This window comes from Sturnira hondurensis, unplaced genomic scaffold (genome assembly GCF_014824575.4).
Source record: "Sturnira hondurensis isolate 20B ecotype Veracruz unplaced genomic scaffold, ASM1482457v3 Scaffold0006413, whole genome shotgun sequence".
NCBI lineage: Eukaryota > Metazoa > Chordata > Mammalia > Chiroptera > Phyllostomidae > Sturnira > Sturnira hondurensis.
The window spans coordinates 52,683,602-52,808,525 of NW_028079044.1; the positions used below are offsets into that span (position 1 = coordinate 52,683,602).

Sequence of the window (124,924 nt, forward strand, 5' to 3'; positions counted from 1 at the left end):
TCACGGCAAACGTCAGACTCGAGGGTGGCAGAGCTCCTTCAGCTCAGGACACGGCCGGGGCAGCTCCGCCCATGCGCACGACTGTGTGGGTGCTCACTGACACAGTGGGAGAAGAAGAAAGAATTGGGAAGGACACATGAGAAGGAGCAGGCAAACCCCGTTCTTGTTTGCAGCGATGTGATCGTCCCCACGGGGAGGGCCGGCCCACCCAGGGACCCTGCCCGAGGCGCCGGCTGCGTGGCCAGGCTCAGGCAGCACGCGGAAAGCCCAGGCTGTNCCCGCCCCCGTGGCCATGATGAGCCCCGATCACAAACTCACGGCAAACGTCAGACTCGAGGGTGGCAGAGCTCCTTCAGCTCGGGACACGGCCGGGGCAGCTCAGCCCATGCGCACGACTGTGTGGGTGCTCACTGACACAGTGGGAGAAGAAGAAAGAATTGGGAAGGACACATGAGAAGGAGCAGGCAAACCCCGTTCTTGTTTGCAGCGATGTGATCGTCCCCACGGGGAGGGCCAGCCCACCCAGGGACCCTGCCCGAGGCGCCGGCTGCGTGGCCAGGCTCAGGCAGCACGCGGAAAGCCCAGGCTGTCCTCTGTGTCAGAGTAACCAGCAGGGAAAATGAGTTCAAAACGTCTGCAGTGGCAGCAAACACCTGGGAAAACCCCTGAGAACATGTGCACCGGTCGCTGGTGGGAAAGATGCAAAATATCCCACGAGGTCGTGGGGGTCTGAGTGGATGGACACGTGGGTTGTTTCGGCGGGAACCGCCACGCAGCGCTGAACGCACGCCCAGCCTCTCTCGCGGGGTTCCCTGGCAGCCGTGCGGCCTGCAGCAGCTGGTACATGTTTTACCAGGGGCTCTGCGGAGTCGCACAAAGTGTTCAAGTGAAATTAAGTGCCTTGCTCTTGGGGGGGGGGGTGTGATTGATTGTCTGTGGGTTTTAAGAGAATGGCATGAATTCAAACCAGCTTGCAAATCTGCTGAACGTTTAACCCCAGTTTTCTCGAGCTGTGGCCTCCAGCCCTGACCCGCCACCCATGTGTCCCTCGCACTGACCCCGCCCCCATGGAGGGCCCAGGCTGCCAAGCCGGCACCTCCTGCGGCTCGGGACCCGGTGCCTGCTGGTGAGGACCTGGATGACACGCTGGGCCCCAGGAGAGCCACATGTCACTGCTGGTCACACCCAGACGGCGTCATGGCGCCCGCCTCCCCGGGGGGTCGGCGCACATCGGGCCTGTGGAGATGACCACAGGTCCAAGGTGGCGGAGACTCCATGCCGTCACGACGTGAATTCCCCCCAAACAGCCTTTAAAGTCACGAGGTTCCAATCAAATTCCAACAGGGCGTTTCATCAGAAAGTTAACAAGGAGAACAGAGTCTGGTCTGGAACAGCCCAAACGGGAAGGTCGAGGAGTCAGTGCAGAGGTGATGTGCAGGGAGCGACACCGGCCGAGTCCGTGTCCCTGGACCCAGGGGCTGCAGCGGCAGGTCCGTTTGCAGGGGGGTGGGGGTGGGTGGTAAATGTCAGGGAGGCAGATTCAGGTGGGACACGCCGCCATGTCCTAAATACCCTGAAACGAAAAGTCCCCTTCGAGGAAACAAAATCAGGTTTTTTTTTACTTCGCTCACAGCAAGAAATCCCCGTGCACTAAATCCCTGATGTGAAGAACAGAACTTTCAGGGGGAAATATTAGATTGTATCTTCATAGACTCAGGAGAGCAAAGGATTAATTAAACGAGACCGAGAAAGCCTGTGACCTTCGACAAAGTCATCTCACTTGATTAAAACTAGAACATCTTTTACAACAAAAACCCCACAAAGGAAAAAGACGAGAAGAGATCCGTGTGGGGCGTGCACACAGCTGACAAAGGACCAGCGAGGAGAGTGTGGGCTGGGCTCCTGATCAATGCCACGAAACCCACCAACCCAGAGGTGGGAAAAAGGAGGAGGGGCCGAGCTAGGCCGCTCACACAGGAGGGGCAGGAATGGCTGGAGTGGCCGGGAGTGGCCGGGAAACTCGGTTTTGACTGCGCATCCGCATAGTCGAGTGGGGAGGCGGCTTAGAGCAAGAGGGACTCGCCCTCCAACGCCCTGAACGGAGCAGCCGCATCCGCAGTGGCGGGTTGTCAGCAGCTGGTGAGAAGATGCACCGGCCAATCGGAGGGCAGGCCGGGCGACCCCGTGGCTGGCTGTGACCGAGATCTGACTGTGCTCACACTGTGTACATCCACCTCAGGCTCAGTCCCTGGAGACAGGCACCCAGAAGTACATAGTGACACACAGGACAAATGATTAGCAAAAAGGAAAAAAAGAGCCCTGGCTGGTGTGGCTCAGTGCACTGAGCGCCTATGAACTAACGGCCTGTAAACTAATGGGTCATCAGTTCGATTCCCAGTCGGGGCATATGCCTGGGTTGTGGGCCAGGTCCCCAGTAGGGGGCGCACAAGAGGCAGCCACACATTGATGTTTCTCTCCCTCTCTCTCCCTCCCTTGCCCTCTCTCTAAAAATAACCAAAACCTTTTCTAAAAATGGACAAGCTCAAAAGCAGGGCTCCCCTGGGATCCAGGAGGGAAGACTGACCCCCCCCACCCCCGCCGGAGAGGTGAAATCTCCCAAGAGGTCACGGGTGCAGGTTCAGAGAGGTTTCGAGGAGTGTGGCAGACTGGATGTTGCCCTGTGGCTCGTGCCTTCCCTCTGCCCTGTGCCTGTGATGTCCAGCACTAAGGGCTGGGGGTGTCTGTCCTCACAAGCTGATGTTGGGTTGGCCGTTGGGTCAGGGGTCTGTGGGGTGGGGCAGGTGGAGCGTAAGGAGAGGATTTGGAAGTGTCACGCAGCCCGGTTTGGCCTCTTGTCCTGCTGCCACGAGCCACCGAAGAAGATGGCCGGGGAGCTGCCGTTTCTAGAATGAAGGGCATGGGGCAAACCCGAGGCCCAGGTGCATCTGGAACCAAGCCCACACATCGCCAGCCTAGCCTGCAGGGCACTGATGCCCCTTGGGCTGTGAGCAGAAAACCCACTGGCGCTGTGGGCCGCTGAGGGCTGCGGGTTCGTTGCCCAGCAGGTGGCGCTGGCAGCTACAGACGGACAGACGGATGGAGAGATGTCTGAGCTTCGGTCTGGGAGGGTCTGGTGCTGACAGAGAAACCACATCCCCAGAACCATTTCATCCACGCCCGCCTGCGTCTCACTAGTTAAAACACCACCTGTGCTCAGGTTGGGGGAGGGGAGGGGCAGGAGAGCGGGAGCTGCTGGGGGTTGGGTCCTGTGGGCTGAGGGGCGTGCTGGGGTCGGAGACCCAGGACCCGGCCCAGGCATTGGGAAAACGCCCCTTCCGGGCCCTGAGGCCCCGCAGGTTTGGGGCTGCCCTCGTGACATCTTGGACAAGCAGTGGAAACTCATGGTTTGGTTTTTGTTTTAGCATCTCCAGGTGGACGCCTAGTGGGCTCCTCAGCCCCGGGGCCCAGTCTCCAAGTCTCCCCACAGCTCCCAGAGGCCCAGTCTGCTCACCGCGTCGGGTCTCAGACAAACACGTGCCCTGAGGGTGAAGGGGGAAACCCCAGGCTGTGGGTTATGAACTGAGTGCACACGAATGCACAAGCCAAGGGCAGAAATAAAAAAACAAGCAAGAGAGCAGGATTGGATGCCCACCCGCTGTCGGGTGGAGGAAGGAGGGCGTCCAGAGAGGAGTCACATCCCGGCCCTACCTTGGATGCTGAAGCCGGCCACTCTCCGACGCAGTTTCCCCGCCTGTCGCTCAGCGCTGGAGGGTGGCAGGGTTCTCCCAGCTCCGCCGTCTTTGGGTCACGGGCTCAGACTCTGAGAGAGAAGCCACCCGCCCCCCCAGGCAGAAGGCACAGTGCAAACCAGGCAGGCGTGGGGTCGCCCAGCTGTGAGTCCCTGTGTCTCTCCCTTAGGACCTCGCACCTCGGCCTGGCTGGCTGGGCCTGCAAAGTCACCTTCTCTATCCCCAAGGTCAAGTCCCATGTCTTCCAGGGCCCTGCCCCACCAGTCTCTCCACCCCGAGCTCTGCAGCCAGTGCCCTGAGCCGCATGGTCCGCGGGAGATTCTCCCTGCAAGAGTCTTGGACCCCAGAAGCAGGAAGCCAGAGGACCTGCCCCAGCTCTGACCTTTACCACCTGGGGCATGAACCCTGACCTGTGAACGGCAAGGTGCCCTCTGCACCAGAATGCCTGCGACCGTGACTCGGGGGAAGTGGTGCGGGGCTCCTGGTTGTGAGGGTCAGTGTGGACACTGAGGGTGGGAACTCTGTGGTGGTGAGCACTGTGTATGCCCAGCCAGGGTTGGCCAAGGTGGGGAACGGGGGCCAGATTCACCCTCCCGCCCGAAACAGCAAAAATAGGCAAAACACATGGTTTTCCAGATACAGGACATGGGGGGAGGAGGGACCGCAGTCCCTGAGAGGTGGGAGGTGAGTGCTGCCCCTGGCTGGGCCCCCGGCCTGAGCGAGTGTCCAGGCCGTGGCTCCGGGAGGGAGGCCCAGGTGGAGCTCAGGGCCCCTCGGATGCGGAGGCAGAGCTGGGGGCCAGGGGGGGACCCAGGTGGCCCATGGGGCAGGAAGGGGCAATGGAGAGAGGACCCCGTCCTGCAGAGGCGGCCTGAGGATGCCAAGCCAGAAACACAAGTGCGCAGACTAGCTCAGGCCCGAGAGAGAGCCGCCCAGAGGGCCCGAGGCCCCGGCCTGCAGTGCTCACCCAGGGCCGACGGTTCAGCCTCGGCCGTGAGGAGACAAGGTCCACCTGGAACAGGGGCAACACGTGAGCACGGACACTTCACGCTCGGAGACCTATGGGTGGCAGCCCAGCACCCGAGAAGGCGCCCCACATGTCAGTGCTGTGGAAATGCACCCGTGCGAGTGGTGGAAATCCAAAACACACCGGGCAGCAGGGGCGAACACCGGTGAGGACGGGCAGCGGCGGCGGCACCAGTCCAGCAGGGGCTGGGGTGCCGGGGAAGGGGGCGGACCTGCCCACGGAGCGGCTGCTTCGGAAGGCAGCCCGGCGGCTTCTCATCCAGCTGAGCACGCGCTCACAGTGAGAACCGGCGGCCCCACCCTGATGCCAGGCGTCTACCGCTGTGAATTAAAAAGTTGTCCCCACAAAAATGAATCTTCCCGGAAGCCTTGTTCACGGCCACCCCAAACCGGAGTTGAGCAAGGTGCCCCGCAGCACTGGCCGCCTCGGCAGACTGCGGGGTTCGCACTGTGGGGCCCGGGCGGCCGGCCGGAAATGGAGCTGAGCCAGGATTCCTGCACCGGGTCGCCGCCCCGCACTCACTTCGCCTCCACAGGAAGCCAGACCCCCAAGTGGAGCGGTCTTGCAGTTCCATTTCTGAGACAATCTGAAAAGACAAAACTAAAGGAATACCGTGGTGGGTGGGGTCTGCGGGGAGAAGGGGGTGGGTGACAGAGGGGCCAGCCACGGCGACATCCAGGGGTGTGACGGGATCGTGCCGGTGGTAAGGTGACTGCATTCGGCAAACCCTGTAGTAGGGACGAGTATCGCAGCGTGTGAATGACACTGTATCCAAATTAGAAATAGACAAGGTGGCGAGGAGCCCCAGGGAGGGCCGCAGCCTTCCCCAGGGAGCCTCGCAATGTTGCAGACGTGGCCTCAGGGAGCAGCTAGGTACAAGGCAGCTGGAGTGTGTATTTTGGGAAGACTACAAGTAAATAACTGTGGATACACTCCGGACTCTCGTGGGCATGTTGCTTCTCACAGGCAGGCAGGTACCAATTCTGAAACTACATGGGGACGAGAGGCGAACAAGGGAATCAATCGATGTAGCGCTGGCAGCCGGGCGCCTCGCTGTGAGCGACGAGCGTCTCCCACAGGCCAGACAGGCGGGCGCGAGGAGCCTGTGGCTGAGGTCAGGGCAGAGCCAGAGAGGGCAGAGCGAGCTCCCGTTTACCTTCCTACACTCACAGAGAGACCCGACGGGGACAGGTGCAAATGCACTTGCAGGTGGGTGGAAATGCAGGTGGGTGGAAATGCAGGTGGGTAACCCCTGGCACTGTCCACGGAGCACGCTCCGGCCAGGGGGCAGACACCCCAGCCTCCGTGAGCGCACCCAGGGCCCAGGTCTTGGTTTCTAAACCCCCTTGGGGGAGCCCCACGTGGCTTATGCTGGAGCAGCAGCGCAGGAAACCTGTGGTGCGCCTGGGGCGCATGTGGCGCCAGACGGTAAGTGGTCAGCAGCAACCACAGAAAGACAGGCCACGACAAGTGGGCACTGGGTGACCAGCCTGAAATCCCTCCCAGTGGCCGAGGCGGGAAAGGTTTCAGCACAAAATACCCAGCCAGGTGTTGGGTTAAAACCCGAAGTGTGCACGACCTTCCCAGGAGTCGGTGCTGGCACACATAAATGGTGGGGTCAACAATGAAGTGACAAGAAGGAATGAATCTGTCTCGGAGAAGCATTTGGGATAATAAACACGGGAGGGCAGGGAGGACAGGAAGCCACCGCGGCAACAAGTGCCTGAGGGGCGACACGCTGATGAGCACTGAAAATGGAAGGCGACGGCGAAGTGGGGAGATGTTGGCCTAGTCACGTCTCCCCCCAGATATTTATTAATTTAGTGCGGTTATTTTCACACGCATCTGCCAACGCGGTGACCCGATGTCCGCCAGCCCCTCTGCTGAATGCGCTCCCCGCAGAGGTGGCTGGACTTGGAAGACGCGGAGCCCCGAGGGTCAGGGCGGAGGGGGTAGGGAGAGCGGCCGAGGAAGTGCCGAGGGCAGTGGGCCTGACCCTGGGGCACTCACGGTCCTGGAGAAACCATCGAACTCGGACTGGAGTCCCTGTCGTTCGGTTAATACTGTTTCTCCACCGTCAGTGCTGTGGTTTCGACAACCAGACGTCAGAGGTCAGCCTCAGGGCAGAGGTCCGAATGGGAGGGCCCGAGGGACCTGCCGGTGGGCAGTGTAGGGTCTCGCTGAAGCAGAGCTCACCCGCACGTCCCCAGGTCCTCAGTGGGTGTCTGCAGGGCACAGCGCGGAGCTGATCGTCCCCAAAGGCCTAAAATACACCCCGAGTGGCCCTTCAGCAGGAGACCCTGCCCACAGCTGACAAGGGCACAGGGGACCCTGGGCCGTGTCTGGGCCAGGACCCGGGACGCCCAGCCCCGGCTGCTCCGTCCGTGCAGGCAGCCCCTCTCCAGGAGGCATCGCGTTGGCGGGGTGCCGGGTGCCAGGCATGCCAATGTCGTCACCTTGTCAGAGACCTTGACCCCGCACTCCGCGTCAGGGCTTTGGGGTGTCAGAGGAACCCCGGGAAGAGCAGGTTGCCTCCCCTGTGTGGTCTGTATTCACGCCCAAGGTGGTGTCTTGGGTCTGATCACCGGGGAGATGAGCCCTTGCCCGGCCGGGGGCACCAGGGGGTGCCGGTGAGCTGCCGGGAAGTGGCTGACTTACCCTCTCAGCTGCCCTTACTCCTGTGCCCCTGCCTGACCCCCAAGCCCACGTGGGGTCCTGGACCCCCACCGCCTGGGTCGTGCCCCTCCTCTGGTGAGGACAGGAGACCGAAGTGAAAGGCAGTTTCTGAGTTTGCCGTGCCTGCAGCCAGGCCTCGGGTAAGTTATGAGACCTTCCAGGAGCTTCCTCTCTACCAGAAGGAGGTGATGCCTCTCCAGAGGACTCTCCAGAGTGAGGCAGAGATGTCCCAGCGTCGGCCGTCAAGCCCCCCCCCCCCACGCCTGCTGTGCAGGGATCAACTCGAAGGCAGCTGGCCCGTGGCACCGGCCTCCGAGTCCTGACAGCCTTCCCCTGCACCATCTTGTGTCTCTCCACCGTCCCACATCCCTGGCCGCCAGGGCTGGGCTCCTGAGCAGATGGCGTTTATGCCGCAGGAACTGGGGACACACAGCAAGGCAGCCATGACTGGCAGGCTTGGACCCCTGGACCCCTCTGCTCATTAAATACGGAGCGCAGCCCTGCGGGGCTGGTGGGGGTAGAGGCAGGGCCTGCCTGGCACGGAGACAGGGGCAGAATCAGGAGGCCCCCGGCCGAGCCTTCAGAGCCCAGCTCCTCCGCACAAACTCTGTGCCCTGCCTGCGGACTCGAGCACCCAGGAGGGCAGGCGGGGACTGGAAGTCGATGGCCCGTGCAAACCTGGGACCCGGGACACTGGTCAGCCTCTGTCCTGGAAGGCAGTAGGCCCAGGGGTGGGATGGGGCAGTGTGCAGGCCTGGCCTCCCCCACCAAGCTCCCCACTTTCAACGGCCCTTAACCCCTTTGACCATCACAAAAAGCACACCAAACCCATTCTGTAGCAGACAAGCCGGGCTCGGGCGCTCAGACACAATCTTTCCCTCCACCAGTTTGCCCGGTGTGTCTCTGGTGAGTCCCCAACTCCAGAAAGCGCCCCTCTGAAGGTGAATTCCTGGCTAAACAGGCGTGCTCACCCAAGCGGGCTGTGGGTTCCTCCGGGAGACCCTGGGGACAGAGCCGCATCAGGAATCTTGCTCCCCTTCATCTCAGCGGCCCTGGAACTACATCAGCCGCAGAATCGCTGTTCTGAGGAGCACAACCCACACCCACAGGACCAGGCCCGCCGAACCCTGTTCTGCCCCTTGGTTCGGGCAGCTAGGCTACAGAGCTACCTGCCCTCACTCGGTGAGCCACAGGACGGCCCCGAGCTACGGCCCCTGGTTGATGGGACACGGCCTCTCAGAGAACGTGCCTCGACAGAGCCGGCCTGACTTCCCGCTGTGCGGCCCACAAGGCTCGGAGGGGAGCCGCCGCGCAATGCCACCCCCGCTCACGCAGGGCCCATCGCTCCTCAGCGACCACTGCCCGAACCACTCTGGTCCCCCGGAGACTCCCCGTGAGTAGAGAAGTGCAGAGCAACGAGAGAAGAGGACAGAACCCCTGCCCAGGCTCACCAGACACGGCCCGGAGATGGTGGGACCGACCGCCGCAACCCCACACCCTCACTGCTTGCTCTGGTTCCTTCATTTTCCAGATCCTTCCATCATCAGTGGACACTCCAGGACTTCTGGTTTCAGCCCAACAATGCAGAGAGTTTTATTCTCATTCTTACAAAAAAATAAAAACAAAAAAAAAACCAGAAAACTGCAGATCGATGGCTTTTATTGAACCATTAAGAACAGATGTCACCAGACAATCAAGTAACTTGGCGTCTGGAAACGGCTCCAGAGGGAAACGGGACTGGAGAAGGGGTGCCACGGGGGCGGCCCTGTGTGAGCAGGGAGAGGGCTGAGCTCACTCAGGTGGCGCACTGCCAAGGTGCGCGTGGGCTGCCGGGAGGCTCGGAGCCCTGGGAGCCCCGGGTGCTGGCAGGTGGGACCTGCTTGCGTAACTCTCTCCCCTAAACTGGGCCACGTGCCCCCAGGGGAGGTCCGAGCACTGCCTGGGACCGTCTGCCCCGTGGTCTGGCGCTGGAAACCTGCTCCCATCCCTCGCTCCCACCTCCCTGCAGAAAGAGAAAGAAAAGGCCTTCGTGCGTGGGAGGAAGAGCCAGGGAATTTGTCACCAAGAGCACAGATAGAAGCTGTTACCAACTGAGAGAAAGGAGAAAACACAAAATTAAACTCTCTGGCCCCGAAGGCAGTGCTGGAACAAGGGTTGTGGCCTGGACTTCAGTGGGAGGTCAGGCAGCCCCCCCGCCCCTGAAGCTGCGGGCTGCGGCGCTCCGGTGCTCCGGGGACCACAGCCGGTTCCTGCCCCTGGCTGACACCGACCTCCCAGGAAAGCCCAGCCCACGCTAAGGCTGGCTCATCTCCCAGCGTAAGGCACATCCATCTCCGTGTCCTGTGTCCCAAACAGCACCTCCAGCTCTTCCAACGGAAGCTGTGAGGCTTACAAAGGGTGAGCGGGGACAGGCTCCCGGGACGCGCGGCAGTTACTGGAACCAGCTCTAGGGCAGCTCGGAGCTCAGACTGACCCCCTGGGAACTAAAACAACTACGATTATGGGTTTAATGTTCCCAGGGAAAAGGTATACAACCTGCGAAAACACGGGGTGGGAGCTGCAGGCCCTTGTTCTGAAAGATGACTGCCCCCCAAAAACAGTAGCACTGTGTTGTGTGTTTATCGGCGATGCCAACACAAATGCACGGCGACTCTGGAAGAACGGCCGGTGGGGGTGGGGGGTCTGGGGACCCGTGTCTCCCTGTCCTCCCAGCGCACAGGACGTGGGGCGGCGGCTTTTGAAGGTGACTTGGATCGCTAAAAATGTGCCCTGTGAATCCTGGGGAAACCACGAGTATTTTCTTATTGATGTGAGAGAGAGACATTGATTGGTTGCCTCCCGTATGTGCCTGACTGGGAATTGAACCTGCAACCTAGGCCTGTGCCCTGACCGAGGATCGAACCTGCGACCTTTCAATGTATGGGACGACGCTCCAACCCACTGAGCCACACGAGCCAGGGCTACCCACTAGTGAGTTTTAGAGAGAGACAAATAATAAGTCAACAGGGAAGATAAAGTGGAATCGTGACTGGTGTTCAGTGAAACGCAGAAGAGGGAGAAAGAGCGGGAGGAAGAAGCAGGACAAGCAGAAAGCACCTGTCCAGGCCCTGGGGTGGGGGTCCCCTGGGGAGGCCCACCCACCCTGTGGACCTGGCCGTGCCCCCACCCTGCCGTGGCACCTGGGCTACGGGGAAGCCCGAGTGAATGGGGTGGGGTGGGAAGGGTCACTGGACGTGGGACTGAAGAGTCAGATCTGCTGTTGGGGGTAAAACTGCGGTCATCTGTCACCGAAGCTCTCGTGCCAGGTCACCCTGAACTAGGGTCCGAATGTCCCTGGTGCCTGGTCTGAGTCTCACACAACCCCTCACTCAGGGATCACACTGGGGACAGAATGAACCGAGTCCTGGCTCCGCAGGCCTGGCCCTGCTGGTCACCCTGCCCCTGGCGGGGAATGGAGGTCTGCCCTCCCAGCGTCCCGGGCTCCCTGGGGTTGGGAACCGTGGCTCTGAAGCCGGGACCAGCGATGGCTCTTGAATCACTTACCTGTGCGGCTGTTCTCCCTCGGCTTTCAGTGCTAACTGAGGCGTCCTTTGTACAAAGCCAGAGCAAGAGCAAAGCAAATGCAAACCAAACACACACAAAAAAGGGGTTTGTGCTCACTTGTACCAGAGAACGGCAATGGGGGGAGGGTGCGGAGATCAAGGGGCGGTCACCGGTCACCGCCAGGCAGAGTGAGGAGAGGGGGAGGGGTCTGGGCCCTTGTGACTGCTACCGGGAGGGGCCGCCATGCCGCACACTCTGGGGGGGGGAGGGGGGAGGGCCCAGGCAGGTTCTGGGGATTCTCCTGGTTGAGCCTCCGCTGCATTCGGGGCCTGGAACCGCCTTCCACGCTGGGTTTCACGAACCCTCCCCCTGCAGACTGGGAGGCTGAGGCTCCGAGAGGCTGTGTCCTCTGCTCACAGAGCGTGGGGTGGGGTCTGAGTGGCACTCCGACACCTGGGGAGTCAGCCACCAAAGGCCACCCTGGCCACCCACCTGCCCCTCTCCTTCTGAAGAGAGAAGGACACCTGGATGGGTGTCCCCGAGGAGCGGAGAGGGGCAGGACCTCACTCTGCCCTTCTGAGGGACGGGCAGACGGCATGGGGGATGGTGCAGGGGCCCCCAGTGGGGACTGTAGCCTTGTCACCGGTGACTCCCTCCATTGGTGAACTGTAAGCCGAAAGGGCAGGGTCCCCACACCACAGGCCCAGAGCTGACACGCTGCTGCGCCCTGTGGTGAAGGACGATGGGCATGACTAAGGCGCCGGGCTGGGGTGGTGGGACAGTGGAGGGGGCCGGGAGGCACTGCCCAAGTCCCAGGTCGGCCTCTAGCACCAACCCAGCTTCACCCGTTTAAAGGTCTTTGGCAGCGCCGCAAGCCACAGTGTGAAGCAGTTTATGAAAATCTAATTAGCCAAATGGGTAAATAATCACAGGCGAGCTTAACCCTTTCCTGCCGACACAGTCTGTGCTTCTGGGCGGGGCGGCAGGCCTCCGACCTGTGAGTGACTTCTGAGGCTCGCTGTCATTTTCTCTGCAACAGCGCCAGTGGGATCGGAGCCACAGCTGTTGCAGCTGACCTTGACCGAGGGCGCCTCTCCTCCTGCCCTGCATCTGTGGACAGACGCCTGTAGAACCGCACGGACCTCGTCCACTCAGGGCACATGCATGCCGACCGGGCTCTCTGGGGGGGGGGGGGCCTAAGGACCACCACCAGGGTTAGAAACCCTGTGCCCACCTGAAAATCCACCCATCCTGTGCCCTGGCTCCTCCCCCCCATATCCCTTCAGGAGACCAGGAACTGGCCGGGCATCCACTCTGGGGCTGTGTTGTGGTGCCCCAGAACCCTGGGCAGACTCAGGGGACACACAGCCTGCCCCCTTCTGCCTGTGCAACTGGTCACTCCCTCCCTGCCTGGGCCTCTGGTCCACATCTCAGCCTCCCCCCAGCGGAGCACGGTCAACACAGAAACTTCCCAAATGCTCGCCCTCGGGAGGAATGGCCAGGAGAGGTCGGCCCTGCCCCAAGGTGGCCTTGGCAGGTGGCAGGTGATGGAATTCTCTATGTCCCCATTGTGCTGGTGGCTATGTTATGGGTTTGACAAACACTTCACACTGCCCTTGAACTGGTGCCCTGTGGGGCATGTAAGTTACACCCGACAACGCTGACGCAACAGAGAGAAGAGGGTGACTGTCCCTCCCAGGTTCAGTGGGACTCCCACCATTCCATCAATGCCCCCCCGCGTACCCCCCCCCCGCCATGGAGACACCACAGAGCTTCGAGGTTGAACAGCTGGGCAGGGGCCAGGCCTGAGGAGAGCGCCTGCAGGGGAGCCGGCCTCTGCTCCACAGCTGCCCGGGGCTGTATCGAAGGCAATCGAATCCAGGTTCTCCTTCACACGCAAAGGGACTCAGCCCGCCACACACACCTGCCAACCCCATTCTTTCACTGAATAGTGAAAATGCAGCCACATTCTGCAAATGTAGCCCATCTCTGGGGCCGCCCTCATTTCACAGACACGAGCACCACGGGGCCCAGGTTCGGGTCCTTCTAGTTCTCCAAACAGTTGTGAGCCATGCCCTGCGGGTCTCGGGGCGGCAGGTGAGACCCACGGCCGATCTGCCAAATTCAGCACAGATGCTCGCCGCCCATGGAGGCGTCAGGCGGCTCGTTTATCACATGGAGTTCCTCTGTGGAGCCCCACGCTCTCACGCCTTACGCCTTGGCGAGGGGCTCCGGCTCTCAGAAGAGCATGTGTGGCGTTCTCCCCCTGCGGCTGGTCCCTCTGAGGATGAACTGCCAAGCCATGTGGCCACGGGCAGGTCCCTGGACGTCTCTGAGCTCCACGTGTGGAAGGAGAGGGGGGTCTCCTTGACCTGCAAGTGTGGCCTCAAGGACAGACAGGGGAGCCGACCGCCACAGGGGGCGTGAAGCAAAGCCCCGTGGGCACCACCACTGCAGTGCGATCAGAGGCGGAAGCCACGGGCTCTGCTCACTTAGTAACTTCCTAAAAGGTTGCGGCCGTGTGCCGGGTGATGAAGGATGTGAAATGAGCCAGACGTCAGCCCTGCAGATGGAGGGACACTCAGGAGACTGGAGGACAAGGCAAACTTGGAAAGCACCACCCCCCGCTCCCACCCCTGCGCTACGGAAATGAGATGCTGCTGGACCTCCCCGGGAGCCGGGTCAGTGTTGGCCCAACCGACTGGGGAGGGGACGGCGTGCTGCGGGCTCCCTGGGCGCGAGGTTGGGCCAGCACGGAGGGGCAGCGCTTGGACCCCAAGGCTGGCTCTGGCCACACAGACCCTCACTGATGCAGACTTCAGGGTTCGCTGCTGACTACCACCGGCAGCGCGCTTGACCTTCAGGAGGAGACTGGCAACCGCTCACAGCCCAGCCTGGGAGGGGTGGGGGGCTCTGAGAGCCATGAAGGTGAAGCTGGAAGGGCCCGGTCGGAGATGACAGAGAATTCCAAATGGGAGTACATTGTGGACAGCTCTTTGCGGGTCTGTTCTCGGTTTGTTTCACCGCACTGGGTGGGGAGTGACTGAGCCCAAGGCCCAGGTGGGGTCTGGAGAGGCCCCCCCACTCGCCCACAGAAGCTGACGGGGCCTCTCCAGACTAGGACTCTGCATATGGGCCTGTGCGGGGCGCGGAGGGAGGGCCTGGCGTCTCTGACCCGTGACCTTGCATTCCAGTGGGACGGTAGGGCCGTGAGGAAGGTGCTTCCAGCAGAAGGTCCTAGGAGCTGGCTGCCTGGCACCCACAGGGGCGCCACTGCCCGGGGACTGAGGAGGGTTACACTGTGGGAATCCAGCATCCGGGGTGTGGCCGAACGGGTTCAGCACCATGGGGAGCCCCTTTGGGGAGAGACAGCCCTTCGCCCTTTGCTCCGGCTCTCCAGCCTCCCCTGCCCTGGGCCGTCCGGCACCTCAGAGGCTCTGAGGCAGACTAGGCGGACCCGGGAGCCTATCCCTCAAGCCTGTCCCTCAAGCCTGTTTGTGCCCCAGACCTCCGGACCCAGGGGACCCTGTGGTTTGGAGCCACGTCACAGAAGGAAGTCAGTGCCTGGAAAGGGTCTTCTGGGGGTGCCCTGCGGGCTGGTTAGGGGGTCCTGGTCCTGGATGCCCCAAGTAGGTGGGGCCCCAAATCTCATCGGAGACATAACACTGGTCTCCCCACAACCTCCACCCCAACCCCCCTCCCAGCTCCTCTCATCTCCGTGGTGCCTCCTGGGCCCCTTCCCACCAGTTGGCTAAGAGCCTCTTGAGTCTTGCCCGAGCCCATAGATCCAAGTCAGCTCCGCCCCGGGGCCCCTGCACAGGCTGGGTGTCTGGAGCCATGACCACAGCCTTGAGGCTACAGCTCCTGCACCCCGAAGACCAACAGCCATCAGCCGGGAAGATGAGGGCCTGCCCTTGTGGTCGAACTGGCACTGCCTTCTCCCGGCAGGCACCGCGCCCACGCTTGTCCCTGTCGGAGCCCAGGCTCCTCTCCGGATGGTGACACGGAGCGAGCCCTTGACGGGCAGGTGGGTGGGGCTGCAGAGACAGTCCTGGGCTCCGGTAACCATTCCAGCCAGGAACACCTGATCTCGGAGGGCTGCTCAGGACAAAGGGGCGACCCGTGCCGCCAGACCAACAGGAGGGGACAGTGACATGTCCCTCTTAGAGAAAAAGACGCCACGCACGACCGGCCAGGACACCACGTCATTTGTCCTCTTCCAGTGGACGTAAGGAGGGTGGCGCACGAGTCCGTGCCTCCTGGCGTCCGCCCCGGCAGGAGACAGCGGCCACCCTCTGGTAGGCACGGGGGCACCGAGGGCAGAGGCTGGCCTGCTGTGCCCGCGCCCCCACCCCCACTTGCCCCTCCATCCCACAGGCAGAGGGCTTCCTGCCTTGCCGGGGCTGAGCTGCCCCTCCTCCAGCCCCCCAGCGGTGGAAGGGAAGCTCAGAGCAACTGTCTCGAAAATGGTGCTGACCTGGAGCACACGACTCCATCTCTCAGGGTCGCAGGGTCGCGCATCACAGGGAGCGGCCGGGTTAGATGCCCGGAGTCTCATTGCTTCAGGAGCCCCCCTCCTCAGCAGAGCAGGCGCCCCAGCCAGGGCTCGCAGGGCCCCCCGGCGCCAACCCCGCACCCCCACAACCTGATATGAGTGTGTCTGTCTCTTCTCAAGCTCTTCCCTGCCTTCCAGGGAAGGCCCGGAACCAGGAGCCCGAGGGGCACACTGGGGGCACAGGGCTCGGGCGGTGGCCCTGGACACCAGGCCCCTGCAGCCCTGACGCAGCCCTTTCCCTGCAGGTCCAGCCTCTGCAGGTTTAGAAGGAAGGTCAAAGGGCATGTTCAGTTTCCTCATCTCCCCTCCCCCACTGGTATAAAGATATCACAGTATTGATTCCTAAAAGGACACAGGCCCAGGCTCATTCGTCACTGCCTGGGGCTGCAGAGGATGCAATTACCCAAGTCGCTGGGCGGATCGGCCACGGCTCCACAGGACCAGCAGCCCTGGTGCCTCAGAGGGGGGGCAGTGCTGGGGGCTTGGCCAGTTGGAGGGCTGCTCTATGACGAATGCTATGCTCCGTGCTTCACAGACAAGGCCCGTGGGGCAGGCCCCCGAGAGAGGCCGGGCAGGGAGGGCTTCGGGGAGACCCAGAGCCTGCACAGACCAGCAGGAAGCAGTGTGGACTTCAGACCATGTGCCCAACACCCCTGTGAGGAGTCAGGGCCTAGCACCCCGGGGCAGAGAGACAACGGGCCTGAGGGCAGGACCCACTGGGGCCACCCGCCCTTCTCCCCCACTGCCCCTCCCGCCACAGCCGCACTGCCCTCCCCCACCCTCCCCCACCCTCGCACCTCCGGGCCGCCGCACCTGCCCTTCCTCCTGCCGGTGGCCCTTCCACCACGCTCCAGGCACCTGCCCCTCTCCAGCTGGACCCTCAGCAGAAACATCCCTCCCCTGAGGGCCCATCCCAGACACCCTGCCTCCCGGCCCCCTGCCACGTCTCACCCCGTCCACGGATCTCCTTCAGATCTTTTACTTGTCAGGGGTGACTTCTGAGACCTGTCTCCCTGCTGCTAATCCTCCTGAGCACAGGGTCCAGCCAGCTCTCGGCCCAGGTCCCCTCACCTGGCCCAGCATCTGGCACGTGGGGCAGCCTCCACACCCCCACGCGCCAGGCGGAGTTCACAGAGGGCGACTTCTCATGTCACACTTCCAGGCCAGCTGGGCAGGCCGCCCCGAGGGCGCAGGGACGACCTCCCGGAGCCTCCACGGCTGAGTTACTACAGGCTGTCACGCCCGGCCTGTCCCCGTCTGCGTCCAGTGAGAGGAAGGACACAGCTGGGGCCGCAGCGCAGTCACCTGACCACACCCAGCCGAAGAGGAGGCTGGGGACCGTGCCCTCATCACAGACCCAGAGGGGAGGATGCAGGTTCTCGGTGGGGGGGTGACCGTCTCCGCCACAGGGTGGCCTTTGTTGGCTGTGTGTGGCAGTGCTGGGGGTCAGCATTTCCTCCCCGGTTGAAGGAAGTCCCCTGGAGTCAGGGCACCTGGGGCATGTCTTTTCTCCCGCAGCCCCCAGGAGACAAGTTCAGGCTCCAGCCAGTGGGGAGCTGCGGCCCATCCTCAGATGGCCACCCAGTGCGCGCCCCACCCTGCTGCGTCCCACTTCCTCCCAGTGCCCGCTGCCGCCCGCTGGCGACCGGCCACAGCTGTTCTGGAGCGGCAGGACTCGGTCGAGGGTGAGATGGGACTCCTCCTCAGCCAGCCCCCAGGGCACCCCTCAGAGAAGTGCATTGTCTGGAGCACTGGGCTAGGGGCAAGGACAATGGGTGTGAACAGCATCACCAACTGTCCTACCGAAGTGGAAATAACACAGAACACGGGTGCCGTGGAGGACGGGAAGCCCCACGGGCCCCCCTTCCACCCGAGGCTGCCTTGTGTGGCCCAGGGTTGGAAAGACGGCCTCCCTGACTGAGTTCTCAGCCGACCACGCTCTGCCCCCTTCAGAATCAGGGTGTCTCCTTCCACAAGACACTCCCTGACCCACCGGTCAGTTTGGCTGAGCTGCAGATGGGCCTCCTGGGGCCTGCAGACCCTGGGACCAGTGTCCCGAGAGGCCCCCAGGGAGGCCACTGGGAGCCAGAGCCAGGCCAGCACCAAGGACAGTTCTGGGGGTGGGACCCCCTCCTCCACGAAGGGCACCCAGGCTCCTCCAAGGGCATCAGTGACCAGTGGGATGTCGTACGCTGTGGGGGGCATCCTAGGGTCTCCCGTTCGTCTGGCACCTGGTCAGCCAGGGCTCCTGGCAGTATCGTCAACTAACAAACGTGTCAGGCCACAGGAAAGGGGAGAGAGGCCGTGAGTTCTCCCCGCTGCGCACCCCTGACCTCACACTGCGCCGTCAGCTCCTTGGGCACAAGGACAGGGCCTGGACTCCCCCAGGGGGATGGGGTCGGGTGTCTCACCTTGGTGTATGAAGGACAGCAGATTCGATTAGGCAGAGTCCTGCAGCCGACTCGGAATTGATTTGGATATAAATAGATGGCATAAAACCCAACCCGGCGCCTGCGGGGGCCCAGCCGCTCCCCCAGGGTCACGAGGAAAGACGCGTGAAATTGCGGACACACTGACCGGATTAGCACCGTGACCCTGACGTGGGGGGCCACAGCTGAGCCGGGTCTCAGGACAGACAGACACAGCTGGACATGGTCCCAAGTCTTCCCTCCACCATCTTTCACTCTCTCTGGTCTGTGCATCGCCTGTGTCCCATATGTCTGATTGTCACTTACCTCGCTGCCTGTCGCTCTTTGACACCCCTCTGCCTGTCTGTCATCACTCTGTCCTCTGTTTGTCTGTCTCCTTCACATCGGTCTCGCCTGCCTGGTGTGTGAACCATTTCTTCTTCCCCACTGAAACCTCAAGGGGGAGGAGGTTTTGTTCTTCCCTGGCCGCCGAGGCCTCTGGACCCATCTATTTGGTTTCTGGTTCCCCTCAGATCCGGTGCACGGATTCAAGTTTGATCGCATTAAGCCCCTTGAATACATAATGTGGTAATTTAACCTGAGCACAGTGAGCACACATTGCCTCCTGCATGGGCAGTGGAAACAGAGTGCCCCGGGGCAGCGTTCTCACGCCCGGGCCTGGTGCCCTGGCGCTGGAGAGCCGGCACCTGTGTCTAGAAGGAAACTTCCAACTGTTCCTCCAGGTCTTTCCCGAGAGGGACGGTGAGCTCCCCGCGGGCTCGGACACCAGGCCCCGATTAGGACAGGCGCTGCTGATGGCCCAGAGGCTTGGCCTCTGCCCACCTCTCCCACCATCACATGCAGAACCAGGCATCGAGGTCCATGCGAGACTCTGGGCTTCCACGCTGACCCAAGGCCCCATTGGCCCATTTGTCCCAAGGCCCCAGCAGGCAGCAAGGTCAAGTGCCGAGAGGCAGCCTTCTCCTAGACACAGTGCTAGGACTGGAAATCTGAAGTCAGCAGTGCAGAAGGAAGTCAGGAGACGCGTCGTGGGGGCTGGGCAGCTGTCCTGGGCTATGGGGGTGTCTGAGGCCGTGGCTTCCCCACAGCCCACACAGGGCCTCTGCTTCCCAGTCAGAGGAGGCCGGCCAGCGGGTTGGCCAGACCACCTGAGTCTGGGGAGGCGGCCTGAGCGCGTCTGTGACAGCTGCCGTCACACCGGTGGGACACCTGTCAGTGCCCACATGAGACCCACTCTACTTGTCACCGTGGCCATCCCTCAACTGCTGGTGTCCGTCTGTGCTCCTCCACTGTGGTCAACGAGGTCTGAAGACACCTTGGGCGTCCCCCAGGAGGGAGGGTGCTGCTGGCATTTCGTGGGCGGAGACAAGGGGATGCGGCTAAAACCTGGGCTGGCCGGGAGACCCTTAGCAATGACACGGGGACGGTGCCCAGCAGAGCCCCGGGGTCCTTACCCAGCAGGGGCAGGAGGACCCGACTCGTGGAGGGCAGCTGGAGCCAGGTGTGGGGCTCGGGGGGGCCGTGAGCCAAGGGCTCCGCGCCTCCCACGGCGTGTTTGTCAGCTGTGTCCCTGCTGGCGAGAAAGGCAAGAAGCTGTGACGGCAGCAGCGACTCTCCTCGAGTTCCAGATGCTGAGCGAGCTCCCCCCCAGCTCACTGATGGTCCCTGTTCACCCCACGAGGCAGCTTTGTTCTCCCATGTGTCCAGCTGAGAGGGCTGGCAGGGGCCTGGAGGCAGTGGTCACCTGAGGCCCTGATCCAAGCAAGGCTGACGGGCCGGAGCCCTGGCGCCACCGAGCTAATCTGCGCCCCACGTCCCCGTCCATCCGTCCGTCTCCCACACTGATGGGACATGCACCTGGGCCTTTCCGTCAGCGTCAACCTTTCCTCACCCCATGTAAAGAGTGACTGTGAATGTCTCTGGAGAGACCGGCCCCCGGGGACCCCCAAGGTTCCCTCAGCACTCTGTGCTGGACAGCGCTCACCCGCGGAGGCCTTGAAGCTGTCAGCAGACGAGGCAGGGGTCGCAGTCAAGGCCCTATTTCCAACGGAGAGGAAACTGCAGGCAGAGAAGCTGACAATCGTCCCAGGCACAGAGCCAGCGGGGGTGGGGGAGGGGGCTGCATCCAGAGGTCTAAGTCTGACCCACAACCTCTGTTCTGCCCCCAACATCGCGCGTCCTCTAGCCAAGGTCAAGTCCATGGCAGCCCAGTGGACCAGAACCCATATCTGTCCCAGCCCACACATCTGTCTCCTCAATTACTCCATCAGCCAGCCTCTACGGAGCTCCTGTTCTGGCAATACCTGGAATGTTCAGGACCCAAGCTCTTCCACCCCAGCGCCTTCCGCCAAGCACAGCCATGTGGGGCTCCGGCCTGACATGGCCGACAGGCATGGCTCTGGCCCATGGAATAGGAGCCCGTTCGGCTAAAATGTGCGCCCTTGAAATAGATCGTGTGGCTGCCTGGGAAGTGCGGCAGCTGAGCTGCGGCTGCCCCACGCCCCTGATGTCGTCTCCGTCGCCCACCCAAGGCCAGAACATCCTCGTTCTGACACCAAACCAGGAACACAGCACAGGGAGGGCGGGACGAGACCGCACAGAGGAGGGGCCACCGTCCCAGAAAAGGCCCTGGGCACCGGCAGGCACCTGGTCCTCCTGCCTCTGAAACCAATCTGTCAGCCGGGGGGGGCCGGGGGCGGCAGAGAGAGGAGCAGACCAGGTCGGCTCTAATCATGGGGGCACTGAGACACTGTCACATGCGCTGCCTGACACACGCACACCCATGCACATGCACTGTTCTCACAGCGGCAGGAGCTGGTTGTCCATTTGTGTCTGGGCCACAGAGGTTGGGGGGAAATGACCCAGTCCCAGACTGCACTGTGCTGCCCAGACACACCTGTGCACACATGAGCACATGCCTGCATGTGTGCACATGGGAACACTCACATCTGTGCAGGCACGCACACGGGTGTGTGCACATACTTGGACACGCATGCACAGAAGTGTGTGTGCACACGTAGTGCACATGCCATGTGCACACACACACGGACATACACGGTGCATGCACATGTGTGCCAGTCGGTGTGGTGAGGAAACAGGCTTGCTCCAGCCTCTACTCAGCAGTGTGACCTCCTGGCTCCTCAGTGCCCTGGTTGGTCGGCTGACCAGTGGGCACCCACTCGCTGGTGCTTGCCCACCCAGGAGCCCTGCAAGCCCCCAGCACCTGACACCAGGTCTCCGTTCTCATGATCTCAGTGTTGGGGGAGCTGAAGGTGGCTGCCTGCTTAAAGGCAGGGCACGATCAAACATTTTGTCAGTGGTACAGTCTTTGCAGTGCGCCTGCCCCAGGACGGGGCACATAGTAGGTCATCAATAAATGCTGGTTGCTTGTTGGGGGTGGAAGTGTGTGCCTGGAATCTCTGATGGGCGTTCAAGCCACCAGCTGCCTCCCCAGCTCCACAGTTCCTTCTGCACAGCTGGAGCAGGCGCTGTCCAAGATGCCCGAGACCCGAGGCCAGAGCTGGGTCCTGGGCCCCGGCAGGGGGTGGGGCAGTCAGTGCTCAGGGACCCAGCACTTGCCACAGCGGCGTGGGGAGGGGCCCCGGAAGACGCCCTGAGGATGTTAGCAGGAGGAGCCCAGAGGGCCCGCCCAGGGCCCGCCCGGAGGGTTATGGATGGGGCTCCCCACCCTAGGAAGGAGTGGGCCCTGGGGAGGATGTTTCAGAATTTCAGCAGGGGTTTATCTCTTCATCTGTTTATGCCCTGCCTTGTTCAAACAGGAGTTCAGGCAGTTTGGGAAGATACATAACGTGCAGCAAAGGCATACAAACGCAGAGGAGGCGGGCTGCCCGGCAAGGGCGCCGAGGGCCAGGGCCACGCTCCACTCGCCTGAGCCTGGGCTTCCTTGAAATGTGACCCGGGGGCCTCGAACCTCCAGCTGAGACATCCTTCAGTGTACCCCACCCCACACACACACGTGTATGCACAGGCACAGAACCATGTACACGCAGTGCACACACATGCACAGGCACATCCCACTGAGGAAGGTGTCCCCTGGCCAGACAGAGAAGCCATGAGGTTTGGGGTCCCACAGACCTGCCTTCCGGTCTCAGCCCCATCCCTGGCTGGGGGTCATCTCGTGCTGGGAGGCTTGGAAGGACGTCTCCCTCTTGTACATGCACCTTGCGGGCCCCGCCTCCTCTGGACCAGTGAACAGTCTGCACTGCGTGGTTGTTCTCATTTAAAGAGGCCGGTGGGTCTCACACCCGGTAGGGGGCCCGTGCTCACCCTGGGCGTGCCCCGCCCACCTCCCTTTTCCTGCCTCCTCCCTGGAGTGGGGTGAACGAGGCCTCACAAGCCATGTCCACGCCCTAAACCCCGGAGACTGCGGAAGGGACCTTATGCAGAAAAAAGGGCTTCACAGACCCGACTAAGTGAAGGGTCTGGACATTCGGCTGCACCAGTATTCAAGGTGGGCCCTACCTGCAGGGCCCACCGTCCTGATAAGACACAGGGCACAGGACACTGAGGGGGATGCTGGGGGGCCTGTGATGACTGAGACAGGCTGGAGTGACGCCACTCAGAGGGGAAACTTGGAGCCCCAGAGACCAGAAGATGCAGGGAGGGTCCCCCGGATCCCACACCTGATTTCTGACCCCCGGCCTCCAGAGCTGGAAGAGAACGGTCTCTGGTGAGGACGGACCTCGGGGCCCCAGGGAGCTCGAGTAGCACATTGTTTGCAAAATGCAACCAGAGCTGGCCAGCCCGGCAGCACCCAGCTGGGCGGTCCCCTGCGGAAGGCTCCACCGTCTCCCATCCTCCGCCCCCCGAGCCCCCAGCAAGGCAGTCTTCCCTTCCAACTGGTCTTTTCTGTTGACAAAACCGACGTCATTACATCCTCCGTGACACTGCACGGCCTTCCCAGTGGCTGGGGACAGACCGTCTCTTCCTGTGGCTCCTGCCAGGGAGGCCGCGGCTCCGGGCCCCCGCCCCATCCTGTGGGGCATCAGTGCTGTGGGGCGGCTGCTGGCCATGCTCCCAACGTGGACCTCTGGCTGGGCAAGGTCACTGCCGCCGCCTCCCACCTCCCACCTGGCCTTCTCGCTCTCTTCTGACATAGACCTTCACGGAAGCCGCGGGACCCGGAGTGAGCGAGGGAGTGACGTCCCCCAGGTTCCTTACCATCTATGTAGAGGCTGGGGGTCTGACCCTGGCGTGGCCCCCATGGGACGCGCTCCCGCCTGGGCAGAAGCCACGAGGATTACCGGAGCTTCTTGCACGAAGCGATTTCTCAGCCTTTTTAAACCCTTCCTGGAACCCATCACAGGATAAATACATGAGTGGTTCCCAGGCAACTCCCGTCTGCCCTCCCTGAGCTGGGTGCCTTCCGAGCCCCAGGCCAAGGGCCCAGCAAGCGCCACCGACGCTGGGCCTGTCCCCAGGACGCGCACAGAGGACCTCGTCCCTGCACACCCCACGGTGCCCACGCTGAAACGCGGGGTTCCCACGGCCAGCAGTGGGCACTGTCGACGGTCATCTCTTCACGGCCCGTTGTTCAGCGAATCACCACCAGAAGATTATTATCTTCGATCGTACTCCCGTCACAGGTTCATTTTCTCCTCCCCCACACCCAGGCCTGGGGATATCAATACGGCAGCTGTCACGGGTCGTCACCAATCGCGTCTCCCCAGTGAGTGTGGCGAAACGCAGCCAAATAGCGAGTGCCAGGAGGAGCCATCCAATCGACAGCCTGTCTGGGGATGCGAGGTAGCTGTCCCACCAAGTGACACTGCGCTGTCATATCTCCTGCCAACACAGGCTCCAACTCCATGCCACGCGCAGACATGTCACCCCGCGGCAGGTGGCACCCAGCGCCTGCACACACGGGCAACTCCACGCCAGGGCAGAGGCAGACGCGGGGCTGGAGGGCCCAGGTGCATCTGCATGACCCTCAGACAGAGCCCAGTGGTGCCTCCAAGCTGCCCGATGATGGCAGGCCACGCAGGCCACTGTCCCTTTCTCAGGCTGCTGCGAGGACCACCAGAGATGCCCCAGCTCAGTCCCCGAGCCTGAGAGACGGAGCGGCAGCAATGGCGCGGGATAGGGCCATAGCAGCGGCAGTGGTCCTGCTGGTCTAGGTGACCCGGAGTAGGGAGGCCAGGACCGCAAGTGGTCCCAGGGGGCAGAGCTGGGGTCTCGCGGGGCTGCTGGAACAGAGTGCCACACACAGGCAACTTAAAGCAGCAGCAGCTCGCCCCGGCCGAGAGGCTCAGGTGGTTGGAGTGTTGTCCTGTAAACCAGAAGGTTGTGGGTTCGATCCCCAGTATTGGCGAGTACGGGAGACAACCAATCAATGTCTCTCTCATTTTGACGTCTCTCTCTGCCTGCATCTCTGTTTCTCCCTCCCTTTCTCCCTCCTCCCGGACACATACAAGCCTTAAGTGACTTTCCTGACAGTTTTCAGTGATTGACAAAGTATACTCAGAACCCTGACTGTGGGTTGACTCATAGCACTCAGGGACATGGTTATGAAGGAAGTATGCACTCCGGAACATACAGCTGGCTGGTGACAGCCAGCATCCGGGGCGGGGCCACAGCCGCCCTGCCCATTCACAGCTGGGGTTCCTGAGACCTGAGCTGGCCCCTGCCCGGTGTGGACCTCCGCCCTCCCGCCTCCACTGTAGCAGGGGCTTTGCTGAGATGCCTTACCCTCTCGTCACTGCCCGTCCCCGTCACAGCTGGCATGGGGAACCCAACCAGAGCCTATGGGTGACAGCAGCACCCACATCTGCCCCTCGTCCCTAAGCTCATCAGGACAGTCCCAGGTGTTACTCTCCCCAGGACCCCACTGCCAGCCAGCTCATGATGACCCCCGGGGACAGCAGCAACCAGGGCTCTCTGTTCCCTCCTCAGTCCTTGGTACTGGCTCAGAACGTCACCAGCGTGAGAGCCTTGCCAGCCCAGACATAGAGCCCCCAGAAGGCAGGGGCCCTTTTGGCCCTAGCACGGCAGCTCGTTCACCACAGGAAGACTTCAAAGGTGATGACAGGATGACAGTCCCGGGAACCCAACTGTCCCACCAAGGTGGTGACAGGCACTGAGCTGGCTGCAGTCTCTGAGACCTGTCCACGCTGGATGCCGTCCAGTAGCTCGGTGTGTCGGCTCATGCACCAGCCTGCCAGCTCCTGGCACCATCACCCACGGCCAAGAGGGCCGACCGGTGTGGGGGTGGAAGCAGCATTTGGGGCCCACAAGGGGCAGCGAAGGCAGAGGCAGTGACTCCCACTGGACGGTCCGCATGGCTCTGTCTCGTCGATGCCTCTAGTTTGTGGGGCACCACATGAGCAGCCCTTCCCCGAACCAGACGCAGCCTCGGGCCCTCATGACCATGTCTGCAGGACTGGGCGCTCTGTTGTGCGAGCAACGGGAGACTGTTGGTTGGTTGTCCTCCCGGACAACAGGCTCTGGGTCTCTGGCTGCTACATCGTGGTGCCCCCCACCCCAGCATCTGGGTCGCCCTGAGAGCGTTGGCAGCCATGACGCTGACAGCAGGAAGGGCAGAGTGGAGGGAGGTGACTGGGGTGGGGACAACGGCGGTGGAAAGGGTCACGGTACTGCTGGCCGCCTGGATCACCAGGATGGTAGAGAGAGCCAGGGTGGCTCTGAGGTGACAGTAAGTGCGGGCGATGTTGACAGGTGGTAGCCATGAATGGCGGTGATGACATCAGAAAGAGGGAGACGCAGTGTGAGGCAATGCCGCCGCGGCGGCTGTGCATGCGGGTGGTGACAGTGATGGCGGTGTGGTGGCGGTGGTGATGGTGGTGATGACGATGGTGATGGTGATGATGGTGGTGGTGATGGCGGGGGTGGTGGTGGCAGTGGTGGTGGCAGTGGTGACGGCAGCATCAGTGACAGGTGTTCTGACACTACAGGAGGAGGGCCGGAGTTCTCATGACCACAGACCGCTCCTCCGCGTTTCTCTCCGGGCTCCCCTGACAATAGGGCATCTGCCGCCCACAGGTCAGAAACTACCAGAAACCTCTGTCACTGGCTTCCACCCGCTTCTCACGCCCCTGGAAGGCTCCAGCGGAGCCCCAGAGCCACTGTGGGGGATGATTTTCCCCAAAAAGGGCATCGCTGTGTTTTTAGGTGTTGTGTTGCTGTGTTTGTCATTAGCTGTGTGAGTGAAGGACAGAAAGAAGTCACAGAAGTGTGACTCGGGACAGAGTTGATTTTAATGATGAATTCTTTAGAGATGCTTAGAGAGCGGCGATTCCACCCTGACGGTCTGTGTCCCGCCGGTGGCACGCCCGCCCCCCACCAAGAACTTCCATCCTGCACAGCATCAGAAATGCAGCCTTCGTGTGGCTCATCTTGGTTTGTGTCGAGAGGGAAACATCCTGCAAAGTTGACATTTGTGGTAATATATTATGTCAGGTGAAATAGGCAAGAAGTTAATTAAAGTCAGAGAGTTAATTAATGAGATCCAGTGCATATTACTGATCATTCCCTCATGCGAGAGGAGTAATTAGCACGGCGTGGCTGCTGTCTCTCTGTCCGCGGTGGCGTGTGGACACGGCACGGCCATCACTGGGTGGGAGACACACTCTCCCTCGATGGAGCTCTGAAAGCCGCACGGCCCGTGGAAGCTCGGTGTTTAGGGAGCCCGTCGATGGCTCGGGCGCCAGAGCTGGGCACCTGTGACCCACTGCTGAGCCTCCCCAGTCCTCTCCCCTGGGGGGCCAGCCCCACAGACAGCAGGCCCGGGGGTGCGTCCCCCGGCAGGCCAGGCTGCAGGAGGCCATGGTCCAAAAGAGCCATGGAAGGCTCCTGGGCAGGAGAGGAGCTTGGCAGCTATAGCGAGCCCTGGGTGGCTCCCATGGTGGGGAGGGCGCCAAGACCCTGCACCCTGGCGGACATTGCCATCCAGCTCGGGCAGTGCCAGGTGGGAGGCCCGGCCCAGGGCGCTCCAAAACAGGCCCTCTGAGCCTGCCCATCCCCACCTGCAGATGCAGGGCTGCAACTCATGCAGGGAGCAGGGGTCACCCCTCCAGACCTGGGGGCCCCCAAGCGGGCCTGCGCCTCTCCCCAAAGCTCTGAGGATCCATCAAGACGTCTCTGCCACCAGGCCAGCTGCTGACCGGGGACCGTGCAGGCGTTTCCTGCTGCAGGCCAGGGAGCACCGAGGGGCCTAGCTGGCCCCCCCCTTCCTGGGGGTGAAGCCCAAGCCCCTGGGGTTCTCCCGCTCAACGCTGCGCCCCTCGTCCCAGCAGCCCCGGTTCAAGCCTCTGCTAACAGCGAATGGTACAAAGGCGACCTCAGCTCATGCAAACGGGACAGGGCTGTGCAGCGAACCCGGTGCTGGAGGCAGCGCAACTTCACCGGGGCACTTGCCCACCACACAGAGCCACGAGCAGCAGTGTGGGGCCCCTCCTGCCCATGCCGGAATCTTCCAGAACACCGGGGCCTCCCTCTGCCACGAGGGGACAAGAACTAGGCTGCTCAGCTCTGAGCCTCCCCTCAGAGGGCCTTGCGCCGTGCCCAGCACGCCCTCTCCCCTCGCCTGCTCAGGGCCCAGGTCCCAGTGGGGCTGAGACAGCTGGGCGGCCGTTTGTTCACACCAAACCGCCCAAATGATGATGGCATCGGCCCTGTCACCAAGCAGGACGTGGTCAGCCACCTAATTCAACACGTCTTCATTGCTCAGCTACTGTGTGCCCTGAATGGAACAGACAACACCCAGCCTCCTCCAGGCCTGGGTTCTGGTCCTGGCAGGAGGCAGGCGGGAAGTCAAGCAGTTTCTCTGGTGACCAATGGGCCGGGCAGGGACACAAAGGAGCAGGGTGGGTGCAATTTCACACCCACATGTCACCAGACACCCTGCGAGGACAGCAGGGACCCTGAGGGCAGAGCATCCTGGCCGAAGGAACAGAAGTGTGGGAGCCCATGGCCCAGATCAGTAGGAGCACAGAGGCCCCACGTGGCCACAACGGCCCCGTGCTCACCCAGCGGAAGCGGTGCCCTGGGAGCTCTCTGGACCCGTGGGGGGAAGGAGCAGGGCCCCCGGGGCCCCCGTCACAGCACAGCGGGGCTCAGGCTTGCCCACGGCTCTGGGCTTGTCTGGCTCCGTAGGGAAACTGCTGATGGTTCTGCACAATTAACAGTCCCTGGTAATTAGAGCTTGAACTTTGCAGGCTGCATGGACCGTGGAGTCCCAAAATTAGCGGGACACGTGCACGTGCACACATGCATGTGCACACACACACGGGGCCTGGGTGCCTCAGCGAACACCCCCAGCCCTGCAACACCTGGGCGTCACCACCTTTCTCTGGTCCCCTCAGAGCCGGCCGCTCTGCCCGGAGTCGCTGCCGTCGGAAACGGGACTTGACCCTGGGCTGAACGAGTGAGTGAGCCAACGGTCACTCCCTGGAGGCGGCTCACCCTGAAAGGACCTTCCTTCATGTGGTGTCTCATGCAGGCAAAGCTTGCCATGTGCCATGCCGCTCTCTGTCCCCAAAAAGCCGAAGTGCCCCTCCCCCCCTCTAGGAAGCTGAGCAGGGGCTCCGTCTTCAAGCTGCATCCAGAGGGAACGGGCGGCCCCGCCGGAAGGGCTCCGGAAAGGCTGGCAGGACCCAGCCACCGGTTGGCTTTGGGGCCCGGGAGGTGGGGGATGGGGCCGCCACCAGGGTGCTGGCCACAGGCGAGTCGGCAAGCCCAGAGAGCCGAGGCTCACTTCCGAGGCCACCCTACAGTCCCACAGACCTGTCACCTGCCCCTCCGTGCCCTCAGCTCCCCCTGCAGCCACCACTTACCCACGCTGAAGAGACAGCTGTCCTCGGCCACGCTACCTCCCGCCAGGCCCTGCTTGGGGCACTGCTCAGCGTCCCAGGTACAGGAGGACACACGGGTCCAAGGGGCACTCAGTGGCCCTCTGGGTATCGGAGTTGCAGGCCCAGGACAGGGCATCACAGCAGCCCAGGCAGCCTGTGTCCCTCAGTGTCACCTTTCAGAAATGAACACTCTGGTCATGGGGGACGGCCCACTTGGAGACGAGCTGTGGGCCGGCCTCCACTCAGGGTGGGCAGGATAACTTCGGACCCCGAGGCCCCACCAGGAGGCTTGGGTCTGCGTAGCCCAAGCCCTCACTGACCCCCGATTCTCGCCTCCCCTCCTCGCCAGGCCTGCTTGATCCCGCCTGTGCCAGGAGCCTGCCGTGGGCACCCCAGAGAGCCACCGGGGCTGCTTTTTAAAGGGGACAGACACAAGCCTTCCCTGGGGTCTGGGGCACAGCTGGGGTGAGGGGTCTCGGGATCCCCAGGACTGAGCCACATGTCCAGATCGGGATCTGACCTGAAAGGACGCAAGCCAGGCTACAGGGAAAGAGATGGGCCGGAGACAACACAGGACACCAGCCATCCCCAGACCTGCAGGCGCACAACCCCCCGGAAAACATGGAAAACGTCCTGGAGGACGTCCCTGCGGCTTTGTCCTTCAGGCTGGGACACAGGCAGGGCAAGTGGAGAGGAAGCAAATGCAACAGGAGAGTTGGCAGGGGCTGGCCCTGTGGTGAGGCCCCCACTCCGGTCCCCCACCCCCCGCTGCCTCAGGCTGGGGGCCGCCCCTGCAGACCCCCCAGGCCCTCCCAGGGGCCCCACACACACAGGTAGGAGGAGGGGCCGCCGCTGCAGCGAAGGTGATTCTGCATCTCTGGTGCTGCCCTTGGCGGGCGGCCTGGCCCCAGCCCTGTCTACTCTCTGCTTCCCGGGACTCACTCAGGCATCGCCAGGGAGGGTTAGCAGGTTCCCGCGTGACGCGGCTGGAGCAAAACAAGGGGCCCTGCTGCCGCCAGGTGCACACGTGTGAGTGGCTCCCGGGGGGCACGACAGAATGAGGAGGCCACCGGCCCTGGGTGCTGTGGACACAGAGGAAGCGCTGAGGCCGCCGGGCCCTGATGGCCGAGCAGGCTGAGCCTAGGCACTGCCTCACTCGTGTCCGACAGTGGCGGCCGAGGCCCCAGGGCTGCCCAACTCGGCCCCCTGAGCAAAGTCCTTCCACCGAGGTTGAGACGCCGAGTTACAGGGAGGAGGGTCGTGGTGGGGCTGTGCTCAGAGGTGTCACCTCCAGGGCGGCATCTGTCCTCTGACCTCCTGGACAGGCTGGACCCTATCCCCAGGAGGCGGGGAGTGGACAGGGAGTGGTGGGGGGCCTCCCCCTGCAGCCCCTCAGACTGCAGAAAGGAGAAACCTCCGCTGGATGCCAGTGCGTGGGCGGCCCACCCGGCAGCCGAGTTCTGTTCTGGGAGGTGTTACCGGTGGGGAGACGGTGAAGGGCGTGCGGGATTGCTCTGCGCTGTTTCCTGCAAGTTCATGTGAACCCACAATTATCTCAAGCTCCCAGCCGAAATCTGCACCCTCTGGCTCCTCCTTCCACCTTCACTCTCAGGGTGCCCTCCAGTTCCCACTCCTCTTGGAATGCTTCTCCCCCCTCCTCGCCTCCCTCCCTCCTCCCCCTCCCACTGGCAGAGCCCACCAGGACGGAGGGAAGCAGCTCACTGGCACATTCCGTAAAGATCAGCCTCCCAAGACCCAGCACCACAGGGGAGTGGCCCTAGAGGGCCAGATGGAGAATGGCCAGCCCGGGGAGGTAGCAGTGGTTCCCATGGTGCTGGTGGAGGTGGTGGTGGACACCATGGCGATGCTGGAGGGTGGTAACCATGGTTATGGTGGAGGTGGTAGTAACCATGGTGATGTGATGGTAGCTACCATGGTGATGTTGGTGCTGATGGCAACCATACTATGGTAATGATGGAGGGTGGTAACCATGGTTATGGGGGGGTAACTATGGTGAGGGTGGAGAGCATAGTGGTAACCATGGTTACGGGTCTGGGAACAGCAGCAGTGAAGATGCCCCCAGGGTTGATGGCACATGGCCGCTGTCTAGGGGACAGCATGGCTTATCTTGTAATGGAGATTCTGTCCGTTTCCATCTCCAAAACTCGCCCAGATGCAGGTCCACACGGAGCCTATCAATTTATAGAGACAGGTTTCCAGTTTGAGCAGTGACCCCTGGGGGGCTGTCCTGCAGGGGGACTACAGACAGAAAGCCTGCAGGAGCCTGGGGGAAGAAGGGCCTGGCTGCCCTGCTAATTAGGTCCCCACCCCTCCCTCAGGGGAACCGTCCCTTCCCCTGGCAACTCCAAGCTGTAATCTGGTGGCTGGCTAATTAGAGCCAATTTGCTTTGGATCCAAACAGTGTTTACTGTCACACGCAGGCAGTCGGGGACAGTGGGGACTCCCCGTGGCCCCAGCAGGCCTCCCCCCACGCTGTGGGGGAGCAGGGAGGAGGGCATGGCAGGAGGCACTGGCGGCCCGGTGGGGCAGGCCCAGAGAGAATGTCCCCTGAGCTCGGGGCCATGGAGGGCCCTGGGAGGGGACGGAGGGCTCTCTCGGAGAGCAGCTTTCTGGGACCAGGTGCACACAGGGTCCCCCAGAGGCCACAGTGGAAACCCGCTGGCTCCACCCAGGTGGAGGCGGGGCTCGGGACACCGCCCTGGGATTGGCTGGAGCGTCAGATGGGGTCTGGTGGGAAAGAGCCATCACCAAAAGGCCCATCACCTGAGCGGGCAGAACGTCGGGGCCAGAGCTGGTGAACGTCAGGGCTGTTTGGGAAACACGGAGTGTGAGGCCTGGCTGAGCCCCCGGGGGGGGGGGGTGTTGCTGATGGCAGAAACGAGGGTGAGGGCCTCCAGGCGAGGCCCAGGCTGCAGAGACCAGGGCTGAGCTTTCCCCTGTCACAGTGTCAGCAGCCAGAGTTGCACTGGAGCAAGTGCGGGGGAAGCCGTGGCCACAAAGGGGCCGGGAGCTGTCCTGGGCCCCAGGAGAAGGCAGGGCCCGCCAGTCCAGCTCTGGGCAAGCCCATTTCTCACTCTTCCAACACTTCCCAGGTCGGCTATGAGCCTCCTCCTCCAGGAAGCCCTCCCCTCGCAAGCATTGTTACCACAACCAGCTGGCGATTTTATGCAGTATCATTTACGCAGATGAGCTTAATTCCGTTTGGCTTAAATCTACTCCAAGGGGCGCTCTCTCGCTGAACCGGGCCCTGGACGCCCATGACTGTGGAGCCCCTCCTGCCCTCGGGGACTCTGGAGGAGATTAGGGCGGCATCACAGCAGCAAGGAGTCTGGGGGCTGTGTGAGCCTCAGCGGACCCCCACCTGTCCCTGCAGCTCAGGGTCTTCACCCCAGGTGGCTGTGACATGCGACTAGACTGAGCTGTCAGGGACCCAGCGCCTCCTCCCCACTGTGTCCCCAGTGCCAGGAAGATGGGGCCCACCCTGTGCGCTGCAAGAACACGGTGGCCAGGATGTCAGTGAGCTGACAGGGCTTCGTCTAGTTTTGGTGCCCAGGGAGGGGGAGAAGTCTCCCCAAGGTGGGGAGCCTGGGGCGGCCGCAGCGCAGGGGCCAGGCACCTGGGGGCGCACTTGGCCCAGTCAGAGGGGAGGGCTGCAGGTGCCTGGGCTTTGGGAAGCAGGCTCCTCTTTCAAATAGAAATCACTTTATTCCGCTCAGGGCAGGAGAGGGGAGAGTGCGCTGTCGCAGAAATTACACATTCCAAGCGATGGCCTCTTAGTGGCACTTAACTCCCCGGAGGTGAGAGCCCCTTTCTGTCTAATTGGTCCTCGGGGCGCCGACCTGTGCTGGCAGCAGAAAAGGGGTCCTGGCCCCCCGCTCCTCTGAGACTGCCACCACCTCCAGCTCAGCCAGGGTCAGAGAGGGACAGAGCGCTCGGAGACAGAGGTCAAGGCCGGGAGCTCTGGGCCCTGCTGGCCTCCCTCCCGCACCCGGCGCCCTGGGCATGGTGGTGAGCTTGTGGGCCGGCAGGTGACCAAGAGCAGATGTTCTGCATGTGGTGTGCCGCGGCCAAGTCTCCCATGGCCGTGGCCATGGCCCCTGAAGCCAGGTATAGACCTCTGTGCTCCTCTGTTCCCTAAGACAGGCCGGAACCTCTCTCATGGGCAGCTGCCCGAACCCAGCCCAGGGGCCGCACAGGGAGGAAGTGGGGGTGAGCTTGCACTGGGCCAGGTTGGGGCAGCCACAGGAGCTCAGGCCCGAGCCAGCATGCCTGCCCCCGGCCCCAACCCCAGTGACAGGGGCCGGCTGTGCCAGGGCTGAGCTCGGCCACAACCCATCGGAGTAAAAGGAATGGGTGAGCTGGGTGCAGCCCTGCTCCCCAGACCCACCAGCTGGGACGAGGGGGCCCACAGGGCCACTGGGGGCCTTGGGGTGGGCCACAGAGAGGCCATCGAGGCCCCTGGCTCATGTGGATGGTTGATAATAACAATAATGATGTTGAAGAGAATGCTTGTAAGTGCTAGTCAGGGCCTGGGGACCGAGGCCTTACCTTTGCCTTTCAGGAAGGAAGTCACATGGTGCTGCCGGGGGAGGGACTGTGGCTGGACTGGGAGGAGTGGCCCAGGAGAACAGGAGGTCGAGTGGGGTCATAGGGGAGGTTCTGGAAGTGATTCCGCACGTGGGACTTGACCTTAAGAGTGCCCTTCACACGCCTGAGCTTCTCAGCCCAGGAAGGCGGGCTGCACACGACACTGTAACTCTTTGTGGGATGGAGACCCCGGGGTCTCACTGGTTTCCTGCCCTGCCTCCCTGGACGCAGAGCCGCACAGTTGAGACATGTCCCCGGCCTGGGCGCAGCCTGAGCCACGTCCTGGGGAGCTCTCGGCGGCGCAAAGGCTGCGACCCCTGAGTGACGAAGGGCCTCTGTGTTCAGGAGGTGAGAAGAGGCGCCTGTTCACCAGCCGGAACCACGCTGACGCGTTACTCAGCTGAACCGGTCTGCCGTCAGGTGGGCATCACCTGCGGCAACTCACTTCCTCACGGCCAGGAACAGGCCCGGCCCCTCATGTAGTGAGACGTCCCGGCTGCTGCGAGATCGGGAGCAACCGCTGTTTCCCTTATTTGCTCATTTTGGGGTGTTGTTGTCACCCTATGTGTGGCAGGGTGGGTGGGATGGCTCAGATGGCGGCTTCTGCCTCCTCTGTCCACCGCTGCCCAGAATGGGTTTGGGGGCCAGCCCTGGGGAGACAGGCCACTCTGTGCCCACCATGTACCAGGAAGCCTTCAGTGCCCACACTTGCTCTGAGCCCCACCACCCTGTGCAGCCACCGGATCCAGGGCCCAGAGCACTGCTCACTCCCCACCACGCAGGGCCAAGGCTCGGAGCCAGCAGGAGGCTGGGCCCACCTTTCCGGGCCTTGAGAATAGGGGAAGGTACGAGGGAGCTGGAAATGAAGCTGGAAATTCAACGGGCGAGTGAGTCAGAACGGGATGCGTGCATCAGCACAGACACGGCTGCATCTCAAACACCCGCGGGTCCTCGGGACGGAATGGACGTCAGTCCAGTCGCTTCGTCCTTCACTGTTTCCACCAGCAGTGGCCCCTGCAGAGCCCACCGGGCACACTGCCCTCAGCCAGACGCAGTCTCGGAGCTGCCCAGTCCCCGGCGTGTGGGGCAGACTTGGGAGACAAGGTCTCAGGACACCAGCCCTGGGTGCCCTGGCTGGACAGGTACACCTTGGTGCAGAGCCTCAGCCACACAGCCCTCGAACCCAGCCCAGGTCTGGCTCATAGTAGGCACTCAATAAATGCTTGCTAGGCCGAGCTGAAGAGGAACATTAATTTTCTTCTGCTGAGTGCAGCCCAGAGCCCTCCGGTCCATAGCGGCCAGGGAGCCTTCTGCTTCATTAAGTGGCCACATTGTTTGTGGGGGTGGCTACCGGAGGTTCTGGGGATGTCACCGCATCACCCCACAGTGTCCACGGACCCGCAGGCAGCACCGGCCGGGTTTGCAGGGTGCAGGGGAGACACCAATGCCAGGCTGCGTTCCCGCCGCCTGCCCCTTGGCTGCAATGCTGAGGTGGGAGGAGCTGCTCCCCCCCCACACCGCCCCGGGGCTGTGTCTCAGAGCAGAAGAGCCAGCAGCAGGACCGCTCCTGGCCCCGCCTCCAGCAGGCACCACCTGGGTGGCCTGTGCGGACCTGGGGCAGACACATTTTTGGAAAGTGGGGAGGGCCGTGAGTGAACCATGGACAGTGGGCCCTTACCCCTCCAGGTGCCCGGCTTGTTGCTAGTCCCCACCCCCACCTGCCCTCACTCCTGCCACCCCCAGCTTCCAGGTGATCGCACCCCTGCACCCCCACAGCAGGAGAGACACCCCAGAGCCCCTTCCCTGTGTGGCTGGTTTTTTCCCAGCTGACGGACCAGCTCACGCAAATCCGCCTGCCCATCTGTTCTTTAACGCCAGACGCAGGGGGTCGAGCGTCGGGTCTGGCCCGGGCCTCTGTCACGAGAGGCAGTGGCAGGGTGTGTGTCAGCTCCTCCAAAGCCAGAGGAATCGCTCGGGGCATCCATCACTCAACATGCGCTTCTTCCATCCCCATCGCCCTGCTTGCCACCCTGTCCCCTGACGTGGTGACAGCTGTCCAGACCCGGGCCTGCCACCCCTGCCAGGGCAGAGCCTGAGCCTAGTGGCTTTGCTCCCTGATCCGTGTGTCCCCGGAGTAAAGGCCCAGTGGGTGCTCGTGGGGTGAGGAGCAGATGAAGGGACCGTGAGAGGAGACATCCCCACAGCCAGGACAGTGTGGTGTCTCTGGGCGGAGCAGAGGAGGGCCTGGGCCACAGCCTGCGATCGGCACTGGCCCGCCCGGGCCTCGAACCCGCTGACACTTGCGCATGCAAGCACACGTGTGTGTGAGTATCAACTGAGCACCCAGTGGGCAGGGTCTGGGCTGGGCCAGCCCAGGGTCCCCACCACCTCCTGGCCGGCCCACCAGGTGTCCTCCCAGCCCCCATGCCTCCCTGGGCCTCAGTTTCTATCTCTATAAAGTGGGGAGACCACTCCCACCCCCGTGAGTCCAGGGGAGAATTCAAAGGCACGGAGGAAGGACAGCCAGGTGCAAGGAGCAGGTGGGGCGGGGCCCAAGGGGCAGGAAGGGGCCATGGCGAAGGCTGTGGTCTCGGAGCTCAGAGGAGGCTGCTCTGTCAGCCACAGGGCGCCGGGCAGGCACTGGAGCTGAGGGGCCGCCCAGCAGCCTCTTCCAAAGACCCTCCTGTTGGCCACAGTCCCATGGGCATGTGCCATGGACACGTCCCATGGACACTCTAGTCCACTCTAGCCATCCGTGGCCTCTTCTTTCCAGGGGGGGGGGAAGCCCCTGTACCCCCTCTGCAGCTTCTCCAAGCTTCGGGGTCCATCATGGGCAGCAACGTGGCCCACAGCGTGGTGGGAGCCCACAGCCCTGCTCTTCCCAGAAAGACACCGGCCACGCCAGAGGACATCAAGGTGTCACCATCCACAGTCAAGTCCTTGTCCCTTCCGGGGGCTGGGGGAAGCCAGCACAGGGCCAGGGCTCACCCAGAAGGGAAGCTACTAAGTGAAAAATAAAATAATAAAATAGAAGCCCCACCCTCCTTGGCGACATGACAAAGAAGTTAAATGACAGGCGGGGGCGGGGTGGGGGTCAGGACAAAGCCTTTGGGAGACGTCAGGTTGGGTATTTGTAGACCTCTTCAGTGAAAGCCTGGGGAAGGCACGTACATTTAGGATTCAAAGGGTCTGGCTCCTGAACCGATCAGGTGCCTGGGAAAAAATGCATGCAGATGTATGCAAATGACTTGGGGGAGGGGCCTCGGCTTGAGCAGCTGCTCAGGAGAGGGAGGCCAGGCGGGCCTGGACACAGGGGTCACACAGGAGACCGGAGGGGACAGAGAGTGGCCAGGTCGCCCTCTCCTTGGGTCGCACTCTGCCGTCCCTGGCTGGAACCTACTGGCCGTAGGCCCTCTGAGTGACAGCCAGTGCCTCGCTTTTCCCGGGCAGAGGGGTCCTGGGTTCGAAGGTCAGTTGCCTTCTCCAGGAAGCCTCCCCTGCATTCTGTGTCCCAGCTCCCGTGAGGACCGGATGGCCGGAGCACTGTCCACCCCTCCCATCCATTACTTCCCAGTTGGTAAGCCCTAGGGGGCAGGACCTGCTGGCCTTGCCCCAGGGGTCCCTGCCCCCAGGATGAAGCCAGAGTTGCTTGGGCCTCGGGGTGCAGTTCGGCCCCTGGGTGGGAAGGAGGCCACCCACTCGCCCTCCATCGAATGCTCTGAGAGCTAACACTGTTTATTTAATCTCCAGAACAAGCTGGCGACAGCTGGCTATGTGTCCCCACTGCAGGAGGACAAACTGAGGCTCAGGGCCACCCAGGGGTGTGTCTGAGGCAGACAAGCCGTGCCCAGCCCTCCCTCCCAACCCTGCCAGCTCCACTCTCCCGTCCCACTGAGTCTGCCCCGTCCTGTCAGGGGGCGGTGGGGCTGCTGGGGGCTGGACGACCGAAGTCCGAGCTGCCAGGGCCTCCACACGTGGCTGAATCTTTAAATCAGTGCTCAGGATAAGGAAGTCACGAGGCAGGCCCTGGCCCCCTACGATGGGGTCCCTAAAAACAAGGAGGTCTGGACCCAGACCCCATTAAAGGGCACAGCGGGGAGGTGGCATCCACACCCCCAGCAGCCAGGCCTCAGGAGGCACCAGCCCTGCCTCCCCTGGATCTGGACTCCAGCCTCCACCCGGGGAGACAGAGGCATGGGCTGTTTCAGCTGCCACCCCACCCCCCGCCCAGGGCTGAAGCAGCCCCAGCTCGCCGGGCACAGGGCTGGCAGAGCCCATGTGACAGGAAAAGTGACAGAGGAGAAGCTGATGGCCATGCAGCCCCGAGACGGAGCGCTTGGAGCTGGAGACAGGGTTTGCTGGCCTTCCCTCTCTGTTTTAATTTCATTGTAAAACGAACTCATTTCAGTCTAAGTAGACGTGTGTGTGGCTCGTGGCTGGCGCCTGGACAGGGCTGTTTCAGTGACCGCCGGAGTGGCGACGAGGCTGTGGAGCCATGGACCAGTTAGGACCTGCCGGTGACAAGAGCGGGTGCCCCCCCCCCCACTGGAGGCCTGTGATGGAGCCCCGCCCACCAAGGGCTGAGACTCAGGAATGCAGGAAGACCGTCCTTGAAACGAGAGGACGCTCCGCCTCCGCAGAGCCGAGTGGGAAGGTCTCCTCGCATCTGAGGCCCGGAGCCTCGCCAAGCGCCCAGCCAGCCCCACCAAGCCGCCCTGGAGGCTGCAGACTGCGGGGGGCCGAGAGCCGGGAGCAGAGTGGGAGCAGGGAGGACTGCGAGCCATGCTCACCTTGAACCAGACTCGGAGTCCAGCCGTCCCTGAGCCGACGGCCCGCCCGCAGCGGTAATTAGCACGGAGCCGCTGACATCTAAATAATGGAACCGTTATCAGAAGGCGTGTGCCGCCGTGATGAAGACCGAGTTATTTATAAAAGAATTAATAATCAGGACGGGAGGGCACCGGTAGAGGAGCATTCTTCGGGGACAGCCCAGGCCCCGGAGCAGAATTTCTATGGGGAATAATGAGTCTTCTTAAGAAGACAAAGACCTTGAAGTTTCCTGGGCTATTTACAAACTAATTCCTGGTAATGAGGAAACGTCATCCTGAGCTGGGGAAGGCGAGAGACGGTCTGGCCCCGGGGGCCCAGGGAGGGCCACCCGTGCTCCTCAGTGGCTCTGGAATGGCTCGGATTAGGGGGGTTGTTGGACCAGAAGGTCAAATGCCATCCTGAGGACAGGAGTGCACACACCTGTGGGACAGCCTTCCCCGAAGGCTGCTGGGTTCCTGGAACTGCCCGCCCCCCCCTGCTGGCCCCTGCTGCCTCAGTTTACCCCTGCTGGCCAGGTCACGGGCAGGCCAGAGCTCAGTCTGGCCCCAGTCAAGGGACTTCTGCACTGAAATGCCTGGTCTCTCCATGACCCCAGTCCCCACTGGTCAGCTCACCCACGTCCACACCTACAGCCTCCTGGGGTGGCCGAAACAGAACTCCCCGACTGGGCAACTCGAACAAACATGTCTTGTCCCACAGTCCCCAAGGCCAGAGTCCTGCACCCAGGTGTCAGCAGGGTCCCATCCTGCTGAGGCTGGCCCGGGGGGGGGGGGGGGTGCGCACAGCAGGGTCTGCCTGGCCCCTCCCCCAGCTCTGGTGGCCCCTGACATCCTCAGTGGGCAGAAGCACCTCCCCAATCTCCTCATTCACAGGGCACGTGCCCTGTGAGCATGTCTGCGTCCACACTTCCCTGTTCACAGGACTCCAGTCACCCTGGACCGGGCCACCTGCCCCAGTGGGGCTCACCTAACCTCACTCCACCTGTGACGGCCCCCCCTTCCAAACACAGTCACGCTCCGAGGTCCTGGGCGCTAGGAGCCTGACATCTGGATTTTGGAAAGGGGGCAATTCAGTTGGTAGACCATCCATGGGCAGAGGCCCCCGGTGGTCCCAGTTACAGAGGCCCCAGCTGGCTGGCTCGGGTGCAGGAGGCTACCAGGCTGTACTGGGCCGGACCGGGCCCCCGGATGCTGCGTGCCCTCTGCTCCCATGGGAATGTGGCTGCCAGGCGAACAGGCCAACACCCAACCCCAAGTCCAGAGGGGAGGCCCGCAGGACAAAGAGGATCCTAGATGTGGCCGGGCACGAACTGCCTACTGAGCAGTGGTCTGGCCCTCCAGCATGGGGGGGACACGAGACAGGGCCCTCTGCTGTGGAGAGAGGTGTGACACATGTCGGGAGCCTGCTCTGGGCCTGGGCCTGCAGAAGGCCTCTCGGTTTGCTCTCCATCAACCAGGGGCACCTCATCCCTCCTTATTAGCAGACACAGAGGGGTGTGCCCAAGGTCACACGTGAGCCAGGATGGGCAGTCTGCCTGGCACTTACCGATGCCCCTGCCCACTGAGGAGCAGACATCCTCCCTGAAGGGACTTGGCTCTGACTTACATGTCACCTGTAAAATGGAGTCCCAGGCCCCTCCCGGGGCTGGTGTGAAACAGCAGACATACTGGCACGTTGCACACACAGCGCCTGGCAGTGATCCTGGCTGTCCCGGCCAGCACGGCCAGCTGCCTCCGGGAACAGCTTTTCAGAAATCCCGGCCGCCCTGAATACGGTGGAGGAAGCCCTGTCCCTGCCGGGAATGTCCCCTGGGCCAGGAGCACTTACGGAGCTAGGGGGACCTCGCCAGACCGCCGCCAGGCTCCCCACCTCCTCGCAGGTGCTGAGCCTGTTCCCATCATATCCCTCCCCCGCCCTTGGTTCCGTCCCCTGCGTCGGGCTGCCAGCCGGCTGCCAGTGGCCTACTTCGGCTCACGGCATTTATAAAAACGCGTCCGAAGACGGTAGCACTGCAATCTGGACCCAACCTGCTTCACGTCCTCAACAAAGCGTCTGAATACTAATTGAAAAGTGATTCATTACATTCACGCCACGCGTCTCTTCCAGCCTGGCTCCGGCTCTCCCCGAGGGCTGAGGACAGTGGGCAGTCCCGGCTTTGTCTTTAGTGCTGAGCTGGCTTTAGTGTGACTCTCCCAGGTGGAGCCTCGGCTCAGGAGCCGGGCGGCGAGGGGGTCAGGCCCCCATCTGGCCAAGTGCCTGCACCTCTCAGCTTCCTCTCTTCCTTTGCAAAGGGTGGCCGACAGTCCAGGTTAAATTCCAAGTCCCCTTGGTGCTGCCAGTTGCGGAAGCTCGGTCTGGTCCTGCCCACGCCGCCTCTCACTGCCCTCCTGTCTCCCCTGCTGCCTCCTGGTGCTCACACATTCCACCCCGCTAACCACGGTCAGGTTTCCGGGATTCTGCTCAAAAATCACCTCCTCCAAGCATCCCTCAAGGTCCCTCCTCTGCTCCATTGCAGCCCTGGGCCCAATTCCTCACCCAGAGGGGCGTTGCAGCTGCCAATCCCCCACTGGAGGGCGAGGTCAGCATCTGGAGCCCCCAACACCCCAGAACTGCAGAGCGCCTGCCCCAGGACAAGCCGGGTTTCATGAGGCATCGGGACAGAAGGCTCCACACCCAGTGGGAAGCAGCCTCTGCTGGCCCGAGTTCCAGAACGAAGCTCTGGGAAGGGCCTGTGACCTGCCATCAGAGCGCCAGGCTGGATCCCACTCCTCCCCCGTGGGGGACCCTGGGCCAGACTTCGCCCCCTCTGTGCCATAGGGGTGGTGATGCCCACGTGCTGGGGCTGGTGGGAGGAGGGGCAGGAGCCCACCTGGAGCCCAGGGCTGCCCTGCCCTGCAGTGGGTGGTCCCTACCTGTACTTCTCTTTTCTGGGACAAGGAGATCCTGAGTCCCCAGGCATCTCCCCCTCCATTGCCCTGTTCTGCTCACAGCCATGCAAATGGCAAGAAAGAATTTAAATGAGGGGAAATGGCCTCAGCTTGTGTTTCTGGCAGCTTGTGTTCCATGTCGGCCCGTGTAACTGGGGGCACAGCCAGGGCCTGTCCCGGCTTTGGAGGCAACAGCCCGTGGGCGTGGTCAGCGTGGGCCCTACACTGCGGGGACGGGGGATGGGCTGTTCCCTGGGTGCCTTCTGCAGGTGGTGATCAGAGTCTGGGGGCTGTCCCCGAGCTCCAGACACGAGTGAGGTCTGACCAAGGCAGCCGTTCCCGCCCCACTCTCCTCTGGTGCCCCCCTGCCCCCACCCCTGCTCCCCCCACCCCGCCACCCCCAGCTCCTCCCTGTGGGTCTCTGTGTCTAACCTCCTGGCTGCCGGCCCTTGCTCTCGCCGGCTGGCCTTGTGACGCCCCGCTCCTACTGCCCATTCACTCACGTTCCACCGTGAGCCCCCCATTCTTCACCGAGAGCCCCCCCTTTGTCTAGGCGGGGGTATCTGACCCTTTCACTGCTGTGATCCTCCCCCAGGCCCTGGGGGCATCGAGGCCAGTGTGAGAAAACCCCTGGGCTCAAATGTGACCTTGTGAACCCCCGTGACCCTGTGAGGTGGCCCCAGTAGTCACTCCAACCTTTCAGGTAACGAAACTAAATCCTAGAGGCCCTAAGAGACGGGTCCAAGGACCCTCGAGAGGTTGGACAGGACGGGGGGTCAGGCAGGAGAGGCTGGTGCCCTTCAAAAGGGCCAACGCATCGCCTTCTCTTTTAAACTTTATTGTTGACACTATTACGGATGTCCTCACCGCCCCGCTCTGGCCACACCCCACTGCCGTCTGAGTCTGCCCATCAGGCATGCGTGTTCTGATCCCGGCCCCTTCTCTCGCCCAGCCGCCCGTCCCGCACCCCCTGACAGCTGTCATTCTCTTCTCTGTGTCTGTGAGTGTGTTCGTTAGTTTATTTTGTTCATTAATTCCACATACAAGTGAGATTGTCTGGTATTCCTCTTTCTCTGATGGGCTCATTTCACTCAGCACAACAGTGCCCAGTTCCACCCATGCTGTCTCGAAGGTAAGTCCCCTCTCAGTGGCCGGAGCTGTCCTGGGAGACAGGTCCTCGAAGTGGCGGCCCTCGGGCCGGGTCCTGCCCTCCCTGGGTGCGCGGGGGCTTCGGACTCACCACTGGACTCCAGGGAATGAGCCTCACCCCCCACATCAGTTCTACAAAAGCTGTGGTTCTGCCCCCTCACAGGGCCTGTTGGGCAGGGTAGCCCACCCGCTGGCTCTCAGGGGTCCCCGAGGTGGGGAGAGCGGAACTCAAGTCCGGCCTCGGTGTGAGGCTTGGCTTCAGTAACTGCGTGCAGGTCTGCCATGTGGTTTTTAACGGGACCTTGGCCCCGTGGCCTGAGAAACTGTCCACGCTCACCCCCTCAAACAGCAGGGAGCCAGCAAACCACTGCCCCTTGCTTGGCCCCTTGCTCAGCTCCCCAGGCAGTGTGGCCCAAGGACCAGGAGGCCTGGTCTCCGGGGACATGGTTAGAAATGCAAAGTCTCGGGCCCCAGCCCAGACAAGCCCACTGAGAAACTGCAGGTTGGTTAGACCCTCCGGGGCTCTGAGCGCTGCTGCTGGAAAGGNTCTGCCATATGGTTTTTAACGGGACCTTGGCCCCCGTGGCCTGAGAAACTGTCCACGCTCACCCCCTCAAACAGCAGGGAGCCAGCAAACCACTGCCCCTTGCTTGGTCCCTTGCTCAGCTCCCCAGGCAGTGTGGCCCAAGGACCAGGAGGCCTGGTCTCCGGGGACATGGTTAGAAATGCAAAGTCTCGGGCCCCAGCCCAGACAAGCCCACTGAGAAACTGCAGGTTGGTTAGACCCTCCGGGGCTCTGAGCGCTGCTGCTGGAAAGGCCCCTGACAGAGCTGCGGAGTGCGGTGCCCACCGCTGCTGTCCACCCTCCGTCCCCCGGCCCTCCCTGGTGGAGCGAGGTCAGGCACTGGCAGGGAAAACCGGAGAGTTCCAGGGGACAGCCCTAATACGCTGATCCCGCCTGCTGGTGGTGGTCTCCCCCAGCAACCTGCCACGCTGACTCGGGGCGAAGCTGGGGGCCAGGCCTGCTGGGCCCAGGCACGGCTTCTCCTCAGGCTGCCCAGCCCACAGGCCAGGCTGTGGATGGGTCTGGGCTCCTGGCCAGACGTCATTCCTGGCTTTGACGCCACTTCATGTTCCTTCAATGTGTTAGGATTCAGCCCCGTGAACTGCAGAGCTAACCCTTCAGTCCTCCCAGCAGACAGGGAGTCAGGGAGTCAGGGCCAGTCTCTGGTCTCCCCATCGCCGCAGCTGACCCCCAGTCCTGCCGCGGCAACCCTCCCAGAGCTCTGTCCAGAAAGAGCCAGGCCTGCACGTCCCACCCTCTGGGCTCCAGTGCCGGCTTTGCTGTGTGGCCACGGGGAAGTCGCTCGGCTTCTCTGGCCCTAAGTTCTGAGACTCCTAGAAGCTCAGGGCTGGGGGGCACCTTGGGTCTCTCCTGAGTCACCAGCCACAGAATGAAATGCACAGGTCCTCTTCACAGCGCCCAGTCAGGAGGCCATGCCCTTGGACAGGGCCCTGCAAGGGACGTGTGAACATCTCCGGGGAGGGGGTCCCGGTACCACAGTAGAGCCAGAGGCTCCGCACAGGGACAGGGGGTCCCAGCTGTGACGCTGTGATCCCCTCCCCCTCCTTTGCCCTCTGCCCAGAGCAACACCCGAGAGGCAGTGGGTTGCTGAAACACCGACTGAAGCCAGGGTGACGGGGAAGGGAAAAGACAACTATTTGTTGGGTTTCTTATCTTTTTTCCCTGACACTTCAATTATTTCAGTTCTGACTTTTTCATGAAACAGTTCACGGACTGCAGGGGAGTGAGCAGCCTTTAAATCTCCCACTTCGCACTTGGCGCTAATTTGCTCTGAAACATGGCCAATTCACAGGCGCTCACACTCCGCACCCCACAGCAGGAGCCTGGGTGGCAGGGGAACATGGGGCGCAGTCAGGCTTTGGGGGAAAGGGCAGGCGGCACAAAGCTGGACCCAGCCGTTGGCAGGGAGGATCCGGGCGGCACCCGCGGCTGCGGGCCCTGCGGACGCTGGGAGAGCCAACCCGGCAGCCAAAGGGGCCATCGGTGTTCTGCCAGGTTTGCCGAGAAGCAGGCAGGCCGGGGTCAGACGCCCCGAGTTCAGACTCGGACTCCAGCACTCGGACTCCAGGCACCATCTGGATCCCGGGCTCTGCACCCATTACCTTGTGGGTTCCAGCTTCCCTCTCGCGGTGAGGGTTCGCTGACTTCCTGGGTGGGAAGGTGTTAGAGCCACCGTTTATGTAAGATCAGTGAATGTCAGCTTTCACCACCCCCCTCACCACCACTGTCCTCACCACCATCACCACCATCAGTAAAGGGATCTGGGTGAGCTCACCCCCACAGTCTGCATGGACTGCCCAGTGAATGGACAAATGAGGCTGGAGACAAGGCCCTCCCACCCCACTCCCACCCCCGCGTTGCTTTCCTGCCCTGAAGGAAAGGAGCAGGGACCCTGTGTCCGCAGCCTGTGGCCACCCACAGGGCCCTGTCCAAGGACCATGCGGCTATTACCTTCAGGGGACCGCTGGCCAGGGCAGGGTGCCCCTGCGGCCCTGCCCTCCCCAGAAGGCGGAGTCCTCGAGGGAGTTTTGGCGCGCATGGTGGCACCACCACATTAGCTCAGCAGGCGGCCCACTTCTGGCTCCCCCCTTCGCCAGGGGAGCTCATGCTGCTTAGCTGGGCCCTGGAGCAGGATTGCAGCCTCTGATGGTGGGGAGGGCACCTCCACAGCCCCTCCCTCCCCTGGGGTCCACCCAAGGCTGCTGCGGAGCCCACACAGCGCTGGGTCCTCCTAGCAGCTCAGCCTTGCTCGTGCTCACAGCCCCCGCCTGGCCCCAGCCCCTGTCTATGCCCTCCTTTCCAGCTGCAGGCTCCCGGGGGCTGGCTCAGGCCCAGTGCCTGTGCCCGGGGGGCTGGGGCTCAGCCTTTTGTTGGGAGGTGTGGGCGGCTTGTTTACCAGAGCTTCCCTTGGGGGGGGGGGCGGATGGGAGAGGAAGACCATTTTTAGCAAGTAAATAATGTCATTGATGGAGAAAAAATTCTGCAGTGGGGATGGAGACCCAGGGACCAGAGACAGACAGCCAGGCCCAGTGGCCCCCAGAAAGTGTCCACACTCCTGGGCTTTGTGACCCAGACAGGGCCCGGACAAGGCCACCTGGTGAAGACATGCTGTCCCCTCAGGGGCCCAGCCACGCCTCCACAGGGCTAACTGGGGCATCGAGTGCAGAGGAGAGGAAGGAAGGGTCCAGCAGGGCTGGGGAGGAGGGGACACCACGAAATGAGGGAGCCAGGGACCCCTCCCAGAAGGAGAGCTTCCGCTGGACCTGGGGGAACAGCCAGGACCCTCGTATGTCTGTGTGAGAGCCACTTCTGGAGGAAAGGGGGGTGCAAGGCAGGTGGGAGGCGGGTGCCACCCAGGCCGGATAGCCAGGTTGTGCGGGGAGTGGGGGTGGCGGGGGGAGCAGAGCGGCTCCTGGGCTCTCAGTTGCACTCTCTCCCCACGGGAGCACCTGACCCCCGAGCCATCTGTCCAGCTACATGACAGGCCCTGCCTCCCTCAGGGGACTGGTGCTTGGGCTGGATGAGGCTCCTGGGGACAGGCCACAGGAACCCACCCGACGGAGCGGCCCAAAGAGGGCTTCACGGCTCACAGGACACACAGAGGGGGGTGGCCCCGCTGTCCCCCACCCTGTGAGTGCTGACTGCCCCTCATTGGGTCACAGAGTCCCCCGCCCCTTTGGGCAATTGCTGTGGGTGGAGGCAGCTGTAAAGGAAGCTGGACACTCCCTGGGACCCCAAGACAGGGGGCAGAGGGGGCCGTCCCAGGCAGTGGGAGTGCCAGGCACCAGGAACCACATGCTCTCACGCCCAGGGTCACTCGCATGTGCATACATACGTGTACACCTCGAAGCAGCGGCTCCTCCCCCCGCAGCTGCAGTCTCTCCCACCACATCTCCTCACGCTGACCCCCGAAGAGACCCCCCTTCCCTCCCAGGCCCCCTCGAATCCTGCCAGCTCTGAGCTGCTACCGGTCGGAGAGTCCAAGCTGCCCTTCGGTTCTGAGGCAGGAGGGGAAGTCTGGCTAGTGTGGGTGCTTGTCAGTACACTGACGGGAGTTTTCCCAGACAAGGGGGCATCTGAGCTGGGTTTTGAAGGCTGTGCAGGAGTTCACCAGTGGCTCAGAGGATGGGTGAGAGCGTTTTGAGTAAGACACCGAGGTATAGAATATTTGGGGAAGGGACAGGGGTCAGCAAGAGTCAGAGAGGGAGGGGACTGGATCTCTGCCAGCCCAGCAGGCTGGCGCATGCACATCAGAGGGGCGTCCACGGGCCTGGGCAAGGCCAGAGTCAGGGTCGGCCCAGCCTTCCCTGGACCACCTGGCCACTGTCCCATGATGGGTGGGCCCATCCTCAGACAAGGTGAAGGCCGGGCCCAGCCAGGGTCGTCCAGAGGAGACGGCGGAGGAGAGGGCCATTTGGGGGCACAATTAATGGAATGCGTGTTTGTGGCGCTGTTTATAGATTCAAAGTCACTTTGTCGGCTTGGGAACGTAGCAATGCATAATGCATGGCTTGGCTTGTTCATAAAATCGCCGCGTTTTCGGTCTATTTAGAGAAGAAAGCCTGGGGGAGGGAGCAGCATGCGAGGGGCGGCCTTCTCCAAGGGTCTCTGCTGCACAGGCAGCCTGTCTATCTCGGGTGCTCCGGCATGTCAGGGGTCAGGGGTCAGGGGTGGGGGGTCAGCTCCCGGCCGCCTGCTACCTCCAGTGCAGAGTGCACCTTCCTTCAGGCTGCCGGGGCGGGGGGCGGGGACAGTGAGGACGCCTGTCACAGTTGGGTCTGGAGGAGACAGATGGCAAGTGGCCCTGGAGGCTGACTTCCTGCACTGGGCCCACCCCGCACCGCGCACAGGCCCGCCCCCGCACGCTGAGGACGGCCGTGGCCAAAGAAGTGAGCAGATCACGTTTCACGGACCCTGGTTCTGTTCTGTTTCTGGCTGTGATTCAGTGGAATGTGGCGTGTACCACCCACAGACCACATGGGCTGGCTGTGACCTCACCCCCCAGGGCACAGGGGCATTGTGGGCTGCCCACCCTGCACTCCTGGCTTGCCACAGTTGCCCCAGCACCAGCGTCCACCTTGGTGGGGCTGCCCTACCCAGACGCAGCCAGGTTCCCTGCCGGGCGCTCGGGCACCAGTGCCCAGCTCGGCTGATTTCTCCGCAAAACGCTGTTCGTCCCCCTTCTCACTCTCCCCTCAGCCTCTCCTCCCCTTCGGCTCCCCCAGCCCCTTCCCCGTGACAGGCTCTAGTTCCCCCAGGCTTCCCAGCACCCCTCAGTGACTCCAGGGCAGGAGCTCAGCTGCCCACCCAGCTCAGGAAGGGAGCGAGGGGGACCACAGCCCTTCCACCCCGGGGCCATCGTTCACGTGCCGCCCGACACAAAGTGGGAGACGTGGGTTTCAGCCTACCACTGCCACAGCTTCAAGGAGCCCCCAGGAGCGACTCTGGAAGGGCCCAACTGCCCCTGCCTGCTCCCCAGAGCCTCGCTGCATGACATGACCGAGCCACCCTATCGTTTAACAACACTGTGAGACCACGGATCTGTGCCCGGTGTGGGATGCACTCCGCTTTCTTTCCAGATTCTGCAAACCCTGCAGTTGTTCCAAGAAGATGGGAGAGCAACAGGAAGCATCAGTGACACTCAGGATAATGGGGCTGAGTAAGCAGGAGGCCGTGTACCTGCAGCCCCATGTCCCGCAGGGAAGCCTCGCTGGGGAAAGGTCAGGCAGCTGCCCTGGGCCGGGGGTCAGCCACAGACGAGGGCTGCAGATCCCAGGACACACACAGGGCGTAGCAGGAGCTGCAGAGGGTAGGTGAAATCAGAGGTCTTCCTGGAAGAGGGGACACCAGACCTATATCTTGAAGCACAGACAGGGATTTGTCCACGGAAAAGGGGAGGGTGAGGGAATTGCACACCAAAGGGACAGTGAGCGTGCAAGGCCATGAGCCGGAGAGGAGGAGCTGCGGGAGAGTTCCGGGCTGACAGGGTGTGGCATGTGGAGGTGTCGGGTAGGGGCCAGAGCCTGCCCAGGCCTGGATGAAGAGACACAGTTCCTGATGTCCGTCCCAGGGTCACTCAGGGGCTGCAGGGGTGACAGAACAGGGCTGGGCACTGGGCACAGGGAAAGGGCAGTGGCCCCAGCCCGTGGCAGGGAGCCTGGTGCCTCCCGCCAGCCCAGGGAGAAGGCGGCCCCAGGCGTTTCTCATGCAGAGGACGTCACTCCCCACGTGCTGTGGGATGACCCAGCACCAGGCCCTCGGGACCCGTGGCCAGGCCCGTCCCTCCGCAGGCCTCCCCAGTGCCCCAGATCTCCACGGCAGCTGTCAGGCTGTGCTGTGTCCCGGCGGCCGAGGGCACGGCTGACGTGGCTCATCTGGGCACATTGAAACATTACCACGAGGGGCCTTTTGCAGGACAGGCAGGCGATCAGAGTGGGCGGGCGGGAGAGGTGGCGATGGGCACGGAGATGGGACCCGGCAGAGCCATTCTCTCCTGGAGCTTCTAGAAGGAGCCGGCTGTGCTGACACCTGGATTTCCACCCCTGACGCTCACTTTGGATTTATTTTGCTCCAAGTCACTCAGCGGGTGGGCATGTTACGGCAGAAACAAGGAAAAGGACACCACGGTTTTGCGTCCGACCGCAAACCTCGACTCCATTCTTCTCCCGCTGAGTCTCTGCTCTTCTCACAGAGCTCCCTGCTGTGGGACTCTGGGAGGGAGCCCCGCCTTGCTGACAGGGCCAGGGCAGCGCCGCCTGCGCCCACCAGACGGGCTGAGGCCGCTAGCAGGGTCTCGGTGGCTGCATCACCAGCAGTGACAGTGTTTTGTGCTGAAGGCTGAAGCTGTTCCGCACGGGGCATTAACACAGAACGTTAACAGCCATTGAGATCACTCATTTCGCCTGAAGGTCTAGTTACTGAACCCCGTGAAGAGCCAGGGGCAGACACCGGTTGGGTTCCCCCCCGAAGGGACTCATCAGTGGGGCTCAGGGCCCTCCCTCGGGGACAGAGACCCTCAGCAAGAACAGGCGGGCCTGAGCAGGTCCAGAGTTTCTATGCACTGGCGGGATTCCTCGTCAAACGTTTGGCTACGAAATGGAGCGAAGGGCCAAGGAGATGAGAAATTTGATTACAAGGGGTCCAGGGCACCTTCACTGTGGCTCAGGGCTGTGCTCTGAGCCCCAACCCTGGTCATCAGACTCCTGGCTGTGAGGGACATTGAAGGGGACCCAGGTAACCTGTGGCAAGTCCCTGGAACACCCAGCCCTCCTGACGCGGATTTCCCAGCCTCCCCCAGGGCCCAGGTGCTGGGTGGATGCCCCTCCACTCCACCCAAAAGACGTCTTCCCTGCTCGTACACCTGCCCCATCCCCTCACGCCGATACCCAGCCAGGCTGCCCGCACAATTCAATATATCTTATTTACAAGCTGCTCTATTACCCAATTCACAGCCGATCTGTCACCCTGAGGGATCGATGGTTCCTGGCGTGCCCCATACATAACACCTGGTGTGTAATTGAATCTGGGCTCCCTGGCACCTCGTTCGTTGTTCACAGCCCCACTCAGAAGCAGAAGCACAAAGAAGGTGCCTCCCGGCTGCAGCATGCAGGCCCGAGGCCTGATCTCAAGGAGGACTTCCAGGGGTCGCCTCAGTCCCCCTGGGTCCTTGCTATTCTGTTGCAATCCCACCTGGGAGAGCCTCAGAGGCCTCCCCAGCCAGTCCGCCATGTCTAGGGTGGGTGGAGTCCCACCTGCACCAGGCGGATGGCGACAGAGAGGGGCACAGCCACGTGTGCCAAGAGCTGACCTGACAAGCAAATGGCATCTGCACCAAACCTTCGGGGGAGGCACTCAATGTGGAGACCCTGAGTCCCCACCCGACAGTCAGAAACACAGCAGGGCTACACCAAAGCACAGTGTCAGGACCCCGGGGTGGGCTCCAGCCACCTGCGCCGAGCGGGCACTGACCATCTGCCACAGGTGGTCAGCAGGCCGAGTGCCCAGGTGGATACCAGCAAAGCCAGACTGCGAGGTCATGTGACAGGTGCTGTCTCCCTCTGGCCAGCATGACAGGTGGTGGAGAGACACCAAGTGATTGGACAAGAGCCTGCCCCCAGCCCGCTGTGACCACGCCCTCGCAGGGCTCTTGCCTCCCCTGCCCATGGGGTCAGCATGTTTCCCAGCCCCGTGGCCCCAGTGGCTCAGCCGGCCTCACCTGTGGCAGCTGCCCTGAGGCCAGAGGAGGCGGGCTGGACGTCCTCCCCAACACTGGACCTTTCGGAAGCCCACGGGCTGACCTCGCAGTGCTGGGCACAGCACGGGGCTCCCCTCACTCGGCCGCACCCCGTTCTGGCACCTCTGCTATTGGTTCCTCTTTCTTCCGCAGACCCAGCGCCCACAATGGAAAAGCAGCCCAGCTTCCGTGAGGGTCCACATCCCCGAACAGCAGGGGGGCCCCCCGTCACGTCAGGGCTGTGCAGGCGGCGGGAGGGCGGCAGGCAGCTGTGGGCTGTGTGCGCACAGGTGCCCAGGCCACGCACGGGCGTGTCCCGTCCTGGTACGCCAGACAAACCTGTGCAGAGACCCCAGGAAGCCCCCACGTGCCAGGACAGGCAGGGGTCGGGGCAGTGCTGGGGCACAGAGCCTGGCCCCAGGCCAGTTACTGGGCCCCGACCCTCAGTTTCCCTGTCTGCCACAGGCCGGCGAGTGACCTCCTGCCCCACGCTTGTCCAAGGGTCAGGCGTCTGGTCAGCTGTAGAAACTACACCGCTGTCCCTCGTGCACCCCCACACCGCTCATTGGAAACCGAGGCCCAGATCGGGGTGTGAACTGCCCCCAGCCTGCTGGGCATCGGGCAGGCGCAGCCCTGAGAACAGCCCTCGTCACACACACACGTGTGCACACACAGTCATGAACACACACACACGTGTGCACACAGAGACACTCCCACACTGGAGGGGTCACCGTGGATCATGGCCCCTCTGCTCTGACGGCCCCGCCTGCAGGGGTCACTGGCGGCTGTCTGGGTGGACTGTTCAGGCCAAGCCAGGCCCACGGGCTGGGGTGAGGGGCTCTGGAAGGCTCTCCCTGCCCCTCCAGGCCACCAGCAGCCCCAGGGATGTACAGGCAGGGGATCTCCAGGTGAGCGGTGGCAGTGGGATGGGCCCTGCACAGCCACCCAGCTCAGGGACCCAGCCCAGCTCCAGCATGGCCCAGCACAGTGCAGGCTCACAGCCCTGGCACCTCAGCACCTCAGTGTCCTGTCTGGAAAGGGGACTGGTGATGACACAGCACCTGCACACCCAGGTGGCCCCCAGGGGACCCCTCTGGAGGCCACGGTGGGGTGGCGGCCAGCAGACGGACCTCATAGGGCAGCTGGGGATCAGAACAGGAAGGGCTCCTGGGCACGACAGCGAAGGCAGAGATGGGAAGGGGGCAGAGATGGGAAGGGGACAGAGATGGGAAGGGGACAGAGGGCCCGGGAAGCCACAGCCCAGCCCTGAGTGGGGACTGACAGGAAAGACAGATGCCACCCTGAGCTGTGCACAGACTCACGGAGTACCACAGCTGCAGGGGCCCTGAGACCCTCAGGCCCCCTTCACAGATGGGGAAACTGAGGCCCATCGTGGAGAGAGGCCTGTTCAGGAATCCAGAGCACAGGCGCAGGCCCCTGGGAGCCCACGGGAGCCGAGGGCACAGCGAGGAGCCCCCTCTGGGGTGCATTCTGTGGGGACTTCGGATCAGAGGGACTGGGCGGCTGGGCGGGGGGACAAAGGGATGTGGAGTGGAGCCCTGGAGGCCGGGCAGCGGCCGCCGCAGCAGCCTCTGCGAACTGCGGCGATTCATTATCCTTCTGGCTGCTGAGGATGATAGCCAGGACAATTAGTCTCAGAATTACCATGGAGGAGAGTGTTAAGAGAAAAATAAATTTAAAAGAAATCCATTCGAGCTGTAATCGTAATACAGTGTATCATAGTCAATTGAATTGCAAATAAAAGACGGTCCCTTGTCAAATGATCTCAACACGTAAACAATTTGGGTATTTAAATTGGAAACCTGCCAGGGGCAGGGAGCAGAGGTTGGTTTGAGGGAACACTGGGCACTTCCGGCCAGAAGTGGGCTGGCGGCCTCCGATGCTGCAGGGTGGCCCGGGATTCTGCGGTGCAAGAAGGCCACTGCCCACAGCTCAGGGGGCACCTTCTCAGAAGCCACCTGGACGCTGGCCGGAGCACGTGGCCGCCTGCTCCGTGCCACCTCTGTTCCGGTGGACTTCACCGTTGTGCACCCACAGCAAGCAATGGCTCCTGTTTGCATGTGTGACCCCCACCACACGGGGAGCTCCTGGGGAGCAGGGGTCCTGGTTTCCCTCCCAAACCAAGCCCAGCGAGAGGGTGCACTGAGAACATGCAACTGTGAAGAGAATAAGTGAATGGGTGAATGATGACAGGGATGGATGGGTGAGTGACTGGGTGCTTGAGTGGATGAGTACATGGGGGTTGGATGGGTGGGAGGATGGATCTATAGGTGGGTGGGTGGATGGATGGATGTATAGATGGATAGATGGATGGACAGATGGATAGGTAGGTGGGTGGGTGGATGGGTGGGTGGGTGGATGGATGATGGACGGGCAGGCAGTTGCCTGAATACACTGGAAAGGCTGATGGACCTCCCTGACCTACTGAGGACAAGCGGCCGTTTTCCCTCGGCAAGAAGTGCTGTGCCTGAGCCTCAGGGGCCTGTCTTATCTTCAAACCCAAACGCCATTTTCAAAGCCAAGGAAGCAAAGCAACGCCGAGTGCCCGCAGGACTCGCGGTCCCCTCAACCCGAAGCAGCCCGCCTGCAAAGCCTCGCAAGGCCCCCCAAGGCCCCCATGGACAGTGCCCTGTGAGGAGGGGCCGCCCTGAGCCTGGGGTGCATGCCGGGGCTCCTGCTCCCAAGTGCGAGCCTTTGGGGCTTGGGCCTCTCAAAGCCAGGTCCTCCACCAGGTCACGACCTTGCCACTGGGGCCGCCCAAGGCAGGGCTGTCGCCACTGGTGGTCAGTCCTGGCTCTGCGGCAGTAGGGGCTGTGATGGCCACCTGCCTGGTGCCACTGAACAGACAGGCAAGGAGGGCATGGAGTCAGGAACCAGGTGCTGGGCCCGATGTCCAAGGCCAGGAGGCCTGAGGCTGGGGACGAGGTTCGGGGGGGTGGAGCCTGAGGGCGTCCTGGGCACAGCTGTGCCCCCCGAGTGTCCAGTGGAGGACACCACAGCCCCAAGTCCCTCAGATCGAAGGCTGGAGTCTCACCCCCGGGGAAGAATCCTGACAGCTACAGCTGAAACTGTAGGTCTGCGGTCATAGCCATGGGGCCCCTAAGTGCTGGCCGCTCCTGGGCAGAGGGTCCCCTGGCAGGGTCCTCATGGGCTCCTGGAACAGGTGGGAACCCAGCCCAGCCAGAGCGGGATGGCAATGGGACCACACGCTCTGCGGGCCCGTCCCTCGTCCCCCTCCTGGTGGAGGCTCTCCCAGCCCACGGCACAGAGCAGGAAAACCAAGGCTCAGAGGGCAGGGTGCGAACCCGGGCCTGGAGACTCTGGCATCCCAGTTTCTCCAGGGCCACGAGGCAGCACAGGGGATGCAGACTGAGGACACAGGGAAGACAGGGACGTGGGAGCCCGAGACTGGGTCCCCACTGCCCACTCACCTCCGACCGCCTGCCGCGTGCCGGAGCTCGGTTGGTGCTTCCATCCCCGCAGCCTCCCCAAAGGGGAGGTTCAGCTATCCCAGCAGAGCTCTGGGTTCCTGCTGTCACATCGGGCCCGGGGACAAGGAGATGCTTCTAACTTCTGCCCTGCCGGCCAGCTGCACTGGATATTGTGGAGAAACCACATTTCCCCTGGGCCTCCCAGGAGAAGGAGGGGCAGGGGTCCTTCCACCAGCGCTGATTGTCCCAGGAGGGGACACCAAGGTTACAGCTGGTCCTATCAACCTGTCCTCTCTTGTGCCCACACTGGTGGCCCCGCCGGGCAGGCCTCTGGCCCACATGGCCCTCTGCCTTGCTGCCAGCCACGCAGTGGCTCTGAAGGTCGCCCAGACACCTCGCTCTGGAGTGGGGAGGCTGAGTCCAGCAAGGCGGTGGCAGCTGCCGCTGACATCAGCACTGTCCCAGGCACCTGCCTGCTGGCCCCACGCTGCCCTCGGTCACCAGCCTGAACTCCTCACCCGAACAGCTGCTCCAGTCAGGGCCTCCGAGAAGTGCTGACAGGCGGGCCTGTGGGGTGCTCGGAGTCCCGTGTGTCACACCAGGGGGCTGGCCAGCCCCCCTTCTCTCCAAGGTCACACAGCTGAGGGCACACAGGGCAGTGCCAGCCTGTGTCCTACTGGGCAGCAGCCCGCAGGCAACCCCCTTCTCTCTGGACTACGCCCTCCTCCAGAAAGCAGGCCCTCCCCCTTATGCAGTCACGCGGGAGCTTCAATGGGACCCCAACCGGTGCCCCTACCACTCGGGCTTCCCAGTGAGGGGAGAGAATGGCCCCACCCCCAAATCCAGGGCCAGCCCCGCCTATGCACAGCCCTCCCCCGGAGCCAGCCCGTGGGCTCAGACACCCAGCAGCAGCCGCCCTCACACCTGCCAGGAGGTGTGGAATCCAATTTGCTCCTGGCACCTGCCCCAGACAGGCCCTGGCCAGGCAGCCAGTGCGCGGCAGCACTGGGGGAAGCCGCCCCACACCCACCCAGGCTGCGCGGGCTACACCTCGCAGCCCCTGGGGGAGAAAGGGCTTCACAGAAGCTCTGAAACCCTGAAGCAGCCTTGGGGACAAAACAGCCCGATCCGGAGATTTCAGATGCCCTGCCCCCTGCCCCCAGCAGTGGGCTGGGGGTCTGGGCTGCAGGGGGGAGGGGCCATCTGCTCCTGCCCACCCCTGAGCGGGAAGCAGCACTCCACAGATGCTTCTGGAACGAGAGTCCCCAGGCGACTCACCCTCCCTCCCCCAGTGAGGTCTCGTGCTCTGTGGGGACCTGAGATGGTCGATGGTGACCCCCCAGCACTGTGCTTATGGGGACCTCAGTCTGCCTGCTGAGCAGCCCCTCCCCCTCCCCCACCAAGAGAGGCTGCCTCCTGCCCTGTCTGCCCACAGGGGCTTCTCTGCCCTCATCCTGTTTAGGGGCATCTCCTCCTGTTTAGGGGTGTCTCCTCCATGACCCCTTCACTGCTGCAGGAGCAGGGAGCCTGGGGGCAGCCCAGGCCAGGTGGTTCCCCACCACGACCCCTTATTCCTGGCCCACCCCAGCTGGGCGGCAGGAGGCAGAGAACACAGGACTTCAGAGGCCGCTGGGGCCTCGGAGTTGCCCTGCCCCCCACCCGGGTTTCCAGGGCAGGGGCTGGGTCTCCCAGGAGAGGGTGGGCCAGGGCCCATGCCAGGCCAGGGCCCATGCCAGGCCAGGCCCCATGCCAGGCCAGCCCCGAAGCAGGTTACTGCCCTCGACCACCCCCACCTCAAGCTCACACCCGAGTCGCACCTCACCCAGTGCACACTCACACTCACACACACTCACACACCCTGCCCCCTCCCTCCAGAACCTGCAAGAAACCTCCCAGCCACAGACGGATGCAGTCACGCGGAGGCAGTTTATTAGGGCGGCTCAGCCAGGGGCCGGTGCGGAGGCGGCAGGTCAGCGCCTAGGCGGGGGACAGGCGGGCGCAGGGCTCTCCTGGGTCTGCACAGGCCAGGCGGCAGCGTCGACCTGCAAAACAACGGCTCCATCAGCTCCCACTGAGAAGGGTTTGAGACCTGGCTGGGACCAGCAGGGTGGCCGAGCGGCCGGCATGGGCTCCCATGCCTGGCTCCTTCCTGCCTGTCGCCCTCCACCAGAGCAGCCACCTGCTCCCCTGAGGCCGTGGCTGGGCTGGGGGCCGGAAGGTACAAGCCTGTCCTCACTGCTCTTCACACAGGCCAAGTTTGGGTGGGCCCAGGGGAGGCGGGCCCTCATCACAGAGCAGAAGGCAGGTCCTGTGGCCAACAGCGCCAGTGTGGACTCTCCCGGCCCTGGTTAGTTCCCAGCCAGGCCTCGCTGTCCCCTGCCCCTGCCCTACTCTATAGCCCCGCCCAGCCTGTCCTCCCCCGCAGTCCTGCCTGGGCCTGACCCACCAGGGCCCTGGGGGGGGCATCACCCACCCCTCCTATTGTTGTCAATGTCCCCCACACTGTCATTTTCTCCTCCTCTGGTCACTATGCCAAGTGGCGCCGGGCCCCTCCCTTCCCAGTGGGGAAGCTCAGCTGCCAGGGACAGCCCAGTGCAGACATGCGGCCTCTGGGACCGCTGCACCCCGGACCAAGGCTGCATGCACGTCAGTCCTGCGGGCCGGGGCCCTGGGCCGGCTCTGGGGCCTGGACAGGGGAGCACACCGTGCACGCGCATTCTGCTGGTGTTCGCGGGCAACACGCTCTGCATAGCTTATTGGCAATTAATATTTAATTCTCTTCTGTTGACTTAGCTTAATTATTCAATTTGTTATTGCAATTACTGAGAGGCACCCGGAAGCAAAACTGCTTGCTTTGGGTGGGGAGACCGTGGGCTGGGCAACTGCCGGCAGGGCTCTGGCCAAGTGCACTTGGTTCTCAGATTCCTGTGTGGCGGGCTCCGCCCCAGGGGCTCCGCCCGCTCCCACTGGAGCCTGTTTCTGAGGCAAACCTTTTTTCTCTGCCAGGACCACTGGGGATGTGCCCCTCCGTGTCTGCACTCCCGGTGAGACCAGGCCCCTGTGTCTGCGGTGGCCCTGAAGGCCAGCAAACGGCCCCAACTGCGCAAGGACGACGGTCCACACACAGCCCTCTTCTGCATAAGTGCCTGCGCCGTCCGCCCACCAGCCCTCATCTGCACCTCGGTGGGATGGCAGGGGCAGGTGAGTGAGGCAGCTCCCATGTGAAGCCCCTACTGAGTGCAGGGTGAGTGGAAGACACACACAGGGACCACAGCTGCCCCCTGCCCTTCCAGAGTCAGGGGGCACGCTCCAGCCCCTTCATCCAATTGCAGGGGGAGGGGTGGGTAACAGAGGCTCTGTCCCTCCCGACTCCAGTGTGCACACCCGTATGGTCACTCGAACACAACATGCGTGCAGGTGCAGGCATGCAGACACGTGCACACACAGACACGCAGGGGAGGAGGCTCCCCACGTGGCCCCCAACGGCCCTGAGGCCAATGCTCCCCAACTCTCAGAAAACTAAACTGCGACGTGTGATGAGCCCCCACAGGGCCCCTCACATCTCCGTGTGCATGAAAACTGCTTCCTGACTCCCGCTGGGACCCTGCTCACCCCTCCACAGAGGCCCAGCCTGTGACGCTGGCAGGGAGCAGCATCCCGGGCTGGGTCCCACTCACTCCCCACGTCCTGTGCCGTGCTCGGTGACTGCCAGGAGCCCACGTCCTGCAGGGCCCACAGACAAGTCCACGGCCACCACGTCCAATGTGGAAAGAGGTTGTGAGGGCACGGACACTGCAGCCACGCGCCCAGGATGGTGGGGTGGGGGCCCCACATCCCAAGCACTCCCTCCTTCTACAAAGTTCCTCCAGCTCCTTCCCCAAAGAGGTGGGCCTCGTGCTGGGTGATCATGCCCCGCCCTGCCTGCCCACCCAGCCCATGTGGCCATGAGCCAGCTGCACCGCCGGAGGAGACACGCAGCCAGGACTTAACCCTGAGACTCTGGGCCAGGCTGGCAGGGCGGAGCTCTCTCTCCAGACTCGCAGGAGACATGGGCAGTGCAGGGACTCGGAATCACGGGGACTCCTGTCCCTGTCCTGCACACTGAGCCTGACCTGAGACCTTCACCTGCAACCTCCTCACCATGCGAGTGGCCTGAGGTGCTTCTGGAAACAGCTAACTTTCCCTGAGTGGGAAAGGGGGGCCCAGCATGGAGACCAGGGACAGCTGGCTTGTCCTGTATTGTCCCATCCACCCTCCTCCAGGACCGAGAGGGCCCAACCCTGATACAGGCTCAGTCTAGACACCAGTGACTCTGAGCTCCAGCACTGGCCACACACTGGGCCTGACCCTGGTCACTGCTGAGTCACCTGACACAGAGGAGGAAGTGGGTGGATGGATGGATGGATGGATGGATAGAGGGTTGAATGATGCATGATAGACAGATGATGGATAGATGCATGGATGATGGATAATGAGTGGATGATGGATGGATGATGGGTCAATGGCTGAATGATGGGTGAATAGATGGTGGATGAATGAATGATAGATGATGGACGGATGGGTGACGGACGATGGGTGATGGGTGGAGGATGGGTGACACGTCAAGGAGGGGTGGCTGGAGGGGTACAATGAGGACGGAGGGCTGGATGATGTGGGGGCAGGTAGGCACTCACCATGGTGGCATCACTTCCGGACAGCGGTAGCAATGACGAGGACGATGACCAGCAGAACAGTGACTCCAGCGGACAGGAAGTAGCACTTGACCTTGCGTCTCTGGAGCTGGACGAGAGAAAGAGGCTGCCGTCGTGCCTGGCCCCAGCCTCCCATCCCAGGGGGCACTGGGCCGGCGCCCGCTGGGAACACAGGCACGCAGGCGGCTGGGCCCGCACTGTCACTGGAGCACAGCCCTGGGCCAGGCTGCAGGGAGGAGGCGGGCCCGGCTCCAGAGGCAGCCAGGCCCGCTGTGGTTCAGTCACGTCAGGCTGGGGGGTGTTATCACAGACCTTCCCAGTGTCGCGGGTCCTTCTGGAGGCACAGAGTGATGCCACAGACTGCAGAGGGGCCCTGAAAGCCTTAATCGAGACGGCACGTGGGGGGTGCGTGTCTGGGGTCCAGCAAATCCCAGACGTGTCATTGTCACCAGACACTCTTCGTGTTGGTCCTGTCTGTCACCACGGCCGTTATCAACGGGCCAGCTCCGGGCTCCAGCACTAGGGTCTCACGGACAAGACAGACACACAGCTCTGTGCCGGGCACTCACCAGGGAGGGGTGGAGCGAGGGCTCACAGGAAGAACATGACGCTTCACAAGGATCCTGAGGGGGCAGTGGGGACCCCCAGCTAGGTCGGGAGGCGGGAGGCAGGGGGTCAGGGGAGACCCAGAGCAAGACGGGAGCTTCATTGGGAAAGACACCGAGCGGAGGTGGGTGGCAGAAGGGACAGGGAGACCAGCGCTGAGCTGCCGTGCAGGCCTGTGGGAGGCATAAGCAGGAGCAGCACATGCAAGAGGGCAGTGACAAGGCCACTGGGATGCCAATGGGAGGGTGGGCTGGGAAAGGTGGGACACCCAGACAGGGTGGCCACTCGGGAGGAAGGCCGACCCTGAAAGGCAAGGCCCTGAGCGGCAGAGGGAGGGCCAGAGGGGACAGGGACAAGACCAAGGGGTGGGGAGGGAGTCCTCAGAACGGGGGTGTGACCAGATGCTCGAGGGAAATAAAGTAGGGAAGTGGAGGGTGGGCCCCCAGGTTGACCGTCTGAGTCATTAGGTGGATGTCGGGGTGGTCATTCATCCCTCCATCAATTATCTCGCCCATTTGTGCTCCACCCACCCACCCATGCCCCGCCCACCGGCTTTCTCCAGGTGGCTGTGAAGTGGGGGGTGAGCATGGAGCACAGTGAGGGTTTGGGGCGGGGACGCAGGCCCTGCTCCGGATGGTGTCTCATCTTTGTCAGGTGCTGGTGGGAGGACCAACCCCCTCGGCCGCCTCAGTGTCTCCCACTGGGGAGGGACCCACACATCAGCCTGAAAAGCAACCATCATCAGAACAGCCCCACCTCCCAGCCCTGCACTCTGGGGCAGGACATGGGGCTCAGAGAGGTTGTGGGACCTGCCCCTGGCTTCGCAGATGGCTCGGGCAGATGGGCTGTGGTCCTGAGTCATACCGCTGTGCAGGGGTGCCCGGTGTGTCGGGGAGGGGCATGGAGGGCCAGGGTGGGAGGCCCAGAGTGAACCAGCTCTGTCCAGGAACTCGCAGCTGGGTGGGTGTGCAGTCAGACCCCTGCAGCCCCCCTGGCCTGACTGCGTAACCTGGGTGTGTCCCCGGCTCTCCCATCAACAGGCCCCTGCACTGTCCAGTTCTCACTGCCTGTTGGGCTGTACCCACACCTGCCCGGCCTGGTCCGGATCAACCTTCCTAGGACCTGGCACAGGCTGAAGCCTGGTGCTGGGCCAGCTCCTGCTGGGTGTGTGATCCACACTCAGGTCTGGCCCCTCCACCCTGCACCCCAGGGTGCACACAGGAGGGAACGCTGGGATCCCCGGGAGCAGAGGAGGGGCACTGGCTGGAGTGACCCTAAGAGGAACAGGATGGGTCACCTGGAGGGGAGGGGGGGGCATTTCCCAGGGTACCCCCCCCAAGCCTATAATCAGCTCCCAGCAAGCCGGCCCCTTCCAGGCCCCTCCCCCCACCCCGGCACAAACAGCAGCCTGGGCCTGTGCAGAGGCTCCAAGGGGAAGAGGTGGGGCTGGTGGAGACGGGCAGGCCCAGGGCTGCCAGATGCCTGGGCTGGGACGTACGGCGGAGGTGGGGACGGGCCTTTGACGAGGGGCTGGCAGCCCGCGCACTGCCAGCTCCCCTCAGGCACAAGGCGGAGCCCCTACCAGCTTCTCTATTCCTGTCCCCACCCAGCCCCTGCAGCCCCCCGCCAGGGAGGAGCCCCTGTGCAACCCTCCATCACAGACCTCATCTCAGGTCAGCCCCCAGCGGTTGGGAGGCAAGAACAGAGGGGCCCAGGGCCCCTGAGGGGGGCAGAGGCCATGTCTCAGTCCACCAGGAGCACCCGACGTGGGCGCAAGCGCCCCTCCCCAGCCCCTTGCCAGCCCCGGGGGGCAGGCGGCCACCCCTACAAGCAGCCTCCACTGACAGACTGACCTTCCTGACTCCCGATGAAAATGCGTTGGCCCCAGCGGTGACCTTCTGGGAAAGCGAGGGGCAGGCTTCCTTGCTGGGGCGTGAGATTTCCTGTTGAGTGTCCCTATGTCCGGAGGAGCTAAGTGCCGGCCCAAGTTCATGGGACTCAGCCATTGCTACAGGCGGGGCCAGGGGATGGAGGGACAGTCAGGTACCCAGACTGCACTGGGGGAGCGCCCTTGTCCCCCAAGCCCTCACTCCCTGTGCCAGTGGCCACCGGACAGAATGCTACAGGGTCACTGCAATACTGACCTGACCGACCAGTACGTGGGTTGGACTGTGTCCCCTAAAATACGTTCAAGTCCCAGCCCCCAGGACCCCAGAATGGGACCTCCCTTGCTGAAAGGCCTGTGCAGGGGTGACCCAGGGGAAGCCAGGTCACTAGGGTGGCCCTGACCCAATCTGACTGGCGTCCTCATGAACGGGGGATGTCTGGACGCAGGGACACAGGGAGAGCACCATGTGACCAGGTGGACAGCTGCCCGCAGGCCAAGAACAGAGGCCCAGGCAGGCTCTCCCTCACCAGGGGGCCTGAGAAGGAGCCAGCCCCGCTGCTGCCTGGATCACAGACTCCCAGCCTCCGGGACTGGGAGGCCATCCCTGTCCCCCATTCCAGCTGCCTCCTCTGTGGAGCTGGTCACCTGAGCTAACAGATGCTCGCGGGTCCCTGTCTTCCTCTGACCCTGGGGAGGGATGGCCCCAAGGTGCTGAGCGCCTGCACCAGACACGTCCGGGCAGCAGGGGCCTCGGGCCACTCCCTGGGAGCCACCCAACCCCGTGGCTGGTCCAGCTCCCTTGGGGCTGTCACGAGGCCCCAGGGACCACGCTTCGAGACACAGAGCAGCCCTGTCTTGGTGGCTCCAACCTTGGGCCTCTGGGGAGGGTGCTGGGCCCCGCCCCTGACCACAACCCCCGGGAACAGCCAGCAAGGGGCCCAAATGCCCACTTCAGAGACAAATGCTGAAGCTTCTAACACACAGCTCGCCTCCAGCCTAGGGGTGGCGTGGGGACAAAGCTGTCCAAGGACCAGGAGCAGGGAGACGACACTGCAAGGACAGGGGCCAGCGCGGGGTGGGGGCCAGTGGGGGTCCTCAGTCCCTCCTCTACACCCAGGAAGGGGCACCCTGCCTGCCCCCAGCCTCGCTCCTGCACCCTGGTGCCTGGCCGGCTGCTGTGACTGATCTCTCAGAAAGGACAGCATCTGGAGAGGCTGGTGGGCTGCTGGCGGGGCGCCAGTTACCTGGAGTGATGCTTTGGATGGGGGCCCAGTTAGTGTTGCCTGTGCCGGGCCTGAAGCGCCTCGGTGTGGTGACCAGTGACTCAGTTCACTGGCCGCAGAAGGGCCCACCTGCTGAGCCCCAGTGGGGCCCTGGGCACAGCCCCCTCCTCTGCCATCTGCGCTCTACACGCAGAGAACTCCTGCTCACCCTCCACGACCCACCCCAGGGCTACCGCCTCCGGGATGGCTTCCTGGGCCCTCCTCGCTGCATTAGGCCCCAGCCCCCCGTGTCCCTCTACACACAATCTGCCCGTCATCCCGCTCAGCGCCTGCACCTTCCCACTGGGGCTCTTGAAGACGGGGCGACGTGTGGCCGATGACCACCCTGAACTCGGTGGCAGGCCAGAGCAGAAGCAAGAGGAGCTACTCGGCTGCCCCGCCATGGGGCCATGGGGCCTGGGAGGGCTCTGCAGGCGCCGCCCTCGGGCTCCATGCCCACAGTGAGAGGAGGGGTGGGCACTGGGCTGTCAGTCCCGTGGCCCCCAACAGGGGTCCCCTCTGCTTGAACCCCTTCTACTAAGATGAGGACACAGGGTACCAGGGCACAGCCCCGGGGGCGGCGCCTACCTCCCCTGGGGACCGAGGCCGTTGTCCCAGGAGCTCACCTTCAGTCAAGGCCACTGAGAGTTGGGGCGGGGCAGCAACAGCAGGCCTGCCTGCTTCGTGGCCCAGAGACCAGAACACACTTTCCTGCCAGCCCTCCAGGCCCAGCCTCAAACATGAGTGTCGTGCAGGGCCCAGGGGCCTCCTCGAAGAGGCTGGGAAATGAATGAACAGAAGCCCTGGGGCCAGTCTCCAGCAGCAGGGCTCTGAGAGAGGCCCAGGATGGGGACCGGGGGGCGGGGGGTCAGGGGGTCAGGGGGTCAGGGAGGCAGGGTGGGGCTCCCGCCCTACCATCTGCAGGGCCCCCTCCAGCACCCAGGCCAGGTCCCAGCAGCTCAGAGAGGGGCAGTGACCCCGACCCGGGGCTCCCGGGGGGCGGGGGCAGGGTGCACTCATGGGCGCAGAACTCCACCCCCTGCCCCAGGACCCTTTGCCTCTGCCCCACTGGGGCCCTGGTCGCCCCTCAGAAGCCCCTACCAGCTTTCTCAGGGTCTGCTTCTCATGCAGATGCATTCAGAATACATAGCACTTCAGAAATATCCATTTGTATATATTTAGACTCCACTTCAAAAGAATGATTCAAAATCAGAGCATTTGGGTAGATGGGTGTGGAAAGGCTTGTTTCTTAAGTGTTTGCCTCAAAAATGCCATGTTTTCTGAGTGGATCACAAAGGCCAGAATTATTGGAACAGTCGCATTCTGCCACAGGAAGTCACAGTGATGGGCTGGCTTAGGGACTCTGGGTCCCTAAGACAGGGACCTCAGACAGGTCCCTCCCGGGCAGCAGAGCGCCCTTCGGAGTGACCACAGATCCCCGAGGGCTTGGCCGGGCCATGGCATCCGGCGCCAAGCTTGGGGTCTGTCCCCCAGGGGCTGCCCGAACAGTCCGGCACCATCCTGCCCTGGCCAGGTCCCGGCCTGAGGGAACAGGGACCCACCCTCTCCAGCCAGGACAGGGAACCCTCCCAGAGGGCCCAGTGTACTGATGCCAGCACATGAAGGATCACGGGCATGGCCGGGGCCACACCAACTGCGGGGCCCAAAGGACCCACACACAGGCGCCCACTGGGCACCAGCTGGTGACCGGTCCCTGGGCTTCAGTTTCCTTCTGCACAAGTCACGCTGACAATCGGGTCTCGTGGAGTCAGGAAGTGATGCCTGGGGTCCCCGGGGTCCTCTGAGGGTCCCATGGGGTCCCCAGGAACATCATGCTGGAAATACACACACTCTCTCCTTCATCACTCTTCCCCACACCAGGGGGTCCCTCCCAGGCAGGAACAGGAGGAGAAAGCGCTGGGCCTGGGACGGTCTTCAGCAGACACTTCTCTCCAGCGGCATCTGTGGCGAGGCCGCTGCCCCTGCCGCGGGGGTGGTGGCAGTTCCGGAGTCTTCCTTCCTCGGCGCAAGCATCAGAGCTGGGGCAGAAGGCCGGTCTACTTCGGACATTCCCTCGCTCTCTTGTCCCCCCTCTCCGGTCACGCCCTTTGCCCGGTCCCCCTCCTGTCTTACTTAGAGTGGCAGAGGCCTGACCTCTCCCTGTCAGAGGAAGCCCATTCACCCGATTCCAGGACGTGAGGACCTGACATCTCCTCATGGCGCTGGCACCCCTCCCCACCGCCTTTTCCCTGGGAGATGGGGCCCCGCAGTCTCTTCCCAGCACCAGGGCTCTAGCTCTGTCAGCCTTGCTCCTTCCTGGTGGCTCCTACACTGGTCCCACACAGGGTCAGGGGCCCCGCGTCTGCTGGCACAGGAGGGTGTGTGCCATGCACAGAGCAAGAGAATGACGCCAACTCGGCGTGTGATGTGGGGTCCCACAGGGATGCAAACCCCCACCCAGACAGGACTGATGGTGATGGTGGTGATGGTGATGGTGGTGATGGTGGTGATGGTGGTGATGACGATGGTGATGGTAGTGATGGTGGTTATAGTGGTGATGGTGGTGATGGTAGTGATGGTGGTGATGATGGTGGTGATGGTGGTGGTGATGGTGGTGGTGGTGGTGGTGATAGTGGTTATAGTGGTGATGATGGTGATGGTGATGGTGGTGATGATGGTGGTGGTGATGGTGGTGATGGTGATGGTGATGGTGGTGATAATGGTGGTGATGGTGGTGATGACGATGGTGATGGTGATGATTGGCCCTGACTGGCTGGAGTTCACCCCAGACTCTTGAGTAGGTCACAGTTAGAAAACCTACACATGGCATTCAACCTACTAACAGACTTGAGGAGAAAAACTAAATAACCACCCAACAGGGTGTGAAAACATATTTGAGGACGCAAACACCCACCCAGGATTTTCAGAAAAGCTCTCTGGAGCCCCCAGCAAACTCCTCAGTGTGACAGGAGCACCCGTGACAAACCTGCCGCATTCCCACCGTGGCAGCTTGGGAAGCTTCCCTTGTGAGGACCCAAATGGGGACGCCTCTGTCACTGCGAGGCTGACATACACCAGAGTCCCCCCCCAACACGAGGGTCTAGAGAGAGAAGCTAAAGGCGGGAGTACGGAGAGGGAGAAATAGCACCATCGTTACCAGCAACAACAGGGTCCTCGTCGAAGGGGCCCCGAAAGACGTCTAGGGCGAAACATCGGAAAGGAGACGTCGCCACGTGGCTGCAAGCGCCCCTGACAGAGATCACACACGGCACCCCATCCCGCAACCCCTGGCCACTCACAGAGACAGACGAAAAGCCTGGTTTTGGGGGTGGCTCTCTGAAAGGCCACGAAGGCTCTGTCTGGGGACAATCGGTGTTCCCACGCACCTCACCCACGAGAGCAGACATGAGACGTGGGGGGACACACTGTGTTTGCTGATAAGAAGACCCGACACCGCAGCGATGTCCATTCTCCGCAAACGCTCCATAGAGTTAACTCAGTCACAGTGGAGATGCTGACAGGCCGTTCTGGGAGCTGGCACGGCGGCTCCCGAACATCCACAGACGAGCAAAGGGCAGGCAAGAGTCCAGGCGACCCAGAGAGGAGGGTGACAGAGTCTACCTACCAGATGGCCTCACCTAGTGCAGAACCGGCGATGGGGACAGTAAGGGGCCCATGTGGCAAGGGGCAGGCACCAGCTGGAAAGCTCCGTGTTTGGGGGCCGAGCTCGGACAGAGCCAGCGGCACAGGGGATACTGATGGGTTGGGGGCGGCCCTCCCAGCCGTGCAGGGCACTGACCACCCCGCTGGGAACAGAAAGGCAAGCTGGAGACCTTCAGACTGGGCATGTTCACACAAAACCCCCGACACCAAGAGGCCCCCCCAAGGGAGGCCTCAGGGAACGCACAGGTGGGGGTGAGGTCTGCAACCCCTGACCCCAACTAGGCGTCGCATCCGGGGGACACACTCAGGTGTCTGCAAGTGCCTGTGCTATGGATCATGGGAGGGAACAGACAGGCTGACTATAAAAATGGGCACAAGCCATGAACAGACTTTTCATGGCAAAGAAAACCCATATAAACGTATGAAAGATTCCGCTGCATTCGTAACCAGGGAAACGCAAATGAAGACCACAGTGAGGTTCTGTTTCACACCCGTCAGTCAGCAAAGATCACGGGCTCTGCAGGCAGAGCATCTGGGAAGCAGCACTCGGGAGTGACAGCACTCGGAGTGAGGACGCGACGACTCACGGCCACTCTGGAAATCGCTCAGGGCCGTCTGATGAAGGGGACCGTCCACACACCTGACCCAGCGGCCCCAGTGCTGAGTGCAGATTAGAGAGGAGGACCCACCCCCTGCTCTGAGGCAGACGGCGCCCACGGCAGACAGCACCCATGGCGAACGGTGCCCACAGCGGACGGCGCCTAGGGCAGTGAGCTCTGGCACCACCTGGTCGGGAGCACTCCGTGTCTCGTGAGAGGAGAGAGGGTCTACGCACCCGTGGAAAGTGAGAGGCGCAGCTTTGCATGAGTGCAGGGTGAGTCTTGGGAAGAGAAGAAGTGAGCCTCAGGAGAATGCAGATTGCGAGGCCCCGTTTCAGGCACTAAAAAAAGCAGAACCAGCTGTCACACTAACAACCATCACACTTTCCCCGCGGGCTCCGAGTGGAACGGCACCGAGCTGCTCTGAACGTCCGATGGGCAGCGATCACAGATGCGACCTTCAGGGAGGAGTGTCCTTGGGCCGAGCCCCACGGGGACGCGTGCGGAGAATGTCAGCCGTCCTGCGGGTCAGGAGGAGGCTGATGGGAGTTCCCCTCATCACAGTTCCTGGGACACAGGGACGGCCTGCGCCGCCTGTGCCAGAATCAAATGCCAGATCAGCAAACGACCCCAGAAACAGCGGTCTGGGGCCTGCGAGGGCTCTGTGGACACGTGTCCTCTAACCCACGTGGCGTGGCCCGAGCACAGCCCTGCTCTGAGGTCCCTGCTGATGCCACGTGCTTACCCCCTGCCCCCTACAACGAGTCACATAACCAGGCAAGATCTAGACATGCCCCACTCCCAGGTTCCAGTCCCCAGCCCACTCGCCGGGGCCGCCTGGGGACCATCCTTGCCGGCCACTGAGGACGAGCAGTGCCTCAACCACGCACAGCTCGCACTCCATGATACCACTCCCTCAAGACCACAGGGCCAGGCTCCCACACGGGCCCTCACGAGCTCCACAGCGAGCTGACGGTCCAGGACCCGCTCCAGCTACGTCAGCCGCCTGCTTTGGGCTGCTCCAGCCGCTGCACCCCCCAGCCCCAGCCGTCCCCAGAGCCAGAGCCGAGAGCCCCCTTCCAAGCTGGGTCCATCACCTGCCTGGTGGTCCCCTCACCCTGCCCATCTCCCCCAGGCCACCAGCTCACATGGCACCATCTAGCCCTCTCATTTGTCCTGTGAGGGGACAGGCAACTTGGCCCTCAGCCAGGATCAAGGAGACTAGGTTCCAACCAGGTGCCACCGTGGGGTGGCCCTGTCTCCCATGTGGTGCTGGGCCATGCCTGGGGCTCACTGAGGATTCGATGGAATGGTGTCTGCACACAGCAGAAGCTGGTCCATTCCGAATCAAAAGCATAAAGTCCCCCCGCCTTCCGGGGCACAACACGCCCCTCCCCAAGCGTCTCTGCCAGCCTATACTACCCCTGTGGCCGGCCAGCACCCTGCCGGGCCCACTCAGCTGGCTCACAGGACAGGACAGCCACTGACATCCCAGGCTTCGTAAGTGTGGCGGGAGCCTGGCTGTGCAGTGACGGCATCTGGGCAGTTTATTCACACTCCCAGGCCATACACATCCCCTTCACCGTGCTTTCCTGCAGACAGCTCTGATGTGAGCCCTCGCGGGCCGTCCCTGCAGCAGAGGCTAAGTACCAGGGCTGGGGAACGCAGCATCGGCGTGGCCAGGAGCCTGCACGTGGGTCGGGGCGGCACAGCCACAGGCTTCAGTAGGCACCTCAGAGGGGCTCTGGCTGGAGCCGTGTGGACAGTCCCCCCAGAGACCACCCTCAGGGACTGCCCCTTTCTTCCCACGCCCCTGCAGAGACCAGGGTGAACCAGCACTCCCCAGGGTCCAACAAAGAAGGGCGCAGCAGCCAGCTGGGCACGGGGAGGGGCTGTCCGTGGTGCTGAAGCTCAAGCCCATGCTGGGGACGGGTGCCCTGGTGGCAGGTGCCCTGGTGGCGGGTGTGCTGAGACCAGGGCCGCTGGGAGGTGAGCGTCAGGCATCAGACTGACACTGGAATGGTGATGAGCCCAGGTGATGATCTGGGATGGCATCAGACTTCCCACCCCCACCCACGGTCAGACCTCTGCTGTTCGTGTGCCCAGCCTGCCACAGGGGCCTCGCCCAAGGTCACCTGCTCGGGACTCCATGGCAGCTGGAGATTCCCTGTGGCCAGGGCTCCAAAGGAGAAGCCAAATCCTCCAAAACTGCAATCAAGAAATGGCAGAAAGGGACTCTGAGGGGCAGGGAGCCTGGGAAGTGGCTAAGGGTGGCTTCTCCTGCCCACGGCCTCCCACCCGCGCCCCACACACCTGCACATAGGCACAAGCCACTCAAGGGGGCCGTGGTTCCCCGATTAGGGCGTGCAGGCTTGTCCATCCCAGGCGGCGCTGCCACATGCCCTGCCTCCGGAAGCACACAGCAGACCCCAGGAGTGCCTGGCCCAGGAGAAGGGCCAGCAGCTCATCACAGGACCAGCCCGCAGGCGCTGCACCCCCTGTGGGAGAACGCCACCACCGGCCACCCACAGCACCCTTCAATCTGCAGGGCACGTGCTTTAAGAGCCAGCTTGTCTGACGCCCGGGTGCTCCGTTGGGTTTGATTTTGCTGTTTTTCTGCCCTGCTGTCAAGAGGTAAACAGACACGCTGCTCTGTCTCCTAAGGTGGCCAGATTAATAATTCATGGGCGGCGGCGGGCAGGAGAGGCTGGCTGGGCTTTCATCCGGCTCTGCCCCCACTGGCTGTGTGACCCAGGCAAGTCACCGAACCTCTCTGGGCCTCTTTGCCTCTGCACAGATGAGGACTGGGGGTGGGGGTGGCTGGCATTGGGTGCTCAGGTGAGAAGGGGCTCCCACTCCCTCCCCAGCCCACAGATTAGGCAGACGCTGCCTACCCCCAGCTTCATCACGACCTTGGGGGGCAGCCCCCTCATCTGAGCCTGCTGGACGGCACCCTGACGGGGAAATGAGGACCCGAGAGATTGAGCAGTGCATTCAAAGTCGCCCCGAGGGGTAAAGGGCCACCAGCAGGGCGGGCTGGGGACACAGGCTCTCTGCCGCAGGGCATGGTTCTGTGCTGAGTGAAGGCAGCGGCTGCCCCACCAGGCACAGCCTCGGAAGGAGGACAAGATGCCGGCTGACGGGTCCTTGGAACACTGTTTCTCTGAACTCAAAGGAAAACAGTCTCATTTGCATGCAATTTGCATACAGCTGCTGAAAATGAGCCCCAATTCCCCACCACTTTAAAACTGCATTGTTTCTGCCTCAAAGGGACCTTCCCACGCACACACCCATCCCCGGATCACCCTGCTGATGGTGGTGTCCCCTCGTCACCTCTCTCTGAAGGAGGCAACTCCCCCTCCCGACCCAGCCCCCACACCCCTCTGGAGTGGCCAGGGTCATGGCCAGCAGAGCAGGGCGCAGGGTGCACACTGGGCAGGTGCTCACTGTGAGCCCGGGCCCTTGCACAACCGGCCCTGCGAGGTTCAGCGCCTGGACCAGGCCGACACAGGCACTGCTCCACTGCTGCCCGCCAGCTGAGCCCCTGCGGGAGCCCCCACCTCGCACCCCACCTGTACCCTGTGTCCGGGCTCAGGAGTTCTGGACAGGCCCCTTGCAGGTACAGAGCTCAGAAGCCCCATCTGGGACGAAACCTGCCGCCCAAGAGGAGACCTGGCCAGCAGGGGAGCCCAGAGGCACCTGGGAGCAGGGTCTGGGCCTCCGAAGACCCCTGGGTGGAGGGGTTCGTCCAATAAGCATCTGGGCAGTGACTGTGGGGGGGCACCCCTTCCTCCCAGCTGCCTGCCTGCCTGGCGGCAGCTCAGGACCAAAGGCCTTGTCTGGGTGCCGCTGCCGCCCCTGCCCCCACGCCCGGCCCCGCCCTCCTCTCAGCCCTCTCCCTCTTCCTGTAACCCAGCTGCCCCCCAGCCCTGTGAAGCCCTCCTGTGCTCTTGGCCGCCCGCCCCCTCGCTGTTCTCCCAACAGCGCAGGTGGGTGAGCACCCAGCTCCCCACCCAGCACACGCGAGTGCACGCAGTGCACATATAATAAACACACCCGCACAGGGCCTGCCACAAAACCGGTGCACGCACACACAAACACGAGTCTCCCCTCAGCCGTGTGCAGGTGCCCACGCCCGTCTATCGTGTCTGGGAAGAGCCCCCGCCTCTCCAGCCTCAGGTCTCCTGGGCAAAGGGAGGCCCACTTCTCGCCCAGGGGCTGCTTTGCTGGCTGACAGCACTGGATGCCCACCCCGCCCTGGGGTGGGGGCAGCTCTAGCCCCCGAGGACCCCACTGGCCTTTCCAGGCCCCACCCCCTCCCCTGCAGGCCTTCTCCAGCTCAAACAAGGCCAAGCTGCTGCTCCTGCCCCCAGCCTGGCACCCAGTGTGGGGTTTCAACCTACCACTCTCTGGGGCGGTCTCCCCTGGCCCTCAAGGACACCCCTGACCCGGTCTACAAAACAGGACGGTCCTCGCTGGCCCAAGCCACCCACGGCACACAGGTGTTTGCGCTGGCTGTGCTCCCACACCGCTCCCCACACCCGAGGTGAGCACCATGCACAGGGAAACACACCGGGAGCGGGGCCAGCACCAGGCTCCACAGCTGCTCCTGAAGCCAGGCCCACTGCCCATGAGCAGACACCTCTCCTCGGGGACAGAAGGGACCCTGCGGCCTCTGCCTGGGCGGGGCCAAGAACCACACTGCCACAGGCCTGTCCTCACAGCCCCAGGACCCACAAGTCAGCAGGCACGGTCTGCCCAGACTGCGCCGCCGCCACGTCCCCACACCATGGGCTCACTCCACCTGGCTCAGACGAGGGGCTGCCCTCCAAAGTCACCATGGAGCTGGGCCCTCCCCATGTGGGGTGGGGGTGAGCGGGGTGCCAGGGTCTTGTCGGAGGGAGCCTTGTCTGAGAGGGGGTGCCTGGGACAGAAAAGGGCAGAACGCCTACTGCTCCCGCTGCACAGGCAGGAGCACCCCCAGCCGCCACGCGGCACAGGTCACGCCCTCACGGAGCCCCTGCAGGCTGAGCCACGCCTTCAGCCGGGGCCACCGTTCACCCCTAGCTGCAGGAGAGCACCCAGGCGGCAAGGGCACGGCTCCAGGCCCTGCGTGCACACAGGGCCACCCCTCCCGTCCCCACCAGCTGTCCCCACATGCCCTGGGCCACAACCCATCTACGTTTCTTGGCAGACAGGGGAGATCTGCAGCAACTCGATCACAAAAAGGACTCCCCAGCATCACTCCCCGGCACTGCTGGGCACCACAGTCTCGGGCCCTGCAAAATCCAGTCGCCATTTACTTCACCTGCTCGGCCTCCTGATGAAAAGGTGGCCCCCTTCCCTGTCCCCAGCACAGGCTCACCCTCCCCATAAGCAGGGCAGGGGAGGGGCCGACATCGGGGCAGCACCTGCAGACGGCCAGGATGGGCACCGGATCTCTGCTGCCTCCAAACACGACTCCGGGCCCTGGGAGCCAGGCACCATGGCAACCACACTCAGGAAGGGCCCGGGCCACAGTCAGCACCCGCCCCAGCCCCGGTCAGTCTGGCAGCACCCCAGACGGGGCAGGGGGAGGGGGCTGGTACTTCTGCGTCTTCCTGCTAAACCACAAGCTCGGAAAAGGCCAATCGCATGACCCCACAGCTCACTAACATTTCATTTAGGGTGAGGCCAGCAGCCTACAACGCTCCTTTCACACACGTCACATCTCGTTTTACCCCAAATTACATGTGTAGGAATTTCCCCCCTCCCAGTTGTCTAGAAGAGTTCATGCCAGACTGGCCCTCTGCTTGCCAGTGGGCAGAACACGCTCCAAGACCCTGGGGTCTCAGGTTTCCACGCCTACCAGACAGAGCACTCCCCACGGACTCCACCTCTCTGATGCCGGGGACCCCAGACACTCCGAAGGTACCGAGTCCCCGCCTGCCGGTCGTACTTTCCCAGGACCTGTCCACCTTGTCCCCAAGTGTCCGACTTTGTTGGCATAAACCTGTGCCTAGAACTCTCCCTGTTTTTGGAGTTTCTGCTCTTCTCCTGGGTCAAATCCAAGTGGTTGTCCGTTTGCATGGCCTTCCAAACAGCGGCTTTCAGCTTTGTGGAGATCATGACAACCCCCCGCATTCTGCTCTGTCCCTCGTGTCTTCCTGCTGATTTCTCTGGGTTGATTCTATAGTGCTTTACTTTTATCTTTTTAATATCTCAAAGCATTAATTTCCAGGCTTTCTCCTTCATGCAGGCGCGCAAAGCTGCAATTTCCTCTGAAGGACGCCACAGAGGCTTCACACCCGCCTTTGTCGTGTCGGCAACGCCTTCTTCTGTGACCTCTGAATTCTCTGGAGCTGGGTTTGAATTCCCAAACGTACAGACGCTTTCTGGTTTTTTGCTGCTGGTACCACACAGTCCCATTTCTCTACCTGCATTGCTTCCCACGTCCCCAGTTCTCTCAAGTTCTGAACACCAGGGTCACTGGTTTTGCTACCCAAGTCGCAATCAGACCTTGTAAATACCCACCCAGGACAAGAAAAAGCTAAAGGAGTTCCCACCACCGAGCCAGAATTGCAAAAAATGTTAAAGGGGGCAACTTCAAAGACAAGAAGAAACAACAGACATAAATAACAGAACGGCAATAACGACATACCTGTCAACAATTACTCGAAACATAGGTGGAATAAAGGGTCCAATCAGGAGACACTCAGTGGCTGAATGAGGAAGAACACAAGACCCCTACACAGGCTCGGAGACTCGCTTCAGGTGAAGGACACAGAAGGCAAGTGAGCAGATGGAAAAAGATGCTCCACGGGAATGGGAAGTTTTAAAAAGCTGAGGTAGCAATACTAACACCAGACAAAGACGGACTTTGAAACGAAGGCGGTAAGGAGACAAAGAGCCCAGCAGTCCCAGGTCTGGGTGTCCATCCAGAGAAACCTAGAACGCGGATTCAGAAAGACATGCGCACACGCCTGCCCGCAGTGTACAGGAGTGCACACACCTGCAGCGCCGTGTACAGGAGCCTAGACATGGAAGCGGCAAGGCGCCTGTCACCAGACCAGTGGGCAAAACACAAGGGGTGTGCAGTCTGGCAGGATACCACTTGGCCACGGGGAGAGGAGATTCTGCGCCAGAGGGGGCAGACCCCAGGGCATGGTGCTGAGGTAGGTCGGTCAGAGAAAGACACGGTGGGACCACCGTGCTCACACGTGGGCTCTAAAAACAAAGTGAGCGGACAAGACAGAGCGACTCCCACACACGGAACCGACTATGGCTCCCATAGGGCTGGGAGGGGTGGAGAGAAAGGGAGGGGTAAGGGGTTCGTGCTGGTGGTCGAAACACTGACAGGGCGCCGGCTGGTGTGGCTCAGTGGATTGAGCGCAGGCTTCGAATCAAAGAGTTGCTGGTTCGATTCCCAGTCCGGGCACATGCCTGGGTTGCAGGCCAGGTCCCCATTGTGGGCCACATGAGAGGCAACTACACACTGATGTTTCTCTCCCTCTCTTTCTCCCTCCCTTCTTCTCTCTCTAAAAATAAATAAATAACATATTTTAAAAATAACTAAAATAAAGGGATGTCAAACACAGCGGGGGAGCACAGACAACCACCTGTGAGGACCACGTAGCATGTCAGAGGGGTACCAGGTTAATCGGGGGAATCACTTTGTAAGTTACATGCATGTCTAATCACTGTGGTACTTCTGAAACCGAAACAGCACTGTATGTCAGCCGCAAGCGAGACATCAAAGACCACGTGGAGGAGACGCGTCGGGGTCCAGGTGCACCGCCCGGCGTCAGGGCTCCGGGAGCGTCTGCCGTGTCGGCCAAGGGCCAACTACCACTGACTCTTCCTGATTTCCCGCCTGCGCACCCGTGTCCAAGCCCACTGCTCCCACAAGGGGCGCCCTCACCGTGTGCATTGAATCCAAGCTGCCTCATCACGTGTGTCCCCGCACAGGGCTCCCGTCCACCCGGCAAGCAGCCGCTGGCGCAAGTGCTTCTCCTGACGGCGTTCACACAATGCGCTCGGCCCTGTTGCAGAGTCCGTCTGCCCACAGCTCTCTCTGGCGTCATTCTTTTCTCCTCCATCTGCCCGCTTCCACGCCTTCACGTGTCAGTGCGTGTCTGAGGACGCACATACCCCTGGTTTCTTCCGATCCTGAACCTTGACCCCTGTGGGCTCTTCCGACCTGTTACTTCAGTGACCGGACATGGCCCCAAAAGCTTGCCGCCCACTCTCCATTTGTCCTATTCGTCTTCTATGTTATTCCGGCTTCTCTTTCGTCCTTCCATTTTTTTACTCAATAAGAACCTTGGTTTGACGGCATTCTGACCCCCTTTTACTGCCTGGAAAGTCACAGACCCCCACACTGCTCTCGAGGCCACCCTTGCCCCCAATTTGATTGTTTCAAAAAACGGGTTTCTTGTCTGTGTGCCTAGTTCTGTGCGACTTTGTCAGAGTAAACTCCACAGACCACTGTGAGTGGCAGCGACCCCTGCCCACCCCATCCCACCGGCCCGTCTCCCATCTCCACATCTTTGTCACTTCGAGGGTGTTCCACGTGGCGATCACACAGCTGTGACCTTTGAAACTGGCATTTCCACTCAGCAAAATGCCTTTCGCACCCACAGGTCCACCCAGCCTCACTGGATGCGGAGCAGGACCCTGAGGTGTGGACGCTGCATGGTGCAAGCCTTCACCCCCAAAGGGCACCTGGGTGACTTCCAGTTGGGGGTGTACTCCAAATGGGGGTGACAAGCATGTATGCACAGGCTGGCCGTTTCCCTGGGATAAACGCCCAGGTACGCCACGGGTGAGCAGCCAGGCAGGCGCAGCGAGAACGGCCCGGTCCCTTCCCAGGCCGTGCATAGGGCTGGCTCACATGACACTCCAGTGGCTGGTGACGCTGGACACCTGGCCCGGTGCGTATCTGCAGCCCATAGACCTGCTCTGGTGAAGGGTCGGCTCGAATCCTCTGTCCTTTTTCTAGATGAACCGTGTTCTTGCCGTTGCCTTCACAGAGCTCCGCAAATACTCCGGACGCGAGCCCTCCGCCAGATGTGCCGCGTGCAAAGGTTTCTTCCCGTAAGCAGCCTGTGTTCTCATCCCCTTGACAGGCCTTTTGCAGAGCAAAGTTTTCCTGCTGATGAAGGAACCCCTGCGTTCTCGCCACGCGTGAGGATAACAGATGCTGAATTTCATCCACATTGAGGTTCCCCGCGAATGACACAGCAGCGCCTCCCCACGGACACGCGGCCCCCACGCAGGCATTCTGTCCTCTCTGAGACCTAGCCCCTAGATCAGACATTAGGTTCACAACCATGACTCGTAAAATGGCGCAATCACTTCACGTGGTCACCCTGGACTGGCCTGCAGCGCTGTCCTTGAGTGACCGGTCTTCCCCTGGGTGCTCTGCTCCAGCCCGAAGCCCAGCCTCCAGAAACTTCCAGGGAGCAGCTCTGGGTGATAAACCCTCGAAGAGTTCTCTTGCACAGAAATGTCTGCACTTTTGTCTCGAAAGACAGTTTTGTCAGGCGCATGGCACCAGGTCAAGGGTTACTCCCTCTCAACCTGTCAGATGTGACGCCGTCTGGCTCCCCCACCTGCTCCCGAAGGGTCTCTCGCCGCTCCCACTCCCACCCCAGAGGAGCTTCCCCGCCCGGGTGTGGACGTGGCACTCCCAGACCGGCCTGGAGGCCAGGCAGGGCCTCCACTCTCCCTGCCCGCAGCTGCACTGCTTGGTGCACCCACAGACCACAGCCCCCCATGGGCACCCCTTCCCAGTCTGCTGCCAAGCCTCGGCACCTGGCAGCTCCGGTGGCCGAGGCGACGGACCAGGATGCACCTGCTGCGCCCCCACAGCCACGGCCTCTCCCACGGAGGGCTGCCAGGCCCCCTCGGCACCCTTTGGCTTCCCCAACTGCACCTCCCTTTCAAGCCAGAGCCCCAAAGAAACTTCCCAGCCTTACTGCAACCGCGTGCGGGTACCTCATTTCCAACCGGTGGATGGGAGGCAAGCAGTGCCCTACGAGGGGCCAGGTGCACCCCTCTCAGCCCCTCACCTCCTCCCTGCTACTGGGACCTGGCTTCGGAGCGGGAGGCCCACAGCCAAGCGAGACCAAGAGCAGCATGCCTGGTGGGGGCTGGGCCGCCCGGGTCTCTGAGGGCCATGGAGTGCCTTTGCCAGTGCTGGGCCACCAACCTCCACAGTTCTGCACATGACAGCCACAAGGCCTGTCCTGTCTACTACCCACCAACAAACAGCGCCAGCGAGCGTCAGCCAGGGCACGGGATGCCGCCAAGTGTGCGTTCACTTGCTCGGCGCTGTTTCCTGCAGCAACACGGGCTCCAGCAGGACATGCTTGTCTGCCATGGCTGCGGCTGCACCCTCAGCACTTACTGTGGGGCCTGGCTGAGAGGAGGCACCAATAGGCACTCCAGCCCTGGCTGGGGCAGGGCCCAGTGGGGACCAGCGCAGGCATTGAACAGGGCCAGCCCAGAGCACAGCAGCAGCGCTCACTGCCAACACAGGAGGAGGCCACCCACGCGGGCCCCCGACCTGGACGAGAAGGGCCCACCCCTCCCACCTGAGCTGGGATTTACCTGGCCTTCTGAGACATGGGCAGGCTCTGCAGGGGAGAAGGAAGCCCCCAAGGAGGGCCCACCTGAGGGGAGGCCACCACACAGAGCCCAAGGCACGGTCTGGACCCACAGGCCGGGGCAAAGGCCCGGGCCACATTGGGAAGGCAGCTGGGGGCGTGGCTAGTGTGGGCTTTCTCCTGCAATGACCTGCTGGGGCCACAGTAAGAATGGCTCCCGTGTGCCAAGGACAGCCTGGTCTCAGCTGCTTGGTGCCAGGCATCCCTGGGTGCCCTGGGGCCACCATGTCAGCCTCCGGCTTTTGGAAGAGGCTCTTACCCACAAGGGCCAGAAGGAGGCAACAGAAGCTGGACAAGGGCAGGGGGCCCGTCTAAGAGCCACCCGGCTTTCTGGCTGCACCTGGGCCCTGCGTAACTGGGCTGGGAGTGGGTGCCGGGGGACAGCACACGAGGCACCAGCGGGGAAGGACGGCGGGAGTGAGCCCGGGGCCCGTGGGAGCAGATGCCGCTCCTCGGAGAGAACAGGGCCGGGTTGCACCTCGTTTACTTGTGTTGTCATCACTGGCACCTCCTGTTTCGGTTATTTTGTGCTTAAATAAAAAAAATACTTTGGAAGCCCTGGCTGGTATAGCTCAGTGGATGGAGCGTGGGCCTGCGAACCACACGATCATGGTTCGATTCCCAGTCAGGGCACGTGCCTGGGTTGCAGGCCAGTTCCCAGCACAGGACTCATGAGAGGCAACGGTACATTGATGTTTCTCTCCTTCTCTCCTTCATTTCCTCTCTAAAGATAAATAAGTAAAATCTTTAAGGAAAATACTTTGTAAAACAAATGTACAAAAGGGCACCCCCCAGTGCAGTACCAAGAAACACGGGTCCACAAAAGCATCGCAAATGGGACACGGGGTCCGGGCCAGTCAGCACGCCTGCAAAGGGGACGGGCTTGCAGGAGTCGCTCGGCAGTCAGCGGCCTCCTGGCTTGCAGCCACATCCCCAGGGCCCCCCAAGAGGGTCTGGCAGCTCCGCACCTGAGCGCTTCTTCCTGCCGCTGCGCCCTTGGCTGGCCACCTGCAGGGAGGCGCCAGCCTGTCCCTCTGCCAGCGGCGTCACCCCTGAGTCGAGCTCTGCGGGGCCACTCCTGACACCTCACCCAGAGGCGAGGGCTGTGGAGGCGAGCAGCCACAGGTGGGCATCCTGTGTCCTCTCTGGCCCCATCCAGTCCAATCGCGCCCTAGGCCCTAACCCTAAAGCTCCTCCTCTACTTTCAGGACCACCCCTGAGAAGACCTCCAGGCCTTGCGGGGGGTGCGGGGGGCTGCCCTGGGGGCCTCGGGCAGGCCTAGGACCCTCCGAACCACCAGCAGGAGCGCCATCAGAGCAGTGGGCGGGCTTCCGCGGCCAGGCAGGCCTCCGCCAGTCTCTCCAGGATCCTGTTGAGGCCTCCCCACCACCCGCCGGCCGCTGGCTCTGCTGGGCCAGTCACTGCAGCAGCAGGTTCTGCTGGGCCGTGAGCGCGCTCTGCCGCTGGACCCGGAGGAGAGCAGGGCGCCCTGCCACACGTGGGCGTCCAGTAGCTGCTGCTCGAACTCCAAGGCCTCGGCCACCACGGGCCTCCAGGAACATGGCTGCTGCCAGGGCCAAGGCGGGGGAGGCAGGCATGGAAGGTGAGGAGATGGGAGCAGAGAAGGCTCCTTGGAGGTCCATGGGGTTGGGTCCGGGCAGGCTCAGCCCCTCTGGAGTCCGCGGAGGCGGCCACAGGCAGCTGGAGGCCTGGTCCTCCTCGTGGGCTAGCGGAGGGAGACAGGAGATGGGACACTGCACCAGGCCCTCCGCACACGCACTGCTCGGGGGTCGCAGCAACCCCGGGGGTGGCGGCGGCACCCCCTCCAGGAGGCCAAGACTCAGAGGGCGAAAGGCTCACTCTGCTCACGCTGAGGCTGGACCAAAGCCTGGCCACTCCGAAGCCTGCGGGCAGCCACCGTGTCACCCCACGTGTCCATCCACCTGTCCGTAATCTGTCCACCATCCTGTCCACCTGTCTGCACGTGCTCACCCACTTGCCTGCTCATCTACCTGTCATCCACCACTCAGTCACCTATCTTTCCTTCGCCTGCCCATGCCCGTCCTTTCTCCCGCCTCCCTTACCCTCACCCACACGGCCGTCCAGTTCCCCCCACCCCCCACCCCCATCCACCCATTCGCTCATTGTTCAACCACCATCCTCAGTGCTCCCATCCACCCACCCATCCACCCACTCACCCACCCACCTGGGTGTCCCTCTCCAATCCTTCAGTCTGTCCACCCATCCATCTGCCCATCCAGGCACCCATCTGCCTGTTTGGGCACCTACCCACCAAGTGGGTGCCCCAGGAGGACAGGGGTGCATGGAAGCAGAGCTCCCAGGGCAGCAGGAAAAGCCCCGGTCACGGAGCCCTGCAGACTGGGCTCCAACACCACCCCTGCTGCTGGGGGGCTGGGGGCCGAGGGACACCCCACTCCTCTGCAAGCTCAAAGCCCTCGTCCAAGGGAGAAGGGCCTGGCTGCAGGGCCCTAATTCTTCAGGTGCCCTGGTGGGAGGAGGCTGTGAACGTCCCTGGGGAGCCTGCTAGGCCGGGGTGCAGGGCTGGGGGATCCTGCCTTGCTAACCCCGCCCGGCGTGCCTCCTGGAGGGGGCGGGAGGGGAGGACATCACCAGGGGGCAGCTCATCTCCTCTGCAGTGCAGGGCTCCTGCTGGACTTGGACGTGGGGCCCTGACGGCCTCATCCTGGGAACAGGGACAGGGCTGTGAGCCTGAAGAGGTGTCCTCGGACACAGGTGGCTGTCTGTGCTGCTGCCACCACCACCACCTGCTCCTGCTCGCGTCTCCTCTCCGCTCTGAGGTCCAGACATGTCTCCCTCGCCGCATCTCCCTCCCCGTCCAGGAGCGGAGCCCTCCGGCCGGTGGCCCTGATGCCATGCAGGGAGCCATCCTGCCAATGCAGCAGCGCCCCGCTCCCACCCCCCCACACCCCCGCCAATGCTCCCTGGCAGTCAGGGCCCTGGCAGGAGCCACACAAGGAGAGGTCCCATCAGAGAGGTCAGACCCTGGGCTGCCGATGGGGCCGCCTCGCCTGCCGGGTGCAGCCTGCACCTTCCACTCTGGGAGGCCCTGAAGGACCAGGCTGGGGGAGGAGTCTGGGCTGGAGGCCGTGGGCACGGGCTGGGGCCCACGCACCCCTAGCCCTGCCTCTGCCACACCCTGAAGGCAGGACCGTGCCCATCAGCTTCCTCTTCTGGTGCAGCGCTCACCAGCTGTCCTCTGCAGCAGCCACTTGCACCCCCTGACTTCTGAGTCTGAAGGCCGTTGACAGGAAACGGGGGGCAACAGCGGGTGCCGTGTCCCCCTCCCGCACCACACTCTCAAAGAGCCTGCTGTGGCCCCACAGGCCAGAGGCAGGGAGGTGTGGGAACGGAGGGAGCACAGCAGTGCAAGAGGGCGCTCTCTCCACCTCTGGGAGCTCCGCCCCGCTGCGCCCCCGCTGGGATCCAGGACACCACCCCTTCCCTCCCCACCCAAGGCAGCCAGAACCCCCTTTCCAAGAAGAGCTCTGACTCCCTGAAGCCTGCACAGCTCGAGCGCATCGTCAGCCCCCCTCCCCCCTCATATGGGTCCAGCACCCTGCCCAGCTTGTCCACACTCTGGCCTGAGGTGTTCTGAGCCCACCTGGACAGCCCCCTCCCCCCACCTTTGTGCACACTGTCCCCAGCTGCCAGGACAAGCACGCACTCTCCCAGAAAGCCCTGCCTGTCCCGGCTGCTGTGGGGCCCTTTCATCCCTGGACCCGACGTCCACCCTCCCTGCCCCTAGACACACACCCCTCCAGGGGCCCAGCGCTGTACATCGGGGCCCAGCAAGGAGCAGGGCCCAACAGCAGCGGAGGGGCCGGCGGAGGACAGCTGCTGGGCCCCCCCCAACAGGAAAGGGCCGAGCGGCACCGGGCGGTCAGCCCCCGAGGCTGCCTTGGCCGGGTCTGAGGGGCCAGAACAACGTTACACATTGTCACATGCTCTGAGCCAGACCCCTTGTCCCAAGCGAAGTGCTGCCGTTCCCAGGGTGGGCCTGGTTGGGGGCAGACCCGCAGCGGGGGCAGCAAAGGCCTGCACCTTCAGGAAGCCAGCACTCCCAGAACCAGCTTGCCCCTCTGAGGAAAAGGGAGCAGCTTTCTGCAGGAACAGTTCAACCAGCACGCGGGGCCCCTGGGGAGACCACCCCCAGGCAGGTGCTGCTCTGCTTGCCACGCACTCCTCACCCTGCAGCTTCCGCTGGGCCAGCTGGGCGGAGGCCGGGCCGGCTCCCGTTCACTGGGCGGGGCACCCAGAGGAGGCGGAAAACCACCCTGGAGGCTAAGACCCCTCCACCTCTTCCTCCCCCTCCCCCACACCAGTCCTTCTGGGCTCAGAAAAGACCCTCTGGGTGTGCCCCTCTCGGGAGGGGCCAGGGCCTGGACCTTCTGGGGACAGGGCATGAGAGGGGGCCAAGGGCCACAGGCTTTACCCCTCAGTGACTTACTTGATGCCTGCTGGCCCCAGCTAGGAGCTCGCTGGTGGCTTCTGTGTGTAAGGACGCAGCCTCAAGGCTGGCTTCAATGCTATCTGTAAATCAAGACAATGAGACCAATTACTGAGTGGGGCTGAGGGTGGGGTGCGGGAGGGGAGTGGCCAGCACCGCCCCCTCCAAGGCCACGGAGGTCCAGGTGAGGAGTCCCGCCTCCCCAGAGTCAGAGCTGGCAGAGACGCACCAGGTGGCCTGCCTAGTGCAGGTGGCAACTGGCCCCGGCCACCAGGACGAGGGCCTGGCGGTGGCCCTCGGGGTAGGGCAGCCCACTCAGGAAAGGGTGGGAGCCAGCTGTTAGGGTTCTGCACCCTTGGGTGGTCCCGCTGCCGGCCAGGCCTCAGCCTCTGAACCAGTGTGGCCCTGCCCCGAGCGTCTGACAGAGCCGCCACGGCCGGTCTTGAACACGCTCCACAGCGACCCTGGGCGTCCAGGTGCCAACCAGGAGTGCACACCCTGGTCACCAGCCAAGAGCTGCGACCTGGGAGACCTCAGCCTGCACACGTCAGACAGAGCCCCACCGCAGGCCAGCTCCCTGGTGCCCTCCTCCTGAGCCCTAGGGCTGCCAGGTGGGCAGGTGCAGTGCCCGCAGGTCCCGTGACAGTCTGGTGCCTCACTGGCCCCAGGCCACTGCTTTCAGGCCTCTGGCAGGTCCCAGGTCGGCCGGGGCAGCCCCGCAGGGACACGGACCACCCCCAACATGGCCCAGTCTGGGCACAGGGGAGTGCCTGAGCACCGAGGCCACACCAGTGTCCCACTGCCAGCCCCTCCCGGGCCCCCAAGATGCCACCCCGCCCTGCAGCACCCCAAAGCCGGTTCTGGCTCTGCCTACTGGAGGCCCTGCCCCATGGCTGACGCCAGCCCACGGATGCAGAGCAACCCAGTCATGTGCGCCCCGCCCCCGGTCCGGGCTGCGCGGGCCAGCCCCCTCGAAGCTCTGCGGGAGGCGCGCGCGCGCCCGTGTGTCCCCAGGAGGCAGAGTTCTGCTGTCCCCTCCGAGGTCCTCCAGAGGGAGCTGGTCCTGCTTCTGGCTTCGTCCCCAAAGTTTCTTCCCTGGAACTTTGTCTTCCAGGGAGCTCGGCTGCGAGGAGGAGGTGCAGCCACCAGGTGCGAACAGACAGCAGTGAGGGTGGTCCCGACTGAGGGGACACTCAGAGGCAGTCTTGAGGAGGACAGGGCAGGAGGCGGCAGCAGGAGGGCGCCCAAGGCAGCCGTGTGAGGCAGGGAATGTCCAGCCAAGTGTCCCAGTCCTTCCTCATCAGGCACAGAAACTTCCAGCAAAGGTGGGCCCTGGAGGTGGGCCCCTGGGCTCGGGGGTCGGTGAGCGTGCCCTGTGCTCTGGGAGTCACCCTGGCCTGGTCGGGGCCTGAGAGACCCCCAAGAGCCCCAGAAGGAGTGCAGGAAGGAGACTATCACCTTGACCCTCTCTGTGCTCGGGACAGGTGTGAGGTGGGGGCGGGAGGGGCCACGCTGGGCCAGGGAGGGTGGAAACAGCCCCGCTGCCCAGGCCAGGTGTGGGTCCTGGGTCTTGGGAGGCCTCTGGCTGCACGACATCATGGTGAAACAAGCCCAGAAGGACACAAGCTCGGGACCAGAATGAACCTGACGTTGACCCCAAGCCCCTTCGCTGCCAAGAGGAGCAGGTGCAGCCCTGCCCGAGCCTGCCCACCCACCTGGAGGCAGAGAGGGTTGAGCGAGTCGCAGCCCATGGCCTCACACCTCCTGAGGGCCCTGCTCTCGTGGCCAAGCACTGGAGATGCCAGCTGTAGGGAGGACCCACATACTGGGCAGGGGCTGGCGGGCCGGGTCCTCGCCTGGAAGGACCGCGGCTGAGGAGGTCTCGGCCACCATGCACACTATGGGCATGAGGATGAGGCCCGGTGCAGGCGGGCGCTCCGCCAGCTTCCTGCCACTTGTGCTCGAGGTTGCCCAGGCCCCGCCGCCAGCCAGCAGCCCAGCACGTTCTCCACCCACAGGATCCAGCTCCTCACTCGGTGCTTCCAGGTGGGTGGGCCTCGCAGCACCCGGACGGCAGCAGGTGGTGGCACGTCACCCACTGCACCAGCACCTCCATCTCCTAGTTGGGCTTGCGGGTCTCGGTGCGAGGGTGGGGGCCTGGCCTCGGGGCTGCACAGCCCTGCCCAGACAGCAAGGCTGCCGTGGCCGGCTCGGGGTTGCGGCTCCGCTGGCAGGTGGCCTTGCCACTGCTGGGCCCTGGAAAGGCACCAGAGGCTGAGGGCAGGTAGAGGCCGCAGCCAGCCAGGGTGCAGCTGTGGCAGGCGGTGGAGGGCACAGCACCACCAGGCCATGGCCCCAGCCCCCACCTGGCACAACTGTAACACCACATCAGCATAGGGCAGGGCCCCAGGGTCACAGAGTCTCCAGTCCCGGTGTCCACCCGTCCCTGGGCCCTGGCCACAGTTGCCGCAGGTCAGCACTCACTGCCCTCTGCCCTTCCCAAGTCCAGAGACCATCCCTCAGATCTGCCTGACACTGGGACTGGGTGGCCACATGGGTGGCATCTGCGTGTCCATCCGGAGTGGACACACCACTCAGCAAACCCACTGTCCCAGCCGGCCAGAGGCAGAAATGGCTGCAACCACACACTGAGACCCGCAGGGGGAGTGTCTGGGAGGACACAGAGATGGGGCAGGCCCTGTGCAGAGGGCACCGGAGGGCAGCCAGGGCCCAGCTGGCTGTCCAGGCCCTGCTCACAGCACAGGCTCAAAAGGAGCAGGGACTGTGGCCCAGGGCAGCATGGCTGGCCCACTCCATTCACCCCTCCCGGGGGCGGAGGCGGGGGCTCCTGCACAGCCCAGGGCTCCCAGGGCGGCATCGGCAGGGCCAGGAGCAGGTGCAGAGGAGGGTGGGCGAGCCCCCGCATCCTGCCTGGGGGCTATGTTGGCTCACAGCCTTTGGCACCGGGGGCAGCACCCGAAAACACCACCGGAGTGCCCAGAGGGGCTGGACAGGCCAGGCTGGGTGGGGCTGAGGCCCCCGTGGGAAGAGAGTTGAAAACAGCAGGGAAATTGGCCCTCCCGGCACAGCTGTTCCCCACCACATCCCTGGTCCAACACGTGGCCACCAGCAGCAGAGCCAAGGCCCTGCAGCGGCTCCAGCTTGATGTCCCCTACTTGCCCCGCAGGGCACCGCTGAGGCACAGCCCTCCCCAGTCTGCAGAGTCCTGGGGTGAGGAAGGCCTAGGGTGGGGGGTGTGGAGGCTGCCTTCCTGCACGAGTCTCCCTGCCCTGGCCCTCCTAGGAGTGGGAGGCTTGGGGAGCTAGGGGGTGAGGTGGCCAGCACTCAGGCCTCCAGGACCCACCCTGGGCCTTGCTCATCCAGGAGGCGGCCCCACCCACCCCCAGGGAGAGTGTTGGAGGGTGGGGAGCAGGGGCGTGGGCAGCGGGTACCCACCAACAGCCTCTCCTTGCTCTGACACCATGGAGGCCAAGTCCTTGACGATCTGGCTCACGTCCAGCAGGTCGCTCTATGGGAACAAGACGGCGGTCCTCAGGTGCCTGGGGGCTGCGGGGGCTGTGGCCAAGGGCACAGCCGTCAGGGAGGGGGAGAGCCAACAACCAGAGATAGTCCGAGGTCATGCCCGGGGTCACCCTGTGAGTCAGAGACAGGGCTGAGATCTGAACTTTGCCTTTGGACCCCAGTGCCAACCCCAACTCTCCATGGACTGGGGGCCTCAAGCTCCCCACTGGGTACCCAGGAGCTGGGTCGGCTCCCAGAGGGTCACAGTCCTGTGTGGGTCCTGGGCCCCTGGATCATCCTGCAGCCCCATCCTCAGGGGAGAAGAGGCTGTGTGCCCGTCCGCCCTGAAGACACCCCCCACCTGTCCTCGACCACGGCCCCTTGACTGGCGAGTCCTAACCCTCTCCTCTGTGCAGCCGGCACCACACACAGGCCACCGCCAGGTGCCACTCAGGACTCCTGGGGCTGGAAGGGGTGAGTAGACGGGTGGGTGGGTGGGCGGACGGATGGATGCTGGACCTTAACCCCACTGCTGCCCCAACACCGAGTGGCCCCATGAATAGCTGGTGAAGCGTAAAGAGCAGAGCCTGGACCAGGGCACCCCCGCCCCACCTGCTGTGCCACCCCGGCATCTCCCGTGCTGCCCGGCTCCATCTCCCTCCACCTGCCGGCAGAGCGGCACTGACGGCCGTGAGAACCACGTGAGAACCGCGCCGCACCACTCACTCGGGCAGGCCCTTCCCCAGCCCCGCCCTGACTTTGCGGCTCATTCTGGAGCCTGGGCTGATGTCCACAGGGTCACTTCACCCCACGCAAAATGTTACAGGGAAACTCATTTTCTTTTTAGGAGTGTTCTGGGAAACGAAGCAATTAGCGTGATCTTAAACGGACACACACTATCAATTGTAATTCAATTACTGAGCTTCACTCTGCCGGACTGGNCGGCAGAGCGGCACTGACGGCCGTGAGAACCGCGTGAGAACCGCGGCCGCACCACTCACTCAGGCAGGCCCTTCCCCAGCCCCGCCCTGACTTTGCGGCTCATTCTGGAGCCTGGGCTGATGTCCACAGGGTCACTTCACCCCACGCAAAATGTTACAGGGAAACTCATTTTCTTTTTAGGAGTGTTCTGGGAAACGAAGCAATTAGCGTGATCTTAAACGGACACACACTATCAATTGTAATTCAATTACTGAGCTTCACTCTGCCGGACTGGGGCCCTCGGTTGGGAAGGTGGTGGCCAGGGTGGGGCCCCCAGGCGCGGGCTCTGGGGCTGCAGCAGATGGGTGAGTGCAGCATCGCACACCCTGCGGTGACAGAGGCCCCTCCCACCAGGCAGCCTCCGTCTGGCAGTGCCATGGGCAAGTACACCAGCCAGCACCCCAGCCCGTAGGGAGCCGAGCGGAGGGACAGCTGAGGGGCTCTGAGGTGCTCTCCCGAGGACGCGCAGCGCTCACACCTGAGGCTGATGGACCTGACTCAGGTCGCAGCTGCCAGACTCTGCCCCTCTGGGTCACCTGGGTGGCCGCTCCTAGGAGGTCATGCAGCACAGCCCAGGCACGGTCCGGTCCACCTGTGGGCACCACAGCCCGTCCAGAGGCCGGGCCTCAGCGCCAATGCTCAGCCAGCATCCTGGGTGCCCACTGTCCAGAGCAGTGCTGACCCAGTAGCCTGGGGCGGCCCAAACGCAGTGCAGTGGCCCAACCTGGCTCCTGTCCTGGGCCTCAGGAAAGGCCCCCTCAGGGGCCAAGGTGACCTTCCAAACAGCAGCAGACTCGCGCTGATGGCAGCCCCCAACTCCCAGCAGGACGGTCTGGCACAAGCAGCAGGGGGCAGGCTCACAGAAGGGCAGGGCCCAGGAAGGGACACAGACAGGCGGTCTCACTACTAGCAGGGGGCCACACAGTGTGGGAGCATCTGGGGTGGCAATATACACAAGTGTCCCTCCGGTCACCTCTGGACGCCTAGGGGCCAGGCCTCAACTCCTGACGAGGCCACTGAGGACCAGTGGTGGGGCCTGAGTCCCAGGCATGCCTGCAGGGTGCCCAGAGGTCTGGGTCCTGCCAGGTCACGGGTGGGAACCCGGCTCCAGTCAGGGTCCTGCCTCAGCCCCAGCCTGAGCTCTGGGCCAGGCTGGCCAGGGCCCTGCAGGGATGGGCCTGTGCAGGGGGCCGAGTGCCGGGCATGGGCCTGAAGCGTGGGCAGCGAGGGTAAGGGGCAAGGCTGAGACACCTCTGCTCAGCGGATGTTGGGACCATGCTGCTGTTTTCCCGACTGCCTGCAACACCAGCGCTCGCTAGGAGACCCCCCCGAACCTGCTCTGCCTCCATCACGGGCACCATGGTGTGACAACCTCACAAGGGACGTGACAACGGGGGGTCGGAAATGGTGCTGTGTCTTCCATATCTCAAACCCCCTCCTCATAACCAGGGTCTCGGCAACCACCCACCTACTGAAGCATCAGTTCCATCACTGGACAGCCACACTCCGTATGTCAGTTTTTACTCCGTGTTCGCGCAGTGAGACACGAGCCCAACCAACCGCCAGGTGCTGTGCCTGCACGCCACCACCTACGGGAGGAATCAGCCCCAAGGCCTGCCAGGTAGCCATGGCAACAGCAGCTGGTGCTCTGAGCTCTGCACCTGGAGGTCAGGTGAGATGGGCAGGAGCAGCCTGGTGCAGACCCAGTTGGAGGTGGACAGCTGACTCTGGTCCCAGCTCCACGGGCCAGACCAGTGCCTGGCAAGCGAGCGGCATGGCTGCCCTCTCCTGCCCCAGTGAGAGAGGCCCTGCCCTGGCCCACCCTGCACAGCGGGAGAGCAGCCTCAGCGGGCGAAGTCACCGCCGAGAGGACGGAGCTGGCACTCCCACTACCACGTGGTGACCTCAGTGACCCCCTATATCCTCACCAGCTGGGACAGAGGCCAGCCAAGGGGCCAGTGTCGGAGCACCACAGCCGGGCCGGCCCTGCTCCCGCATCAAACAGCCTGGCCTGGGGCACAGCTCAGCCCACACACGACACGGCCTTCGGGTGTCAGGGACACGGCAGTGACAGACAGGCTCTGCCTCCACGGCCTCTGTCCGTGCGGACAAAGGTGGACAATGCGACAGGGAGTCCAACCGCACGCTAGGCCAGGGGACTGAACTCATGCTGTGCGGCACAGGCCCCAAGCCCCTCCCAGCCCAGGACGGAGGACACACTGCCCGCAAGCTAGGCCCCCGGCAGGGCAGGGCCAGGCTCCAGGGTGGCTGCGGTGGGGCAGCACACACAGGCTGGGGGACAGAGCTGCCACCGCTCGGCCACCCACTGACCAGTGGTGGGTGTGTAAGCAGCCTCTGCACATAACTTAATCAGCAGCCCAGACACCTCCTCACACCCATCGGTCCCCCGTGTCTTGCACCCACTCCCAGCCTCAGATCCGCCAGCAAGAGGGGCGGCCTGTCTCCCACTGGGGTTAGATGGGGTGTGGGGGTGGGGCTTGTGGGGGGGCTTGAGGGGCGGGGCCCAAGGTGGGCATCTCCAGGGCAGCACTGGCCCAGCTGATCCTGGAGAGCTGGGTCACCACAGCAGGGGGTGGGGGAGCACACACACACACACACACACACACACACACACGTGCATACGGGCACTCACCTCAATCTGCAAGACGGCCTCCTCATGCAGCCGCGTGGCCTCCCAGTCCTCCTCGGTGACCTCAAGGCATGGCGCCTGCTCCTGGCCCTGCCACGCACAGCCGTCCCCGTGACAGAGCTTCTCGTTGGCCGGCTCCGCAAAAGGGGCCTGGGGGCTCTGCTGACGACAGACAGGCCAGCTGCCCTGCTGTGCCTCACGGCCCCCAGGCCTGGTCACATCTCCCACCCAGGCTAGCAGCCCGAAGCCCCACCTCGAGGCCAGCGTCAGCTCACAGTGCCAGGAGCCCCCAGAGTCTGTGTGCTCCCCACCCCAAGCCCGCTAGCCCCCTGGCCAGGGAAGAGCAGGCCTGGGCTCTGCGGCCACAGGGGTGGCAAGCCTGCTGCTCAGGGGACATCCCCACTGGGCCCTGGGTGCTGGGCTGCTGTAAACGGTGGGCAAGGATCAGGGCAGGACCTGGGGGTCGCCCCAGGCCTGGCTGCAGGGGGAGCAGCAGGATCCACAGCCCAGCTGCAGCCAGGGCCACACAGGAGACCCCACAGAACCATCTCCATGTCCCCAGCCCTCTAGGGTGACTCCGGGGCCCCACAAAGCCCAAGAGCACGTGTCTCATGAGTGGCAGTTCCAGGACCGCACCTGTGCTCCGGCAGACCCCACCCCCATGGGTCCGGCCACAGCCACAGGCCCCCCAGGAGAACACAATTCCAAGGCTCGAGTCCTCCCCAGCATGTGTGTAGGGGCCATGACGGCCTGCCCCGTACCGGGGGTGGGGAAGAGCAACGGACACACTGAGCTGGGCACAGGGACCAAGGAACCCGCCGGCGGGCACTGGGAACCCTCTGGAAAACACCGGAACGTCCCAACAACCCCTGCAGGAGGCCCTGGCAACGAAGGGAGCCCAGCACCAGGGCCGGGACAAGGCATGACGCAAGCAGCGTCTTCTGTGACCATGCCCACAGCTCCACAGGTGGTCACGCCGCCCACGGTCAGTGATAGGGTGGCTGATAGGGCCCAGGAAGGGCGGGGGCGGAAAAGCCACGCTAGCCTGGACCCTCCCCCTGCATATATGGCACCGTGGGTGGGACCTCCTCCCCATTAAGCAGAGGCCTTTAAATAAACAAAATGGTAAATAAATGCATGTGAAATTAAAGATCTGAAAAACCCACTGACAAGCACTCCTCCGCCGGGTGGCAGTTAACACCCAGGTGTGGGCAGGCGGAAGTGAGCCGAGTGGGTCCTGGTGGTTGGGTGGGGGCCCGAGGGGCGGCAGTTCCCAGCCCCTTCCAAAGCTGCAGCCCGGCCCCACCGGCAGCTCCGGGCGCAGCCTCCAGGCCTCAGCGTCCTCACCTGCAGGCTGGGATCTGGACCTTCACCCCAAGGCCAAGGCTGCGGTGCAGATGAGGGGTGACTGGAACCCCACAAGCCCACCCTGCTGCACAAGGACAGCCAGGCCACCCTCCCCAGCATCCCGTGATGAGAGACAGGGCAGGAAGAGGTGGTGGAGCCACCTGACCCGGCCGCAGCCCTCCCCTCCCGAGAGGACCAGAAAGCGCCCCTTTATCCTCCTCACAAAGGCCCAGTTTGGGTCCACCACCAGCGGTTCGCTGGCACTGCCCGGGGGCCGGCGCAGGGGCCGCCCTGTGATGCTCGTCCAGCTCAGAGGCACCCACAAAGGCGGCTTTCTCCTCCCTCCAGGCCAGGGCTGGGGCCCATCCTGACACGCAGGGGGGAGACCCGCGGCCCAACGCGACTCGGCAGAGGGGCCGGGCGGTGAGCGCTTTCCCGTGAGAAAGGCGAAGCCCCACCCCAGGAAGCAGGCCACCTCCGCCAACCCTGGGCTCTGCGGGGGGCAGGGGGGGCATCCACCACCCCAGGGCGGAGGGCAGGGGTCAGGGCACTGGCCAGTCACACACTGGAGAAACAGCCTCTGTCCAGCAGGTCACCAGTCTCTCCAAGCAGCCATGGCTCCACTTGCTATCCGATGGAAGTTTCTGCATCCTTGTCAGAGCCCAGGCAGCCAGAACTGGCGTGCCCATGGCAGTGACCATGCCCCCGCCCCATATGGGAGAGATCTGCTGGGCACAGGAGCTCTCCTGGGTGGGGGCTGGGCAGGAAACTTTCAGCTGCCCAGGGGGTGAGGTGCCTCTGCACTGCTGCACAGGCGCCCGGGACCCGGCCGGGGCTGCAGCCGCCACGGCCAAGACGGCCCACTCCAGACAGGCGGTGGCCCCCGGCACGGGCTCAGAGGACGGCACAGGCCTCAGGCACTGCAGCTCCTTCCAGGACCCCAACCCTGCAGACAGCAGCCTTGGGTGGGGTCCTCGCACAGCTGAGGCCCCCCACTTGGAAGGGGGCAGTGGTCCCGTGGTTGTTCGCAGCCTGCGCGGCCCTCTGAAACCGTCCCACCTTCCGCACTTTCTCCCAAACACAGCTGGCCACTCTCTCCTCTGGGAACACAGCTTCCATGGCCCAGGGGGCACCGTGCTGACATGCGCATCTGGGGGCTGCCGTGAGGGGCAGAGGGCTGCCCCTCAGGGTGGCACACAGGCACAACTGCAGGCCACGGGGCAGGCCCGGAACCCGGTGAGCGGGCGCTGCTGCACCCCACACGTGCGGCAGCCGCCTTCTCTGCGGCACTACGGGCGCCTTCCCACCGCCCACTGCCACCCTTGGTTCTCGGCGGAAGTCAGATCGAGTCTTACTGCTCCTTTTGAAATCACGCGACAGTATTATCAGGCTTCCATTAGCCCTGAGGGTTTTATCTTCACCTTTCTTATCCAAAACGTTGTGATGATGTGAGTACAGGTGGTTTTTAAGAGACAGGATAAATGTATCCTATTTGTCACAAAGGTTCTTCCCTCCTCGACTTGAAGCACATGGCCAGTGCTGGGGACTCTCAGCCATCGCCTCCCCCAGTGGCTTCCCACCAATCCCCCACCCTTGTTCCCCCCAGGGCTCTAACCAGACTCCTCTGGGGGTCCCACAGCCTCCACTCACAGGGGGGCTGTGCTCCAGGGGGCCAGCAAGCCCAGAGGCCAAGGTCGAGCGTCCACTCTTCCCAAGACCCTCTGTCTATGCAGATACCCCGCCCGTAGCCCCTCCTGCTCGTCCCCAGGGCACCAGGGGGACTATGTGCTGCCCCTCACGCCCCCAGCCCACTGTAAGTCCCCACACCCACCTGCTGTCTGCCACCCCACTGCGTGGCGGGAAGCAGGGCTCGGTACCTTTCTGCGATTTTCTGTCGGCACCGGCACAGAAGAGGCAGGAAGCAGAAGAGAGACGGTCAGACGGATGGGAAGCAACACACGGCCTCGCCCCATGGAATGTGGCGCCCAGGGCCCTCGGGAAAGCTGGGCGCCTGGCTGGGCCCTGCCAACCCCGGGGAGACAGTCCGGTCCTGGCACCGAAGTCCCCGGGTCTGTTTCCTTGGCCATCAGAGGGCGTGACCCCTAGCTCCCGCCTACTGGGGGGCTGCCATGCAAACATGTGGGTGGCACCAGAGGCCACCATCCTCCCCTGCACACACCCTGGGGCCCCAGCAGCGCCGCAGCTGCCCCACACCCACAAGGCTGGGCCTCCCTCGGCTGTGGGGGACGGGGCAGTATCAGCCCAACCCAGGAAGCAGGCACCAGAGTGCGTGCCCGAGGGGGCCAGGCCTGCCACCGCCGGCGCCTCACCCTCTGCACCACTCCATAGCGCTGAATGGCCTCCGAGAGCTGAGTCCTCGGGCAGTCTAGCTGCAGACGCCCCTGCTGCAGAGAGAGCGGCTGAAACGGGGGCGAGGCCTGCGCCTGCACCGCACCCCGCCTCCAGGGCCTCGGCCCCCCACTGTGCCCCCGGCAGCGTCTGCGCCAGGCCGGTCCCCACCTGCCATCACTGCCATCCCTCAAACGCTGACACGGGCTCCGCCACAGAGCCCGAGTCACTGCAGACGCCACCACCACCCCACCCACACGGTCCCCTACCCTGACCATGGAGCCAGCCAGCGCTGCTGTGACCGGCACCACCGCCTGGTCCCCAAAACAACCCGCACCCGAGAGGAGCCTGATGACCCTCTTGGGCAGCTGAGGAGACCTAGCCCCGACTCGACGTGGCCCCCTCATGGCCACACCCCCCAGGGCCCACACACCTCACCACTCAAGGCCACTGCTCCCGGGACCCCAACCATGCAACCAACCTGCCCACCACCCCCAGCCCTGGCACGCAGCCTCTGCCCTCCCACCGGAGCCAGCCTGTCTTGCTCACCCAGCGCCTGGGCGCCCAGGACGCTGCCTGGCCCAGAGCAGGCACTCCAGACATACCGCCACACGCAGGAGCGGACAAGGCAGCCCTGGAGCCTCGCATCGCCCACTCTGCTGGGCCAGGGCCACCCCAGGCCGCCAGAGCCTGGCCCTCCCCGCCCTCACACAGCAGCGGCACAGACGAAGCCACGCTGGCCTCAGTGCCCTGGGACGAAGACCAACTACAGGAATTCCCGGTGCCCTCCTGCCCTGAGCCTCCCACCTCTCCCCGGACAATCTGACCGCTCCCCAGACCCTGTGTCCCCAGCCTGGGGGGCTTCCGTGTAGCTCCAACATGCACTTGGCCCCTCACCACCACACACGGACCACCACGCACACCAGCCAGACCGGCTTCCCAACAGGGCCTTTCTGAGGCACCGGGTGGTGCCCGCACCTCGCATCCCTGCTGTGCCTGGGGGCGGGGCCCCTCGGACCTCAAAGTGGGTATGCTGGCAGTACCATCACAGCGCTGAGGACCGGGGCCCTGATCATAGGCGACTGCCCACTGGGGCTCCGGGGCCTCTGACCACCAGCAGCATGTGGCCAGTGNGACCACCACGCACACCAGCCAGACCGGCTTCCCAACAGGGCCTTTCTGAGGCACCGGGTGGCGCCCGCACCTCCTGGTCCCTGCTGCAGCCGCGCCTGCGGCTCCTTGCCCGGGCAGCCAGGCTCAGAGGCTGGGGAGACCCTCCTCCTAGTCACTGCATGCACCCCAGGCCCGTCTGAGCACCACGCTCACGCGTATTGGCCCTGGCCACCACCCCACCACCGGTCTTCACTCCCCACCCCCTCGAGGCCGGGGGGACATACCCGGGAGCAGCCTTGAAGCAGCTCCGACATCTGCTTCACGGCGCCGGCGCCGACAGCCACAGTGCGGTTGGTCTCCTGCTGCACCGTGTGCCTGCGGCGAGCAGGGCAGCAGATGAGGCAGGGTCCTCCCTCCCGGACACGCGGTTTGGAACTCTGGGTGACCTGGAGGGGTCTGGGGAGACCAGCCCTCGCCTGCGTGCAGCGGACCACGACCCCTTAGATGGAGCCCCGCCAGGGGCCAACCCAGCCCTCAGGCCTCCTGCCGGCACCAGGCAAGGGAAAAACTGCCTGCTCTGCACCCCCATGCGGAGCACGCAGCCGGCAAGGCTGGCGCCCCTCAGGGCCTCCACACCCAAGTCCAGGCATCTGAGCAGGGCAAGCAGGGCGCTCACCCAGGGGGACACAGGCAGGATGGAAGGGGACCGGAGCTGGCCTGAGATGGCGGTGGGCAAAGCCTGGTCCGTCGGCGCGCAACCCCTCATGGGCCACACGGCTCCTGGGAGCCCCTGGGGCAGCACAGCTGAGAGGACCTGAAGTGCCCATCCCACGAGAGGGGCGGGGTGGGCAAGACGGAACGGGATGGGGGAGCCGAGGTCGGGAGAGAGAAGGGAGGGGCTGGGCAGGGCAAAGCCCAAGCGGAGGGCACACCGTAGGAGGGCGTAGGGCTGGGAGGTGCAGCGAGCCCGCCCCTGCTGGGGTATCTGCCCTTTGGGGTACCAGGCAGTAGCACGCTCAGCTCTGATACTACTCCCACGGCAACGCAGACCCCCACCAGCAGAGGAGGCGGTGTGGTCCCCACCGGTGCAGACATGTGCAGGGAGCGGGGTCCCTGGAGGCCAAGCCGGCACGGACCTCAGCCTGGATGGATGCTGTGGCCAGGCTCCCCGCCAGCCCCTCCATGGTCTGACTGTCCCAGGGGCTCCCAGATGCCAAGGGGCACCGTGAGGCCCAGGACTCCTGCTGGAAGGGCTGGGCCGCCCAGAGCCCTGGGGCGGGGCACCTGAGGGCCAGCACAGGGGCACCTTCTCCGTCAGCCCTGCCTGCCACCAAGGCCAGCTGACGAGATCCCAGGGCCCAGCCGCAGCCGGGCCCCAGCATCCCTGCTGTGCCTGGGGGCGGGGCCCCTCGGACCTCAAAGTGGGTATGCTGGCAGTACCATCACAGCGCTGAGGACCGGGGCCCTGATCATAGGCGACTGCCCACTGGGGCTCCGGGGCCTCTGACCACCAGCAGCATGTGGCCAGTGCCCCCAGGACCCAGACACGCAGTCCAGCAGCTGCCACAGGGCCCAACTGGGGAGAGACCGCCAATGGAGCAACCTGGGCCAGTCGGGTGGCCTGTGCAGGGGGCCTGGCAGGTCCCCGAGCTGCGCTGATGGGACAGCTGCCGCGTGTGGAGGCCCGCAGGCTCCGCCCCAGAGGCAGTGACAGGAAAGGGCTGTCCTCGCCTGGGGCTGGAGCCGCCTTCCCTGCTCAGCCTTCCCGAAGCCCGGCCTTCGCTGCTCTGAGGAAGCGGCAGCGGCGGAGAGGGTATGCGGTTTTCACGCCCTTACTTGGCAGAATGAAAAAGCTGGCAACTCCCAGTGTGGAGAAAAAAGAGCTGGCAACCAACCGAACATTCATCTCCAGTCGTTTAAAAAACACTCACAGCCCAGGACGCGCACCAACTGCACCACGGAATGGGGTCACAGCAGCTGGGGAGGCAACAGCACCCTGGTGAGGGGCCGCCCTGCTGGGGGCCAGGCGCAGATGGGGGGCAGGAAGGGGCTAAAGGTGGAATTTCTGGACATGCAGGCTGAGACACATGGGAGTGGGACTGTGGGGGGCGCTGCCTCGGGGACCCTGGGTCCCTGCGGGCCGAGCCCGTGTCGGGGACCACCCAGGGGACAGGTCTGCCCCCCAGACCCGCGTCTGTGACATCATCCTTCCGCCAGCCAGACAAGGCGGCCCAGGAGACCCGAGAGGGCCGGGGCCTGACAACGTCGCCTGCCTGACCCACACAGCCCAGACGCAGGCTGCTGGCGACAGTCCCGGGAGCTCTGCTCTCAGCACCGGGCATGAGAGCCCAGCCCGGCCTCGGCACTGGGCCAGGAGGCTTCCCCTGCACCCCCACCTCCGGAGCCTTGACTCCAGTGCGTGCTGAGGGGCCAGCATGTTACCCAAGTAAGCCCAGGTCTGCAAAGCGCGTGCGGTTTGAGAAGAGGCCACCGGGAACACCTGGAACACCTGTGGGTCCCAACATTGTAACGAGCACATCACTTTCCTAATCAGAAAGCAACGCACGCTTCGAGAAAAGGAAGCAAAAATAAAAACCAGAATCACACGTGAAATCTGCAAAAGGCCCTCTGCTGCCTCGAGCTCTGGACCCCCGGACTCGGCAGGGCTAGTCCCAGCCTGCGGGGGGGAGATGGACGGATGATGGGGGGGGGAGATGGATGATGGGGGGGTGGGCGGACGGGTGACCGAGTGAGGGGACAGGCCTGTCCATTCAGAGAGCTCTAGCCTTAGCCACACATCCAACTCCTCTTAGGGCCTCAGTGTTTTCATCTTGAAAGTGGGAATAACTCTGCCTGCCCCCCTCCAGGTCACTGGCAGGATTCGAGGGGCTGAGGGTGGGGGTGGGCCCCAACAAGGAAGCAGTGGGGCTTCCAGACGCCACCAGAACCGCACACCCCAGAGCACGAGGGGTCAAGGGGGAGACAGGCCCAGGAACGCCTGGCCGAGAACTCGGTGCAGCAGGGCACCGGGCACTTCCCAGACCACAAGGCTCCTGCTGGGGGCCACAGGGCCAGTCGGCAGTCACGGCAGTCAGGCATCTACTGTGCCCTGGCAGGAAAAGGGGCCGGGCACAGAACCACATCGACAAGCACTGGTCCCCTGGGGGCTCTAGCCCGTGGGGTGGGCAGTCGGATGCTTGTTACCCACAGGACGGCCAAGGGCCACCAACGGCTCCCTTTCCCACGGCCAAGGTTGGGGCAAGGGGCGTTGGGGTGGGTCTAGCAGAGCCACGGGCTGCACGGTCTCTTTCCACCAAGGGCACCTGTGGGCCCCCAGATTGGTTGGGGGGCAAGGCTGGGCAACAGTGGAGGAGACAGGGAAGGTCCTGGGGTCCGGGCATCACGCTCACAGCAACCCCACGCCGCGCACGGGGCCCAGCGCAGCCCCAGCTCCCCAGGCTCGGAACCCAGTGGCACTGGAGCCTGCTCAGGCTCAGGATGGGGGCTGCCTGGGAGAGGGACCAAGACGCCCCTGACAGACGTCGGCACCAGGAAGGGACACAGAGGTCTCGGCTGCAGCCCGCACCCTTCAGAGTCCGTCTGGTCCCCCACCCCCCACCCCAGCTCCAAGAAGCAGCATGGACAGCCAGGACCCCCTAGCTAGGAGGTGACCAAGAGGACGGGGCCTAGATGCAGCCTCAGGCCCAGGGGGGCCTGAACACGAAGCTGCCCCCGCTCTGTGCCAGCCTGGGAGGCTGGCTTCCTGCAGAGGTCCCCCTTCTCTGCCAGGGGACCCGGGCAGCCTTTCTGTCGGCGGCCAACCCTCTGACCAGCAGCCTCCTGGGCCCGACCCAGGGTGGCCTCTGGTGACCCCAAGGGGACCACCTAGGGGAATACCCCAGGGAGGGGAGGAGTCAGCCCCAAAGTACCACTCCGCCCATCCACGCCCTGAGTCCTGCCATGCGAAGGGGACACCTGGCTCCTACCCTGCACCCCCAGGTGTGCTCGCAAGGGCATGGACCCCGCCACGGGGTGCTGGTACAAGGCACAGCTGGTGGGAAAAGAGTGTGCATGTGGATGCAAGGCTGGCCACATGAGTGTACGCCTGGGTGTGGGGCATCTACATGGGCACTGCAGGCACCGCTGGCTCCCATGCTGGGGGCATGCTGCGCCCCTGGGCCCATGCGCAAGCCCAGCCTCAGGCTCCAGGTGGCAGCCAGTGGGCCCTCAGGTGCGTGGGGCACGCACAGTCAAGATGGCTGCCAGACGGGGAGTGGGCAGGTGGCACACAGGCGGGCGGAGGGCACAGCCGTGCACACCGCCACGAGCACTGCACCCGGCACTCACTCACAGGCTGTCCCGCAGCTCCTGAGTATCACTCGATGTCCCCAGGCACTGGAGGCCCTGCTCCAAGGAGCTCACTGCAGAGAGGAGGAGGCAGGTGTCAGGAGCTGCAGCCCCTCCACCCAGTGGTGCCCAGACTCAGGGTGTGTGCCCCCGCCCAGCGGGGGCAGGCCAGGGGCCATCTGTATGGTTGTGGCCCTGCCAGGACCCCAGGGGTGGCACAGCATGGCCACACAGGGTCGGTCACACAGGGCCCAAGGGCTCCTTTGCACCTGCCTCCGTGGGCCCTGCCCCCCACTTGGGGGCCCTCCCCTCCCCTCCCCATCTCCTGGTCAGCACTCTCACTGCCCCGGCCAACCTCAGGGCTCTGGGGCAAACACCCACCCTCACCCACGAGGCACGATCAACGCCCTTTGCCCATGTGTCCCAAGTCTGCAGGGGCTGGCCTGGCAGACTGCAACACTCACCCCCAGCCCCAGCCTCAGTGACCAGCAAGCCGCCAGTCCTGACGGCCTGAGAAAGGCCCTGCCCCTCTCCCTCCCGGGGCGGGGGTCCTCCAGACCACACCAGCAGGATGGGGGCGGGGTGAGGGGGCGGAGCTGAGGGGGGGAGCCAGTGTACAGGAGCAGGAGCAGCACTGGGGGGGGGGCAGCTAGGAAACACTGACCTGCTGGACCCCCGTCCTGGGCCGCCTGAGCCTGGGCCGCAGGGCAGCGTGGTCGGGGTTGGGGAGACCACGGGCACCAGCACCACCGGGTCCTGTCGACCCTGAGGGACGCCTTGGCGGCCCAGGGCAGCCGGGTCAGGACGGGGCCGCGGCTCAGACTCACCACTGGAGTTGATGTGGAAGACACTGGCTGAGGTCTCCTGGAACAGCTCCTGCAGGTCCCTTGGATCCACCCGGGTGGCTGCAGGGAGACAGGGAGGGGAGGCCACAGTGGCCGTGTGTCCACAGGACGGTTCTGGAGCTGAGAGGCCACAGTCACCCCCTCCCCAGCCGCCCCTTGGGCAGGGCAGAGCGTCACAGGTGGAGACGGGGTCCAAGGCCGGGCAGCGGGGGCTGTGCACCTGGGCAGGCCCACGTGGGGCCCGCTCGATAGACACGAGAGTGCAGGTCGCCGCACAGGCGCGCTGACCTGGCATGAAGCGGACACGGCCCACGCCCTCAGAGACGACGAGGTGTGTGCCACCAAGGAGCCAGCACTGACAGCGTGACGGAGCCTCGAACAGCATCCGTCGGCAGGGACCCTGAACGGCACGGTGCCATCGGGGGCTGCGGGGGGCTCTGGGGCTGCAGGGGTGCCCCTCCAGGGAGATGTCAGGCCCGGTCCCTGGCCAGCAGGCAGAGGCTGAGCCCCCGAGGCCGAGCCCTGGCCGCTGCCTGCAGATCACCAAGCACCCAGGACATGGAACGCAGCCTCGGAGGGCCACACCTCAGCAGCTGCATCCGTGCTGGGGCCAAGGCTACTGTGGAGGTGCCCTACAGGATTCTCAGAACAAGCCTGGAGGAGGCCAAAGGTGCCCGCAAGGGTGTGAACTGCCTCTGGAACGAAGTTTAACTCTCTTCAAAGGAAAGCAATCAAACCAGCGCAAATACTACAAAACTCACAATTACACCTCACCGGACATATGAAAAAGTGGGGCGAGTGACCCCTAACCTTGACCACGAGGAAAACCAATCAACAGAAAACCCGGCCACAAGGACACAGAGAGGACGGAGCTCGCCGGGAGGAGGAGCGTTGGCAGAAGTTTCGAGCCCAAGTCACAACAGGCAGAGAGGGACGTGCCCGCCCAGTGAGACCACAGAGCGCCCACGGAGCTTCCGAGAGACAGAGGAGGGCGCGTGGAGGGGACCCGAGGGCTTGGGTGGGCAGCAGACTGGGCGCGAGAAGGAAGCACGGAGAGCTCGCGGACGAGGCCCGGGCACCAAACGGAAACAGAGGGCAGGAGGGCGCAGAGCCTCGGGCGGGTCCCAGCAGCCCACTCACACAGGCAGGGCGCGGAAGCCGGGCCAGCAGAGTTTCGAGGACCGTGGGCCTGAAGCCCCGTGGCGACTGTACGCTGAGAGTTCCCAGAATTTCAGCAAGTCCCAGCACTCACTCATTAAAAAGAAACCGCCAGGGGCACAACAGAGTTGAAACTGCAGAACCCGTGACACAAAGGAACTTCAGGGGGGCCCAGAGCCAGCGACACTCCCCGGCTGAGCAACGGCAGAGCCCCTCGGAGCAAAGGCGGTGTGGCGCCGCCTCCTAAAAGTGCAGGGAGAGAGCAAGACTCTTGGCTGGGAGCCTGCACCCGGCAGAAATGGCCTCTGTCTCCTTCCTAAGGGACCCCAGTGTCATCGGAGGGATGGCTGAGTGTGTGAGCGGCGTCGTGCTGTTCCTGACGTGGTCAAGGCGTGCGGGCTCCAGCGGGAGGCAGGGGCTGCGGGGCTGCCAGGTACACGCGCCATGACAGCCCATCTGCAGGGAGGCCGTGGACAGCTGAGGACGCCACACACGGCAGAGGCGCTGGGGGCGCGAACAGACGCGCAAACACCAGGAGAGAGGGAGGGAAGGGAGCACAGGGACGCGCAGAGAGGGGGCGTCGAGGCAGGAGGCTCAAACCTAGAAACAGTGGCATCCACCCTCGGGACTAATGGTCTGAAAGCGAGTCACCCAACACTCCACAGGTGGCCAACAGCGCCGGTGCCGTGTGCAGGCTGCAGACCGTCTTCACCGTCCCCAACGTCCTGGCCGGCGGACCGCTGTAAGCAGAGAAGGTCAGGAGCAAACTCCACCGCACAGGGAACATGGGAAGTCCACTTCACGTGTGAAATCAGACAGCGCCCATCAGTGAAGGACCAGGAAACGCATCGTGGTGCCGGAACGAGAGACAGCAGGGTGGCTGCACCGGCATCAGAGAAAGAACGTGAACCACGCCCGTGACGGCGGAGAGAGAGGACACCATCACTCTGCTAATGGGTCGGGACGACAAACGCCCCTAAACATGCGCACCCCTCAGACCTCAGCTGGAAAAGATGAGAAGCAGAACGGAGCCAAGAGGAGAAGCGAACGAGCCCACAGACCCCTGGCCCGGAGCTGTCGTCTCGCAGTGACTGGCAGAACAGGTCGGCAATCAGGGTGCACAAGGTGACATCGGCACCCGTCAGCTCACTGACCAGCGTCCACGGGACCCCTGCCCACCAGCGGGATGCACGCCCTGCCCAGGGCACGAGGCCCGCAGCCGGGCCACGGCGGGGCTCAGACCCACAGCCCGCCCGCCTGCCTGTGTGGCAGCGAAAGACACACAGAAGGACACTGTCTGACCATAAGGGGCTTACCCTGGAAACCAGGAACAGAAAGCTGTCTGGAAATTCTGTTATGTGCAAATTAAACGACACATTTCCAAACAACCGTAAGCAAAAGGAGAAAGGGCAAAGCTAGAAACGCCTTTAACCGGGAGAAAACACAGCGCGTGCAGACCTTTGCAAGCCGAGCTGGCGCCGGGGAACGTGCACGGCGTGGAACACGCCGCGAAAAAGGCCCAATCTGCGATCTAACAAGAGCAGATCAGCCCCAAGGGAGGCGCGGGGAGTGAGTATCAGACGAGCAGAAATCAATCACATCGACACTAGATAGGACAAAAGCAATGAGATCAAGTCCGCTTTTTTGACACAATCAATAGAATTGATAGACTTACAGGCAGACTAATCAAGAACAGAACAGCGGAGACACAAATCAGCCACCTCGGGAACTAGCGAGCTCCCGCCCCCGAGCCGGCAGCAGCACACAGACAACACGGCGGGGAAGCTCCTCGAGAGACTCGAAGGACCACGGCCACCCTCGGGAAGGCACAGACGTGTGGGGAGCGGCGCAGCCTTCTCGGGACTGTGGTGCAAAATCTCCCCGTGGCAGACACACCAGGCTCCGAAGGCAGCGGGGGAACCTGGCCCAATGCTGAAGGGCAGAAGGGCACCCACAAGGCACACGGTCCCCCGGGACCCGGCGGCCCTGGACACGGCAGCCCAGCTGCAGACAGAAAGGAGACGTAATTCAAGGGGGCGGGATGGTCTCCAACCTGAGGCAGAGCAACTGGGTGCCCCCGAACCGCAGCCCAGAACTACCCCAACTGAACACTAACTCCACACAGGTCACACTGAAACATAGAAGCTAAAACTGCAACACTCTGGACACCGAAGGATCAAACGCCGAAGAAAATAACATCAAAACACACTGATTCTGACCTTCCAAAGAGACGCAGCTACGCACATCGGAGACAGGCAGAGCCAGAGAGAGGCAGCTAACCGCACAGTTCGTCCGGCAGGCGCCCCACACCCAGAACGGGCGGCCTGAACGCACAACAGGCAGACGCACGGTGACGGGCTCAGCACACAGCGCTCGGCGTCAGGGTCCCCGCACACAGCACCCGCGGGGCGGTGGGGTGGCCACGGTCACAAGGGCAGTCCCCCCACACCCCCCGCCCCAGTGAGCACAGGCAGAGGCGGAGCCTGCAGCGCGCCCACACGGGGCGGCCCGGCACCACCACTTTAGAAGAGTTTCCCATCTTCCTAAACAGCTACACATTCAGCACACGACCTGCAACCTGACTCGGGTACTTGCCACAGCCCCCCTGCAAAAAGGACGTCTGTCTATACAGAAACCTTCCACAGATGACAAGGCAGGGGGACAGAATGAGGCTGTGGACGTCCCCTCCTGAGCGGTCAAGGACGAACTACTGACATGCGCCACAGACAAGGCCAGCCCTGGACCGTGGGCTGAGGACACGACGGAGCCTTGGCCTCCTGCCCAGGACTCTCCACAAGGTGGGGTGGGGGACACGACATGCCTACCTGGTGGCCACCAGAAGCTAACAAGAGATAGAGGTCGAGCTGGGCGGGGAGCATGTGAGCGTTAGGAGGGGTGCGGGCAGTGGGCCCCGACGCCCTTCCCTCCACCCAGTGGGGGCAGTGCGGCTGGGCACCCCCTCCCTGAGTCCCCTGACAAAGCAGCACCCCCAGGAGGAGGGCTGAGAGGGGAGCCCCCATTCTCTGGTGCCCCCAACACACCCTGTAAAGAGAAGAGGACCAGCCATTTGGGGATTCACCTTTGCCCCTGACCAACCCCCCCTGCGCTCAGTGAAACAGAGCGGAAGCGGGCAGCACTCACCGAGGCCCCCCCCAGGCCGCCCGGTCCCATGCCTCCTGGGCACAGAGATGGTGGGGCTTCTTCCAAAAAGGTCCGAAGGGAAGAGCCAGCCTCCACTCCCCGCCCAGCTGCGCAGCTCCCACACGGCACCGCGGCCACTGCCTTATCTGCCGCTGCAGAACCCGGAATTGAGGTGATCAGCCCTGGTGGTGACGGTGTCAGGCGGAGGGCTCCGCACTGTGCACCCCCCTGCGCTTCACTGGGTCCTGAAGGCAGCTGCAGCGGTGACAGGCCGGCCGCCTGCCAGAGGGGCCCCAACAGGCATTCCCGGGGTGCTCCATGGTTGGCGCAGAGCCCGCAGCGCCCAGGTGGGGCCACTCTGTGACCGTCCCTTGAACTCGGTGACCCAGGAAGGCTGAGTGCACCACAGGTCACCCTGCGTAGGCCATGAGGACAGGTCGTGTCCGGACAAGAGCCAGGGGGTCGGGGCCTGGGCCAGTGCAGAGCAGCCCTGCGGGCAGGCCACTCCAGGAGGGGCCCCTGCTGTCCCCCTGCACAAGGGCTGAGGGACACAGGCTCCCGCACGTCACACTGGCTGGAAGGGACACAGCCAGGCAAGGCCCTGAGGGACAACAGCCACCCACTGCCCTGCCCGGGGCGGCAGCAGGCCCCATGCGGGCTGTCATCAGAGAGGGGGACAGGCCAGGCTGGCTGCAGGCCAGACACACATGTTGCTGATGCTGTCTTCTAAAGTCCGGCCCCGTCTCCAGGTCAAAGCCCAGGGGAGGGTTGGAAACGCCCCTGAGACCGGCTCCAGCACTCGCCCGGGGCCAGGGGGCCTGAAGAAGCGCGCATACCCCTCGTGTCCCCTGCTTCCCCATCCCACTCCCACTGCCAAGGGGGGCCACTGTCCCACAGACACAGTGGAGTGGACACAGCCGGCCCCAAGCACCGCCCTGCGTGAGGGCGGCCTGTGAGCCCAGGCCTGCCCACCTGGGTACTGTGGGTTTTGCAGCACCCACGCATCCCAGTCCTCGTGCACCCTGGCCGGGCACGGGCATGTCCAGGGCATGTCCAGGGCATGTCCTGAGGGAGCTGATGGGACCTGCTGCAGACCCGGGCTCCCAGCCAGTCCCAGGTGGTCGTGTGACCTGTGTGGGCAGGTTCCACACACACAAATCTGATGCCCGAGCATCGGGACATGGTGTGGAGACCATGAGGCCCTCATCCTCCTCCAGGGCCAGGTTGTGCGGCCCTGAGTGCTGTCAGGACCGCACACCACACCAGCATCTGGTCCCTGGAAATCTGGGCCCTGTTGCCCCACACAGCCCCAGACACCTGAAGGGGAGCCCACCAGATCTGCCCTCCTGAAGCAAGGGACCCTGGATCTTCGGGGGAGGTGCCCAGAGACCACCACGGCTGGCTGTTTCTGGTCACGAGAACAACGCACACGAGCCGGGAAGCACTGCCTCGCAGACAGTCCTGGGCAGCGACGGAGCCCGCAGGCGAGCACTGCAGCGGGCAAGAGTGCGGCGCGCACGGGGGCGGGGAGGCTGCACGGGAAGGCCGTGGACCGGCTCCGCAGTGTCCCCCAGGCCTGTTGCTGGAGATGCACGCAGAGGTGGCCTGGCGCTGCATCGCCACTGATCCCACAGTGGCCACCCTCCCGTCCCCATGGCAATCACTGCATGGTCCCCAGGGGGTGACAGCAGCATCCTGAATTCTCTCCCATAGACCACACCGAAGCCAGCACCTCTGCCACCTCCCCAGTGGCTTCCGCGTTCGGGGGTGGCCAGGCTGGACCCCGGGTGCCATGAGACACCTGCGTATCCCATCTCCCTCAGAGCTGGCCCGTCTCTGAGAGATTTGGGGGTTCCCCCCTTTTAGGGTTCTTTACGTGTCAATAACCTGCCATTTGGCTTTCTGCTGCACGTGTGACAATGCTTAGCATGAGAAGCCCATCCTTGGCTCTGCAGAGTCACCTGGATCACGTACACACAGGTGACACAGCTGCGCCTGCACCATGAGGGCCCCTCCGGTCCCCGCCCCAGCACCCCCCACCCAGCCTTCCAGGTCACATGGCAGGGAGGAGCGCAGGGGATTGGGATCACACCTGGGGTCCTGCAGCAGCCCCCTCTCAGCCACTGTCAGCAACGCGGGACCCTGTAGGTGCCCCTCTGAGAGCCGCAGTGCAGTCAGAGACCCCTGGAAAAGAGAGCTTGAAAACCGACGTTCTCCAGAGAGCCCCGGACGGTGGAGCTTGGCTCTCTGGGAAGGCAGTGCCTCTGTGCACACCGATCACACAGGAAAGAGGGACACGAACAGGACAGAAGACGGCGGCCCTGAGGGGGGCCAGGGGCAGCTGGAACCCCAGCACCCCACACGCCACCCCCGAGTCACGCTCACACCAGGGCTGCCCTACACGGCCTGAGCCCCACGACGCGAACGCTGAGGTGAACAGACCAGCGTCCAGAACAGCACCATGTAACAGGAGCGTCACCATAGCAAGTGGCGAGCTCGCCCTTTTGACAACTAGAGACACTCACTGCCCGTCCACACTCTTCCCTCCGAGAAAACAGCTCTTTGAGGGCCGGTTCTTCCCGAAACCCACCCAGGACACCATCGCCGCACCCGCTCCGCACGGCGGGAGGCCGCGGCAGCGCAGCACAAAGGGACAGGAGAGACGGTGGGAGCCGCGGAGACGCAGAGCACAGGCCCAGCCTCACACCGGCGACAGCAGGCACAGGGCCCGCGGACAAAGCCCACGCTCTGCAGGAGAAACCCGCCCCTTCCAGGCTCAGCCTCGGGGATGTGCCGCAAAGACAAAGGAGAACCAGGGAGCGTGGCACGAGGCTCGGGGACGCGCAGCCGTGTGGCTCCTGTGGGCCCATGGGTGCGGTGCTCTGGGACTCTGTGGGACCCATCCGGCCACCTAAGAAGGGGTCTCGCCCTGCAGGGACACGCCCTCGACGGAGGGAAGTGAGAGCAGAGCCGCCCACCCTGGGGCGGGGAGGCGAGCGCCAGGCAGCACCGGCGGGCCCCCAGCAGTGCCACCCCGGAGCCTCTGTCCCCAGCAGGTGCCCTCAGCAGAGCAAACCCACCGGGAGAGACGTTTATGGCCACCGGACACAGCCCTCACCACTGGACACACGGGACACCTGGCAAGTCACTGAGAACCAGACGGACTCGGGGAACCGCAGAATTGACGCAGGGAGAGGCCACACGCCCCACAAACAGCAGATGCCGGAGCTCTAACCCAGGGACCCGGGCCCATGCCCACACCGCCACCGCACGGTCGCCGACACGGGTGGGAGTGGAGGGAGGGTGCTGGGCACACGTCCCGGCCGGGGACATGGCGCCCACGGGCCCTCAGTGAGGCCCAGTGAGAGGGCCCCAGCGGATGACCACAGCTGCCCTCACAGGCGGACCAGGACAGATGCCAGGAGGCACTCTTGTCACCAACGCATGTTCAGCGAAAGGAAGGGGCACCTCTGTCCCCTTCCCCATCACCTGATCCTCCTGGGAGCCACACACACTGGCAACTCAAGCACAGACGGCCGCAGAATGAAGCCATGTAACCCCCTGAAGCAAGATCCCAGGCCAGCCAAACCAGGAAGAAAAGGGCTGACCGGGCCCAGCACCACAGCCCACCCCAGCTAGGCCAGTGCCACCCTGGTCACAGGCAGCAGCGTTCAAAGGGACAGAACCATGAATGGCCACCAACACGACACGACACAGCAGAGTCCTGCCCACTGCTGGTCTCTGCCCACACCCACTCGGCCGGCCGCTGTCATTACCAAGTGGCTGGTAGCCTTGTCTGGAGGGTCCCCCAAAAGGTCCGTGGCTCCCCAGCCTGCCACTGCCGGTGATGGACCCATAGGACATCTTCTCACAGAGGGCAGGGCCACCTTCCCGCAGAGCTGCAGGGACATAGAAACCGAGCAGAGGTTAGTGCTCAGGGCCCAAGCCGGACTTGCCGCCTCCTCGCCCCCACTGGCCCTGTGCCACACCTCCACCCGGCGAACCCCGGCTGGGGGGCCTCCTGTCCAGCGTCCCATGTGGAGACCCTGAGAACAGCCCTCCTGCAAAGGCCACGGTGGCCCCAGCCCCCCTGCTCTCCCCTGAGTGAGCCCGCCTGCCCACCCAGTCCTGGGACCGCGGGTCCCCGTCCACCCCGGCCCCCACTGTGCTGCCAGAGCTGAGTACTGCACTGGGCTGGGAACCACAGGTTCACGCCGCCTGCCGACACTCCGTCCCCAGCTCCCGCCTCGTGGGCCACCCAGGATGGCAGGCAGGCAGGGGAAGGGCACTACCCTAGCAGCCTGGACCAGCACTGGCCCTCTCCAGGCCTCAGTCCCCTCGGCAAGTGAGGGGACAGGAGGCCGGCCCCTCAGGGCTGCTGTGAGAAGAAAGATGTGCACCAGCACTCAGAACCAGGGGACAGACAGGCCCGAGCTCACTGCCAGGCTATGCCCACCAGTCTGCACTCCTGGGAACCGCTGCTCGGGTGGTGGGGGGTGGAGGGGCCATTCCCAGCATGGGAACTGCCACCTGGGGCCCTCCCATGTCACCAGTGTTCTTAGCGTGCCTGTGACCACACCACGGGGACCCCCGGGCCCGTGACCTTGTGCGTGGGAGGCCTTCCCCCGCACCGGTCTGATCTGCCACGTGCTGGAGACCTGGACGGGACAGGCGGAGCTTTGCACAGGCTGGACTGGGCTCCCAGCGCTTCCCAACACCTGCTCAGGGGGCAGGCCTGTGGCCAGAGGGAGCAGCACAGGGGCAAGGAGAGGCCCGGGCCCCACTCTGCCCCCCATGTGGCCCGTGCCACCCAGCCGTCCAGGGCAGGACCCTGACATCCGAGTCCCCGGCCAGGACTCATCAAGGACCCCAAAGTTTGTGCAGATCCTGGCCATCGCGACCTGCTGCGTCAGAACCCAAAACGGAGTTTGTAAAGAACATTCAATCACTTAAAAAGCAACCGTGTATGCCCGTCACCTGTTAACATAAGTAACACCGCTCCGCCAAACAGACCCCCGCTTCCCCGCACCAGCCACACAGGGAGGACAGCAAGTGTGTCCCAGCTGGTGAGTCCAGGTGGGCTGAGCAGACAGACTGCCTTCTCAACCCGGCCTCCCATGCACTGGCCCGGGGCGGAGCCTCCGAGGAGACCGGGCCACTGCAGGGAGCTGGCCGAGGGAGGGGCTCGGGCACCCCCAGGGGTCCTCAGAGCGCACGCATGGAGAATCTGGAGAACCGGATGGGGTCTCCAGGAAGGGCCTCTCAGAGAACACAGACGCGCACTGAAGAACTGACACTCGGGGGCGTGCGGAGCCCAGTGCAAAGGTGGAGGGTGAGTGGGAGAAGTGCCCCGGGAAGCAGACAGAGAGAAGGGACAGCAGTGACCTTCAGGCTCAGCCAGGCTCCTGCGTACAGGGACACGATTTGAGGAGAACACCCAGCACGGGACACCCTGAGCTCGGCGGGAGCCGGGGAGCTTGATGGGAGCTGGGAAATTCACAGCCACGGGCGGGCAGAGGGCATGACCCGGTCTTGAGCCAACACAACTTCAGGACCCGAGGATGCGGACAGCGCCCAAGGAACCAGCTCGGCCCTGCAGGTGGCTGGTGGGGGGGGTGGGCAGGGCACCCCTCCCAGGAGAGTGCTCAGGAGACACCCCCTGTGGGGCCCACCTAGGACACGGCAGGCAGGACTGCCCGAGGCAGGGGACAGACAAAGGACCAGGGCAGAGGCTCCCCCCAGGCCAGGGGGGCAAGCGGCAGAGCGGGGTGGCAGAAGGTTCTAGAGACACCCACTGAGGAAGCTGAGATGACAGGCCCTCAGTGTGAAGGAGGTGCCAGTGGAGGGCTGTGGGCGGCGCTGCCGGAGCTCCCGTGAAACACGACGCACGGAAAACACACGAGAAAAGAGGGCGGACGGGCTCCAGGGAAGCCGGCCAGGCAGGAAAGGACGCAGCAGCTGGTCCGCACTCCCAGCTCCGCTCCCCGCAGGGCGCAGGGTGTGATGGGGAAGCCACGCCCCCGCAGCGTGCCACCACCTGTACCCGTGTAGAGTACCAGTGGGCATGAGCACATATGTGCGCATGTAAGGCGTGTAGGTGATGTGTGTAGCTGTGTGCGCGTGAGGCGTGTGCTGATGCAGAGCAGCAAAGAATGACCGCTTCTTCCTGATTAATCGCATAGAACTCATTTATTCTCTTTCTGAACTTGTTGCATCTGTAATTTTAAGTAGCGAAAGGTCATTTGTAAACTCCAGGGAAGCTGCCATCTGGAAAGATCCATGTGGAATCACGGCAGGTGTCTCCTCAAGCACCCTCAGCTCTCAGGAGGGCGTCCTGGGGTCAGGCGGGCCGCTGGCAGGGGCAGGGACCCAGGCAGATGGGGCCCAATTCCATAGACACGGCCCGCACACCCACTGCACGCCGGGCTGCGGCCACCATGGACAAGGTGGGCCCAGCCCTGGAGACCTGCGCGTTATCGGGAGTCAGCCGGAAGGCACGGGACAAGGGCTCCACAGGAGCTTGGGTGCAGGGACCTGTGGGTGCAGAGACCTGTGGGTGCAGAGACCTGTGGGTGCAGAGACCTGTGGGTGCGGCAGGAGCCCCCAGAAGAAGCCGAGGGACCTGAGCAGCAGCAAGGGGGGCAGCCAGCTGGGTCTGACAGCAGAGGGGCAGGGGCAGCAGGGGTGAAGGAGAGGCCAGGGCCAGCTGGAGGGAGTGATGGAAGCTGGGGGGGCAAAACCAGGGACCCGTGCAGCCCGAGAGGCCCAGTGTGCCTGGCCATAGGCAGGGCAGTTGGGAGGGACAGGGGGGCAAAGGCAGAGCAGGCAGCAATGGATGGCACACAGCCACATCCAGAGGGTGTGCCAGGCAGGGTCCCAGCACACCAACCCCCTGACCAGCCATCTCGCTTGGCTGTGCCTGGAGCGTGGGGCCCACCTCCGGGCCTGCACGGCCCAGCAGAGGGTGCTACCGGGAAGGGAAACACCAGCACCTGTCCCCTCCTGCTGCCCAGTGCCCCACCTGGCTGGCCACACTGGAGTCCCTGGCCTGTTCCCAACTGCCAGGAGACCACCTGGGGCACTCGGCTGCCAACCAGACCCCAGGCTCCCTGGGCCCTGTGCCCAGGCTGTGCCCCCACCTCCGCCCAGCCGCTCCAGTCCATCCGCCACCAGCCAGGCTGTGCCCTCACTTCTCACCCACACAGTCCCCTGGCAAGGGCGGGCTAGGGCCACAGTGGAGCCAGGCGAGGAAGAAGGAGGGGCAGCTGGACAAAGGCTGCAGGAGCGCTGGCAGCCAAGCAGGCGGAAGCCACAGCAGGGCCAGGCCAGAGGGCTGGGCGGATGCTGATGAGCGGCGGTGCCCGGATGGCCCCATACTGCCCCACACTGCCGGACCGCGGTCACAGGAACAGCGTCTGCTCCCAAGGAAACCGCCTACTGAGCCGCTTCCGAGGCCACCCGCCGGGGCTGCCCGCCTCCTCCGGCCTCCTGACTCAGGCTGGCGCCTGGTGCTTGCCAGGGCACCACCCCCGAGGCCTGATGGGAGCATCTGTGGTGTTCTGCCCAGGTCCTGTCTGGGACAGCAGAGGAAGTGCCGGTGCCAGGGAAGCCCCCCCAGGACAAGGCCCCCAGGCCCTAGGTCGGGGAGCAAAGAACCAGCCAGGCTGGACGCAGTGGCCACGGCTCCAGGCCCCATATTGGGGCTAGGCCAGGGCCCGGGATGGGGGCCAGGCTCTGGCCCCCATCCTTCAGGGAACAGGACGGTGACTCAGCTGAGCTCACTCTCCAGAGGCCAGGCCCCTGCAGCCAGGCCACAGGGTGTCAAAGCGAGGGGAGGCTGCAGGGAGGCAGGAAGCCCTGGGCAGCGCTGCTCCCCGGGACGGGGAGAGGACCACAGTGAGGCACAGGCCCTGCTGCCTGCCCGGCTGCGCAACCCCTAAGGGTGCGACACAGTGAGTCAGTCGCTCAGTCCCTCCAGCTGGACTGAGGCCTTGGGGACCCAGAGTCCCCTCCACTGTCAGCTACCATGACTTCCACCACTGTCAAGATGTTTCAGCCACACGAAAGTGACCTTGGGGCGGCACCATGAAAACCCTGGAAAAAGGTCATCACATCCCAGAAGGCCGGACACAGGAGCGAGGCCCAGCCTGGGGCCACGGCACCCTGTCCTCGGGTTGCCCCCGGGAGGCCCTGGCAGCTCACCCCATGACGCTGCTGCAGGCCCACGGAGCCAACCCGTGCTGGATGGGGCCTGGGGGCCCGGCACAGGGCGAGTCCCCAAACACCATGAGCTCCTGCCCCCTGGCCCTGGGGGCCACAGGCCCATTCTGGGTGCTTCAAACACCTTGCAGAGCTTGAGGGCACCCACCATGGACATCTGCCTCCAGTTGCCAAGGCTGCCCTGGAGGGACCTGGCCCACGCTGGATAGGCAGCAGCTGACCTGTGCCTGTGGGGGCGGGGCACTGCCACTGTGGACCTGCCCGAGATGCTCCCACCTGGGAAAGAGAGGCTGGGCTGGCAGAGGAGGGGCAGCCCCTGGCAGCACAGGCCCTGGGGTGGCACCAACACCCCTGCACTGTAGGGCTTTCCAGGCGGGCCTGGACGCAGCCAGTCTGCACGGCCGGCCCCTGGGCAGGTCCGCCGGCCAGCCCGTCACCACGAACACAGCAGGGCGTCTCAGAGCCCAGCCCCTGAACGAGCACAGCAAGCCCTTCACGATGAAACAGTGAAGTCACCTGCATCCAGGACACACAGGGTCATGGCCGGGCGGCCTCCTGAAAGCAGGTGTCTGCTTCCACCCCACCCCGCACATGGCGCCCCAACACCAGGGACACCACTCATGCCCACCGGCCCAGGTCAGGAGTCAACTGAGGAACTCCGGCGCACGAGGAGAAGGGGTACAGCGGGCGGTTGGAGGCCCTGCCGCCTCTCTCTGCCTCCCCTCCCCGGGGGCTGGGGGGCCACAGGCCAGAGCTGTGCCCTGCTTGCTCCTTACTGGACGGTGTCAGGGAGCCAGGAGACCGCAGACAACACCAGGTCTGAGTCCCCACTCTGCGCCTGACTGGCCACACGGCCTTAACAAAGTTCCTCCCCACCCCCCAGGGTCCAGGAAAGAGGGACTTTGAACAGAGAGCGCATGGGGGGGGGCACAGGAGCACTCACTGCACCCCCCACCCTGAAAGTGCAGGGGTGGCCCAAGCCCCAGTGCCGACAGAGGACACGCCAGAACCCCCACAGACACCGCAGCAGGGGGTCCACCCCCCCTCGTGAAGAAGTGGCTGCAGGCCACCCACACGGAGTCCGGGGACAACGAGGCCGCCCATTATCCAAGACCCACAGGGAAAAGGGGTTCCCAGGCCTTCAGCCAAAGCGGCCCCTGCACATGGCCAGAGGGCGGTACTGGGTGCAGCTGCTGGGGTGCCCTCTTCCCATAACACGCTGCCTCCAAGAGCCAGCCAGCCGAGCCGGGGCCTCTGGGGACACAGAGAGGACAGGCACCAGGCACCAGTCGAGAGGCGAGCTTTCTTCTCCCTCCGTGGGGCATTGGCTGCAGGCCGGGCCAGTCCCCACCACAGGGACCAGGGCCCCACCCTCACCTCCCAGCAGTGCACCCGGGGGAGTCCCTAAGTCACAGAGCTCCAGCCGAGCCTGCGCCAACGCTTAGGCCACCACCCCCTCACAAGCCACGCCTGCCTCCCTGTCCACACGCAGGCCGCGCGCCCGGCCCCACGCACGCATACGCCGTCTGGGGGCTGCAGTGACACACACGGGGCATTGTCACAGCAACTGGAACACCACGGCAGGCAGGACACCAGAGCGCACCCCAGGCCCTGGAGGGCGGAGCTCAGAATGGGCCACAAAGCAGGGGTGGGGACAGGGCACCAGCCATGCACGCCCTTCTCCTTGCTCTCCCCCCACTGCACTCCCCCACCTCCCATCACCAGGAAGCCACCAGGAAGCCACGATTTGGGCCCAGCTCTGCCTACCACCAGGCTGCCTGCTTGTCAGCCCGCAGCTCTCCCAGAAGGCACGGCTGAGGGACAAGACAATGGGGCCTGCATTTTGTGATGCAGGGGTGGGGGCTGCACCTGAGCTGGGGAGCCACGACCCTATCTGCCTGAGCACACAGCCCCACCAGACAGCCTGGCCTTCGGGAGGGAATGTGCAGACCAGCCCCCACGGAGCAGCCCCAGCTGAGGGGGGGCCGACCCCCAACCCACAGCAACTCCCCACATCCTTCCCTGGCCACCTGCCCTCCACAGGTGCCAAGCTCAAGGCCAGGCCAGCGGCTGGCACACAAGGGGAGCCCCACGCACCCAGGCGCTCACCCCAGAGGCTTGAGAAGGGAAAGGACCCAAAGGACAGAGGAGTCCCAGGATGGGCACCCCAACCGCTCAGCAGCCTTGGAGCTGTCCGCGGTGCTGAGCACCACAGCCCTGTGCCACCTGGCAAGCTGTGCCCTGGCCCCTCTCAGCACCTCTGGGGTCCCCTGCCACCTGGCCCGGAGCCAATCCTGCCAGGACTGGTGGCCCCTCTGTCCCCACAGAAGGGAGCAGAAGTCTGGAGGAGCACCCACTAAGTGCCTACTGTGTTAAGTCCTACTGTGCACACACACTGCAACAGCCGTTCCAACCCCAGAACCCTCTGCTTCATTCCCACAGCTCCTGGAGTCCACAGCGTGCGAGGAAGCTGACTTCGAGTACCAACATCCATTCTCAGGGTTTCTCCTACTTCCTCTACAAAGCACTTGAGGATGATGAGGTTGACCCCAAAAATAACCAAGCAATAAATTTAAGAGCCCCCACTTCATATGAGAGAAAGTAGAAAATGGGTACAATCCGAAGTCCTCCAAGTACAGCTGAGGCTCCCAAGAGCCTTGGCAACCAAGCAGAACCCCCCAGGTGGGAGTACAGTGACATGCACATGGTGAGGGGACGGTGTGGCAGTGCGGGTCTCCGAGAGCACCTAGACATCAGGGCTGACCCTGTGCGTGACACCTTCCCCCCCACCACCACTGAGCTGCAGACCTGGGCGGGGGCTCGGGAGGAACTGGGACCGCAGCGTGGCTCCCCCAGGAAAGCGTCCGAGGCCGAGGAGCCTTCCCGGGGCAGAGGGAAAAAGCACCACCAAGGGCAGAGACAATGGAAACCAACAGACTGAGGTCAGAAGAAACTAAACCAGGAGGGGAAGAAAGCGGGCAGGCCTCCGGTTGCCCCAAGGCCACAGTCACCGTCCGAGCTGGCGGCCTGGGCTCCACGGGACATTCTGAGGACACTGGTCTCAACCCAGGAGGCCAGCAGCACACACATGGTCCGCCAGGCCAGGGCACTGCGGGTGGGGACACAGACCGGCACGGCTGCGGGGGACAGTGCACAGGCTCCTCAAAACTGGAAACCAGGCCTCCACCACTNAGCACTTGAGGATGATGAGGTTGACCCCAAAAATAACCAAGCAACAAATTTAAGAGCCCCCACTTCATATGAGAGAAAGTAGAAAATGGGTACAATCCGAAGTCCTCCAAGCACAGCTGAGGCTCCCAAGAGCCTTGGCAACCGAGCAGAACCCCCCAGGTGGGAGTACAGTGACATGCACATGGTGAGGGGACGGTGTGGCAGTGCGGGTCTCCGAGAGCACCTGGACGTCAGGGCTGACCCTGCGCGTGACACCTTACCCCCCCACCACCACTGAGCTGCAGACCTGGGCGGGGGCTCGGGAGGAGCTGGGACCGCAGTGTGGCTCCCCCAGGAAAGCGTCCGAGGCCGAGGAGCCTTCCCGGGGCAGAGGGAGAAAGCACCACCAAGGGCAGAGACAACGGAAGCCAACAGACTGAGGTCAGAAGAAACTAAACCAGGAGGGGAAGAAAGCGGGCAGGCCTCCGGTTGCCCCAAGGCCACAGTCACCGTCCGAGCTGGCGGCCTGGGCTCCACGGGACATTCTGAGGACACTGGTCTCAACCCAGGAGGCCAGCAGCACACACATGGTCCGCCAGGCCAGGGCACTGCGGGTGGGGACACAGACCGGCACGGCTGCGGGGAACAGTGCACAGGCTCCTCAAAACTGGAAACCAGGCCTCCACCACTCGGCCCAGCGCCCACCACTGAGCATCTGTCCAGCAGAACGGACACTGGGGTTTCAAAGGGACACCCCCAGCCCCAAGCCCGCCCCGCACTCGCAGTAGCCACAGCACGGGAAGGAGAGGAGGGTTCTGGGGCTACACAGGGCCTCCCGGGCATGGCCTCGGGGCGGTCAGCCTGCTGCCGTGGAGAGAAGGCTGACGCCAAGCGGTCCACGCACGTGGGGCGTCGACACAGTCAAGGGCGTGAGCCAGAGAGCAGCAAGGTGGTGGGGGGGGCCAGATGAGTAAACTCCACGGGCCCGCAGCCAACAGGCCACACGCCATGCACACTTCCCACACTGAGAGGCGGCTCTCGGGCCACGTGCCCCCTCGCAGTGAAGGCCGGCTCTAAAACCCTGGCCGCCGTGGCTGTGCAGGGCACGAGGGAACGAGGCCCGGCCGCCAGAGGGGGAGGGCTCACACTTCCGTGTCGGCGCCGGTCAGTGAGGGTGCGACGCCCAGGAGACGGAGGCCAGACGCACCCCTCCCACGCAGGGACAGGAGACTGAACTTCAGAAGGGGAACAGGGCGGGCTGCAAGGGAACATGGGGTTTCTCTTTAAACTTGAGGAAAAGAAGCTCTTGCTGACTGCGACTAGAAACCCAACGCCACCCCGCCACCCGGTACCGGTCGATGAACTCGACTCCATGAAAGCCACCACGTGGCAAAACTGTAACAGTGACAAAGCAGGACGCAAACGACCTGAATTCATCAGCAGGAAAGAGCTGACTTCCACAATCCACGGGGAAAGGGTCGAGAATGCAGCTTTCGAAGACGAGCAAGCGCGGAGAAGGAAAGGCCAATGGCTCTGCGCTGCACCGAGGTACCAAACTCAGCCACAGTGACAGTGGCCACACCCTCGCCTGGCTGAGCCTGACCACGCCCTGCAAGGGGACGACAGGCCGGTGCGTCCCCTCTACCGAACGGCACAGGAACAAAGCTACTGGCTCTGTGACTGGCAAAGACAGAGGAGAACCGGAGTTCCCACTGGGTCCTCAGAGCGCCCCTGCCTGCCCAGCACCCGCCACACCAGCTCCCTGAACAGGACCTGGGGAGCAGTGAGGGGCACACTGGCTGTGGTGAGGCCCAGGCGGGTCACCGGACTCTCCCAGCCACCCTCTCCCTCTGCTCTGAGCAGCAGGTGCCACTGGTGTGCAGCGCCTGCTCAGGGCCGGGCCACCCCTGCGGTCAATGCCCCTCAGCCCTGCCAGCCACCTGGGCACGGGGAGGCGGCCCCAACTCCTCAGAGGCTGCTGCCTGGGGACAGCCCCAGCTTGCACAAGTGTTTATGGAGCACCTGCTGTGTGCACTTCCTGTCCTGGGGCCACAGGGACAGAAAAGGCACAGGTGACTTGGGTAAAGTACAGGGGGGACCCAACACTGACAACCACGAGGTGACAAAGGACCTGCCCCATGAGGCTGTGCCAGTCTGCAGCCCTCCCGGAGCCTTGACTCCTGAAGCCAGAACAAACAGGAGAGGCTGGCCAGGGTGCCGGCCCCCCAGGCCCTGAAGACCCCACAACCCCCAGGCCCCACAGGCTTCCACAGGGCCCCCTCGCCTGGTGTGGGGCGCCGGGCCTTCTCGGCAGGGGCAGAGAGCCGGCACCCAGGGCAGCTGACACACAGGCCCCACAGGTCAACCAGGGGCCGAGAATACAATCAGGTCGAATCTCCAGGAGCTGCAGACGCCCAGGGCGGGAGGCAGCTCTATGAGCACAGGCAGTGCCAGCGACCCCAGAGCGAAGTAGGAAGAGCCCTCCCCGACCGCAGCAGCAGACCCCCTCCCCGCAGCCACCCCCAGCAGGCCTTGAGTCCATTCGCACCTCAGCTGTGGGTGCCAGGGGGCAGGGAAGGAGGGCGGCCTCGTGGGAAGGAGCCAGCTCCTCGAGCGCTGCCTCTGAGCCACGCCGCAGAGGCTGGTTCTAGGCCTCCAGTAGTTTTCAAAGGACATCCCTTGCCAAGTACTTGGCTAGAACAGACTGTGGACCCAGGGGAGGGCAGCCAAAGGTGCTGGGTGCAGGCAGTGGGCGTGCCCCGCCCCCCTCTGGCCAGCTCTGGCCAGCACAAGTTGTCCTCGCAGAGCTACGACACCCCCCACCATCCCCTGGTGACCTCCCACCCTGTACCCTTCACCAGTACCCTGCACCCCCCGAGTCTAGCTCCCTGGCCAGTGCAGGCTCAGGCTGCGCACTCCAGACCACAGCCAGGGTCCGGCTTGGGGGGGGGGGCAAGAGGGCAGGCAGGAGGGCAGGCAGATGGGCTCCGGCACGACACCTGCCCCCAACCCTGCAAATGCTCGGCCGCTCCGTGACCAGACGCACCGCCCAAGTCAGGGAGAGCCAGCAAGGCCCCGAGGCGGCTCCTTCTACCCACGTGTCATCCAGCCTTACCAGGCCCACCCTCCCATCTCGGTGACGAACGTCACACTTCCTGACCTGGACCAAGCACTGTCCGGTCATGTCCTCCACGACTCAGGTGACACCCTACCTACGTAAAGTGCGGCCGGCCACATGGGTAAGGCCAACAGGAAGCGTGATGGCAGGAACACCACTTTGGGTAAGCTCTGTCACAACCCCTTACTCCAACACACTGGCACTGGGTGCTCACCAGTTCGGTGAGCAGCTGGACGTGACGCAGCTCCCCGCGGGAGCTGGGCAGACAGGGCAGGGGCAGACAGGGCAGACAGGGCAGGGGCAGCTGTGGCAGTGCTCCGGAGCCCCAGCCTGGGGCACGGAGGGAGCCTTCGCCAAGCCCCAAAGCCCCTCACCTGAGCAGAGGGACCAGTGCCCTAGCAGCCCCTGGCCAGCCTCAGCACACCCAAAGAGGACGAGGACATCCTGGGCAGAGTGCAGACACGCCTGCACAACTCCACAGTGATGGCTGGAGGCAGCGTCCCTGTTCCCCCTCAGTTCCGCTCACTCTCTTCCCTCTGGCCTCGCCAGCCCCCTGCACGGGCCCAGTACACACTCAGGAGCCAGGCAGCGCAGGACAGTGTGCAGGAACGGATGCTCAAGCAGGGGGCCTCCCTCAGAGCACCAGCAAGGCTGTCCTTTGCATAGAGCAGCCTCGAGAGAATGTGATGAATTACCGCTGCCTGAGCCTCACGGGAAATGCCACTGGCAGCAAATAACACAGTCAAAGCGAACCCTGCAGCCCCAGGCAGGCCTGTGCACAGGAGGAGAGACGGAACAGTCTGAGCCCTGGCCACCTGGTCAGGTATCCTGACACCAGCCAGCGCAGCAACTGCCTGACCTCCTGTGACGCCTCCAAACATCGGGTGGTGGAGCAGACAGCATCTCAGAGCTTCGAAGTTAGGGGACCGGGGGAGCTCACTCCTCGGAGCCTTGGGTCCTGCTGTGATACGGTGCCAACAGGCCCTCCCCCAGGTCACAGTCCACGTGGCCTGAGGTGCTGACCCTAATTGCTCAGAACAGGGCCCAGCACCCAGGCAGCTGTGTGAGTGTGCAGGTATACCAGCACCATCACCCCCAGAATGTCCACCCCTCTCTGGTGGACCACACGCCTGGCTACCCGGCCGGGCTCAGACCCCAAACCCGGGGAAAGCCATCCCGGGACCTTGCAGCACCTGGTCCTGGTCACGAATGGCTCCACGGCCCCTTGTCAGTCTCAGTCTCTTCTCTGCAAATAGAGGGGAGTCCCATCACCCTGGCTCAAGCTCTCCGCATGCCGAGGGGACCCCTCAGCACGCACAGGCCTCACCACCTCCTCTTCACCAGCTCTTACATCCAGTCCATTCGTCAAGGCCTGCCAGGTGCCCACGAGGCTCCAGATGCCGGGCCAGGGGCTCAGACACAGGGTGACCGAGACAGAGGCCCCCTCGCCCAGCCATGGTGGGAGGCAGGCACAGCCGGCACCGGGGCAGTGCCGAAAGGTGAAGCCAGCATGCGGGGCCATGGCCAGGGGTATAAATGGGGGGACCCACCCCAGGGGTGGCAGGGGACAGAAGGGCTTCCAAAGACACGTCAGGAGAACAAGGGTCTGGTATCAACACACACACACACGTGAGAAGACACGTGGGACGTGCAAGAAGCAGGACTTCTGCACTGACACAGCCCACAAAGCACACCGCAGAAGACAAGGCTGGGGCGCAGGAAGGAGCCAGAGCCCAGCCTTCGCTCGCAGGAGGCAGGGAAGGACTTGAGGACACGGCCCACCCCTGACCCGTGAGCCCCCAGGTGGCAGTTCCTGTGCCTCGGCACCCACCCCAGGACTGCAGAGGAGCAAGCGCCCAGGTGAGGTGCCTGGACACGGCCAGGGCAGCCAGGCCAGCAGAGGAGGGGAGATGCACTGGCGGTCTGACCGAAGCACCTCCTCCTCCAGGAAGCCTGCGGGGATTTGCTATCCTCCCACAGCCTTCTGCAATCACGACTTAGGTCCGACCTGCGCTGGCCCCCGAGGGCCTGCCCCACCCCGAGGACCCCTAGGCCCCCTCCAACCCACCCCACCCCTCCCCGGCCTCGGGCCTCGCGCCCTCTCGGCCAGCCTGCCTGGCCTTCGCTGACCTGCCCCGGCCGGGCAGGCACTTTCTGCACTGGGTCCCCACCAAGGACCTAGCTCCTGTCAGACCACACCATGCGAAAGCACTGATACAACCAGCCCAGTGCCCTGATACTGACGGCCTTCACCTGTCTCCTTCAGCCTCACACTTTGTCCACGCTGGGGTGCAGTGAGGAACTACTCCAGTGTCCGCCTCACAAGGACTAAAGATGAACCAGGACACAAGCAACAAGCAGTGGCCCTGAAATGCTGGACCGGGAAGGAGCAGGAACCTGAGACAGGAAACGCTGTAGGGAGAGGGTGGCCAGGAAAGCAAGCCAGACGCGCTCTGAGGATGGGGGAGCTCAGAGGACGGGCGTGGGCAGGCAAGGAAGGAAAGGGAGCCAGGTAGGCAGCGTGGCTGCAGGCCCCGCCGCCCAGCACTCTGGGGCCCAGAACGCCCTGGGATAGCCACAGTGTCCATACCTGTGCCACATAAGGCCAGTGGCCACCGCTGCGAGTGACATGGGGCTACTAACAGGACATCGGAGAGGAGGTACAAATCACAGCCACTTGGAAGCTCCTCAGGCGCGAGGCCCCAACCCTCAGTACCCGGAGGTACCTTTTAAGCCAAACTTGGAAAAAGAACAGGAAAGCGCAGAGGAAAGCGCACAGGGTCCGGCTCTTCCTGCAAGGCCGGTTCCCAGCCACTGTGGACTGGGAATCGACCCTGGCGCCCAACAGGTGGGCACTGGGGCCTCAGAGAATGTGCACGCCCACCGCCCGGGTACCGTGAGTGCTCACACCGCGGCGGGGGTCGAAATTCCCACCACTGGGTCCTGCGGCATTGCCCTAGGGGAGGCGGGGCCGGGGCGGTCCCGCCCCCTTTCACGGCGACCCCGCCCCCGCGGGCCTGCCCCACCCCGAGGACCCCTGGGCCCCGTCCAACCCACCCCGGCCTCGGGCCTCGCGCCCTCTCGGCCCGCCTGCCTGGCCTTCGCTGACCTGTCCCGGCCGGCTGACGTTGCCGCACTCCGCCGCCGCCTCAATGGGCCTGGGTCTCTCGCAGGCGTGCTCCCCGCGCTCTCAGCGGGAGAAGCATTGAGAGGGGCGGAGCCGACACTCAAACATCACGCGACGGCCCCTCCCCAGCCGGCCGAGCGCCGGGTAGCCAGGCACCCCCTGCCCCGTCCGGTCCGCCCCGACTCCTGGCGTCAGCCAATGGGCTGCCGGAGCTGTGGACACGTTGTGGGTTGTGTGCTCCCCGGACTACAAGTCCCAGAGTGTCCCGCGGGCAGCCGGAAACGGCCCGGGACCAGAACCAGATAGGCTGTAAGGCAGCCCCCACCAGCGCTCGCGGGTCGTCGGGGGCCCTGGAAGACTGTTCCTCACTCTCACACCCGAACCCCAGCCTCTCCCCATCAGTAGACGGGGTAACGGTGAAGGCGAAGTTAAACAAGGAGTGCGCAGGGCCAGGACTCACAGGCTATCCAGGAACGGGCTCCTGCCTGGCCCGATCCGACAGCGAAGGGTCAGAGCCAGAGGTGCCTGCTGTCACCTGCACTACACGGGGCTCCTAGCCCAGGGCCACCCTCCTCTGGAACCACTGTGCCCCTAGCCCTCCTGGTGACACACCATAGAAAGGGGCCTGGGAACCCAGGAAGGATCCTGAGGCCGGTGCCTGTGTGCCTGTGGGCCCGCACCCCACACGGTCATCTCTCTGAGCCTGCTTCCCCACAGGTGAACCAAGAGCCGCACCTGGGCAGGAGAAGGGCCCACACATGACCTAGATCCCCTTTATCCCTTCATGCCCTTTATCGTTCTCCCGTGCCAGGTGGCAGGCGGCCTTCGCCTGACTGCAGCTACTCTAGGCAGAGGCCTGCTGAGCTCCCCCAGGGGCAAGCCCAGAGGACAGAATCAGCATCGTCACCACCCACCAAACCCTGTCCCTGGAGGGGCTGAGCCCACCAGCCTCCCTGCTGTTGGGACGAACCGCACCCCAGACTCCTCATCACAGGGGAAACAAGCCCCTGCGCCCTTCATTTCCAGTGAATTTGAGCCTCTGTGCGCATCATTGGCACTGCTGCCCTGAAGGCGTGGGTCCCTGGCAGGGTGCGTTCACGCTCCAGCATCCGTGGGGTGCGTGCACACACTGCTGCTCAGGAGCCGCTGGGAGTGAGTGAGTGAGTGAGCGGGTGAGCTGCACTCATGGGCTTATTTTTCACGTGGCTTCCCCATGAAACTGAGTCTGTGTTCCCACAACAAACCTGCCCATTTGGCTGTGTGACGCTGACCAGGGACACGCTTTTCTGGGCATGTTCGCCAAAGCTTTCATGGGGGAGTCCATGGAGACCACTCAAACCCAAGTGTGGTAAGGGCTGTGCGGGAGGGAGGCGCCCGTTGCCTGGTCACTGCGCAGGGGATGCGTGCTGGGTCCGGGCTGGCACTGGGTCAGCACACCGGGGGGTTCCACCCAGGCAGGTGCCTGGCCCCCAACCATTTGAGACCAACCGTCACGGCACCAGGCTCTTAGAAAATAAGTGCAGCATGAGACTTGTAACAGTCTCCCAAGGTATTTAACGCCAAGCAGGAGTGGCAAAAAAAAAAAAGTAAAAGGAATCCACGGCAGGAGTGCACAGGGCTGTCTGCTCATCACATCCCCCTCGAAGGATGAGCTGCTGGCCTGGCCAGTGGCAGAGCCTGCTCGTCCTTGTCCCTAAAGGAGGCAGAGCAGCTGCACACCCCGAATGCACACCCCGAAGACCACAGTCAGCCGGCCCCACACCCACCACTGGCGCTTGCTGCCCGGCACAGTGCCCCCTCCCCTCTCTTGCCAAATCTAATCTCAGCCTGTTCGCCATCACTTATTCATTCAACAGTCTTTCCTTCCAATGACAAGCAACAGGCTAGGCCATGCATGGGGGTACAGTTCCTTATTCCGGAGATGCTGACGAGGTTGCCCAGAAAACTTGGGGGGCTTGTCCTGGTCCTGACCAGCTCCCCCTCCTCCTTTCTGTGTGATCCTGAGCAAGCCTCTGACGGCTTCGGTTCCTTGTCAGTGAGAGAAGCACCATGATAAAGCAGTACGGGGTGCCCCCTCCCCCCCACTGATGGCCGCTTTACAGCCATCACCTCATGTCACCTGCCCACCCACTCACAGGTTATGCTGACCCAAGCACTGGGGCATCAGTGGCAGAGCCAGTGAGACCCTGGCCTGTCCCACTGCAGCGCGGCCACCACACAGCCCTCAGCCACTTCTCTGACGGAAAACAAGCCCTGGGCACCGGTGGAGGAGCACTGCTTGTTTAATCTGCACCGAAAGCGAGAAGAAAGCCGGGGGCTGTCAGGCTGTCTCAGTTGGGCGGGGACATGGGGTCTGACGCCGGGGTCTGGGCTGGGGGTCCGGCGCCCTCCCCAAGTGCCCTGGGTGCCCAGCCATGAGGGTGTGCTGCTCACCGGCCTCTCCTGGTGACCGGGAGCCAGCACCAGGGGCAGGAGGCGTCGGGCACGTTGACTATTTGGTGATCGCCGCAGTATTTACAGGGCTTGACGGAGATAAAAATAAAGTGAGGAGGAGCCGTGTGAGTCACTGTGTTTCACAGTGTGGGCGCTCTGCCCTCCCTCTCAGATCCAGGAGTGGGGTCCCCCCCCCCGCCCTCTGTGTCTCCTTCCCAGGCTTCCCTGCAGCCAGAGTCTTGCCAGAGGGAGGTTCAGGGAGGTCCAGGCCCAGCGTGTGACCAGGGGCGGGATTCAGCCTGTGACCAGGGTCAGGGCCCAGCGGGTGACCAGGGGCGGGATTCAGCCTGTGACCAGAGTCAGGGCTCAGCCTGTGACCAGGGGCTGGATTCAGCCTGCATTCCCAGGTAGGACGTCTCCTTAAACCCCAGGCAGGACCCATGCTCAAGTTCTGCCTGGGAACCGGTCTGTATCTAAAAGTTCCCCGTTGAGCACCCCACGGTCTGGGTCCTCTCCACATCACAAGGCTCTCGGGCTGCTTCGTGAGCTGCTGAGGCAGTGCTGTGCAGAGGCCAGGGACCCTGTGCACGTCCCCCAGCCCTGTCCTCCGCAGGACTCCACCTCCCCCCCCAGCACCTCCCTACTGGAGCTCAAGTCCTGGCCTGCAGGAGGCACTGGAGCCGTCCTAGAGCCACCTCCTCACCTGGGAGCCACCTGGGCGCTCCGTTGTCACGCCTGCCCCACTCCCCAGTGGTATTTGCAGTGGCTTCCACGGGAATCCCCAGATTCCCCTTCCGGCCTCGGCGCCCTGTTCCCCGCTGGCTCCACCCATGGGATCGGCCCTGGGGAAAGCACTTCCGAATCTGAGGTGCAGTCCACACCTGGGACTGAGAGACATGTGCTGGAACCCCTTGCCCCAGGTTGGGATGACCCTGCAGGGCCACCCCAGCTCCCGTGGGGCCGTTGAGGCTCCTGGGACGATGCAGCCCCTCCACCTTCCCTCTAACTCCTAACACGAGCTGCTCCTATCTGCTTCCCCCATACACGCCCAGCAGGCAGAGTCCCATCTGAGCCTACCTCCAGGCTGAGTCCCTCCTCAGACACCCTCTTCTGCGTGGGCCCCCTTCTCTGTGCTCTCCCTGACCCAGTCCACCTCCAAACTTTTCTGACTCTGGCCTTGAAGGCCTGAGGGCACCAATTTCAGCTCCAGGCAGGAGCTGGAGAGAATGGAGGGCATTTACAGCACCAAGTGACCACCTGGATCCACCTGGACCTGAAGTAGGTCCTGCTGGGGATTTATAGAGCTGCCAATTTCTTTGTGTTTGAACAGGCTCTGAGTCAGGGGCCCCATCTGATCCAGCTGGGAGGAACTCTGCGAAGTAGGAGGCACCTTGGATGTGGGGTAGTTTGGGACGTGAAAGGGCTGCCTGGTGCCCTGTGTGTCCTGGATGAGGTCAGGGCCA

General features: G+C 63.6%; 1 protein-coding gene across 6 annotated transcripts; it reads right to left on the reverse strand.

The window, feature by feature from the left end:
* Nucleotides 1-52,642: 52,642 nt before the first annotated feature.
* On the reverse strand, nucleotides 52,643-121,178 carry TSNARE1 (t-SNARE domain containing 1). Of its 6 annotated transcripts, none has more exons than XM_037048631.1 (12): nucleotides 121,057-121,178; nucleotides 107,169-107,294; nucleotides 99,076-99,153; nucleotides 98,253-98,322; nucleotides 94,186-94,276; nucleotides 92,770-92,844; nucleotides 92,271-92,330; nucleotides 89,096-89,251; nucleotides 85,396-85,468; nucleotides 81,940-82,022; nucleotides 58,766-58,871; nucleotides 52,643-52,817 (listed from the first exon to the last, which is right to left on the reverse strand). In XM_037048631.1, exons 2-11 carry the CDS (start codon nucleotides 107,254-107,256, stop codon nucleotides 58,776-58,778), a joined length of 870 nt encoding a protein of 289 aa, XP_036904526.1. In that variant the 5' UTR covers nucleotides 107,257-107,294; nucleotides 121,057-121,178; the 3' UTR covers nucleotides 52,643-52,817; nucleotides 58,766-58,775. The 6 variants fall into 6 exon arrangements, with proteins under 6 accessions (XP_036904526.1, XP_036904523.1, XP_036904524.1 ...); XM_037048628.1 differs by lacking the exon at nucleotides 52,643-52,817 and adding an exon at nucleotides 55,994-56,134; XM_037048629.1 differs by lacking the exon at nucleotides 52,643-52,817 and adding an exon at nucleotides 55,994-56,134 and having other exon boundaries at nucleotides 107,169-107,291; nucleotides 121,011-121,178.
* Nucleotides 121,179-124,924: the final 3,746 nt, after the last annotated feature.

What these genes read in the sequence shown, in the direction of transcription:
- TSNARE1 (XM_037048631.1), bottom strand. Translation starts at nt 107,256, where the DNA reads ATGTCCTATGGGTCCATCACCGGCAGTGGCAGGCTGGGGAGCCACGGA. An exon ending in TGCTTCAAGGCTGCTCCCGG is followed by an intron (nt 92,845 to 94,185) that starts GTATGTCCCCCC and finishes CTCTCTCTGCAG; the next exon opens with CAGGGGCGTCTGCAGCTAGA. An exon ending in AGAGCAAGGAGAGGCTGTTG is followed by an intron (nt 82,023 to 85,395) that starts GTGGGTACCCGC and finishes CTTGATTTACAG; the next exon opens with ATAGCATTGAAGCCAGCCTT.